Raw genomic sequence first — 144,179 nt, forward strand, 5'->3', positions numbered from 1 at the left:
AGAGATTTTTACTGTATACATTTGTATTTTGATTTCTGGTATTGATCTATCCTTGAGATTGTTGGTTTTTGGTTTTTGGCAATTCTGCTTTGGCACTTAGATGGTTTTTCCATCTTGTGTTGCCATTAATCCCAAAGGGAGAGATTGTTGGTATTATGGATGTCTTGCATTGGTTTTTTCATTGATGTCAACACTTATCAGCACTTATCCTTCTGGAGATCTTTGGTTATGTTCACCGGCAAGTTCAGTGACTTATGCACAACCACTGATATTTGGTTCACTGGTTGGTTATATTGTTCACCAGTGCTGAGGATTACTTGTTATCATCTGAAGATCACTTGGTTATGTCGAAGACATGGTTTGGACACTTGGTTTTGGTATTTTAGTTATTGGTCTAATCAGCTTGACATATTTGCTATTATTGGAAAATTGGTCTAGGTTATGAATTGGCATGCATTTTCTATTCCATAGCTCGACACATTATGGAGATGATTTAATCATTTAATTATTGTTGTAAATGTATTGAGCTGACATGATGCATCACATCATGACTTATTTTTAATTGATTTAGTTGTAATATTCCCAGTGAGCCGACCTACACATTTGGTCTTAGGTTTGGTATATAAGTAAGATCTCATTAATGAGATTAGGATATGGTAGCATATGGTATGTAAGGTTATGGTATTTTGACATGGTATGTGCGAATATTGAAGATCATATGAGCAGACCATAGAGAAGGTCCAAGGAAAGATTGAAGGAGATTATCAGAGCTTATCTAGTATTGAATCCAACATTGTAGATGCTACTTTGAGCAGTACATTATCATTGGATTTAATCATCCAATTATAGTCAATGTGACTCCCATCTTGTGATTGAGCAGTGGGCTCTAGGCAGTTGGCCTTTCTACATGTACAAATCCCATTTGTACACACATACTATTTGGAGTAGTATCATCTGATTATGGGTAAGATTTCCCACCGTGGTTTTCCCCTTACAGGGTTTCCATGTACAAATCTCTTTTTTATGTGTTGTGGATGTTGTTTCTCTTTCATTTCATGTAATAAGTTTCACTGATATTAATATTAATTGTTAATCTATTAACCGACATTAAGTTTGGTTTACTGATATTAAGTATCAAGTTTGATTAAGTTATATTTGGGTTAAAATTAATTGACAACTGATTCACTCCCCCCCCCTCAGTTACCTCCAGGTCCTAACATTAGATACTTTATGCTAATCATTGATGATTATTCTAGAATGTGTTGGGTTACTTTTCTCAGGGAGAAGTCAAAAGCTTTTGGGAAATTCAAATTATTCAAGGAAATGGTAGAAAATGAAACTGGTAAGAAAATCAAATGTTTAAGATCGAATCAAGGAGGTGAATTTACATCTAAGGAGTTCAATACATTTTGTGAAGTGAATGTAATTAAAAGACAACTATCAGCACCTCAGACACCTCAATAGAATGGAGTTGTGGAAAGAAAGAACATAACTATTCTCGATGCAGTTAGAAGCATGATATCAAAAGAAAATCTACCTCATGTGTATTGGAGAGAAGCAGTGAATACAATGGTTTACACTTTCAACAGAGTTCACATCAAAGGTGAAACCGGTAAGACACCCTATGAATTATGGTTTGGTAATATTCCTACTCTTAAATACTTCAGAATATTTGGAAGCAAATGTTACATTAGAAGAGATGAGTATATTGGTAAATTTGATCCTAGAAGTGATGAAGGTATATTTCTTTTTTATTCATCTAAGAGCAAAGCAATAAATGTTTTAATAAAAGATTGTAGAAAATCATTGAGAGTGCAAATGTGAAGATAGATGAACACTTTAGAGGAAATTCAAGGTCTATGCATTTTGAACTGGTAGTTGAGATGATCACAAATGAACCTATATAGAGTGCATCAATATAGAATGTTGATCTAGTTACACATGCGTCATCAGATAATTCCACAGTGACTGAAGAACAACAAGAAGTAAACACACCCAAGTATGTAAGACTAAATCACTCTGAAAGTTAGATAATTGGGAATAAGTATCAAGGAGTTATGACAAGAGGAAGACTAGATAATGAAGAGGTATATTTAATTTCGCAAATTGAACCAACATCTGTCATTGAGGCATGTGAAGATAAACATTGGATTAAAGCTATGGAAGGTGAATTGGAACAAATTGAAAAGAACAATACATAGACATTGGTTCCCGACCTAAAGACAAAAATGTAATTGGAACTAAATGGGTATTTAGAAATAAACTTAATGAAGATGGTATGGTAATCAGAAACAAAGCAAGATTAGTATGTAAAGGCTATTCACAGAAAGAGGGAATTTATTACAATGAAACCTTTGCACCGGTAGCCAGAATTGAGGCAATCAGATTATTTCTTGCATTTACAGCACACAAGAACTATAAAGTATATAAAATGGATGTAAAATGTGCATTTCTAAATGGTGATCTTGAAGAGGAAGTTTACATTGAACAACCTGATGGATTTTCATTGACAAATGATAAAGGTATGGTTTGCATATTAAGGAAAGCTTTATATGGATTAAGGAAAACTCCTAGAGCTTGGTATGCTAGATTGGACAAATATCTTTTGAAGCTTAGTTACACTAAAGGAAATGATGACAACAACTTATATTTCAAAGTGACTAACGAAGACATCTTGGTTATTGAATTTTTTGTTGATGACATCATTTTTTGAGGAGAGGATGGATTATGTAAAGATTTTGCTAATAAGATGGAGGAAGAATTTGAAATGTCTATGATTGGAGAGATAAAATTATTTTTAGGAGTACATATTTCATAGACTGATAAAGGTATACTCATATGTCAAACAAAGTACTTGAAGGAATTACTGAAGAAATTTGTTATGGAAAACTCTAAACCTTTAAGTACTCCTATGACTACAACTGATAAACTATAATTGAAGGATGATTCAACTCTTGTTAATCTGACAAGATACAAATCTATGATTGGAGGTTTACTATATTTGACATAAACAAGACCTGATATAATGAATGCAGTGCGTATTGTTTCAAGATTTCAAAGTAATCCTAGAGAAAATCATGAATCTGTAGTGAAAAGGATTTTTTGGTATCTACAAGGCACAACAAACCTTTGTTTATGGTATCCTAAAGATGAAAATTTTGATTTATGTGCATACACCAATGCAAATTGTGTAGGAGATGTAGATGACAAAAAGAACACCACCGACAGGGCATTCTTTCTTGGTAGTAGATTGATTTCATGGTTGAGCAAGAAACAGAGTTGTACATCATTATCAACCGTAGAATCATAATATGTTGCACCAACAACTAACTATACTCAGGTATTATGGATTAAGAAAATGTTGAAGGACATTAAGGTAAAATGCAAAGAACCTATAATCATTTATTGTGATAATTCAACAGTAATTGATATATCTAAGAATCTGGTATTTTATTCTAAAACTAAACATGTTTCTATCAAATACAATTTTTTGAAAGAGAATGTTGAAGCAAAAGAAGTGAGATTGGTTTATGTGAATACTAAAGAGAAGATTGCAGATATCTTTACTAAGCCTTTGCCTAAGGAAAGTTTTTAATATCTCAAAGAGGAGCTTAGGGTTATACCCTCACCGATTGAGACTTAGATAGTTGATGATTGACATCAAACTGGAAAAATTAACCGAGAAAACCTTTTTCCATATTTGATGGAAGAGAGCTACTTCTCAGGGGGAGCAGTTGGAGTAGTTGGTTATATCTATTGGGGTATTTTTATTGCTTTGGCATTTGATGTCAAAGGGAGAGAGATGTCTATGAAAAAACAAACTTTATCCTTTGGGGAGAGATTATTCATTGGGGGAGAGATATATACTCTCTGCATTTATTTTCATATCTATTCTAGAGATTGTTGGTTTTTAGTTTATTGCATTTTGTTTTGGCACTTAGATGTTTTTTCATCTTTGTGTTGCCATCAATGCCAAAGGGGGAGATTGTTCATATTATGAATGTGTTGCATTGGTTTTTTTATTTATGTCAACACTTATCAACACTTATCATTCAGGAGATCTTTGGTTATGATAATCCGACACATTATGTTCAGTGACTTATACACAGTCACCAGTATTTGGTTCACCGACAGGTTTTATTGTTCACCGACACTGAGGATGACTTGTTATCATCTTGAGATCACTTGGTTATGTTGAAGACATGGTTTGGACACTTGATTTTGGTATTGTGGTTATTGTTCTAATCGGGTTGACATATTTGTTGTTACTAGCAAATTGGTCTAGGTTATGGACTGACATGCATTATCTATTCTAGATTAGCATGGCACGTTATAGAGATGATTTATTAATTGGAATTTTTTGTAATTGTATTGAGTGGACATGATGCATTGCATCTTGATTTATTTGTAATTAATTTAATTGTAATATTCTTGGGTATCCAACCTATACATTTGGTCTTAGGTTTTGGTATATATGTAAGATCTCAATTGTGGGATGCAAGGACATGGTATGCAAGTATTTGGTATGTAAGGTTATGGTGTTATAACATGGTATGTGCGAATATAGAAGATCTTATGAGCAGACCATAGAGAAGGTGATTAGCATAGCTTAACTAGTACTAAATCCAACATTGGAGATGCTACTTTGAGAAGTACATTATCATTGGATTTAATCATCCAATTGTAGTCAATGTGACTCCTATATTGTGATTGAGCAATGAGCTCTAGGAGATTGGCCTTTTTTTCATGTGCAGAACCCCATTTGTACACATACTATCTGTAGTAGTATCATCTGATTGTGGGTAAGGTTCCCCATCGTGGTTTTTCCCCTTATAGGGTTTCCATGTACAAATCTTTGTGTTATGTGTTGTTTCTCTTTCTGTTTCATGTGTTAAGTTTCATCAGTACTGATATTAATTGTTAATCTGTCAACCAAAATTAAGTTTGGTTTATTGGTATTATGTATCAATTTTGATTAAGTTATATTTAGGTTGCAATTAATAGACAACAAATTCACTCCCTCTCTTAGTTGCCTCTAGGTCCTAACACAATATACACCAACTTAGGGGAATATTCAGTCCCCAAGTTTACCTCTTCCAACTCCTCCAACTTTGTAGATGATGCCTGATGTAAGTGACCATCACTATAACTGAACATACCCTCTAGTTCAACCAGTCTTTTGGGTATTTCATTTGTCTCTAACTGCACTATATCACTTCCAAAAAATGTTTCCTATCCATCTACTACCTCACTAATGCATTGCAAGCAATCAATATTTTGACCTTCATAGTCATTTATACATTGTCCAAATCTAAGGATGTCTTCATCATCCTCAAAAACTTGCCAATTGTACACATTATCTAAGATGGCTAGTCTGGCTTTTGTCTCAATTATTGAAACTCCAGTCAATGTTACATCATCATTTGCTAAAAAATCTTCTATAATTTTCTTAGACCTTTCAATCCAATCAATGGAAAATGTATCAAAGTGTTTAATGACATCCCAAACAACATGCTTGTACTTTTTAACTTGTCATTTTTAGATGCATACCTTGACTTGATCTGAGACACTACAAGTTCAGAGTCTCCATAAACACTTAACAACTTGATCCCATGTCTTTTAGAAATTTCTAAGACTAATAACAGAGCCTCATACTCAGCTCTATTATTTGTACATTGGAATGCCAACAGAAAAGAATACTTGAAGGTAATACCCAATGGGGAAATAAAGAGCACTCCTACTCTAGACCCTTATTTAGAGCAAGCTCCATCAAAATAATTTTCCACAAGTGTTCTTGTTGGGATTCCAACTTATCAACCATAGAATCAGTATTCTTCAACTAAGGCTGAATGGATTCAATCCTGAAGTTATCAAGATCTACATCTATCATGCAATTAAGCATGTTTGGGTCTATTTTTTCAATAACCACTAGGGCACATGGTTTTATGGATAATTTTACTGAATTCCCATTCACTAGGATAGTTGCATATGATAAATCTAGCTGAAGATGTCCTCCAAAAACAACAACCCACTATCTAGATAGAATCATGCCATAATGGGGCTTGGTGTCTGTGACTATTACATCCATTGCTGCTATTTTTACTTATAAATATTTCATAGTACCCACAATAGGCACTTCTCTATTATCCATAGCATAACACCTCCCATATGAAGTGTGTACTGACAAATATAGTTCTCTCATAACCCCATAAGGCATTACATTAGCAGCTTCACTAGAATCTATCATGCAATTTTTTATCAATCTGTTATTTGCTAACAGTGTGACATAAAAGGGATCAATCTGAGATTGTTCCTGATTAATAGTGGTTCCCACATAAACTTTTGGGACCTTTTGTTCTTGATCCTTCTCATATTTTTCATTTCCCTTTTTAGAAGAAGCATCTACATCTGATATACTTGAAATCAAAGAAAAAGCAGCCTCTCTATGTTCTTTCATATTCAACAGCTCTATCAAAGGTACTGAAAACTTTCATCTGTGTTAAAGCTTGGGTCATTTCAAAAGCAGTATTAACGTTAGACTCAGCATGAGATTTAACCCTCTCTATCTTCTAGTAACTTATTCTCTTATCACCAGTAGTCTCTACCTTATTACCAGTGGTATCAACAATATTAGGTTTCCTTGAATTACTTGACTGATCACTTTTAGTATGACTATCTTTGACATGAGTTTTATTTCAAATGGTCCTCTTAGAAGAAATTTCTTTAAAAAATATAGAACCATTCTCACCCTGATCTTCATCATCTTTGTTTCTTCTTAGATTATACTTATTCTTAGCTTTGGCTATTGTATCCTTAGTGAGATTCTTGACTTCCTCCTCACTAGGCCTTCTGAGATGAACCTCTTGATCTTCTATTGTGACTACATTCAAAGTGGGATTCCAGTCAATTGTCAATTGCCTTTGGCAATTTGCATTGCTTCTCTAGGCATCATATTCACTTGCTTCATCTTTTGAAGACTCTCAGTCATTGTCCACAATATACTCAAACATATTGACTGCAGGTTCACCCTCATTTCTCATGGATTCATTTAGAGCTTGAGCCACAACACACTAATAGGGGGAATGTGGCCCATCACATGTCATAAACCAAGGGGTATTTTCCATATTATGTATACTTCCTCCCTTTAAAAGATCAGGGGTGTCCTGATTTTGTGTGTTTTTTGATATATCTTGCATAGGTTTGTCATCTTTCCATGCAGTGTTATATGACATATCATGCAATCTAGCAGGTTTGTCTTTCCAGTTGTAGTGAGGCTTCTTAGGTTTACTTACTTTAGTAGTAAGATCCTTAAAAACAATCATTAATTTGTCTATTTTATCCTCCTCTTTAGAGGATTTATTTTGTTGTGGCTTTTGTTCCTGCCACAATCTTCCATTAGTCCTTCTTCCCAGTTTACCTGATGCATTTCTATTACTCTCTATATTAATTGCAATTATGAAACAATCTCTTAAACTATGTGGGTTCTTATCTCTGAGAATGTAAGCCATCTTAGGATCAAAGGCACTGTAATAAGCGGTTAGACATACATTCTCATCTAAACTCATACATTGAAGGAGCCTATGCATTGCCTTTTGAAATTCTGCATTAAAATCTGTAACAACCTCATTATCAGAATTCCTGATATTGTTAAATTCGTTGAGCATGAAGCTCACATTTGTCTTATCTCCATATTGCTCTTTAAATAAATTCTTGAATTCCTCCCAAGAACTAATGCTATCTATAGGTAACCCTCTGTACCAATCTCTAGCATCCTCAATTAGAGATTGCACAAACAACTTCATGATGACATCCTCATGTGAAATTTCATAGTTATTAATCATGTCACCAAAAGATTTCAGATGCTCTTCAGCACTGATAGCATTTTTCCTAGAAAAATTCTGGAGTCTATCCATCATTTCAATAGGGATGCAGTTTGGATATCCTAGAATTCCATCAAAATACAACTGCCTATACAGCTCAACATTTATCAGTCTCCTTTGAAATTGATTTCTAGTAGAGTTATTTCCAACATTCATCCTTGGGCCTAAACCACCAGCTCTAGGAGTTTGATGACTTTAATTATGGGATGGTTTGTGACTGGTTTGGTTTGTTGGAATTGTACTTGAGAGAATGACAAAATTATTTGGGGTAGCATTTTCAGATTGGTTAACAAGTGGGATAGAATTTGTTTGCATCATTTGTTGAGCATTCAACTAAGAGACAAAAGTATGTTGAGATGTAAAATTACTCTGATCTATAGGTGGGAAAGTTATAGGAGGAGCTTTTAAGCATTGTATCATTCTTCTGAACTCAACATTAAGTGCTTCTATTTTGGGCTTTTTTAACTCCCTTTGCAAGTTTTCATTTTCTTTCCTTATCCTTTCTACCTCAATCTCATGCAAATTCATTCCCTAGGGTCCTTTTGCACTTCCTGATAGTAAATCCACAGATCTATTTTCACTACTTTATGCTTCCCTTTGTCGATAATTGGTCCATTAAGTTGGAGATCACTGTGAACCTCCCTAATAGGTTGTGCTACAACTTTAGGTGTAGAATCAATTTTAGGATCCAAGATCTCTCGAATAATAGGACCATGCTCTTCACTCCTAGGTTCTTCTTGAGCAAATAACTCAATATTTGCAATCTATCTCAATAACCTTTATCTTTCAATAAGTTTGGCTTTGGTTTCATTCTCCTTTTCTTGTTCTTTTTTTTTCTCATGGCAATCAATTGATGTACTCTCTTATTTAAAACCTCAATCTCCTAGGACACTTCATCTTGGTCTGGCAAGGTTTCCTCTGAATCCAACTCATTTATCTAGTCTATATCAATCAGACTGATATTTCCTTCCATAGTTTTGGGAATGGAATTGACCCTATTACTTGTACTATTCCTATCTCTCCCAGAAGCACTGGTATTAGACAATATTTGGTAAAATATTTGGATATCATCATTAGTATGAAATAGGCCAACATGAAAACCCATAATATCATAGTCAGAGTCATGAGAAGAGGCATTGGACCTTTCATATATGGGACGCTCAGAAGACTTACTCATTTGATTACTCTTTTGTTTCCATGACTTATTTGACTGATCGGGAATAATAGTTCCTTTCCAGCCCTTCATGCAACTTCTTTTAAGGGTTTTTCTTCATATAAGACCTAGTATTCCTTCCCCTATTCATCTTGCTAACCTTTTGAAGTGACAGTGGTTTTTTTTACAAGAACACTAGTTTTTTCCTTACTTTAGAGTCGCCACCCAATGTCTTGGGAATAAAATATATTTTTTAATAGTGCACTTTAATGAAATAAAGACACAGATCTGGAGTATAAGACTTACCTTATTTGACTCTCCCCAGCAGAGTTGGCATTTTTGTTGTGGTGACTCGGATGGGAAAACTCACTTACAATTTGATTCAACAATCTATACCAGAGATCTTTAGATTAGTTCCTAGCGGAGTCACCATTTTTGTTGTTCTCCATTTTGAAAACCTTTGTTCCCTCTCTTTTTTAAAAGTAAATGTTATTGCCTCTCTGCTGCAATGGAAGAGGACAACAAAAAGTTGGAAATAAACACAATAAGACAAGGTTTCAATTTAGGAAACCTTCTACAGTTTAAGACTTTAAAAAAGATTGGATGGGTGGAACCTTTATGACTATTTTCTTACAAAAATAGTAAAAGGTTTATAGAAAACCAGTGTAAATTCCTGTAAACTTTCCTTACTGACTGGTACAACTAAACATAAATGGAAAGTTGATTTGAATTTTGAAAAGGACCACAAAATGCAACAAAAAACCAACAAGTAAACCATTGCCTTATCTGGGCAATAGAGTCATCTACAACAGAGTGCAACCTGACAAAAGAAACTCATACACAAGTCACAAGTTAGTGATCTATCAACTTTGTATATTCCTAACATATATAGAGTCCTATTCTGCACCATAATCTATTATGAGATCCCCACCAAAATACTGATATCAATGATTTTGTTCAAAGTACGTTTATATCTCCTCCTTGAGAAAAAGACTTAAAACAACATCATTAAATGCCTAACAAGTCATTCAGATAAATAATCATTGATTACTTAAAAAAATTAACACCAATACAATGACATAGAGACAATACAAGTCTGAGTTCAAATTCCTTGGACTATATATTTTATTTCTTCATCAAAAGATTACAAGTACATCCTATCTGACTCAGAAATTGCTAAGAAAATGACTTGTATTAATTTTGCTAGATTTTAGCTAAAAAATTTGTGTCCCTTTTCTAAGTAGTCTAGGTATCCATTTATATAGATATGGATGCGACAAGCTTCATACTTCCCTAGAAAACAAATATTCTAATCCTAACCATAATTTCCCAAAGGGTTACATTGTTTACAATCAAAGTAGGAGCATAAAAAATTAGTTAACCAACTAGAGAAAGGCCAACTGACTTCTTAATATTTTTTGATCAAGTGCCAGGTATCTTTGATTCTTCAAAATTCTGATTTCCAAAAAATTGTTGCAAGAACTAACCACTTCTGGTTGCCTGAGGGTTACTGCATATTGGAGCATCAGTTGATTCTTCCTTCGCCCTATCCCTTTCATCACATATCTACTTTCCCATTCTTGTTTCCAGAGAAATTACAAAACTACACACCTATTTTCTCTTCAAATCTCCTTGAATACCTCTCTGCAAATTTACACTTCAAAACAAAGTCAGATGGAAGTCGCACACTTTTGCCATTAATCCTTTTGAAAATTTAAATTTTTTGGTGCCAATGCACTGGAGAAGCTTTCCTCTAAGTATTTTCCATTCAATTGCTGATCCGCAGAGGTTACAAAATGAGCACTTTTTAACCGCAGTCTAGCGACAGCCGTTGGATCAAAAATCAACCGCTTGATCTTTAAAATCCTCCAGTTACTTGACCATCTACCTTAATCACCTACACATGACAGATTAAAATTAACCACCGAGACTATTGACGGTCTGTCGCTAGGTCGCAAGGAATAACATTCATGCACTTTTCAACTGCGGTATGACATCCATTGATCTGCATCGGATTTGTTTGGTTGTTAACCATTTTAACTTTCAAAGTGGTCCCATTACATTCATTCGTCTGCAGACCCCTACCATGTGTCACTTCTTGATTTTTCTTAGGATTCTACTTGGGCACCACTTGTCTGCCACCTTGCCTTGAGTCGGACCTACCTTTTTACCTTGGGCCTTCTTTGTTGCTATCCCATGATTGATATAAAACATGCATCTTTCCATTGCGGTATGGTGACAGCCGTTGGATCAACATCTAATGTGCTCGGTTGTTATCTCACCTAGACTGCTATAAATAGTAGGGCCCACCACTTGACCTTGGTCTTATACCCTCTACTCCACCACGTGTCACCTTAGGCTTGAGCTAGTAGATCCACCTCTTCACCAACTCACTCACCATTCCAACAACATCAGACCTGCCTTTCTCATGAGCCCCACCACTTCGTCGCTATGCTGCAACGAATAAATATCGGGCAATTTTATGTTGTGGTATAGTGATAGTCATTGATCATTGAGCTACTAACTGTTCAATCTTTAAACTTCTTTCAGAACTTAGCTACCACCACTTAACCGTCTGCCTTACTTGCTCACATTAACTATCTACCTGGGCCCGCTGCTAGTGGCTTGTCATTGGGTCACAAGGAATAACTGCCGTGCACCTTTATGTTGCGGTATAGTGACAACCGCAAGATCTAAAGAAACTTTCTTGATCTTTAGGAAACTTTAATAGACTTAACCACCAACATTTTATTGTTCACCATAACTGCTTGCCTTAACCATTGGCCTAACTATCAACTTTAACTTTTTGTCTGGGCCCACGGCTAGTGGTTTTTCACTGGGTCGCAAGGAATAACCATCATGCAAATTTTGATCGTGGCATAGCGACCACCCTTTATTTTCTCTAAACTTGCCAACTGTTAACACACCTAAACTTCTCTCTTCTCACGGGCCCCACCATTCAATTGCCATATCGCAATGAATAACCATGGTGCAACATTAAGTTGCAGTATAGCGACAGCCATGAGATCAACTCAAACCTACTAGACCTTTATGATTTGGTATCACTTAAATGCCATCTCCACACCGTCTGCCTTAATAGTAACTATTTTAACCCACCGGACATAGTCTACCGATAGTGGGTTTTTGCCATGTTGCAACGAATAACCATTGTGCAACTTTATGTTGTGGTATAGCGACAACTGTGAGATCTAAAGAAATTTTCTTGATCTTTAGGAAACCTAACAGATAAAAGGAAAGACTTATGACTTAGGAGAATATGTGAAATATTTCAAAATTAATTAAAACCCACCCAAGCCTAGACTTAAAATGGCCCCATTTCAACGATGCAGTGACCCTTCCACTTAAGTGGAAAAAGCAACGGGCAAATAGAAGTGACTTGGAAAAATGCGACACAAAGGTTTATTTTTAAAATATTTTGAAATTTGTAAAAACCCTAAACCCTTAAGAGTCATAAACCCATAGACAAAGGTAAAAATTCAGAATTTTGACAGACTTTCAAAAAATGAAAGGCAAGACTTCCAACACATTTAAAATAGTGACAACAGATTGGTCATTTTGCTGCAAAATGTCCTTATGGTGATAAGAATGAAGATGTTCAATCAAGTGGTAGCAGAACATACAATAAGGACATGAAGAAGAATGTCTACTGACATGGTAGAAGAGGCAACCGAAAGTAGAACAGTTTTTACACACATGAAAAATGATACCACCGATGAGGAGAGTGTCTTAGATGACTGTTGCGGTGAAGATGAAGTCAGTGCAACCATTTTCATGGCCCAAGAGGTTCTAATACTTGAAGAAGGAGAAGATGAAGAGAAAGAAGGAGAAGTAGATCTTGAAGTAGAGCTCATCAACACCTTGAAAGAACTGAAGAAAACAAGAAGAGATTTGAAGAAGGTGAAAAAGGCTGCAATTGAAGAACAAGAGTTGTTGGAAGAATCTCTTGAAGAATCCAAGAAAATAATTACAAATCTAAAACTTCAATTGGAAGAGGCCAAAAGAATCTATGAACTTACTAGTACAGACTTTAGTAAAAAGGAGAAGGAGCATCAAAACTTGGAAAAAGAAATTGTCAAGATCCGGAGGGAATTAGAGAAAAGCAAGGAAGAGATGAAAGTGAGAAGCAAATATGAAGGCAACACCGAAGCTTTAGACAAGATGTTGAGAAAACATAAGCAATCTAAAGATACTGGTGGCTTAGGATTTGAAGAGCGTCAAAGTTCAAATAGAAAAGACACATCCAGTAAGGAGATATTGTTTACCTCTTCAAATGAAGGTGAAGAGAAGAAGACATATGCATATGCTATTAAGAACCGTCACATAAACTGGTATACACAATCAATGTACCAAAGACCATACTCAATGCATTGACATGTAGATGCAAGAGATGATCATGAAGGATTCACCATAGTTAGAAGCATGAAAGGAAGACCCTCGGTGAGGCAGTCATTTATAGGACCAAGACAATGTAACTGGTATGTTCCAAACTTTCATGGTTATTTTCACTGGTGTAATAAGTTTGGTCATAAAATGGCAGAGTATAGGAAGATGAATGTAAACCCTAGTTTTGAGAGTAGACACTCATTTGCTGCATTGCAAGGTACAAATGTCACCTATTATAATTGCAATGAGTTTGGTCATAAGAGTTATGAGTGTAGAAGAAATGTGCAAATGTCCTACAAGAATTATTTGGATACAACTTTCAATGCTAATGTAAAATGTTACAAGTGTCAAAATTTTGGTCACATAGCAAGGCATTGTAAGCTGAGAACTAGCAAGAAAAAGAAAATAGTACCAGATCAAAAGATAGAGACTAAACTGGAACACAAGATGATAGAAGAGGACAAGAAAGAAGAGAGACAGGTTTGGATAGAGAAGGAAAAGAACAAGAGAGACTCAAGCTCGATTCTGTAGACTGCTCTACATGCTGAAAGGAAGAATTTATGGGTAGTTAATAGTGGCTGCTCAAATCACATGACTAGAGACAAGAAAAAGTTTATCAAGCTTGATGATTGGAATGGTGGTTTTGTTCAGTTTGGTGACAACTCCTCCATCAAGAATAAAGGTCATGGTACATTGAATATTGATGGAAAGCTTAGGTTCATGATGTGTAATACGTGGAAGAACTAAAGCATAATCTGTTGAGTGTAAGTTAGATGTGTGACAAAGGGTACAAGTTCACATTTGACTCTACCAGTTATTAGATAAGAAAGTAGAGTATCGGTCAGGTTGTGGAAGAAAGAAAGAGAATAGATGGTAATGTCTACAATCTAAAGGAATATTATGAGTCCCAATGCATGATGGGATAGGTTGATGAAAGATGGTTGTGACATCAAAGATTAGGTCATGTGAACTTTTACAATCTGGTGAAGATAAGCAAGAACCGGTATGTAAGAAACATTCCACAAATAACTAAACCTACAAGTTCTTTCTGTAATAAATGTATCAGAGGTAAGCAAATCAATGTATGATACAAAACAAAAGAGTAAACTACCTCAACACCTCTAGAATTAGTGAATGTGGATTTGTGTGGGCCATCAAGGATAAGGTCTTTGACCAATGAGAGATACTTCATGCTATTTATTGATGACTACTCAAGGATGACTTGGGTGACATTCTTGCATTAAAAATCATAGGCATTTGAAAGATTTAATAGTTTTAGAAGGATGGTTGAAAATGGTAGTGGACACTAATTAAAGTGTTTAAGATCAGATCGAGGTGGAGAATATTCTTCAAATGAGTTTATTACCTACTATGAGAAACATGGAATCTAGAGACAATATTCAACAACAAGAACACCACAGCAAAATGGTGTGGCAGAAAGGAAGACTAGGATAGTAAAGGAAATAGATAGAACAATGTTGAATGAGGTCAGCATACTAGATACATATTGGAAGGAAACATTTCATACAACTATCTATACTTTAAACTAGGTACAACTAAGAGTGAATAGTAGAATGACTCCTTATGAGTTGTGGTACAACCGGAAACCATCACTCAAGCATTTTAGAGTATTTGGAAGTAAGAGCTTCATCAAGAGAGATGATCATGGATTAGAAAGTTTTGATTTTAGGAATGATGAAGGAATCTTCTTGGGTTACTCAACCAATAGAAAAGCCTACAAATGCTACAACAAGAAGTTGAGAAAAATGGTTGATAGTATAAATGTGAGAATAGATGAAGACTTACATAAGAAAGAATCTGCACCGACACCCTATATTGATGTTTCAGATGATAAGCATGGAGATTAGTTTGACAATGGACTAGTAGAAGAAGCACCGAGCAAGAACTTCAATTGGTATGTGTAGAAGAATCATCCTGAATAACAAATCATAGGAGATCAAAATGAAGGTGTGTAGACCAGAAGGAGACTAGCCCAGAATGATGAGTGGGTAAATTTCTTCCTCATGACAGAACTTGAGCCCAAATTTTTTTATGAATCTAGCAAAAGTGAAAAGTGGATAGATGTCATGGATGAAGAGCTAAATTTTTTGAGAAAAATCAAACTTGGGGACTTGTTCCTAGACCGACAGACAAGAATGTCATAGGTACCAAGTGGGTCTACCATAACGATGAATGAAGAAGGCCTAATAATCCGACATAAAGCAAGGTTAGTTTGCAAATGATATTCTCAAGTGGAAGGTATTGACTTCAAAGAAACCTTTTCTCTGGTTTCTAGGTTAGAGGTAATAAGAATGTTTTTAGCTTTCTCTGCTTATAAAGGATACAAGGTTTACCAAATGGATGTTAAATCTGCATTTTTGAATGGTAACCTTGAAGAAGAAGTGTATATGGAACAACTGGAAGGATATCTATTACATGATGATGAGAGTTTTTTATTCTGATTGAAGAAAGATCTATATGGTTTGAACCAGGCCCCCAAAGCATGGCATTCCCGATTAGACAAGTACTTAAAGGAACAAGGATTCCAGAAAGGGAATGAAGACAACAACCTGTACATAAAGGTAAATGGAGACCATATGAGCATAATTGTTGTGTATGTGGATGAAATTATATTTGGTGGAGATAAGGACATCATATCCAAATAATTTGTAGATCAGATGAAGACAAAATTTGAGATGTCCATGCTAGGTGAGTTGTCCTAATTTCTTAGTTTGCAGATCTCACAACAGGAGAAAGGAATTTTCATCTCTCAAACCAAGTATGTTAAATATATGTTGAAGAAGTTTCAAATGGAGGACAACAAACTGGTAAGTACTCCCATGGTTACCAGTTGTAAGTTGAGAAAACTAGATGAGTCACCAAAAGTTGAGAAAACACTATTTAGGTCTATGATTGGTAGTCTATTATATCTAATAACATCTAGACTAGATATTGTACAAGTTGTTTGCATGGTAGAAAGATTCCAAGATGCTCCTAAATAGTCTCACCTAAATGCAGTTAGGAGAGTCTTGAAGTATCTACAAGGAATATCAGTTATGGCCTATGGTATCCAAAGAAAGGAGACTTCTCTTTCTAGGCTTATAATAATACAGATTTAGCAGGAAGTATTGATGACCAAAAAAGTGCAAGTGGAGGTGCTTTCTACTTAGGAGACCAGTTAGTATCATGGAACAACAAGAAGAAAGACTCAGTGTCATTATCCATTGTTGAGGCTAATATATAGCCAATTCTACATGTTGTTGACAAGTTCTATGGATGAAGAAGACATTGAAAGACATACAGGTGAAGATACCGGATCCTATTTCAATCCGATGTGATAAGTCAAGTGCACTCAACATCTCCAAGAATCTAGTAATGCACTCAAGAACAAAACACATTGCAATTAAGTATCACTTCTTGAGGGAGAAGGTAGTAGACAAGGAGGTCATTATAGAATATGTTCCAACTGGTGAGAAGATTGCTGACATATTTACCAAGCCACTTCCTTTGGGCCCATTTGAGTACTTGAGACAAAAGATGGGAGTTTTCGCAACATCCGATAACACTTAAATGTGTAGGAGGATGTATGATTTAGGGGGAGTCAATAATTATTACTATCTTATGACTCTTGAATCATGAAGGATGGACACAAGGGGAGAATGTGTCCTAACAAGATGTAGTCAAGGGAGAGATTACTAGTGTCAGACTAAGGTTCCCTTTTCCATTGCTATCAAAGGGAGAGAGAAAGTGGAACATATAATATTGACATCAATGCTAAAGGGGGAGATTGTTGGTATTGAGTTGTCATTGATTTCAACTAGTATTGCAAGCTACCAATAGGGTATTTCAAGCAGTATGGTCGAAGACAAAACCAGTATGAAGGCGTGGAACACAAGCAGGTATTGAGACTATCAGTGACATCATCGGTAAGAGGTGATATGAAGTTGTGTGTTGGCATGACAAGTTGTAACTAGTATGAAGGCTAACTGTTTGTTTGTGATAATGTTTGTGATGAAGAGGCAGAGTGTCATAGAGATCATAAACCACAAGAGGTGAAGTTGAGCTACCAGTGTAGTGTATGAATACCGAATAGCAACAAGAGAAGGTTTTATTGGTAATGGTTTGTGCAAGTATGAGGATTTTTTGAATGTTCAAGTTTAAACTGACCCTATGTCGGTGAGCTTAGTGTATGCCAATGTGAAGCCACGTGGAGCTAAGGTGGTAAGCATGCAGAGGTTGGTGAAGTTTTCATTGACATGGTTGTTGGAACAAATAGTTGACATTAAATGATACAACACAAATCATGGGTCGATGACAGATTGTTGCGGCTAGAGGAAGAATGAATGATAGAGAAGGATCAAGGAGTTGTTAGCACCTGGATCGAAGAAAGGAAATCAAACTATAGGAGTGTTGGTATTTTGGATATGTTAATATGGTTTTTTCATTGATATCAACACTTGTCAACATCTATCAGCAAGATCTTTGGTTATGTTCACCGGCATGTCAATGACTTATGCACAGTCACTGGTATTTGGTTTACTGGTAGGTTACATTTTTCATTGACACCTGGAATGACTTGGAGATTACTTGGTTATGATGAAGACATTATGTGGACACTTTGTTTTGGTGATTTTTTCATTGGTTTAATCGGTTTTGCATATTTGTTGTTCTCGACAAATAGGTCTAGGTTATGGATCGACAAGCATATCTATTCCACATCAGCACGACACGTCATGAAGATGATTTTTTATTATTATAAATGCATTTAGCTGAAATGATTCATTGGATATTAATTCATATGTAATTGATTTTATTGTAATATCTTTAGTGAGCTGACCTACTCAATTGGTCTTAGGTTATGGTATAAATGTAAGATCTCATTTCTGAGATTGATATAGGATTGGGAAAGGGATTATAAGTAGAGATATACACCCAAATATCATTCAAGATTGAAGGAAGGTTTGAAGAAGGCAAATAAAAGATAAATCGATAAAGAATCCAACATATGAAGATGTTATTTTGAGCAGTACATTATCATTGGATTTAACCATCCAATTGTAGTCAATGTGACTCCCATTTTGTGATTGACCAGTGAGCTCTAGGCAGCTAGCCTTTCTGCATGTGTAGACTCCATATTGTACACACATACCATCTATAGTAGTATCATCTAATTGTGGGTAAGGTTAACCACCATGGTTTTTCCCCTTATAGGGTTTCCATGTACAAATATGTATGTTATGTGTTGTGGATGTTATTGTCTTTTTGTTTCATACATTAATCTTTACCGGTACTGCAATTAACTGATAAAATTGTATACCGGCATAAAGTTTGGTTTTCCAGTATTAAGCATTAAGTTTGGTTAAATTAGTTTTTGTTTGAATTTATTAGGCAATTGATTCACCCCCCCCCCTCTCAGTTGTCTCTTGGACCTAACAATTGGTATCAGAGCCTAGTCCTCTTTTTGTAGAAGTTTAACAACTTGAGGAGATCCAATGTCTTCTAATTATTTCAGGAAGGACAATCCTAAACTTGATGGAATTAACTATGGCATATGGAAGATTAGGATGAAAACACATCTAAATTGCATTGGAAAAGACATATGGAAGGTTACAAAGAATGGTTATGTTGCTCCTAGTCAAGGGCAACCTAATCCACCAACCTTGGCTAAAGATGAGGAAAATGATTGCAAAGCAAGAAAAGCACCTTTGAGCACATTGTCAGATCAACAAATCATGGGATTATTAGATAGATCTACTGCTAAAGCTATTTGGGACAAATTGGAAACATTGAATGAAAGAGATTCCATAGTCAAAATTGCAAAACTTGAATGCTTCCAGGTCAGATATGAAAATCTAAAAATGGAAGAAGATGAAAGGATTTTTACTTTTATGGAAAGAGTTAATGAAATTGTTTTGGGTATAAAATGTTGTGGAGGAACCTTAAGTGAAGATGAAATTGTTTCTAAAGTTTTAAGATCATTACCACTGGCATATAAAATGAAAGTAACCGCTATAAATGAGTTGAGAGAAATGCCTAATACATCAATATCTAGAGACACTTTGGTCGGAAAACTTGAGGAATTTGGTCTTGTTGCTACTATAAAGATAGATTTAGCTTTCAAGGCATTAATGTCATCTGCATCATCATCATCATCATCATCATCATCATCATTTGATAAATCTGATTGGAAAGCCTTTTATGCAAGAGAACTTGAAGAAAACAAGAAGGAAAATGAAGAACTGGAAGAACTTGAAGCACTATTTGCAAGGAAAATATCTAAAGGACCAGTTGGAAGTAAGTATGAAGGTAAAGCACCCTTTAAATGTTTTAATTGCAATAAGATTGGTCATATGGTATCTAGGTGTCCTGATAGACATGCAAGATTGAAAGAAGAAGCTAAAAGAACATATAAGCCTAACCCTGAATATCAGAGATACAAATTTAAGAAGAATAGAGGCAAATCTTGTTACTATGTTGATGAAGGAGTTACTGATGATTCTGATAATCTTGTTACTATGTTGATGAAGGAGTTACTATTTCTATAATAGAAGAACAACCGACACCTACTGTTCAACGGGTAAAGCAGGCCCTAGCAACTAAAATTAAAGATAAGGATGAATGGATCATTGATTTAGGATGTTCACATCATATGACTGGTGATAAAGGTAAATTCTTAACCTTTCAGGAATACAATGGAGGTATAGTAAGATTTGGAGATGATAAAGCTTGTTTGATCAAAGGAAAATGCAATATCTCTTTTGATGGTAAGCACAATACTGATAATATTTATTATGTTGAAGGTTTGAAGGATAATCTTTTGAGTGTTGGTCAATTAGCTGAAAAAGGTTTTCAATTATAATTCAAGAATGGTAAATGAAAAATCATGAACAAAACTGGCTTAGAAATCGCAACTGGTAATCAAAATCAAGGTAAAATCTTTCATTTGAATAACTATGAGAAGGCATGCTTGATTGCACATATTGATGAAAGTTGGTTATGGCATAAGAGACTTTGTCATGTAAATTTGATTGCATTATGAAAATCAGTACAACTAAGGCAGTAAGGGATTTACCTAAGATTGTTAAACCTCACAATCCGGTATCTAAGGAATGTCAATTTGGAAAGCAAGTCAGAGCATCTTTTAAGAGTATTCCAAAAAAATCCAATAATATTCTTGACTTAATTTATATTGATTTATGTGGTCCAGCAAGAACTAGAAGTTTACAAGGAGATAGATATTTTATGCTAATCATTGATGACTATTCTAGAATGTGTTGGGTTACTTTTCTCAAGGAGAAATCAGAAGCTTTTGGGAAATTCAAGCTATTCAAGGTGATGGTAGAGAATGAAAGCGGTAAGAAAAACAAATGTTTGAGATCAGATCAAGGAGATGAATTCACATCTAAGGAATTTAATACATTTTATGAAGTGAATGGAATCAGAAGACAGTTATCAGCACCTTAGACACCCCAACAGAATGGAGTTGTGGAAAGAAAAAACATAATTTTTTTGGATGTAGATGGAAGTATGATATCAGAAGAAAGTCTATACCTCATGTATATTGGAGAGAAGAAGTGAATACAACAATCTACACATTCAACAGAGTTCACATCAAAGGTGAAACCAGTAAGATCCCTCATGAACTATGGTTTGGTAATACTCCCATTCTTAAATATTTCAGAATATTTGGAAGTAAATGTTATATTAGAAGAGATGAGTATATTAGAAAATTTGATCCTAGAAGTGATGAAGGAATATTTATTGGTTATTCAGCTAAGAGCAAGACATATAGATGTTTTAACAAGAGATTGCAGAAAATTATTGAAAGTGCAAATTTGAATATTGATGAACAATTTAGAGGTAATTCAAGGTACATGGACTTTGAACCGACAATAGAGATAATATCAAATGAACCTACAATGAGTACACCGGTACAGAATGTTGATATAGTCACACCGACATCATCTGAGGATTCAATGATGACTGAAGAACAACAACAGTATGTAAGATTGACAGTATGTAAGATTGAACCACTCTGAAGATCAGATAATTGGGAACAAGTATCAAGGAGTTATGACTTGAGGAAGACTGGAAAATGAAGAGGTATGTCTTATTTCTCAAATTGAACCAACATCATTTAATGAGGCATGTGAAGATAAACACTGGATTAAAGCTATAGAAGATGAATTGGAACAAATTGTCCCCTACCTAAAGAACTATAAAGTATATTAAATGGATGTTAAATGTGCATTTCTGAGTGGTGATCTTGAAGAAGAATTTTATATTGAACAACCTGATGGATTTTCATTAATAAATGACAAAGATATGGTTTGCAGGTTAAGGAAAGATTTGTATGGACTAAAGCAAGCTCCTAGAGCTTGGTATGCTAGATTGGACAAATATCTTTTGAAGATTGGTTTCAATAAAGGTAATGATGACAACAATCTATATTACAAAATGAATAATGATGACATCTTGGTTATAGAAGTTTTTGTTGATGATATAATCTTTGGAGGAGAAGATGGATCATGTGAAGACTTTTCTGAAAAGATGCAGGAATAATTTGAAATGTCTATGATTGGGGAGATAAAATTCTTTTTAGGATTGCAGATTTCACAGACTGATAAAGGCATATTCATAAATCAATCCAAGTACTTGAAGGAATTAATTAAGAAATTTGGCATGGAAAACTCTAAACCGGTAAGCACAGCTATGACTACAACTGATAAACATTCATTGAAGAATGAATCAACACCTATTAATCCAACTAGATAAAAGTCTATGATAGGAGGTTTACTGTATTTGACACAAACAAGACCTGATATTATGAATGCAGTATGTATTGTTTCAAGATTTCAAAGTCATCCTAAAGAAAATCATGAATCAGCAGTGAAAAGGATTTTCCGGTACCTACAAGGCACTACAAATATTGGCTTATGGTATCATAGAGATGAAAACCTTGATTTATATGCATACACAGATCCAAATTGGGCAGGAGATGTAGATGACAGAAAAAGACCGGTGGAGAATTTTTTCTTGGTAGCAGATTAATTTCTTGGTTGAGCAAGAAACAAAGTTGCATATCTTTATCAATAGCAGAATCAAAATAAGTTGCAGCAATAACTAATTGCACACAGGTATTATGGATCAAGCAAAAGTTGAAGGATATGAAGGTAAAATGCAAGAAACCTATAACTATTTACTATGATAATTTGGCAGCAATTGATATATCTAAGAATCCAAAATTTCACTCAAAGACTAAACATGTTTCTATCAAATTCAATTTTCTTACAGAGAATGTTGAAGCAAAAGAAGTAAAATTGGTTTATGTGAATACTAAAGAGCAGATTGTAGATATTTTTACTAAGCCTTTGCCTAAGGAAACTTTTGAGTATCTTAGAGAGCAGCTTGGGTTTATACCCTCACCATTAATGACTTAGACAGTTGATGATTGTCATCAACCAATAGAATTAACAAAGAAATCTTCTATTCCGGCTTTGATGAGGAGAGCTACTTCTCAGGGGGAGTAGTTGGATAAATTGATAAGTTTGTATTTTGTATGAGTTCTATGAATTTGGTTTTTGTATTGCTTTGGCATTTGAAGTCAAAGAGGGAGCGATTGTTATGGAAAAAAACATTATCCTTTGAGGGAAAGGTTGTTATTTTGGGGAGACATTATTACTCTCTGTATTTTGATTTTTGGTTAATAATCTCTTTGGGAGATTGTTGGTTTTTGGTTTTTGGCATTTCTGTTTTGGCACTTTGATGGTTTTTCCATCTTGTGTTACCATCAATGCCAAAGGGGGAGATTTTTGGTATTTTGAATATGATGATATGGTTTTATCATTGATGTCAACACTTGTCAACATCTATCAGCACTTGGAGATCTTTGGTTATGTTCACCGACATGTTAGTGACTTATGCACAATCACTAGTATCTCATTTACCAGTAGGTTATATTGTTAACCGACACCTGGAATGACTTGGAGATTACTTGGTTATGATGAGACATTATGTGGACACTTCATTTTGGTGATTTGTTCATTGGTTTAATCGGGTTTGCATATTTATTGTTACTGGGAAATAGGTCTAGGTGATGGACTGGAAAGAATATCTATTACAGATCATCACAACATGTCATGAAGATGATTTGTTATTATTGTAAATGCAATGAGCCAAAATGATGCATCAGCTATTGATTCATTTTTAATTTATTTTATTGTAATATCTTTAGTGAGATGACCTACTCAATTGGTCTTAGGTTATAGTATAAATGTAAGATCTCATTTTTTAGATTGATATAGGATTGGGAAAGGGATTATAAGAAGGTATATGTGAATATAAGTAGAGCTATACACATAGACATCATTCAAGATTGAAGGAAGGTTTGAAGAAGGCAAATCAGAGCTAAATCGATATTGAATCGAGCATATGAAGATGTTATTTTGAGCAGTACATTATCATTGGATTTAACCATCCAATTGTAGTTAGTGTGACTCCCATTTTGTGATTGAGCAGTGAGCTCTAGGTAGTTGGCCTTTCTGCATGTGCAGACTCCATATTGTACATACATATTATCTACAAAATGTATCATTTGATTGTGGGTAAGGTTTCCCACCATGGTTTTTCCCCTTATAGGGTTTCCATGTACAAATATGTATGTTATGTGTTGTGGATGTTATTGTCTTTCTTTTTCATACATTAATCTTTACCGATACTGTAATTAACTAATAAAACTTTTTACCGACATAAAGTTTGGTTTACCGGTATTAAGCATTAAGTTTGGTTAAATTATTTTGGTTTGAATTTATTAGACAACTAATTCACCCCCCCTCTCAGTTGTCATCGAGACCTAACGAGGAGGACCTCGAGAAGGAAACAAATGGATCATAAATGTGTCAACAAATTTGAAGCCCAAAAATCATGGTCGGGTTTGCTATTCTTGGTAGACATACTTTGGACAGATGGAAAATGCGTGATGTCTTATCCCTCCAAAGCAAGTGTGTGATCCAAGGTGGATCAGATCAGATTGGATGCAGATTTAGCTAGTAAAAGGAAACCCTAGCTGCTCTTTGTTTGAATTGGTTTTTAGTGGGAAAGCTTCAATTTGAATATGGTGATCTAAGACAGATAGTGATGCTACTGAAGGGTGAACAATAGATTGAATTTATTTTCTGAGTGCCGAAGAAATAAACACTTGAAATTTTTGTGAGTGAAGATTGTACCAGTAAGGAGAAGTAGGGTAAACCTATGTAAGGAACAAACCGATAGAGTGAGAATAGAACACATAGTTGACAAACCAAAAGAAGTACCTAATAGAGAGTGACCAAGTGTGAATTGAATTCAGCAGAATAGAGGGAGAGAAGATCTAGTAGAGTTAGAACCAGCAAAGAGACTAAGTTGTAGTCTGTGTTGAGTTAACACAAACTGGATAGATAGAAACTAGTAGTGCAAATCTTTGAAGGGTTGCAAAACTTCATTTGCAGCAGGGATGTCATTTGTGCATTTGAGTTTTCATATTGTTTTCACTAAGTAGGTGCTTAGTGCAGGGGTTGTATATCCTTTAGGTTGTAGCCTATAAATTGTGTAGGGGTTGGTGCTCCTTTGAGTTGGTGCTCATAAATCAGGGGTTGGTGCTCCTTGGTTTGGTGCCCTAAAATTTGTAATTAGATATTTTCATTGTGAGGCTGGATTGGAGTAGAAAATATCCAACAACTATTCTCACATAGGTTTTTCCCACATTGGGTTTTCCTCATACATGTAGTGTTATGTATTGAATCTTCATGTGTATGTTGTATTAATCTTATAGATATTTCTCCTACACACCTTGTTTGCATTGCTTTGGTAACTAGTCTTCATTTTTCTTATTTCACATTTTATCGGTATAGCTCTAATTAAGTAAAAATTGTTTAAATCACTGATTCACCTCCCTCTCAGTGATCCATTGTGTTCAATAAATTGGTACCCACAAAATTTTTTCACTCTTTTAGAATGTGCCCTATTAAGAGCCTTGCTTTGTTAGGAGCTTACAATGATACCCTGTTAGGATAAGACCCTATTAGGAGTCACTTAGTTAAGGGATTTCTATGATGAGCCCCATGATAAACTTATAAGGCATTGAAAGGGAGGGATGAATCATCGAAAGCAAAAACAATATGAATTTGATCACCAACTTTAACAACTTAAAACTTAACAAGCACAAGAAGAATATCAACTCATTTAAGCTAATGCCCAATAAGAAAATTCCACATAACATAAGAGATTTATATGTGGAAACCCAAAAGGGAAAAACCATGGTGGGAATTAGTACCCACAAGATTCACTATCTGTAGAATAGAAATCTTGACTGGTTAAGGTCTTACAAATATGCCCTATTAGGAGAAGACCCAGTTAGGAGTCACCTAGTTAAGGGATTTAATATGAGGATCCCTGTTAGGAGCTTTGACTTGTTAGGATCAACCTCACAAGATGATTTAACACCCTAATATAGAGCTACCCTATTACAGAATTTATAAATTAAGGTCTTTTAGGACCTACTCAGTTAGGGGATTTTACTGTTGCAAACTATTAGGAAAACAACAATCAAATGATCTTCATGTAACACCTCTATGTCTATTAAGATCTGCTTAAGATCCTCAAAACTTCAATAACACATCAATACAAACCCTCACTAATCACTGCACAATCAAATTCACATTCTTCACTGATGATATCACACTCTTACATACACACACTGACTTGATACCTCATCACACTTTTTATAAACATCTCTTAGTCGGCTACAACCTTGGAACAACTTTCTAGGTTCAATGAATCTAGAATTTCTTACATTATACGCCTTACTTATGTTGGCCATTGACATCAGAAACCAAAAATAAAAATAAAACCATACCGGTTTACCAATCTAAGTGTCTTTATCACTACCAATTAAGTGTTCATTAGAATGCTTTCTCTATACATCAAATCTCACTTATCTAGTTGAATCTACCAATGCGGTCATGAACATAGCTCCAAATATGTGTCTCCATCATTTCTTTAAACCTGCATCATCCAACTCTTCATGAATCGCCTATACTGGTTGCTAGAATGTAAATCTATCTCTATTTACTGGTTGAAGTCCTAATTACCGGTTCTTTGTTAAATTGTCTTCTGTACTAGTTGACTTCCAAGACTTAGATGACTACAAAAACATTGTTGCCATCAATTATAATACAAGACTTAGTCATCAAACATGAATCTCAATCTCTTCATCACATTCACCAATCAATCATTTATCAGTTGCATATCACCACTAGTCTTTACCAGTTCAGTCAAATGCTAACATTCTTCCCCTTTGGCATTGATGGCAACACTTAGGAAATTTTTTGTCAACTAAGTGTGCAATACAAAAATTGACTCAAATTATAACACATACTCCCCCTTAGCAATTACATGCTATTACAAAAATTAAAAGACTTATACTACTACTCCCCCTTTACTTTTACATACAAAATTTTGACTGACTTTTCAACTATTACTCCTCCTTTGACAACAATGCCAAACAAATAAGTAAATACATGAAAGATAAATACATGTTACATCAAAATTTGCATCAAGATTGCATAGCAAATATATAGATTGGAAAGTTATAATGTCTTTACCATGCAATCTTAGAAAAAGCATCACTAAAATGAGACTTTAATTATTTCAAATCATTATGACATGTGTCCAAAATACTGTCAGATCTCCACATGTGTCTTTATCTGTCCAACAAGCTCTTGCATGGCATCTATGGTACTCATCTCCAGTGTTGCAAGGATTGCTTCAGACTCTTTGTAAGCTTTTTGCAATAATTCCACCTTTGGTATCAACTATGTTTGTAATTCTTGCACTCATCTTGTCCTCTTCACCTGTTCATTCTCATAAGCTTTCGGCTTATGCTAAAGTTCTACAACAAATTGTCCAAAATTTATTGTAGAGTCATTTAGGGGTTTAAATAACTCACTAATAACTTCAAGTTCTTTCTCTACTTCTTGCTTCTTCTTGTTCAAATCATCACAAAATAATGAAAATTTGGCCATAGTTGAAAGGATCTTACCACCATTCTCCAATGCTTCCTTCATGTAGTCCTTATTTATAGTTGAGAAACTTTTCCTTTATCAAAATCTTTCATTATATGTTCAGTCTGTTGCTTCTTGTACTCCTTTTCAACACTCACATAGGTTCAATCTTCAAAAGATTTCATCTGTTCACTGGCATCAGTAACCATTTGACCAATTTTGTCAATAGGATTAAATCATTTATCTGTATCAATCTCCAATAGGAGACTAGACAAAATCTCAACAACAATCTTTATGGTTTCTAGCTCCTTCTATTATTCTTTCATCCTCTTCTTCTTGGGCCATGATTGCATGGTTGTTGCAATCTCCATCAATTAAGTTGAGCTCAAATTGTCCATGTCTTGTGGTCCTTGGATTCTTATAGAATCATCAACATCTTCATCAACAATTCTTTTTAGAATCAAGTGATAAAGGTGTCACTGTAGGTTCAGTCTTCTTTGTCTTCTTATCCTTTGTTTCCTCTTTGTCTTTAGTCTTCTCTTCTTAATTTTCTTCATTACTGCCCTTTACCAGTGGTGGTTGAGTATCAACAGTCTGAGTATCTACCAATGTCTCCTTTTCTTTCTTTTCTTCTTCATCTTCCTTCTCTTCCTATCCCTATTCCTATTCATGTTGCTCAAACATTTCAAGATCAACATCCACATCATTATGGGTGTCATCATCGAGGATGACAATTGGTTTTGTCTATGAATTCACCGATTGATTTTTTACTGATTCATCTTCTATCAAAATATTATTAGGTGGGAAATCACTGATGTCAATATTATCTAGAAGATCTTCAGCCTTAAGCTTCTATGGTTCATCTTCCTCTTCTTTTTCCTTTGCATCTGGAATCAGACGTAGTACTTTCTTCAAAATTTGTTTAGTCTCCTCATGGACTGGTTGGCTCTCACCAATTAACATTCTTGAAAAACTTTCCTTTTATCTAAATGATGACTTTATCTTGACTAAAACTCATCTAATTATTCCTTTTTTGCATCAGGCTGCAAGTTTTTTAGAATAAATCAAGTGTATTCCTTGTCTTGTTTCATGACAGCTTGCCATCTAGCATCAATTAAATTGTACAAAGAATTAGGGATTCTCCCTTGCAACTCACTAAGAGCCTTGTTGTATTTATTCATTCCATATACCATAAATCTCTTTGTTGTTTTTTTAGACAAATGATTAAATAATGGATTCAAACCTTTATACACACCATAATCTTAAATATACATAATCATATTCTCAAAAATGTCTTGAAATGTTTCTAGTTTCTTTGGAGATTTATAAAGTTGTTGTACGAACACTCTTAGACCTTTTGTTGTTGGCCCTTAGGGATTTGTTCTCTCCTTTAGATTTAGTCTCTTCATCACCTACAACTACTAGTTTCTGTGCTTGTTGCTTTTTCCTTTTAGCAGTCTTTACTAGTGCAGCAGGTGGTTCTACAATCTTACCTTTTCTTTTGAACTGAATTTTTTATGTTTTTTCTTTCTTTGTTGCTACTAGTTTCTCCTTCTTAACAACAACTAGTTTTTCTTTCTTTGCAGCTTTCTCCTTTCCATCTCTTGTCTTCATACTGATGGAGGTACTAGTGGGAGCACTTGATGCTCTTACCTATTGAGTAGCATGATTTTCTCTTGCTTCAAAAATTTGCTCCTTTGTAAATCTTGCTTGCTCTACATAGGCTTCAACTTCCTTTCTATCCTTCTTAGCAATAACCAGTTTGTTAAGTTCAGAATGCAACTATAAGGATTTTTCTTTGTAGGTGCCAAACCTTTCTGTTGTTTTATCAACTAGCTGGGAAAGAAAATGAGTTGCATTGGCAATCAAAAGATCTTTGTCTACTTCATATCCCATGAGAATAACCCAGGTATTCTGGAGCTCAACTACCTCCATCATGAAAGTATCTATATCAACCATAAAGAAAATTGTGTTTTCATATAGGTTGACAACCTTTGTTGGTATCCTTTCCCTTGCATGCATTTTCTTTTGAAAGTCGTTAAAATATCCCCATGTAATATTTACCAAAATCATTTCTAAGCATTCTTATGTTGTTCTTCATTTTTACCAATGTTAGAGTGTCATCTATCAATTGGATATCACCAATATCGGGGAAATAATTCTGAAAGTAAAAGAATAATCCAAGAATTAATTGTCCAAACTTAAACCTTAACCTCTTATCCTTCTTGATGGATTCTAGGTTCAGCATTAGTTGACTCCTCAATGCCTTCAACAAGTCCTAATCAACATCCTCTTTTATCATCTGATGGGTGATGTGAATAGGAGCAATAGGGATGTTGTTCATCCTACTAGAGTAATAGATCTAGTAACCAATCACCATAGAAGCATACTTTATTGCCAGATCATTGATATCATTCACCGTCATTGCTCTATCATCTCATTTAGAACCTGTCAAATTAACCACATCATCCTTTGGAATGGATATCAATACTAGAACCTCACGGGTGGCACAAAATCTAGTGATTGAGTGAATAGCTTCCTTAGAAATTTTATGTGGTCTATCAAGCCACATGAACTGGTCATGAATTTTGGTAAGCACATATCTCACAAGTTCATCATCAAAATCATCAATGGTTTTTAGGACATGGTGAAACCCTTTGTCGGTAAACCTTTTTGAATTGTTCCTTCAAAATACCATTCTTATCACACAACGCTCTATACTGATAAAAAATAGTAGCCATACCAAGATCCTCTAGTTTGCAATGATAGAAAGATCTAACATCTTCACCATGTAAGACACCATAAGGAACTTTGGATAGGGCTTCGGTAGGATCAATCTCTTAATATTTAAATGGTTCCTTTTAAATCTAGGTCTAGGTCTATCGATAACATCAACTAGATGTGGGGTGTCCATCTTCAATGATTTAGAGAGATAAGCAGATAACAAGATTTCTTGATAAATACCTTTTACCACTTCTGCACTAGGGTTCCAAACACTGACAAAGATTTCACACTAATTGTTGATCACAAATCACACCAAATCACTTCAAATCTCTGTCAAATGGATTAGATGTTGCAAGCACAAGCTTCTGCTCTACTTTATTTTCTCTCTGTGTGCTCACAACTATCCAATGTGACAAATAACATTGAAAAAGTTCCTTTTAGTTGCCCATTATCTACCGTATTAAATGCCATTACTAGTAAAACCCTATAACATTACTTAACACATTAATACATACTACTGGTTGCCAAAGATACATCATTTCTACCAGTTATGATCCAAAAACTCTTCATAACATCAAAATATATCAAAATATATAGATCAAACTTACCACATTTCATTTAAGGGTTCTTCTAAAGATCTGACAATAAGCTCTCCCCAAGTTGTATAAACAAATCAGTTTACCGATGAAGGGTTCTCCACACTAGGTAAAGAATTTGACTCATCAAATGGTTTATCATCACTTTTCTTCCAGATTCTATTCATCTCATCTCTAGTTTCCTTAACATTAACTTTCTTCTTCCCTTTTTGGTCATTATATTGATTTACCGATTGATTCTTATTTACTTTATACAACTTAGAAACGTGTCCCGATTGGTGACAATGATAACAAACCATACCAGATGCTCTCCAAGGTCTTGCATTGCCTCTTCTAGTCCTTCTTCTGTAGTTCATAGCCACATGTCCATAGTTATGATATATTGTGCAAATCACATTCATCCTCTTTTCCATCTCATATGGTCTAGACCAGTTAGCATAGGGTCTATGCAAAGTAGGGTTTCTCTGGTCACTAAAATTCCTTCTCCAATCACCATAAGATCTCTGATTCATGTGAGGTGTTGGATTATTTTATCCATACCTGCATTCATTAGATCTATTCTCATACATATTCCATGTGTAACAATATCCATTAAATTTTCTAGGCACATATCTTTGATAAGTATTAGGTCTATAACCAGTATCAACATTAGATCTTCTTCTAGAAACATTAACAATATTTCCTATGTGATGACAATTGAAACATATAGGTTTATAAGGTTTCTTACCAATGGATTTCTGAATTTTAGGTGCGAATTTACCTTTCTCCATGTTGTCCTTAGTACTAAAAGACTCACCTTTCTCAAATGTTGTATAACCCAATCTAGTTGTGCCACCTTTCATCCTTTGTGATTGATTTTATTCGTCAAGCATGGTATAACTTTTGTTAAGCTTAGCAATTTTTTTATTAGCATCAACAAGATCTTTAGTAAGATCTTCATTGCTTCATAAGAGTCTCTCTGTAATCCCCACCAAAAAACCCTAGAGAAAATTAAGTTATGTAACTCACTAATGAAGACTAATTTTTTTTATCTTAGAATCATTTAATGCAACATACAAACATCATCTCAACAATGTACTAACATACAACAATTCTTAAATCTAAGTGAACATCATGTAAATATCTTTTCACTTAATCAAAACACAAGTGGAATAACATGACAAACATTACATCTACCTCCCTAGGGTATCTTAACATCATCACTTACTCAATCAACGAAAACCATGATATCATATTCAAAATCCATCATTCATTTACCCATATCCATAATAACATACACAATATAAATTCAAGCACTTCTATCGATTCTACAAATGCTACTGATCCATTGAATCCATGAACATGCATTTATGCATCTCTTTCTATTCTACTTTTACTTGGCATGATAGGCAACCACAATTTTATTAATGCATTCTATTGTATCCATGTTCTACTACTCAAGGATATGTACACATATTAATAACTTTCTTGATATGATTAATGCACACTCTCTTAGATGATATGCAAACAGTCAATTTCATTAAACCATAGAACAATAAAAGCAAGATTAAACCATTGGCTAAGCTCATTCTTAACTCTTACTATAAACATTCCTAAACCCTTAACCAAACATAGACCACATGAGCATTTTCAACTAACATGATTAAATATTCCTTAGTGCATAATTGCAAAATTATTCTTTTACTCTTTATCATGCTTCTAAACTACATATTTGCTTTTATGCCTAGTATGATCATTCCCTTAACATGAATCTTAAATGCATAGAGAAAGGTCTAAATGCCATTCTCATTCTTTTCTTTGATATGCACACTACCTAGCTCATTATGCAATAGCATCATTAACTAAGTATAACATGATTGTCAACCATGAGATTTTCTTTAAGACAAATCATTACTTAGGATTATTGACCAATCATATCACACAAGTTCCTCTAGAGAGCACAACAAACACATAACTAAGAATTTCTAATAATGAATCCAAATACACCCTTATCATTAATTAAGAAATACTTGAATACTACAAGAGGTACCTATATTTCATTGACAACTATCATAGGAAACCATCCATTAAGATTTAAGCTAGTCTATTTAACTTATGAGCTACGTATTTATTACTATGATTTAGTATCAATCATATATCCTTACTACATTTATCATCTTATTTACCAACTTAGATTTCATATTGAACATAAACTCACATATTCATATATTATTCAATTCCATCCTTTAAATTCATAAATGTTTCCCTTTAAACACATAATGCCATGAAATTACATAAACTTTACAACATGAGCATCACTAACCTAATTTGTAAACACATCAATGATCATAAGAAGATAATCTCATCACATAACCAATGATAACACTTATATTCCAAGATCAATTCTCTAAGGCATTAACTAGCATATATCTACATTTATGATCACAAGAATATTAGATCTTGAGTAACTCAACTCCTTAAAAATTCCATTTAAATACATAGCAAGTTTTTGACTACTTTCATTACAAGTGTTTGCATCTCATAGCCATAAGATACAATTACATAAATCTGAAATATGATACATCTAAGTGCTGCAATACATCCATATGCGAAGAAGTCCTAATCCATGCATGAAGAACACTAACAAGAAGATACCCCAATGGCAAAAGCACCAACCACCCAGCCAATGTGGAACCTATAAGGAACCACCCCCCATGTTAGGAGATGACACAAGGTCCCAACACACACTCTAGACCTAGGTTGACACTTATCTACCAAGGGAACTCAATCTCAAGAACATCACAACACTAACTCAAACAATCATCACAAAAAAATCACAAATCAAACTTCTAGAGGCACAACAGTGAGAAAGAATAAATGTAACAAACAAAGAACACATGTAGGAGTGGAGTGCATCATGCTATCCTCCAATACCAATAGCCAAAAACAACCCTTCAAGGCAAAACAAAACTTGATAGACATGTGGAGCCATCCTCCTATGAGAGAACTAAGGGAGATTGACTTACCATCTTCACGACCTTCTCATGCTTATCCTAAAACATCCTCACAAGGAATAATTCATGAGGATAAAAAAATTAATTATCCTGTTTAAGTGAGTCCTAATTACCCATCCCATTTAATTCATTATTAATGTTATCACTTGTTTAAAACAAAGGAAAACCCCCATGTGCCCTACCAGACTAGACGAAAGGCTTATCAACTTAACCGCTCATCTCTAATGACTCCGGTCATCACATGAAAGCCCACTCTCCCTACATGCTCTGGAAAAAAACAAATGAAAAGAGGCTCTAATTCAAATTTCCAAGAAGAGGTCCATAACATCATCATGCAGCCCAACAACACATAAACATACAAGGAAAACCATAGCTAAAGAGCACAAAGGGCTTAAATCCATTACAATGCCATATGAGCCTCAATGTAGAAATCCATCAAAATCAAATATGAAGTATTCCTTCAATAAAATATATCAACCTGCTGTCTCCACAACAATGCAATCGTTTTCATTTCCAACATCTCAGTATCAAGAAGACTCAAATCTTAAACAATTAAATAAGTCAAAAATATCATAGCATAGAAAATGTAAAATCGCATCAAATTGATGAATAACAATAACTGGAAAATGTTTGCAAAATCCCCAAAATGTCTCTGGAATGAAACCAAACCCAAGAATCCAAATCTGATGAGGCAAAACAGTGAAAACACCAAAGACAGGTAGAGTTGAGCTTTTGTGACGAGGACAACACTTCTGCAATCTAAAACCACGCATTTATTTAGTTGAACAACACTTTCATCTCAGGTTTCTCACATACATAAATTAGGTTACTACATCTGTTAAAAGGATAACGCTTTCATTTAATAGGTTTGCGCATTTACTAGTTTCGTGCATGCACAAAAAAGAGAAAAACTTGCGAAAGAAAATAAAAATCAAACTCAGATTGAAAGATTATAAAAAACACATGAATGAGGTCACCTAGACCCAACAAGCTAGAAGAAACAAATGAAATAAAGTTTAATAAAACCTAGAGAGAGAAATTTCAAAACATATGCCATGGCTATGAGACCCAGAATTCAAACACAGAGACTTCATTTGAGTCCAAATCACACAGGTAACACTACCAACAACAGATAAGGCCAAGACTACACCAAAAAATACCATAAACATAATCTAGACAATGATATAGGAAACTCACAACAAGCAGCCATGAATCTAGACTTTTCAATGTCGTGAACGACAATATATAGGAGACTAAATATTTCTCCAATAAAACTATACAAACACCCATATAATATAAAGTTTTATTCACCATATATTAATTTGAAAACTATAATAAAACTATATAAAACCAAATATTTCCTACCTAGCTCCCAGAACGCATTTCTAGACACAAAGAATACACAGAGAAATTTAAAAGCTGAAAATAAATAAAATATAAGAAACCTAACCTGCACCCTGAGTGATGGATGAGAGTTGAGGTAGAGTTCCAAACCAAGCCCAATTACCAAAACAACAACAGTCGAGAACAAGCTCCAAAATAAAATCACAGAGAAAGAATTCCAGGAAGTAACCCATGAACAAGCTTGAAAAATGGGAATAAAAAGCATGCAGAAGCACAAAAAACCCTAGCCTCTACAACAACCAATCAAAATATTCCTTTCCGGAATATATTTTACCTTCCCACTATGGGATAAAATTTTATCCATTTCAAAATCCACCAATGAGGATAATGCTGGAAACTAATAAAACTGAGATGAGGAGGTGAATCAATGTTATACCAGAATGATAATTTTTAGCCTTAATAAAACATGCATACACCAACTGGTATAACAGTACATACATAATTGAAAGAAGTATGCAAACCAATAAGATAATCACATAAATGAAAATCATAACACAAATTTATACGTAGAAAAACTCAAAGAGGAAAAACCACGGTAGGATTTGTGACCCACATATCAATCCACTGGTCATATGAAGAGATATTACAAAATATGAGGGGCCTGCACTTGTAGGAAGACTTACACCCTAAAGCACATTGTTCAATCACAAAAGGATCCTCATTGACTACATAAAATTCTAGACTATAATCTAGAGAAGTGTGAACTGCTAAGATAATATCTTCTATGCCAGAATACAGTTCTAGTTTAAGCTATGTTTGTTCCGATCTGAATCCCTAAACCCTTTACCGGAATAGCCCTTACAATAATTTCCTCACATAAATAATCTCTCTGAACTATTTTGCATCATATTACATTCGTATATCCATAATCTCCTATCTCATGTCTATTGTATCTCTTCCTATATCAAAAGTGATCTATCAAACTAACTTATATACCCTATACAAATTTACATGCCTTATGTCGGCTTAAAAAGATATATACAATATAAATTTACATATTAGCTAGATAACATAAATGCATAAACATTAAAATCAATTGCTGATGTTGAATCCAATATATGTTGGCCTCCAATACTGATAACCTTTACTAAACCATGTCGGCCTGCATTGTCAGTGACCAAAGAAATCATGTAGCATCTGTGAAGTGCCTGCCGGTACACCATAGAACCAAAACATGAAGCAAAAACACAATACCATGTTGCCATCAATTATAACATTATGAAACTAACCAATTGAGTGTCAATTGCCAACAATCTCCCCCTTTGGAATTAATGGCAACACTCATGTGAAAAATGGTCAAGGTTCCATTTATCGGTTTCATCCTGCCCTACTCCCCCTAAGTTGAATATGCAAAATACTCCATATCTCCAAAACTCCATATCTCCATAACTTTGTACCTCCCCCTAATGTATACAACTCCTTTTATTCTTTTTCACATCTATACTACTTCCCCTCTGACATCAATGCCATAAAAAATTCTAAAAGGAATGTCAAAGAAAAAGAACTATACAATGAATATCCCAAAATGTCTTACCAAAGATTAACCAACTTCAAAATTTCCGGATAAACCTTCTCTAGTAATTCCAGGTACGTATCCCAGTCGGTTTTGAATGTGTCGAAAATAGATACAAGTCCACTCAATAAATGTGCAAAAGACTCTTTCTCATTTACCTCTATCGTGTGGGCTTTTCCAACATATCCATGCATTCTTTCTTGTGTACACTGAGTGAATCCAACCAGGGATTCACCAAGCCTCTCTGACTTTTGGCTCTTTTGATTATTTTGTCTCTTTCCTTCTTAAGAACATAAATTTGGTTCTCCAATATCAAAATTTGACCATCAATTGATATAGTCAATAAAATTAATCCATGAAAAGAGCTAGCTATATTTGCAATTTTCTCCTGAATCTCTTTTATCTTTTAATCCACATTAGCTATAAGTATTTCAGTGTTACAACATACCCTATATATATTTGTACATTATTTCAAAGATTTTTCTATTAGGATCAACTTCCCCTCAATCTTTTTCTTCTCAGTTTCAATTACCTGATCAAATGCAACTCTCTTAGCCTGAGTAAACCTTTCTAGTTCTTATCGGTTTGAGATTTTTTGTAAGGATTGAAAGTCCTTTGAAATGTACTCAGTGATTACCTTAAGCTTGCTAGATGGGCTCACTTCATTTTCAATCTTACACTTTGGGAACAGTCTGTGTAAAACAGTTATTGATTGATCTATAATGCCTTTATGTGTAGATCCCTCCTTCATCAGTTTAGTGGGACTCATCTCTATGATGTTTTTTTTTCTACCAGTGAAGTGTCAATTGACAATAATGATGGACCAACAATTGTCTCCCTACCAGATTCCTATGTCTTCTCCTCTGAAGATTTATCATTTATAACCTCCTCACTTGTACCGATGGCTTCACAACTTGGTGTAGTCTATGTAACTATCGGTTCCTCTATAGAAACATTCTGTACATTTTTTTTCGGAGGACAATTATTCTCACTATTAGTATCATGTACAATATTAGCTTATTCACTCTTTGTATTAACCAGTATCTCAATATTTGTGTGTACATCTATATTTATTAGGGGATCAATTTCCACTATCTTAATATTTTTCAAAACTAAGGGTGAAGTACCCATAATCTGTTGGAAACCAATAACACTCAGAGGGGGGGTGGATCAGTGTTATACTAGAATATAAGATTTTAGCCTTAACAAAATATTCATACACCAACAAGTATACAGGTGTAGCATCCTAAAATTGTGACACTTGCAATTTTGACTGCATTTGGGTCTTCACGATGGCGATGCAACATGGAACCTGAATGGAGACCCCGAAACTTGTTCATGACATCAAAAACTGCATTTTTCAGCACCCTGGCCTGATCCTCCTTGCACCCCGTTGTCCTTGGAGGTGGGACCATGGCGCCCAGTGCCCTAGTCCTTTAGGACTAGGGCGCCCAACGCCCTGGTCCCCTAGGACCATGGCACCCAGCGCCCTGGTCCCTGGCCCTATTTTTGGGCCCGGTCTCTTTTGGGTCTCGGGTCTTTATGTTTGCAAGTTGGAAAATAATCTTTCCTGGTCGGCCTAAGGTTGGGAAAATCAGTCTTTTAACCCTAATTGACAAGTATATAAACTACATTTCCTCTCCCATTTTGAGGAGGAAGGACATATGTGTACAAGACACGGAAACGATATTCAAACATTCAAGCATTCAAGCATTCCTTCAAGCAATTGATCATTCTAAGTCTCCATTCAAGGCTAAGTGTTGCATTCAAGACAAGGATTCAACCATTGAAGAGGAGATCACGTACAACATACAACATACAATAACATCTACACCTTCGCATGTAAGAATACAAACATTCTTACAACAAGGTACTAGTACTTGTTTGACATTACAATCATTTACATTTATAGCAATTTCTCATTTCTTGGTTAATTCCAAAATCGGGGTTTGACCTAAGGGAAAACCCCTAATCCCTAACCCCCCAATCATCTTCACTTTTTTGTATGTAGGTTGCAGGTACGCGGCTGTAATTGAAGATCTGGAATCCTTGTGCAGAGACGAACAGATCTCCCTTCGTTTCGCGGATTTTTCGGAGGACCGTGTGCACGCCGGGCGCCATCGTCCTATCAAATTTTGCTCAAATTTGCAAGATAGCACAGTCTCGACATTTTACTGCTAATTCCAGGTCCGTAGCTTCATCCTATATTCCTATCTCTGTTTATAAGTGAATCTTTCTCACTTTACATGCATTCCTAGCTCAATCTTTCTATCTACATTCTTTACAAAAGAGGGTAGCCTTGCTGTCTTAACCCTTGAAACTCATTTAGAATCCAATCTTGCATTGTGTGGGATTGGATCTTGTGGGTTTCAACCCCTCTTTTGAATGTAAAGTCTCCCCTAAGTGAAAACCGCCAATCCTAGTGACCTCCCTTCTCTCTCCTTGGAGTTGGAGAGGGGAGAGCAACTAGGGTTCGATTTTCCGCTTTACAATAGGTATAAACATAATTGAAAGAAGTAATGCAACCAATAAGACAAACACATAAATGAGAATAATAACACACAGATTTATACGTGGAAAAAATCAATGAGGAAAAACCATGGTGGGATATGTGACCCACAATATCAATCCACTAGCCATATGAAGAGATATTACAATATATGATGGGCTTGCACTTGCAGGAAGGCTTATAGCCTAGAGCACACTTCTCATCACAAAAGGAGCCTCACTGACTACATAAAATTCTAGACAATAATCCACAGAAGTGTGAACTACTTAATATAGCATCTCCTATGCCATAATACAATTTCGGTTTAAGCTCTATCTGTTCTAGTTAGAACCCTAAACCTTAGTACCAGAATAACCCTTACAATGTATTCCTCACATACATAGTCTCTCTGATATATTTCACATTACATTACATCCATATATCCATCCTATCATGTCACTCTCCTTATTCTATATCAAAATGATCTAATCAGTCTCTTCTATATACCCTATACAAATTTATGCCTTATGTTAGATTACAAAGATATATATAATATCAGATTACATGTTGGCCATATATCATAAATGAATAAGCATTAAAACAATTTGTTGATGACGGATCCAAGATGTGTCAGCTTCCAATACTGATGAAATTTTCTATACCATGTTAGCCTGCATTACCGGTGACCAAATAAATCTTCTATCCTGTCGATGTCGATGTTGGTGTAGAGTCCGAGAAGTCCCTATCAGTACACTATATGAAGCCATAACCCAAAATCATATTGCCATCAATGACAACATATTGAAACCTAACCAATAGAGTGTCAATTGCTAACAATCTCCCCCTTTGGCATTGATGGAAACACTCATTTCAAAAATGGTCATAGTTTCATCTGTTGGTTTCATCTTGCCCTTCTCCTCCTGAGCTGAATATGCAAAATTGTCTATATCTCCAAAATTCCAAAAACTCTGTAACTTGCCCTAATATATGCAACCCTTGAAATCCTTTTCCACATCTATATTTCTCCCCCTTTGACATCAATACCCAAAAAATATGTCAAAGAATAAGAACTGTACACTGAATACCTCCAAAAATGTCTTACCGGAGCTTGACTAATTTCAAGATTTCCTGGTAAGCTTTCTCTAATAAATCCACATAAGTATCCCAACCAGTTTTGAATGTGCCAGAGATAGGTACAAGTCCACTCAATAAATATGCAAGTGATTCCTTCTTAGTGACTTTTGCCGATGTGGGCTTACCAAGCATATCCAAGCATTCCCTCTTATGTACACAAAGTTAATCCAATCTTGAACTCACCAAACCTCTGAGACTTCTGGCTCTCTAAATGATCTTGTCTGTTTCTATTTCAAGAGTAGAAATTTGGTTCTCCAAAGTCAAAATTCTTCCATCAATAGATGTTGTCAGTGAAACTAGGCCATCAAAAGAGTTAGCAATATTAGCAATTTTGTCCTGTATCTCTTTTATCTTTTCATCTAATTTTGTTGTAAGTATCTTTGTATTGAAACATAATTTGAATATGTTAGTACACTATTTCAAAGAATTTTCTATCAAAATTATCTTCTCCTCAATCTTTTTCTTCTCTCTCTCAATGATTTGATTAAAAGTGGCTCTCTTAGCCAAAGTAAATTTTTCAAGTGCTTTCTAGTTAGAGATTTTTTGTAAGGATTGAAAATCTTTAGAGATGTACTCTGTTATTATCTTAAGCTTTCTGGAAGGGCTTGCTTCATTCTCAATCTTACATTCTAGGACCAATCGGTGTAGAACAGTGATGGATTTATCTATAATCCCCTTGTATGTAGTTCCCTCCTTCATCAGTTCTGTGGGACTCATCTCTGTGATGGTTTTCTTTTCCACTAGAGAAGTGTCAATTGTCAATAATGATGTGCCAACAACTGGTTCCTTACCAAATTCCCCTATTTTCTCTGGTGATTTAACTTTTATTTCCTCCTTATTTGCACTCCTGGCTTCACCACTTGGGGTAGTCTATGCAGCTATCGGTTCCTCTCTAGGAACAATATCCTCAACCTATACATTATTATCTAGAGGAAAATTATCCTCAATGTTAGTATCATGTACAATGTTCTTAGCATTAACTGGTGTTTCAGTATTTTCCTGTACATTTCTGTTTACCAGTGCCTCAATTTCCACTATCTTGATATTCTTCAAAACTAAGGGTAGAGTACCCATAATCCCTTTAGCTTTCCCTTAAATCAGCGTATCTACAGTATCAGTATTTTTCTCTAGTGAAGTGAAGAATCCTCTATTCTCTCCCAAAAATTTAATCCAAGCCTTGTATGTTTCTTTTATTACCTCATTTATCCTTCCTAACATCAGGCTAGTTATTCTATGTTTGTTATTCAATACCTTCTTAGTTGCAGCCTCAATTGTCTTTTCCATTTCATCATGAGTTATAGCAACACATATAGCTAAAAGTTCTTACATGTTAATGTTGGCATTTTCGAACTAAGTTATCATTGATGTCAACCGGTGGAGTTGAAGAGGTAGAGTTTTAAGATGTGCAATTGGTACTGGATGCTATACCAATCAACAAGTGAAGAAATTGACTGGTGAAGAACACTGGAAGGTTGTGTCTTGATTGGTGTAATGTTGTGTGAAGCTGAGGTAGCAAGTAGGGTGTAGTTGGTGAAGTTTCATTTGCAGGGTTGATGAAATTGATATTCATCATTAATGTAGGAACCGCATATCAAGGAATCATATCAAACAGATTGTGGCTCAAGGAATAAGGAATGAAAGAGGAAGATCAGGGGAGTAGTTGGAATCTGGATCAAAGATAGAAGATTAGATTGAAAGATCACCTCGAGAAGGAAACAATAGAGGCATTAATGGAAATTTGTCAAATGCAAATCTAAAATGAAGGACCGCATTTCTCTTATCTGAAAAAGCACGAAAAATGAAGGAGATAAACAGATGGACTTCAAGGAGATCAGATCTTGCAAATCTGATTAGATTTGATTTGCCTTGAGGATGTTGAAGAAACCCTAACCGCCTAGATTTTGAATCAAGTTTTTTGGCGGGAACTCATTTGATAAGAAAAAGGAACTATGGATAGAAGAGTGATGCTGCTATGGTGAAGAGTGTGTAGAAGAAGAGAAGAGAAGTTAGAAGAAGGAAGTGAGGAAGAGGAAGCTGGTGTAGAGGTTTTGATCAATGTTACAGTACGAGGTAGCTGACAGACCAGTAAGAGGCTTGCACCATTAGTTTCGCAATAGAGTGGTTGTGCTAAATCAGTAAGGTGTGGAAGTGCCACAACATCCTGAAGTGACACAGTGTGCAGAGACACTGTGAGTTAATTGATTCCAGAGTTGCAAAAATAATTTGCAGCAGGAGACCTTAATTGCATTCAATCCGTATTTCAATATACATCTCCAAGTCTGATCTTGGTGCAAGGGTTGGTGCCCAAAATCTTTGTAAATATGTGCTTTACCTGTGAGGCTGGATTGAAGCAATAGACTTCAGCAGCTTTTGTCACCGTGGTTTTTCTCATTTTGATTTTTCCTCGTAAATCTTGTGTTGTGAGTTGGTTGTGTGTGCATGGACTCTTTAGCTTCCACTCTTATCTTGCTTGTCTGATTGTTTATGAGATTAAGTACTCAATTGATATTCTTTAGATGGCTGAAAAATAAAATATATCTAGGAACCACTAATTTACCCCCCCTCTTAGTGGTACTCTGTTCTCAACAATTGGTATCAGAGCCAAGTTCCTGGTTATTTCTAAACCTTGGGTAGATCTTGGACTTTGAGCAATGGCAAGAAGTGAATCTGCTTCCTCAAAAGCCCCCATGTTTGATGGATCAAACTATGCCTTCTGGAGCAGAAGAATGGAGGCATATATTTCATCCCTTGGCTTTGATGTATGGATGTCAGTCAAGAATGGGTATACTATTCCTAATACTCTTCCCATTGATCCAGATGCAAAGAAGGAGTATGAAAATAATGTAAGAGCCAAACATTCCATTTTGAGTTGTTTATCCGATAATGAATTTGTAAAAGTTATGCACTGTGCTTCAGCAAAGGAAACATGGGACAAGCTGCAAAGGTGGTTTGAGGGAGATGCAAAGGTCAAAGAGGCCAAACTACAAACTTTAAGGGGCCAACTTGAAAGCATTAAAATGAAAGATGATGAAAAAATTGCAAAATACCTTCACAGATTTGATGAAACTGTGCATGCTATGAGAGGACTTGGTAAAGAGATTGCGGATGAAATTATTGTCAAAAAGATACTTCGATCTCTTACTTCCAAATATGATGCCAAAGTGTTAGCTATAGAAGAAGCCAAGGATTTGAAGACTTTTACTATGGATGAATTGTTGGGTTCCTTGACACCCTATGAGATGAGAAGAATCGGTGAGACTTCCTCAAGGAAAGAAGTTGCTTTCAATACCACCAAAAGGGATAAGGAAGTTGTTGCTCATAAAGAATCCAGTGAAGATTTGGATGCTGAAGTAGAAAACTTTGTCAGGAAGCTCAAAAGAAGATCTGGTTGGTACAAAGGAAAACTACCACTAAAATGTTTCAACTATGGGAAGGTAGGACACTTCACTGCAAGTTTTCCTCACAAAGATACCAATGGATACAAGTCAAGAGAACTCATAAGATCTATTGGCAAAGACATAGAAAGGAATGACTATCAACAGGGAAGAAGAGACTACCAGAATCAAAATAGTTTATATACCATTGAAGATGACACAATAGATGATGAGGATGCATTAGAGGATGATGACCATGAGGACCATAGAAAAGTTAATCTTTTCATGGCATTTGACAAATCAGTTACTCAAGATGAGGAAGATGAAGATATTGGGCTGAAGTGGATTTGGAGAGTGAACTCATCAGTGCACTTGAAGAACTAAGTAAAACAAGAAGAGAACTCAAGAGAGTGAGGCTTGTTGTAGTAGATGAACAAGATCTCTTGAAGAATAAGGTCGAATCATATCTAACTTGAAGCTACAACTATAAGAAACTAAGAGAATCGGTGAAGCTACTGCTCTTGACCTGACAAAGAAAGAAAAGGAATATCAAGAGCTTGAGGCAAAAATATTAAAGCTCAGGAAGGAGCTTGAAGAAAACAAGGATGAAATAAAGATAAGAAGAAAGTTTGAAGGTAGCACTAAAGCCTTGGATAAGATGTTAAGAAAACAAAAGCATGCAAAAACATTGGTGGTTTAGGTTTTGAAGTTGTTCAAGGATCAACCCACAAAGATAAATCTGATAAAGAGATAGTGTTCACTTCCTTAAATAAAGAAGAAGAAAAGAAGGCATTCACTGTAGGAAAGGAAATCGGCAAAAAGACATATGTTGATGCTATTAGAAATTGGCACCCAAACCGATATGCAGAAATGAACTAGAGATCACATTTCATGAACAAATTTGCAGATCCGAGGAGAAATGCCAGGATTGACCAAGAAGGATTCACCAGATCCAACAACATGAATGGAAGACCCCCAATGAGGAAGTTCCATTCAAGACCAAGACAACATGACTGGTATGTATCAAATTTTCATGGTTATTGTTATGGGTGCAATAAATTTGGGCACAAAATAGTTGACTATAGGCTAAACAATAAACCCTCTATGAATTTTGATAGTAGAAATTCATTTAATGCACTCTGCGATATGAATGTTGTTTTCTATCAGTGCAATGGATATGGACATAAGAGTTTTGATTGCAAGGAGAACAATCAAACTTCCTATAGTAGTATTAGGGGTGGTTCCTTTATTGCAAACTTAAAATGCTATAATTGTCAAGAATTTGGACACATAGCCAAATTATGCAAAAACAAGAAGAGCAAGTAAGTGAAGAAAAATCCTAATCAAAGGATGGTATCTGAACCCGAGGAGAATACAAGAGCTGAAAATAAGAAGGGAATCAAACTAGTTTGGGTTGAAAACGAAAACGAAAAAGCAGAATCAAGTCTCTCGGTGTAGACTGCCTTGCATGTTGAGAGGAAATAATCTATGGGTAGTAGATAGTGGTTGCTCAAATTATATGACTGGTGACAAAAGAAAGTTCATCACTCTTGAAGATTGGAATGGTGGATCAGTAAGGTTTGGAGACAATTCCTTCATCAAAATAAAGGGAAAAGGAACACTAAGCATTGATGGAAGACTGAAAGCACCTGATGTATATTATGTGGAAGGCCTCAAACATAATCTTCTAAGTGTGAGTTAGATGTGCGACAAAGGCTACAAATTCATCTTTGACTCAGCCGGTTGTCAGATAAAAAAAGATAGCACTAGTAAGGTGGTGGCAGAGGGAAAGAGAACTGATGGAAATGTGTACAATCTGAAGGAATGCTACAAGTCACAATGAATGAAAAACTTGTCTTGTCAGCTCGAGAAGATTTTATTCAAATGATTTCTTCTTATGTTAATGATAAAAATAAGATTGAAAAATATGATGATTTTATAATGAAGTCTAATAGTATGAGAAAAGGATGTACTTTTAGTGATGAGTTCATTTGTGGAAGAAATGCAGAGGTCATCTCTGTCAAAGTTGATCCCATGCTTGAAGAATATGATCTTTAAAAGATACAGTCATCATTTGCATGTATAAAGATTGGTTTATCTTGTGATAAAGAGGAAGAAGGTATGGTTTTGGATACCTTTGATGAAATTAACAAAGTAATAACCAATGATGAGCTAGATTATTTCACAGAGGTAATGTTTGAAGTTGTTAAAGAAGCAGGCTATGATTTTGAGACATATGATGAAAAGTGGCTTTGGGGTTGCATACTAGTGTACAAAGATTTCTTGCACAATTTTAGTTTTCAGTGGACTTGCATGATTCTCTTAGGTGTGCCATTATTTCACAAGAGTACATTTCTTTTTTGCAGTGGGTCATATTTTTCGCAACCTGTGAATGGTTTTGCATAAATTTGCTTGTATTTTTTTTTATAGATAAGGGGGTCTACCCCTATACATATTTGTAAATAATTTTTGTTGTGTTGTGGTTTTGGTTTGTTATTTTGGGTGTGCCTTGCTCCCCTTCGCCTTCTGCAAGAAACTTCTTGTCCTTTGCTATTTCTCTTGACTTTGTAGCCCAATGGATAAGGCACTAGTCTCTACCAAAGTTACCATGGATTTTCTTCATCTTATTTAGTCGTTGTCCCCATTCAGAGCCAACATTACCCATAAAGTTTTGAACTTTAGAGTAATTCATTTCGCTTGGCATATTTCTACCTATTTCTCTTGTCATGACCTTTCTACATTCCCAAACCTTGTCGCCGAGTTCTTAACTTAGAGAAATGCCCAACTAGTCAATATGCTTGAAGGGAAATTGTAGAGTGGGATACCACACAAACATTGGGCTAGCAGTTACTTTTGAAAGAGTTTGATAGTTGTATACTTGCTCAATCTTTTGATTCACTGACTAGCCTTCCTTGAGGTTCCAAGAATATCTCTATTTTCAAGGTAGAATTTTCTCATTGAGGTGACTCCTAAATCAAGTGGTGAAATTACTAAAAACAAAAGTACAAGTGACAAAAAAGATAGGTCATGCTTGAAAGCCACCTGGTTTAAAGGAGCCTGTCAAACTAACAAGAATGATTGTATTGTCTGATAGTTACAATCTCTGCATGGAAAGCACGTACTGAATTTAGTGATTATACAAGGTTCATTTTTGTTTCGTGAAAGATTGCAGAACAGGTTGAAAATCATTACCAATGCTTTCAGAAAAATACAACAACAACAAGAAGTCTAGATAATTGACTTTGATAAGATGTTGCTTAAAGCTAAGAAAAGCCATGTTGTGTAGCCGATTGCTGAGGAATTGCAGGAGGACATTCTCATGGATTTGATTGACTTCTTTTGAGCTACTATTCCTAATGATGAGGAGTTTACAAATATCTTTTTAATGTTGATTGAAGAAGAAGAAAAAGAAGAAGACATTGACAAGCAAATCACAAGAAAAATCTCGATGCCCGATGCTTGAGCCTAAGTCCGACGATCTTGTAGTCTTTGTTGGCAATTGACAGTCTACTGGTTATTTTTCACTATATTGTCATTGATGACAACATGATTTTGGGTTCTGGCTTCATATGGTATACCGACAAGCACTTCACAGACTCTACACTGGCATCGACACTAGCACTGGCACTGGCACTGGCACCGGCACTAACACCGACACTGACATGATAGAAGATTTCTTTGATCATTGGCAATGCAGACTGACATGGTATAGTAAAGGTCAATGGTATTGGAGGCTGACACATCTTGAATCTACCATCGGCAACTTGTTTTAATGCTTATTCATTTATGTTATATGGGCAACATGTAAATATGATATTGTAAATATACTTGTAAGCCGACATAAGGCATAAATTTGTATAGGTTATATAGGGGAGATTGATTAGAAGATTTTGTAATAGGAAGGAAGAATAATAAGAGAATAGGGATAGACATGTAGAATGGATAAATGGATGTAATGTAATGCTAAATATATCAGAGAGACTATTTATGCAAGGAGTTCATTGTAAGGGTTATGTTGGTACTAAGGTTTAGGGTTTTAACTAGAATAGACAGAGCTTAAACTGGAGCTATACTCTGGCATAGGAGATGCTATACTAAGTAGTTCACACTTCTTCGGATCATTGTCTAGATTGTTATGTAGTCAGGGAGGCTCCTTTTGTGATGAGCAATGTTCTCTAGGCTGTAAGTTTTCCTCCAAGTGCACACCCATCATATATTGTAATATCTCTTCATATGGCCAATGAATTGATATTGTGGGTCACAAATCCCATTGTGGTTTTTCCTCATTAAGGTTTTCCACATATAAATCTATGTGTTATGGTTCTCATTTATGTGTTTGGCTTATTGGTTGCATTACTTCTTTCAATTTTGTTTATACTGGTTAGTGTATGTATGTTTTGTGAAGGCTAAAATCTTTTATTCTGGTATAACACTGATTCACCCCACCCTTCTCAGTGTTATTAGTATCAAATCCTTGTGCCTCAGAGGAAGTTTAATAATTTGAGGAAGATCCTAAAATTGGAATCATTGAATATGGCTTTGGAGAAGCATCTTGAAATGGCACTTGAAGATTATGATGCTGAAAGATTCAAGAACTTAAAGCTACAAGATGAGTTGAATTCTACTAAAGAATTCATTCTTGTTTTATAAGAGAGATTTTCATCTATTCAAGGTAGGAGAAAGGAACTTTTGCAAAACTAGGATGATGAATATGTACTTAAGAAACAATGTCAGAAATTGAGTCAGGAGAAAATGGTTATGATTAATGAAATGAAAACTATGCCTATGAGGTTGTCCAAGGATATTGAGGATAAAAAGAAAAAAGAATAAAATATTGTTGTATCCTTGAAGAACAAATTTGAAGAATGTGGTAGGTTGACTCCTAATAATAAGATATTAAGGTCTAATTTGGTACAATCTTGGAGAAATGAGCAAGACCTTGAGAGACAAATGACAACACTAAGAGATGATTTAACTTCTGCAAGTGAGTACAAAGAAAAATTCAAGATTAGCTCAGCACAACTTGATGAGTTATTGAACAGATAGAGGCAAATTGGAGATTCTAGTGGACTTGGATTTGAGCAAGGACAGAGTTCGAAAACTGCTAATAAAGATCAAAGCCATAAGGCACTGGCAAGGCAATGCAATGCTTATAAATTCAATTTTAGATATTTTGTTTGCAATAAATTTGGTCACATGGCTAGGCAATGTAGAAACAGAGAAAATCATAGCCCTGATTCTACTCCCGGTAAATGTTCTAAATGCAATAAAATTGGTCATAAGATAGAAGATTGTAGAATGAATGTAAGATCTTATGCTTGTGGAAAATTTGGACATATGGCTAATCAGTGTAGGTCAAGAAATTTCACTAGTTTTAGCAAGGCAATTCAAAAGAACAGTGTTACATGTTATGCACATAATGAAGTTAGACATATTGCTTAGCTTTGTAGAAGCAGAAATCCACCAGTTGGCAATGGAGGATCAAATGATAAAGGCAAAGAGAATGTTAGTGAAATCCAACAAAGATCATACTCAGAGATGGGTTAGAAAGACTGAAGAGTAATCATCATATGGGAAAGACCTGGTTACCTATGCGGCAAAAGAGGTTGCTCCTGTACTGACAATGAGCTCATCCGATAACTAAGGCAGATGCCTTAGGGGTAGGAAAATTTCATGGAAGATTATGCATATGCACCTGGAGGAGATTCTGGAAGATGTTTCCGTACATTGGAGAGGATTACCTGGCATTGATATGTTCATAGTGAGATCCAGTATCTTTCACCGGTAGTCATTTATGGCGATAGGAAATGAGGGTTTTCTCGATGGATAAAAGGTTGATTACACTTCATTATTATTCACCCAACATTCAGAGTGATTTTAGAGAGATTCAAAGCAACTTAGTGCAATCAAAAGCAATTCAGAGGCCATCAGATTTCATCTTGAGTGATCACACTGACATTTGGAAGGATTTGTTAAGAGGTTTTCATCGGAAGCATTTTAAAGGTATTTTTATTGAATCATGAATCAGGATCATCTTTTGCTCCTATTTTCGTTGAAAATCCAACTGTAGTAGAAGTTAAGGACCACCCCAAGGCAATTTTTAAACGGTATTCACATGTGGCTACCAAGGAAGATTCAATTGGAGTGTTTTCTCACATCACGGAGGGAGTGGTATATGTGGAAGATGTTAGGGCCTATATTTATTGTCATATAGAGGACTTGGGCACTTTGGAGATGAAGGGGATGTATATGAATGAACTCATGGGAGAATCTGGTAAAATCAAACCGACATATAAACACATCAAAGATCTAGGGTTCACTGATATTTTGGATATTTTGGAGTTCGAGGATGAGATTGTCATATATGTACTGAGTAGAGTACATGGGGAATTCATATGGATGGACCAAACCTACAAAATCAATAAGGAAGCCATCCAGGTAATTACTGGTTTGCCATCAATGGGGCAACATCTCGATAAGAAAGTATCATATGACTTTGCAAGGAAGATCACCAGCACTACATCAGGCAAGAGATCGATGAAGGTGAGCACCATCACTGACACTGACATAAAATTTGGAAGCATGATCATAGGCTACAAGGTAACTCAGTCTAATTGACGGAATTCAGTTTCCAGTTCATCTATTTTGGCCGCTTAAAGGATGATGAGAGAAAATATCAAGTTAGATCTTTGTGACTGGATGCTTGAGGAGTTATTGATCAATTTAGGGAAGATTACAGGTGAGAAGAAGGGCACCTTCTAGTATGAAAATCTGTTAGTATGCTTAATGTTATACTTTTTGAATGATACCCCCAGTTCTGGAAGGAAGCGACAAGATTTTGACCTCCTAGTAGGAAGACAACTTAAGTAATCAATTGCTGGATTAGGAAGTCTTAGAGATGATAAGGTATGGGGTTACTTCAAGGCTTTTTTTAAATCTATGAGGTCAATAATAAGGATACTTGAGTAAATAGTAGAGAAGTACTCTATCGACATTTGTTTCCTAGTTAAGAAGGATGTGACTTTCATGGAGACCGTCAAGCCCTGAAATATTTGGATAGAAGATATGGGATATGAGGTGGATGCATTAATTCTAGATTCATATGCAAAATTTTTGATAGATGCAGAAATAGACGAAGTAGAAAAACCTTGTGGAACAACACAACAAAAGTCTCTTGAGGTTGAAACTGAGTTCAACTGAAAGAAGAGGGAAAAACAAGAAGGTAAGGCAAAAAATTTTGTACAGGAAGTTTCTAATGACATTAAGGCACTCATTGATGTTGTCTTAGAGAAAGGGAGAAAGAGGAAGGATCCGATAGTTCACATTGAACCTATGACTGCAGATTCTAAGTCTGAAGATGACACACCATTAGCATTCAAAAGGGTTGTGAGGAAGAAACCAAAAGAACCTAAAGTGGAAGAAATGAAACAACTGCTTAGGAAGTGTAGCATCCTAAAATTGTGACACTTGCAATTTCAACTGCATTTGGGTCTTCACGATGGCGACACAACACTAAACCTGAATGGAGACCCCAAAACTTGTTTACGACATCAAAAACTGCATTTTCCTGCACCTTTGCATGATCCCTCCTTGCACCTTCCTATCCCAGGAGGTGGGACCAGAGCGCCCAGCGCCCTGGTCCCCCAGGACCATGGCACCCACTGCCCTGGTCCTTGGCCCTATTTTGGGCCCGGTCTCCTTTTGGGCATCGGGTCTTGAAGTTTGCAAATTGGAAAATATTGTTTCTAGGTCGGCCCAAGGTCAGAAATATCAGTCTTTTAACCCTAATTTACAAGTATATAAACTACATTTCTTCTCCCATTTTGAGGAGGGAGGACATATGTGTACAAGAGGTGAAAGCGCTAGGCAAACATTCAAACATTCAAGCATTCAAGCATTCCTTCAAGCAATTGAGAATTCTAAGTCTCCATTCAAGGCTAAGTGTTGCATTCAAGACAAGGATTCAACCATTGAAGAGGAGATCACTTACAAACATACAACATACAACATACAACATTTACACCTTAGCATGTAAGAATACAAACATTCTTACAACAAGGTATCAGTACTTGTTTACATTACAAACATTTACATTTACAGCATTCTCATTTCTTGGTTAATTCCAAAACTGGGGTTTGACCTAAGGGCAAACCCCTAATCCCTAACCCCCCAATCGTTCTCTCTTTTCTGTGTGTAGGTTGCAAGTATGTGGCTGTAATTGAAGATCTGGAACCCTTGTGCAGAGATGAATAGATCCCCCTTCATTTCGCAGATTTTTCGGAGGACCGTGTGCACGCCGAGCACCATCGTCCCATCAAATTTCACTCAAATTTGCAGGACAGAATCATCTTAACATTTTACTGCTAATTCCAGGTCCACAGCTTCATCCCATGTTTCTATTTCTATCTGCAAACAAATCTTTCTTACTTTCACCTACACTCCCAGTTCAATCCTTCTATCTACATTCTTTACAAAAGAGGGTAGCCTTGCTGTCATAACCATTGAAACTCATTTAGAATCTAGTCTTGCATTGTGTGGGATTGGATCTTGTGGGTTTCATCCCCTCTTTTGAATGTAAAGTCTCTCCTAAGTGAAAACTGCCAACCCTAGTGACCTCCCTTCTCTCTCCTTGGAGTTGGGGAGGGGAGAACAACTAGGGTTCGATCGCTTTTTCCGCTTTACATTTTGGTGAACCCGACATGAACATCCTTTCTGATTATTCATGGTTAGATCTAAAAAGTTTGCCTCCTTAATTACATTTCCATGTTTGATCTTTTACAAATTTTAGAGGTTAATTGCATGAAAACCCTAAATTTTCTTTTTAGTAATTGAGCTTGTGAAATGTTTAATGGTTAATGCTTGTTTCAGATCTACCCTTCTATTGCAAATTATCAATTCATATTTGTGCTTTAATTCTGAAAATTAAGTGGTTAAGTGTCAAAACCCTAATTTTTAAAACCCTCTTAATTCAACCTTTGACCGACAATTTCACTGATCAAAACATCTCCAAATCAGCTGTAACTTTGGATTCTGCAACAAAATCATAATATCTTTCATCCCTGAAAATTTGGAAAAAAATTGCGAGGACCATGTGCACCCCGAGTGCCATCATCCCCGACATTTTTTCCGAAATTTCGAGAGCCAGATCTTACTGTATTTTTCTGCTAAAATCCAGAATCTTGGCTAATTTCATCAATTCTAACACTTTCAAAATTAAAGTCAAAGTTGGTCTAGTGATTGCTTGGATTAAGGCTCCTAATCATTCAAAAATTGTTGAAATTGAAATTTTGTGTCAAAATTGTGTTTCTTACTGTCCTAAATCTGAAAAGTGTGTTGGCATTCATTCAAAGTTTCAGTGCTTTATTCAAATTTTTGCAATTTGTGACTTTCGAAATTAAGTGTCTAATTACACCAACTTTGATTTTCACTTTCAAAATTGAATTTTGCACGAAATTGAGTCAACTTTTAAATTTCAAAACTTGCATTGCTCTTAGTATTCCCTCTAAAATCATAAAATTCAAAATTTCAATTTCCCTCTCTTTTTCAAAATTCAAAATTTGCATTTTTCAACAATCTTGGTAGGGTTCAATTTCAAGATTGCAACTTTAATTTGGCCTATCTACAGATTGTAAAATCATTCAATTTTTTCAGATTAGCTTTAAAATCATCATAACTTTCATCCCTGAAAATTTCAAAAAAAGTTGCGAGGACCATGTGCACTCCGTTCGCCACGATCCCTGACATTTTTTCTGAAATTTCGGGAGATTGTCGTGATTGCATCTAACAGCTTAAATCTAGGAGATTGGCTGATTTTATTTAAATTTTCTACCTCTAAAATTCAAAATCTTCTCTTTCTCTTTAGTGCATGAGTTTTACAACAATAAGCCCTACTTACACTATTCCCGTTAGACGAAGCCTTAGAATTAAGTCTTTCCAAGGTTTAATTACCGAGGAGATGGAACCTAATTTGAATGGCCTTTTTAATGAGGACACGGGTAATTCCTCTAATCCTCCTAATGATGAAGAAGCTCTCCATGAGGTTTCTGTAGAACAACTTTCAAAATTGGATAACCAATTTGATGATTTTCACCAATGGATGTCTCAAGAATACCCTGATAGTCAAGCTCTTTCATTAATTGAGGGTCTAAAACGTATGGTTCAAAGTGATAAGAATGGAATTGATATTTTGCGTGGTATTGCACACATTGTGGATTCGAATGTGATGCCTATAAAGAGTTGTGCTAAAATTTTAGGTTATACACAACCTCCTACTCAAGTCAATCATTCTATTCGTTTGACAACTTCTATTGCTAGTATACCTACTTTTACACCAAACATAATGACTACTTCAATACAAGACATTCCACCTATGATCACCAGTCATGGGGGCAATCCTTTTCCTTCAATTAACCCTCTTCCTTCGTTCAATCCAACTTCTTCAATGAGTGTTCATATTACATCTCCACACATGAACATGGCGCAAGGGGGCAATTCATTTAATCATTCCGTTCCTCCTTGTAGTGCTCCTCTTTTCCAATCATCTCCTATGACTAACCATCATAGTGTCCCACCACCTTACTCTCAATCAATACCTTCTTTCAATAACATAATACCTCCATCACAATCTAACATGTCTAATATGAACTCTTCGACTGAAGCGACCATTAATAATCTTGCACAAACTGTCTCTTCTTTACAGCAACAAATTGCCTCTATGAATCAATCTAAGTTTAGTGTGCCCACATTTGATGTTGTGAGCCCACTTTCTCTTGACATTGTTCGAGCTATCCCCCCTAAACATGTTGAAATCCCGCATTTGGAGCTTTATAATGGTAAGGGTGATCCTCTAACACATGTTAAGACTTTTCAAACAATATGTACCGATTTTGCTTATGACCAAAGGTTGCTTGCAAAACTGTTTACTAGGACATTAAGAGATAAAGCCCTACAATGGTATTGCTCGTTGCCTTCTTATTCTATTACTTCTTTCGAACAACTGGAAAATGCTTTCATTCAACAATTTCAAAACAATATAAGTCCTAAAGTTACTTTGATTGATTTAATGCATTGTAAACAAGGTGTTAAAGAAAAAGTGACTGATTTCATTGGTAGATATAAGAATTTGTATGCTCAAATTTCTTTTCCAGTGCTTGACAATGATATTCAAAGAATCTTTATTTCTAATTTACAAAAAGATATTAGAGAAAAACTTCTATTTTCTGAGTTTACTTCTTTCCAACAGTTGTGTGTAACTCTTCACAATTATCAACTGACTGTGAGTCAAATGGAACAAGCAAATCCTATGGCTCTGAGTGATAAGGGTGATAGTAGTCAACAACCATTTGGGAAGTTTAAACCGAACAGAGAGTCCGTTAAGTTCAATGAAAACATCATCAACAACAATGTGAATGCAACATCAGGTGTGCCTCCTATTTCTAAGTTTTACAAGAAAGAAAGAAAGTTTACTCCTTTGAATGAATCATTGCATAGTATTATGAATAAGTTATTGGAACAAAATGTGCTTACTCTCCCTCCTATAAAGCAAATAGATCCTGCAAAGATTAATTCACCCTATTTTGATAACAAATCTTTTTGTCAATTTCATCGTCAACCTGGGCATGATACTGAAAAATGTTTTTCTTTAAAGGGTAAAATTCAAGATTTGATTGATAATAATACTATCTCTGTTTCTGGTGTGAATGATAAAGGCAACACATCTGTAGCTCCTCCTAACCAAAATCTTAAGATTTTTATTGATCCATTACCTTCTCATACCTCTAATGTGATTGAGACTAATGATTCCTCTTTCTCATCTGATGGTCTTGTGTCTATGACTCCGAATGTGATTAACTTTGTAGAGCAGCAGAAAATCCCTAAAGAACCTTCCATCACATTTGATTCTAGTGAAACTATCAGGGCACCTGATGGTCCTTTATATATAGTTGCAAAAGTCAAGAATACACCTTGCCGTGGAGTGCTTATTGATCCCTCTTGCATGGTTAATGTCATTACTGAAGAATTTCTTTTTACTTTGCAATTAAATCAAGTGATCTATGACAAAACAAATGTGGTTGTGAAATTATTTGATGCATTTTCTTCTCCTGCAATTGGTTCTATTACATTACCTATTGAAGTTCATAATAAATCCCTTGATGTGAACTTTGCTATTATTCCTTCATCCGAACAATTTCGTGTGAAGCTAGGCTATCCTTGGCTATCTTCCATGAAAGCTATTGCTTCTCCTATTCACAAGTGTTTGAAATTTCCCCATAATGGTGAAGTTGTTACTGTCAATCATAGTCTCTTTAAACCAGCTGAAAGAACTTCTAGCGTTCCTATTGATTATTTTTGGCCTAAACAATTCCAATCTCTTCCACCGCGAAGTGATCATCTTTTCAAATCTTATCAAAAGTGGAAAAAAGATATGATCCTATCTCTAAGTGAACCTCGAACACCCAAACTTGATATTCCTATCATTCTTGAGAAGGAAGTTCTTCCTTTGAAAGATAAAACTAATGTCTTTCCTCAAGAAGATTCCCAACCCATCCCTATGGATGTGACTATGTCTATGTCTAATAAACTTTCTAAAAGTAGACCTATACCTCCTCGTCATGATGGAATTGGTCTCCTTCCTAAACCAAATATTCCTCCTTTATATGGAGCAGTTCCTCCTCCTTCCTTTTATAGAGAGAAGAGACCTTCTCCTTCTCCTATTATCCAACCTAAGAGACCACAACCTAAACACCCAAGTGATAAGGATGAGAACATTCCTCCTCCTCAATCTTCTCAACTTCCTACTAAGACTAGATGAAATCATTCTGCACGTGAACGTCGATGAAAGCATCATCTTAGAGCTTAGGCAGCTGCTTCTCAAACTTCACAATCTCCAAAAACACCTTCAAATAGCATTATTCCATTTTCTCCTCAGCCGAAAATTCAGCCAAAATCTCCTAAACATAAGATGCATGACGGTCTTGATCCTGTGCGAGTTAAAGATCCTATTTTTATAAATCTTGATGATGATATAGATGAAAATGTTATTCATGATGAAAATGCTACTCCTCTTTCTTTTGATAGTGAATATGAATATATTGATGTTGATAACCATTTATCTAACAAATTTTCTAAAGCACTTATCCTAGCTCCTAGACAAGAACAATGTGGCTTGGAACATGAACATAGCCCTTGTTTGGATCTTGTGATAGCTCCATCTGCTGTGTTGGATGTTCCTCCTCTAGCATGTTTCCTGCCTTCCCGAATTATTGATCAGCAAGATTGGGGGGTGGATGACATGCTAGACTAGTTTCATTAGCATAGCAGACTCTCTCCTCCTCTCTTTCTTTTGTTACTTCTTCTATGTGTTATTCTCATTCTTCTATTTGTTGTCCTTAGTGTTTTCTACTTGAGGACGATGCAAAGCATTGAGATCTCTTTTTGGTCTCTCTCATGTTGACTCAAAAGACACAGGTGTTCCCTTCTTCTAGGTGACCTTCCTTGATTGGGGAATGAAGAACAATTATGCATACATACATATGATATACATGAATTATCATACAGCATACTGACCCTGAGGAAAGGGAAGTCACCTTGTGCTTTGTGTTTTGTGTCTATTATCCTTGGGTTTATCTCACACTTGGGAGCTAAATCCTTGTGGTAATGTGCTCCTTTCCCTTCTCATTTCTTATATGTATCACTACCTTAAAGAAATCACCCCCATTGAGGCATGTGCGATCACTTTAACGTAGGGGGGCATACACCCTGTCCATATCCTTTCAAGACACTTGAAAATTTCTTGACAAATTTAGCTTTCCCTTGAAAATTTTTAATATCTTTCTTGCATGACTCATAGTGAGGGAACCTTACTATTGACAATCATGGTTCTCCTTCGTGATCTTCCCTTTTACATTTTCAATCGAAGTCGTAAGATCCTTAGTCCACTAGGGGCTTGGTGTATCTTGCCTCCTTGACGTGGTGAAAGTCTTTTCAATGTTGTTTCCTTGTACTTTACTGGAAGTATGGGCGTACGCTTATACTCCTGCTAAAGTGGGGGCTAAATGTAGCATCCTAAAATTGTGACACTTGCAATTTTGACTACATTTGGGTCTTCACGATGGCGACGCAACACTAAACCTGAATGGAGACCCCGAAACTTGTTTATGACATCAAAAACTGCATTTTCCTGCACCTTGGCATGATCCCTCCTTGCACCTTGCTGTCCCGGGAGGTGGGACTAGAGTGCCCAGCGCCCTGGTCCTTCAGGACCATGGCGCCTAGCGCCCTGGTCCCCCAGGACCATGGCGCCCAGTGCCCTAGTCCTTCAGGACCATGGCGCCTAGCGCCCTGGTCCCCTAGGACCATGGCGCCCAGCACCCTGGTCCCTGGCCCTATTTTGGGCCCGGTCTCCTTTTGGGCATCAAGTCTTGAAGTTTGCAAATTGGAAAATATTGTTTCTAGGTCGGCCCAAGGTCAAAAAAATCAGTCTTTTAACCCTAATTGACAAGTATATAAACTACATTTCCTCTCCCATTTTGAGGAGGGAGGACATATGTGTACAAGAGGTGAAAGCGCTAGGCAAACATTCAAACATTCAAGCATTCAAGCATTCCTTCAAGCAATTGAGCATTCTAAGTCTCCATTCAAGGCTAAGTGTTGCATTCAAGACAAGGATTCAACCATTGAAGAGGAGATCACTTACAAACATACAATATACAACATACAACATTTACACCTTAGCATGTAAGAATACAAACATTCTTACAACAAGGTATCAGTACTTGTTTACATTACAAACATTTACATTTACAACATTCTCATTTCTTGGTTAATTCCAAAACTGGGGTTTGACCTTTCCCTAACCCCCCAATCATCCTCTCTTTTTTGTGTGTAGGTTGCAGGTACGCGACTGTAATTGAAGATCTGGAACCCTTGTGCAGAGACGAACAAATCCCCCTTTGTTTCGCAGATTTTTCGGAGGACCGTGTGCACGCTGGGCGCCATCATCCCATCAACTTTCATTCAAATTTGTAGGACAGCATCATCTCAACATTTTACTACTAATTCCAGGTCCGCAGCTTCATCCCATGTTTCTATTTCTGTCTGCAAATGAATCTTTCTTACTTTCACCTACACTCCTAATTCAATCCTTCTATCTACATTCTTTACAAAAGAGGGTAGCCTTGCTGTCATAACCCTTGAAACTCATTTAGAATCCAGTCTTGCATTGTGTGGGATTGGATCTTGTGGGTTTCAACCCCTCTTTTGAATGTAAAGTCTCTCCTAAGTGAAAACTGCCAACCCTAGTGACCTCCTTTCTCTCTCCTTGGAGTGGGGGAACACCTAGGGTTCGATTTTCCGCTTTACAGGAAGGTTACTATCAAATTACTCTCATAGAAGAAGGCACCTAAGGCTATGCCATCAACTGCATCTAGTACTACTAGAAGGAGGAAGAAGAGTGACATTGATTTGACACTAGAGATTGGTAATGTAACAATTATTCTGCCTAAGACTTCTGCTGAAATTGTAGATGAAATAATTAAGGATGGGATTCTGAAAAATGACAAGTCTTATTATGATTCATTTAAATTTGATGAATAGAGAGAGGTAGAGGAAGAAATTCTTCTATATTTAGACATCTATAAGAAAGCATTAATTGAAATAGAAAATCAAATATCAGAAGAGTTATACAACATGTTATATGCTATAAGGTTATCTACAATGCAAGAAGATAAACACATTAAGATGCAAGAAATTTTAGCTATATGTGTTGCTATAACTCTAGATGAGATGGAGAAGACAATTGAGGCTGTAGATAGAAAGGTTTTTAATAGCAAACATATAATAACTAGCATGATGTTAGAAAGGATGAATGAGAAAATAAAGGAGACACATAAGGGTTGGATAAATTTTTTGGGAGAGCATAGAGGATTCTTCACTTCAACGGAGACAAAGACTAATACTGTAGATACACCAGTTGAAGGGAAAGATAAAGGAATTATGGGCACTCCACCCTCAATTTTGAAGAATATCAAGATAGTGGAAATTGAGCCACCGATTAACACAAATGGATAGAAAAATATAGGGACACTAGTTAATACAAAGAACATTGTATAGGATACTAACATTGAGGACACTTGTCCTCCATATATTAATGTATAGGTTGAGGACATTGTTCCTATAGAGGAACTGACAGTTGCATAGACTGCATCAGGTTGCAAAGCCATCGGTACAAGTGAGGAGGTAATAAAAGTTAAATCACCAGAGAAAACAGAGGAATCTAGTAGGGAACCAGTTGTTGACACATCATTATTCACAATTGACACTTCTCTAGTAGATAAGAAAAACATCATAGAGATGAGTCCCACATAACTAATTATGATGGCTACTCAGAAACTCATGAAGGAGGGAACCATAGAAAAAGGGATTATTGATCAATCCATAAATATTTTGCACACATTGGTTCCAAAATGTAAGATTGAGAATGAAGAAATCCCTTATGGTGGGATTACAATAATAACAGAGTGCATCTCTAAATATTTTTAATTATTACAATGTAGATCTTTAACTGGATAACACTTGAAAAATTTACTTTGGCTAAGAGAGCCGCTTTTGTTCAGATCATTGACATAGAGAAGAAAAAGATTGAGAAGAAGTTAATTTTGATAGAAAATTCTTCGAAACAAGGCACTAATATATACAGGGTATTTTGCAATACAGAGATTCTTACAACAAAAGTAGATGAAAAGATAAAACGGGTACAAGACAAAATTGCTAGTATTGCTAACTCTTTTGATGGAGTAATTTCACTAACAACATCTATTGATGGACAAATTTTGACATTGGAAAATCAAATTTTTGCTCTTGGAAAGGAAAGAGATAAGATCATTCGGAGAGCCAGAAATCTCAGAGGTTTGGTGAGTCCAAGATTGGATTCACTTGGTGTACATAAGAGGGAATGCATCGATATGCTTGGTAAGCCCACACTAGCAGAATTTAATGAGAAAAAATCACTTGCATATTTACTAAGTGGAATTGTATCCATCTCTGGCACATTCAAAAATGGTCGGGATACTTATGTGGAGTTATTAGAGAAATCCTACCCAAAAATCTTGAAATTGGTCAAGCTCTGGTAAGACATTTTTTAAGGTATTCAGTGTACAGTTATTATTTTTTGACATCCTTTTTACAATTTTTTGGGCATTGATGTCAAAGGGGGAGTAGTAGACGTGAAAATAATGAAGGGTTTCATACATTAGGGGGAGTTACAGAGTTTTTTGGCATTTTGGAGTATTGGAGCATTTTGTATATTTAGCTCAGGGGGGAGTAGGGCAGGATGAAACTGTCAGTTGAAACCATAACTATTTTTCACATGAGTGTTGCCATCAATGCCAAAGAGGGAGATTGTTGGCAATTGACACTCTACTAGTTAGGTTTCATTATGTTGTCATTGATGGCAACATGATTTTGGGTTCCAGCTTCATATGGTGTACTGAAAGGCACTGACATCGGAACCGATGGGATAGAAGATTTCTTTGATCACCAGCAATGTAGGCCGACATGGTATAGTAAAGATCATCGGAATTGGAGGCCAAAAAATCTTGGATCTAGCATCGACAACTTGTTTTAATGCTTATTCATTTATGTTACATGGCCAACATGTAAAGATGATATTGTATATATCCTTGTAAGCCGACATAAGACATAAATTTGTATACGTTATATAGGGGAGATTGATTAAAACATTTTGTAGCAGGAAGGAAGAATAATAAGAGAATAGGGATAGACATGTGGAATGGATATATGAATGTAATGTAATGCAAAATATATCAGAGAGACTATGTATGCGAGGAATTCATTATAAGGGTTATTTTGGTACCGAGGTTTAGGTTATCACCGAAACAGATAGAGCTTAAACCAGAACTGTATTCTAGCATAGGAGATGCTATGCTTAGAAGTTCACACTTCTCCAAATTATTTTTTGGATTGTTATGTAGTCAGTGAGGCTCCTTTTGTGATGAGCAATTAGCTCTAGGCTATAAGCCATCCTACAAGTGCAAGCCCATCATATATTGTAATATCTCTTCATATGGCTAGTGAATTGATATTGTGGGTCACAAATCCCACCATGGTTTTTCCTCATTGAGCTTTTCCATGTATAAATTTGTGTGTTATGGTTCTCATTTATGTGTTTGGCTTATTGGTTGCATTACTTCTTTCAATTCTATTTATACCAATATACCGGTTGGTGTATGTATGTTTTGTTAAGGCTAAAATCTTTTATTCTGGTACAACACTAATTCACCCCCCCCCCCCCTCTCAGTGTTACTGGTTTCCAACAACCTTGTGATTTTATGATAGGATTTTTAATTATTATTGTTCATTGAATGCTTTGTTTTCAAATGGTCTCTCTTAAGGCCATTACTTATATAACCATTTCTTGAACAAAAAAGACTTGCAAAAAAAGTTATAAATAGGTTGAATAGGGAACTTTGTAGCATCTTTTGGGCAAACTTTTTTTCTTCATTAGAGAAAAAATTTGATGCATGTTATTATCTGCTATTTTAATATAAAAGGACTTCTGGTGGCTTTCATATATTTGTAATATTTGAATTATGGTGTGTGAATGCTTTTCTATTTTTTGAAATGGATATCAGTTAATGAATTTATATTGGAATGATAGGTGATTTGATGTCTTACATGTAAGGAATTCAAGTAGCATAACAACTTCCTACACAATGATTTATGTGGGGAAAACCCTTTCAAGGGAAAAACCCCACACTCTTACACACAATCTCTATCTCACGCACCTCGTATAGAGGAGATACAATACAAGAAACCATCAAGCAATATTACAAAACCATGGGCTAAAACCACCTAATAATGTGTAGTCGACCTTATCTCCCTTCTAGATTCCCTATGACATGTCCCTCCCTTTTTACAACTCATTTATGTGTCTAATGTATTTTATATTTCCTATTTCAGGAGTACAAACTTTCGGAGGCCATAACTTTAGAACTATGTGTCCAATTGATGAACCGTTTGAAGTGCTGAAAATCTCGTGAAGTGCTCTATTGGCTCGTAAACTTCTACGTTGTTTACGCCCAATTTTCAAGGCTTATAAAGTCCTCAAAATCAAATTTAAACCTTCCATTGGACCCCTCCAAAATGGAAAAGTTAATATCTTCAAAACTAGTTGTGATCTTGTGACGTAACTTTACTGGAAAACTTATCTAGCAAACCAGAAGATTTAGGGAGAATTTTGCACTATTTCATGCTCAAATGAAAAATTTCGAGAAATAGTAACCTCATATAAATGCAAGGTTGAGACACTATTTTCCCAACAAATCCACCACTTGTCTAACACCTTGCAAGAGAAAAGGGAGTATCAACACAATAAACCAATTGCTAGGGGCCTTGAGGCCCACAGACTTCGAGCACCATCTGAACTTCTTTGTGCTCATAGCCTTAGTTAAATAATCTGCAACATTCATCAAAGTTTCTACCTTAACCAACTTCACCTTTCCATATTTGACCATATCTCTAACAAAATGATACTGAACATCAATCTGCTTGGTCCGGGCATGAAATTTCGGGTTCTTAGCTAGGCAGATTGCACTTTGACTATCACAATTCCTTGTTTTATTCCAAAGTCTGAACATAGTCCCTTAAGAGAAATGGCCTCTTTACAAGCATGAATAGCTACCATATACTCTGCTTTAGTAGTAGACAAAGAAACCATAGTCTATCACTTATGCATCCAACTAATTTCAAAATAAAATAAAGTAAACACATAAGCACTAATGGATCTTCTGCTATCAATATCACCTACCCAGTTTGAATCCACATAACCATGAATATCAAGGGAAATCATGTCTCCAATTGAATTACCATGATAACACAAAGAATACTTTGAAGTACTCTTAAAATATCGAAAGACTCATTTCACTGCATCTCAATGAACTTCACCAGGATTAGACGTATATTTGGACATAACTCCCACTACTTGGGAAATGTCTAGTCTAGTATAGACCATAGCACACATCAAAATTCCAACTGTACTTTGGTAAGGCACTCTGCTCATGTATTCCATCTCCGATGGGGATGTAGGACAATCTTTAGTAGATAATTTCATTCCAACTATAAAAGGAACACACAATAGTCTACAATCTTGCATATTGAACCTCTATAACACTGAATTCACATACTTACTCTGGCCTAGCCATAACTTTCTATTCATTCTATCTCTTTTAATTTTCATTCCAAGAATGTATTTCATTGCACCAAGATCTTTCATTTACTCTTTAGAAAATATACACATGTCCTTCTACTAAAATCATCAATAAATGAAACATAATATGTAAATTTTCCAATCGAAGGAACATCTACAGGACCAAACATATTAGAATGAATAAGATCCAAAACACCATAATTTTTATGAGAACTCGAGTAAAAATGAACGCAATTTTATTTTCCATAAACGCAATGCTCACAAAAATCAAATTCAAGATTAAATCATTCAAACTTTCAACAAGGTTTTTACTTTTCAAGGTCCTTAGACCCTCTCTCCAATGTGGCCAAGACTGTCATGCCATAACATAGTCTTCTCTGTGGGTAACTTTGCTTCAGAAGATAGAGTGGCCTTAGGTACCCAAAAGCCATTTCGATCTGCTAAAGGTGAAACCCTCAAATCTTCCACAAAATTATGTTTTACAGAAGTGCCATTACACTCAACAGTCTATGTGTCTAGCTTATACAAAGAACTATCGAACTTGACACCTCTAGAAATTACCATAGCACCCTTAATCATCTAACATTGTGCTTTAGAAAATATTACATGCACGCCCACATCTATTAGTTTACTCACAGATAACAGATTTCATTTTAAACCAGGAATATGCAAGACACCATTAATCCTTTTTATTCTACCATCAGAAAACTTGATTCTAATTTTACCTTGACCAACAATATCTAAATGTGAATCATCACCCAAGTGTACCTTAACTCCAGTAAATACTTGATATTCAAAAAAACAATCTTTATTGCCAGTCATATGAAAAGATGCACCTGAGTCAATTAACCAGGAATCATTAACTGCATTAGTCACCAAAGCTGCAATGAATGCAATACCATCTTCCTTCTCAGACTCAGAATCAGAATCAATCTTCTTCTTTTTCTTCTTCTTTTCTTTTTTGCAATCCTTATAGATGTGACTTGGTTTACTACAATTCTAGCAAATGATTTTGGACTTTCCAGGAGATTCCGATTTCCCTTTTGATTTGGACTTATTGCACTTCTCATTCTTCTTGCCTTTCTCCTTAGGTCTTCCACAAACAATTAGGGCTTCCTTCGAACTGTGGGATAAATTCCTTCACATCTCTTCACTAAGTAGGGCACCCACCACATCTTCAAACTTCAAAACAAAAAAAGTACTACCGATAGCCAAGACAAGAGAATCCCACGAATCAGGCAAAGAAAAGGAAGATGTGACATTTCTCCTCTTCATTCATCTTAACACCAACAAATACTAATTGAGCCACCAACATATTGAATGCTTCCAGGTGGTCTGGAACTCATCCACTTAATTCCATCTTCAAGGAATACAATTTCTTCCTCAAGAGAACTTGATTTAATAAAGATTTCACTTTATACGTGTCACCAAGCTTATCCCATAGTTTCTTTCCAATTTTTTCTTCGTGGACATTGATCAAAATAGTCTGTCAGGCATAGTCTAATTAGACCCTTGGCTTTTCAGTCCATAATATCATATTGAGCCGCTATAGTAGGATTTGAGGGCCTTTGGACATTCGCATCAATAGCATCTCATAGATCTTCCATTTTTAGCTTCCACATTTCAAAATTTGTTCCATTAAATTTCTCCACCTCTATTTTCCCTGACAAACTTGCCATCTAAAAATTCCTGCAAAAAGATCAAAAAGTGTCTTCTGCACAAGTTCCCACTCAAATTTAGATTAGTTCAAAAAAACCCAACAACCCACAACTGAAACCAAAGGTGATCAAGCTCTAATACCACTTGTAAGGAAGTCAAGTAGCGAAACAACTTCCTACACTAATCTTGAGAGGCAAGTAATGCAAAAAATTTTATAGATCATTACAACAGTTACAAAAATTAGAAATAGATATAATAACATTCAAACCATAACACAATGATTTGCATGGGGAAAACCCTTTCGGGAGAAAAGCCCCATAGTCCAAAAGCCACCCAATATATTATTCCGCAAATAAAACAAATTACAATATACTTGCAAAGAAATCTCTTCATAGGAGTACCACTGATCAGATATTCAGAGGTAACTCAATAGCTATAAGACTCTTACATATAACCTCTATCTCATTCACCTCATATATAGGAGATACAATACAAGAAACCGTCAAACGGTATTACAAAACCATCGGCTAAAACCACTCAATAAGGTGTAGCCAACCTTATCTCCCTTCTAGATGCCCTATGATGTGTCCCTCCCTTTTTACAGCTCATCTATGTGTCTGATGTATTTTATATTTCCTATTGCAAGAGTACAAACTTTTGAAGGCCATAACTTGAGAACCATGTGTCTGAATGACGAATCGTTTGAAGCAATAGAAAGCTCACAAAGTTGTCTATTGTCTCGTAAATTTTTACACCATTTACACCCACTTTTCATGGCATTTTGAAGCCTCTAAAGTCCCTAAAATCAAATTTAAACCTTTCATTGAACCCCTCCAAAATGAAAAATTTAATATCTTCAAAACTAGTTCTGATCTTGCAACATAACTTTACCAGAATGCTTATCTAGCCAACTAGAAGCTTTAGGGAGAATTTCGCACTATTTTGTACTCAAATGAAAACTTACTATAAATAATAACCTCATGTGAATGCAAGGTTGAGATGCCATTTTCCCAACATTACAGTTGTTATGAAATATTATCTATGAATGGTGTTTCATAGTAGCTTTAGTTGAAAATCTAAAAAATCCTAAAAATAGTAGTTAGTTCTGTGAATTCCTTTGCAAAGCTTTTTGATTAAAATCTCTTTCCTTATGCGCTTTCTAGTTAAAATTATATGAGTTGTTTTTTCATTTGTTGAAAATCATTATAAAGTAGCTTCCACCTTGTAAAATAAACAGAGAATCAGTTAGTTGATGTTTGTTTAGATTGGTTCAATAGCGGTTACATTTGTCATCTTTGTGGGCGTGAGAATATAGATTTAAGTGACAAATTTATTAACCAACACCTCATAAACTAGTCTACAGACTTTGATTCATTCATTTGTAAATTCTCAAAAAATTTCCTAAGAGATTGTAGGTTAGCAACTTTCACTTTTGTAGTACTTTGATAAGTTGTTTGTCTCCAAAATCTCCAATGCTTTCTTGGATCTTGGTGTTTCTACAACCATGATAAAGATGGATTCATCAATTGCTGCTTGAATTAAAAATAAGCCTCTTGCATCTTTTTCCATGTTTTCTTTGAGTTGATCTTTTTTTGTCCGAGTTAATGCATGGTGGGATGCTTGATCTTGCGGTTCTACAAAACCATTTTCTATCAAAATCCAAAACACCTTGTGAGAAAAATAAAGTTTTCCTTTTTATTGCCCAAAAATCATAAGTCTTACCAATGAAAATTGGTACTTGAGGTTGAGTGAGGCCATTGTTCATTGCCATTTCTTAAACTAACCTGTTACAACAATCTATAAATCAGAAACAATAGCAACAATAATCTTCTTTCAGCTATAACTCTATAGTCCTCTTATCTTTTACAATCTTTAGCAATCTTGTAGCATCTAGGGGTCTTTAATACCCTTAAACTTCTAGAATTTAATAACTTGACTTTGATACCACTGCTGGGTAGAGCAGAGACTAGAGAAATAGAAAAAATTAGAAAAAAAATACAACATGAAAAATAAAAACAAAGCTATATCTTTTCTTTTATTTCTGATTATGAAAAATTGAATACAATTGCTACAGCAGAAGAAGCTTCTAAAAATAATCCTTTGGTAATAATAAAAAGACTCAACTGTTGGTCTAATTTTATTATTTTATTGTTCTCCTCATGCATGTGATGGGAGAAATTACAATGGAGTGTTCTCTAACATATTTGCATATGATTGAAAGTTTCGAGAGATTTTTCAACAAATCCATTTTCTACAAATATTTCAATCATGTGTCTCCCTAAGATGACATCTCTTTAACGCATTTTGTCGACCATATCGGGTGCTTCATCTATGATTTCAAATTTTGCGTGCACGTGTATAGGAGCATTTCCAGCAAAATATCTGATAAAAATCTCCATACCAATATGCTTTCATTCACATCCATACGTTGTTAGGATTTTGTTTAGCATTGACAAGTAGGATGCTAGGAAAAGATTGTTGAATCAAGTTTTTAATTACCAATTACAACTCTACTTCTAAGTCTCTAAAATCCTTTTCAACACAAACAATTTTGTTTATAGCCTACAATCATTGCATGTCAACCAACTTCCTTCGTGTGCTCTCTTCTAGTCATTGCATTCCCTGATATGCCATCTTCTTGAAGCTTCTTGTCATCCTTGAGTGTAGGATAGTTGGCTGATAAGGGATTTCAATTATAGCTCAAGGATGGAATATTCAATATTATCAATAGATCTATATTGGAGATTGCAATCAATACTCAAACTAAAGGTAATATATTTCACTTGAACTCCAGTGAAAAGACATGATTGATTGCACAAATTGATGAGAGTTGGCTATGGCATAAGAGTTTGTGTCATGTAAATTTTAATTGCATTGTAAATATTAGTTCTATCAATGCAGTTAGAGATATACCTAAGATTGTGAAGCCTTATAATCCGGTATGTAAGGAATGTCAAATGGGAAAGGAAATCATAACTTCTTTTGAGAGTATACAAGACAAATATAATGATATTCTTGATCTTATTCATACTAATTTGTGTGGTCCGGCTCAAATCAAAAGTTTTTAGGGTGATAAATATTTTATACTAATCATTGATGACTATTCTAGAATGATGTGGATTACTTTTCTTATGGAGGAATCTGAGACATTTGAAAATTTTAAAATCTTTAAAGCTAAAGTTGAGATAGAGACATGATTGAAGATTATATGCTTAAGGTCAGATCAGGGTGGAGATATCACATCCAGTGAATTTAACAACTATTATGAGAAGAATGGGATAAGGAGACAATTTTTTGCACCTCGGACACCTCAGCAGAATGGAGTTGTGAAAAGGAAGAACATAACTATCTTGAATGTAGCTAGAAAACCATGATGATGGAAGCTAACCTACCTCATATCTATTGGAGAGAAGCTATGAGCACGGTGGTATACACATTCAACAAATTTAATATCAAAGGAGACACTGGTAAGACACCTTATGATTTATGGTTTGGTCATACACCTACAGTTAAGTATTTTAGAATCTTTGGTAGTAAATGCTATATCAAAAGAGATAATTCCATTGGAAAGTTTGATCCTAGATGTGATGAAGGAATATTTCTTGGTAATTCTAATGAAAGAAAAGCATATAGATGTTATACCAAAAGATTGTAGAAATTTGTGGAGAGAACTAATGTCAATGTGGATGAGTAGAACAAAAGTCAAATAAGAACTAATGAAAGAGAACCAGCACTGGAAATGACCATAACTAAACCGGTAGCACCCACACTAAAACAAAATTTTAAACTAGTTACTCCAACAGTATCAAAAAAATCAACAGTAACTAAAGATCATGGCTAAGGAACAAAAAGTCAAAAGACTCTTAAGTATGTAAGGTTGAATCATTCAAAAGATCGGATCATTGGAGATAAGAACAAAGGAGTGGTGATAAAAAGAAGTTTGGGAGCTAATGAGGTATGTTTAATTTCACAAGTTGAACTGACATCAATAATTGAAGCATGTAAAGATTGATGTTGGATGAAAGATATGGAAGAAGAACTAGATTAGATAGAAAAGAATAACACATGGATTTTAGTTCCCCGGCCTAAAAATAATAATGTTATTAGAAATAAATGACTTTTTAGGAATAAATTGAATGAAGATGGAAAAGTTGTGAAGAATAAAGCTAGTTTGGTTTGTAAAGGATATTCTCATAAGGAAGGAATTGATTATGATGAAACCTTTGCACCGGTAGCTAGGATTGAAGTTGTGAGATTATTTCTTTCTTATACTACACATAACAACTACAAGGTTTATCAGATGGATGTCAAGTGTGCATTTCTGAATGGAGATCTTGAAGAGGAATTTTATATAGAGTAACCCAATGGATTTTCACTTTCAAATGATAGAAACATGGTTTGTAGGTTAAAGAAATCTTTATATGGATTGAAACAAGCTCTAGAGTTTGGTATGCAAGACTGGATAAATATCTTTTGAAGCTTGGTTTCACTAAAGGTAATACTGATAGTAATTTATATTATAAGATCACTGATCATGACATATTGATTGTTGAAGCTTTTGTTGATGATATCATTTTTTGAGGTGAAGATAAGTTGTGTATGGAATTGGATATCGGTACATAGGGATGTTACTAAAATCCAACGTCTTGTATGCTTCATAAAGTTGCCATCGTGTAGATGCATGTTGTATCCCTAAACAAGGAGCTTCATAAGAATATAGATACTGATACATTTTGGATTGATATTGTATCAACCACTGATCTTTTCTTCATTAATTATACATAGAGTCACCACCTCCATCATAGAGGACAAAATTTATTTTTATTTCTTTTGAGTTTTTTTTCTTGCTGAATTCCAACTGCATAGTGGGATGGCCTTGTGTTAATGACCTTCTTCCGTACATAAAATTTCTTATTTCAAAGTCGCCACCTTTCTTCTTGAAAGGAAATTGTATTTTGTATATGAGTTCTTTCCCACAACAGAGTCTTTCTTAAATGAATGTGTCCTCAGCAAAGTTGCCAATCTTTTGGATCTCAAATCAATAGATTGGATAAGTTCTTAGGAAATGCCAACTCCTATGATCAAACCCTCCAATTGACTTGGCCAACTTATAGAGTGAACCTATTTGGTTACTAACTCTCTCACTTTAGGCTCTACAAGACCTAGGCAGGTATACCTATTCACTATTGACTTTCGATGACTAGTTCTTTTTATAGCAGATTGAGTGCCTTGATATAAGTTCTTCCCTGTCTCAGAATGACATAGGTTCCTAGGATAGGTAGCTTTTAGATAAGTTCAAGATGGTTATTTGTGAAATTTATTCAATATTTGCACTTGAAATTTATATATTTACACTATTTCTAGTTTATTCTATATTTCCTACTTAACTATTCCTATTTCTTTAATGTAAAGGTAATTGATATGGTAAAAAGTTATGAAAGTTATGATTTGTGAATAACCAATGTCTTTCCTATTATTTGGGCTACAGAGTCTTATATTTCTCTAAGACTTAATGTATGATTTGTGAGACATTTTTTAAACTTACCCCCTTTGGTAAATCTGTCAGTTATTGTTTCTTATGAGATCTACTAAATGTTTATATCATAAACTACCTGAATGAATTTAACCCTAACCTTAAGGAACCATTCAAGGAAGAACTACAAGGAACAATTACAATCCAAGAGTAGATATTTTTAATCCAAATTTATAACATAGGAACATAGAATTCACTATAAGTATACAAATAACCTTATCTCCTTTAGATAATATCACAAATAACTACCTACAGAAAATGAGATAATCCACAACACATATGCAAAGGAAATTAATTGATTGAATTGATGGTTCAAAAATAATATAGTATCATCCAGAGTTTATATTATATTTCTCTTCTATTTCCTCTTCTTTCTCTCCCTCATATCTACATTTTGTAACCACTTATATATGTGGTTGAGTGGGCACCATACCCCTTTTGGGGTGAAAAGTCACCATTTTAGATTAAAATTAACAAAACCCTTTGGAATTAATATGCAAACTAGTTAGTCAATAACCTTGCTTTAAGCTATCTTTCAGGTATTCATTTGGTTAGAAGCCTTAAAATTTAGATACGAATCTGAAATGTTTTTGTGGTGGTAGGAAACGTCCACTTCTAAAATGGGTATTCATCATATTTGACATTTGCATACATTTTCATTCCAAGTCGACATCTTCTTTCATGCAGGTCGTAATAATAGGCTTTTCAACCTTCTTACAGTCTTTTGTATGGTCTATAGCCAAAAACACATTGTACAGGTCTAATATTTTTACTAGAGCTTGGAAACTTTATTTTCTGAAATGGGTATTTCTTATATTTTAATTTTGCATTCATTTTAATTTTTTGTTCATATAATATTTTCTACAGATCAAAAATACTAGTCTTTCATGGGGTCCACTGGAATTAATTTATTCATATCCTCCTTTAATCTAGGTGTTCAAATCATTAATCATCCATTATGTGCTATTTCCATGAAGTGACCATAATTTTCAATAGTAGGGTGCTTGAAATTACTTGTAAATTTGAAGCCCCAACACAACCCTTCCCACCTTTTTCAACATGAACACTCCCTTCTATGATAGAATTGAAGCTTTGGTATAGGGTATGAACTTTGATCAAAGCATAGACAATGCATGATAGAATGCTAAGACTGAAATATTTCGATTCACATCGGGTTCACCAAATGTAACCCCATAAAACGGTTAGTTCGAGAGTTAGTCAAATCAACATAAAACTAAACCATTAAAAAGCATTATCAAGAAAGATTAAACATAGAAGCCTATGAGAGATCAAAATGAATAAACATTAAGACTTCCCTCAAGATGCTCCTAATTCCATTATCTCTTCCTTGTCCTCCTCATCTCCACGAACCACATTTCTTTGAGGTTGTCGAATGAAGATTAGGAGTTTGAGTGGAGTTAAGTGTGGATTTCTCTCAACTAGCATAACAAATAAAGTGTGGATGATTGGATGTAAATCAAAATGGGCATTATGATTGTGCTATGATGAAAAGTGGATGCAACTAAAAGGGCAACATAATGATATGATAAAAAGTTTGATTTAAACTAAAAGGGCAGCATATTGATATGACAAAAAGTTGATTCAAAGGGTAGCATGAGGATGTATATAAGTTGATTCAAAGGGCAGCATGAGGATGTATAGAAGTTGATCCAAAGGGTATCATGAGGATGTATAAATTTTGATCTTTGATTGATTGATAGAGGCAATTTATAGAGTTGGGAGCCTAGAAAAGAACAATCAAGATTAAAAAGGGGATCAAGGGCTTAGATTGAAAGGGAATGTGGTCCTATGTTTGAAGGCTTAGCCTTGTGACAAATGTCACAAAGTGGAGAGGGTGAGGATCAATGTGGTCCCACAAGTGTGGTCCAAAATTTCTAAGCTTAGCCTTTTGACAAGTGTCACAAGGGGGAGTGGGATGAAAATTCAATGTGGTCCCACCTTGGGAGAAGGGGGATATGTGCTCACACATGTGTGAGAAACCTTGGAAGAAACAAAGAGATGACAAGTGAAAACACTTGTGGAAAGGTGTAAGGGCTAGTGGAAGAGAGTTTATGACACAATGGCAAAAAGGGGATAGAATAGGGTGGCTCTATTGGTAAGAGTGTCCTCACACATGTGTGAGAACCCCTTGGTCAAAGGTGATGCGAACATGTGAAGTGACTTGTGATTCACATGTGGAGTCACAAGTTGGTTTGGGTAGATGTGTAGTATTTTTAATTTGAATAAATACTAACATTGGTTAGGCTTTGGATTAATTAGGATAATGAGTAATCTAGCTCAATCACAAAAGCTCAAATGCAATGATCAATCCTAATTACATCCAATAGAGACATGAAAGCAAAACATTCAAGATTAAAAACTAAGCAAACCAAATGCAGATCTGAATATCTCCTTCATGTGGCTCCATTGTCCTTCTTTCTCCTTCAAATAGCTTTGTTGTGGATCTCACCTACAAGTGCATGATCATGATATGAAAGCAAGTAGACAAGATGATTGCTCAAGAATACTCAAAGTGTGATTGATTCGACAAAGTGATTATTTTGATAATGTGATTAGACAAAGTGATCAGGGACCTTGATTGAAGAAAAATCATCCAATTTATAGAAAAATTGGAGAAAAGATCAAATTAGCATGAAATGGATATTAGAAGCAATTGATTTCAAAATGGGAAAATTGAGTGGAAAGAAGAAGGTTATGACACCTTCTATGTCATGAATTATGACATATTGCCAGTGCAAAGGTTAGAGGACTAGAAGCTTATGACATCTTGCTATGTCAAAAGTATGACGCATGAGAAATTCATGCTTCCACCAAAGCACAAAAATAGGGAGAACTAGAGACAATTTAATTAGGTGGAAATTAGAAAATAGGTGGAAATTAAGAATTAGAAATGATGAAAATTAGGAAATTACAAAATTAGAAAATTAGAAAATTAGGTAAATTAATTAATAATTTGTCATTTATTAATTAATTCACAAAAAGAGGAATAAGTTAGCCAATTAAATAAATATTTAATTGCGATGAGAAGACTTAGGATAAATAAATAAATTATTTAACCTAGAGGTCAAAATGACAAACAAGGTTAAATGATTAAATCATGAAACCCTAGAAGATGAATTAGAAAATGCAAGAATGACAATTAGGTCTTGACAAAGGATCATTGATATCGATTCGATTTGATCATGATTCTGACTGACAAAGGACCAATGCTAACAAATGATTTGATTGATAAATGCACCAATTGACGAGGAACAATGACTAATTGATCCAAATTGACATAATTGCAACAAACAACGATCGATGGCAAATTGATCGCAAAATGAAAAGTTTGACAAGAGAACAAAAACCCTAATTAGGATTGACGATGTCCAAAATGATGACAAACTAGCACGCACATTGATGCGATAGGATAAGATTGACCAAAATCATGACTGAAGATTGTTGTCGACAAGACCAAATTCGAGAGCGAGATAAATGAAGAATGCAGAAGAAGGACTCAATGCTCACAAATGATAAAGACCAAGTGCGTGACATAGGAGAAAATGTTAATGCGATGCAAAAACCTAAAATGAGGCAATGCGCCAATGTTAAAGTATGACTCTGCAAGCGTTGACCATTTTTAGGTGTCTACAGGTAGATGTGTAGTATTTTTAATTTGAATAAATACTAACATTGGTTAGGCTTTGGATTAATTAGGATAATGAGGGAATTAGATGATAGGTTTGTAGGAATCACTAAATTAGCCTAATTAATCATGGATTAATTTATCTAATTAAGATTAGGGACAATAATGCAATATTCCATAAATGTGAGTTTGATTTATTGAAATAAATCAATATTTGGAAGAAGTGAAAAGGGGATATTAATTAAATATAATTTAATTAATTAAAAGTTAATGGTAGGATGATATGATTAATTAAATTAATCATGTGATAAAGACATAATTAATTAAATATTAATTTAGTCAATTTTATGTGTCTACAGAAGGCATTCTCAAAAGAAGTGTTGTTATTTCTATTCATTCTAGATTCATGTGTTAATAAAGATCTCATCAATTCATCTACTAATAACTTTTCCAAATCCTTTAATTCTTCAATTGCTACAGTTATAACATCAAATATATTAGGCAAACTCCTAAGAATATTTCCTATCACCTTCTAATTTGTTATTTCTTCCCCAATCGATCTGTTTTATTCATAATATTTATAAATTGACTCATAAACTGGTCTACAAACTATGAATCATTCACTATAAATTCTCAAATTTTTTTTGAAGAGATTGTAATTTAGCAACTTTCACCTTTATTAACTTATTTGTTGATTTTAGTGCCTATTACAATTAGTGTAGGTGTTGGGTTGCAACTCAACATCCTAAACTTCCTTAAGGCATTAGTTGCATATTTTGATTGACTAATAAAAATTCCCTTCTCCAATTGAACAACTTCAATACCCAAAAGTACTCCATCAATCCCAAATCTATCATCTCAAATCATTTCTTCATTACTGATTTAAATGTGTCTATCAACAAATTTCTAGTAAAAATCAAATCATCGTCATCTAGGCACACAATCAAAATTTGACCTTCTTTGTTGATATTTGTGTATAATGTGGGCTCACTAATATTTCTATTGAATCCATTTCTTATCATGTATGAATCAATCCTATTATACCATACTCTTGGTGCTTGTTTAAGACTATAAAGTATCTTCTTCAATCTATAGACTTTCTCTTCATGTCCATGCACTTCATAACCTAGTGGTTGCTTCACATACACTTCTTCTAGAAAATCATTCAAGAAAGTTTATTTGACATCCATTTGAAAAACTATCCATTTCTTTTGTGCAGGTATTGCTAAAATAATTGTAATAGTATCAAGTCTAGCAACTAGAGCAAATGTTTCATTATAATCAACTCCATATTTGTGTGCAAAACCTTTTGCTAGTAACCTTTCCTTGTGCTTTTATATTTTACCTTCTATATTAAATTTGGACTTATAAACCTTTTGATTCGCATACAATCTTTATCTTGAGGTAAATCAACCAGTTCACATGTTTTATTTCTTTCAATATAATCCATCTCTTCATGCATGGCTTTGAGCAATTTTCATCCTCAACAACTTCTTCAAAAGACACAGGATCATGAGAGAACAAAGAAAAATTTGAACATAAATCTCCTATAAACTTCCCATTTTCTTACTTTTATACTTGGAACTTGAAAGTCGGATCAGATTCCTCACTTACTTGAGAATTGGGAGAATAGTGGCATACTTCACCTAATGATTCTCCTTGTACAACATTCATTGGAGTTCTTGTTGCAATACTTGTTCTTGGTTGGTGATTTTGTGATTACCTTGCATACTTTTTCCTTTAGGTTCTTCTTCAATCTAAGGTATAAGTGATCCAATTGGAATTGACCTATAAATGCTTCCATCCCATGCTTCTTCTAAATTCAACATCTCTACTAATAGTTAGTTTCTTTGTAATTGGGTTATACAACCTATAAGCATTTGATTCTTTACTATGCCCAATAGAAACACATTTTTCACTTCTTCCATCAAGTTTTCTTCTCATTTTTTATGTCACAAGAGAATATGCAACACACCCAAAGATTCAGAAATGGAAAACACTATGTTTCTTACCACACCAAGCTTCTTGTGGAATTCGGTCCTTTACGATCATAGTTGGACGTCTCTATAAGAATATATACTACACATGCTTCCTCTTATGCTCAATATTCATTTCATAAATTTTTGCCTTTCAACATGCTTCTAGCCATCTCCATAATTGTTCTATTCTTCGTCTCTACTACACCATCCTGTTGTGGTGTGTACCTTGTAGTGAATTGCCTTTTGATGCCATGAAATCCTCAAGAATCTAAAAATTCATTAGATATATATTCATATCCTCTATCTGATTTGAGTACCTTGATGAAATGACCACTTTGCTTTTCTACAATAGCTTTGAATTCTTTGAATTTGCCAAAAAGATTCAAATTCTTCTTGCTAAATTCATCAGTAAAGGTTAGAAAAATAAATACTACCTCCAAATGATGGAGTTTGCATGGGTTCACATAAATCACTATGCACTAATTCCAATACTATCCTTTCTCAGTATGAAATTACTACTGGAAAGCTCTCTCTATGTTGTTTTGGCAAAATACAACTCTTACAAGAACTGGTAGGCTCTTCAATTGGATGCAATCCTTTCATCATCTATTTCTTTTGCGACAAACTCAAACCCCCAAAATTTAAATGCCCATACCTTAAATGTCAGAGCCATGATTGATCTAGGTGCAATGTTTTAAAATATGCCTCTTCTTCTCCTTGGGTGCACTATATTTGAAGGGGGGACATTTGATTCTTGGTGATCTACACTCTTGCAATCAATCTGTCATTTAGAAATCTATCCAATATAGTGCAAACATTATGTATAAAGGACACCTTGTAGCATTTTTCTATCTACTATCCAACACTCATTAGATTATGCTTTAGTGAATAAATCTTCTTTCACCATTTTTTGTTAAAAGATTGATTACTCCTTTACCCATTACAACTACTTTATTATCATTTCCCAATTTTACTTTATATTTTTATGATTACTACACCCGCTATCCAAAAGCCAAATATCTCTAGTACTTTCTTGAGCTAGATGACATGTGATAAATAGACTTCTAGAACTAGATCTGGATTCATTTATATAATTAGTATTTTGCTTATCCACATCTCCTTGTTTTTTTCTACATTCATAAGCATAATGACCATACTTTTTGCAATGAAAGAGTTGAATGTTATATCTATCAAACCTTTGTGAATCTTGTTCAAAATTATTGTTGGCACATCATGTATTGTTTTACTGCTGAGTATTCCTTTCACTTTGATTTGAATTGTACTTTCCACCTCTACCTTTGCCTCCTCGTCTAAAGCATAACCTTCCTCTTCCTCCGTGAGATGATACTTGAGATTTGACGGCATTCTAAAATGAAGTGTTATTTCAATTCATTCTAGATTCATTTGTTAATAAAGATCTCATCAATTCATCTACTAATAACTGTGCCAAATCATTTAATTCTTCAATTGCTACAATTATAACATCAAATATACTAAGTAAACTCCTAAGAATCTTTCTAATCATCCTCTAGTTTGTTATTTCTTCCCCAATAGATCTGTTTTTATTCACAATATTTATATACTGACTCATAAACTGGTCTACAGACTATTAATTATTCATTGTAAATTCTCAAAAAATTCCTCAGAGATTGTAATTTAGCAACTTTCACCTTTATAATACCTTGATAAATTGTCTGCAAAATCTACCATGCTTTCTTGGATCTCTTTGGTGCTGCAACCTTGGGAAAGATGGATTCATCAATTGCTGTGAATTAAAAATAAGGCTCTTGCATCTTTTTCCATGCTTTCCTTGAGTTGATCTTTTTCTGTCCGAGTTAATGCATGGTGGGATGCTTGATCTTGCGGTTCTGCAAAACCGTTTTCTATCAAATCCAAAACACTTTGTGAGAAAAATAAAGTTTTCTTTTTGATTGCCCAAAAATCATAAATCTTACCAATGAAAATTGGTACTTGAGGTTGAGTGAGGCCATTGTTCATTGCCATTTCTTAAACTAACCTGTTACAACAATCTATAAAACAGAAACAGCAGCAACAGTAATCTTCTTTCAGTTATAACTCTTCAGTCCTCTTATCTTTTGCAATCTTTAGCAATCTTGTAGCAGCTAGGGGTCTTTAATACCCTTAAACTTCTAGAATTTAATAACCTGACTCTGATACCACAGCTGGGTAGAGCAGAGACGAGAGAAACAGAGAAAATTAGAGAAAAATACAACATGAAAAATAAACACACAAAGCTATAGCTTTTCTTTTATTTCTGATTACGAAAATTGAATACAATTGCTACAGCACAAGAAGCTTCTAAAAATAATCCTCTGGTAATAATAGAAAAACTGAAAACTGTTTGATCTAATTTTATTATTTTATTGTTCTCCTCATGCATGCGACGGGAGAAATTACAGCGGAGTGTTCTGTAACATATTTGTATGTTCTCTAACATATTTGCATATGATTGAAAGTTTCGAAAGCTTTTTCAAAAAAGCGTCTCCCTAAGATGACATCTCTTCGACGCATTCTATCGACCATGTCAGGTGCTTCATCTACGCACGTCTATAGGAGCATTTCCTGCAAAAATATCTGATAAAAATCTCCGTACCAATATGCTTTCATTCATGTCCATACGTGTTGTTAGGCTTTTGTTTAGCACTGACAAGGAGGATGCTAGGAAAAGGTTATTGAATCGGGTTTTTAATTACCAATTACAACTCTGCTTCTAAGTTTCTAAAATCCTTTTCAACACAAACAATTTTGTTTATAGCCTGCAATCATTGCATGTCAACCGGCTGGCTTCATGTGCTCTCTTCCAGTCATGTGCCATCTTCTTGAAGCATCCTGTCATTTTCATTCTATGTTGTCATATGCAGCTCGCATGTCGACGAAAACATTTCCGACTATAATGACTGCGAACCTTTAAGTTAGTTATAATAAATAACATTCTCATGAAATGTTATCGGCATTATTGTAAAGCAAACAAACTTACCGATACCTTATTTTATCCTCTCGCTCTCGGCGTTTTAACTGAAATTTTACTTTGTCGGTGTTTTGTGTCATAGACATTAGTTTTTAACAACTTTCCAAAGTAGTTTTTAACCACTTTGCTGAATCACTTTGAATCATGCTTTCTCGCTACTTTACAGGCGATTGGTTACATCTTATTCTCGCTCATCAGTGCTTTAATAGAATATGATAACTTTCCGATAAATCTCAACAAGATGGCTTTATAACTCTTTTAGTAGAATTCCCCAAGTTGGTAACTTTACACCACATACAAACTTGCTGATAGACTTTCAATTCCTGAAAGCTTATACGAAACAAACACACGAGCATAGATTTTGTTTATAATTTGCATATGAAGGATCACTAGGTAGAAGAAGCACATCAGGCTTGAAATTTTCTATAAATACTAAATTTGAGGTGGTCCATTCTATTTAGCCAAGGTTGCTAAAAACTGAAACTAATAGGAAACTATAACCAAAGATATTACAAACTATATACTGATAGTAATATTTCTCATTAGTATCTAATGGTCCTTGTCATGATATGTCAGTGTAGCTCGATTATTTAGTTATTTCTCTATTTGCAGATAAAATAAAAGCCCTAGCATTATTCCATACTTTATTCCATTGCTGCAAATTCTTACAACTTTGCATAGATCCTGTAATGTGATCTTCATTCACTAACGTTGCATGGCATGAGCTGAAGACACTAGTCAAAATTGAGATGATGGGTGATTTGGCTTTAACATGGGAAGAGGCCTATAATGTATGAATGACTAGGGTACTATTGACTAGGAAGCTCTCTGTATAACGATTGACATAAAAAGTTTAAGATTTGTTGATTTTGAAAATTGGGTTAACAACTCTGCAACCTTTTACAACATCCTCCCAACCCATGTCAAAATGGGAGCTTTAAAATAGGGTATGGACATCCATTATAATATTTTTTTCACATGTTGCAGTTGCAACTACCCTAGTAGACATGTATGCAAAATGTGTAAGCATTGACAAGACACATGAACCGTTTGACAAAATGCCATATTTGTAGGATATACAAAATGTAGAAGCATAGACAAAACACATGAATTATTTGATACAATTCCTTAAAGAGCATTATTCTTTTGATTGTAACATATTAACACAAAGTATTTGTTGGAAATGCTTTATAAAATTCGAACCAAAAGCAATTTGTATGTGTAAAGATAAACTCTGCAACCTTTGTCAAATCTTTCCAATTGTTATCGAATGGGAGCTTTGGAATAGGGCATGGACATCCATTAATGCATAAAAGATAGTTATAACTGTTCTAGTAGAGATATTTACAAAATATAACTATGAATAATTTTCATAGCACGAGTAATTATAGCTACAATTGACCATTTATATGAGGTATATATGCTTGGTTTAAAGATGAAATAAACCAATAAAATAGTGACATTAAATTTTGTGGATGTGTATTATGTGTATGACTTGTAATAGTCTACATCCAAGCTAGAGTTCTCAATGTGAGTGTTGTGTCAACATGTCATTCTGTGTTTATGTATTCATGATTTTCATGGTCTTATGTCTAACTTAGGATCCTTGTGTACATGTTTAATCTAATATGCATGTGATTCAATGCCAAGAAAGACTCTACAAACTATATTATTGATCACTCTTCAAGCCTCAGTGAAGTTGTATAGTTGTCATTTTATAAAGAGAAATTAGAATAGCTCCATGATCATTAATGCATTTAGTAACATGGTGATTTTCTAGGACCAATGTACTTGTAAGACCAAGAAAAAGGCAATCCTTATATGCATGTTATGTTCTTGCAAGTCAATATCCAATACTAGATATTGATGATGATAATGATAGAACCATGTGGATAATAGAAACATAATAACTATTATTTGAATAGTGAAGACTACCATGATGGAGACTTTGTATATTAAATGGGACATGTGGCATGAGCATATTGGCTCATGGAAAATAAATTGAGCTCGCCACCACTACCACAAGTGATGTTTAGTTAGTGGAAACTTGCATTTGAATCCACATTGGACATTTATAAAGATTTTTACTTACATATTAGAATAATTTAAATACATTAGGATGATTTCAATACTTACAAATGAGGCACTCAAGGAAATGTTATGGATCACAAAAGATATGAGGCATAAACATTTTACATATGTGGCCAAATGAGATTAATCTCTATCACATATATGGCCACTTGTATTCATGAAATGAAAGGTTCCATAATAACCATATAGTGTATGCCCACTACCAAATTATATATTGTGGACTACTATTCAAAGTGTGACATATAGAAAAAACTAATAGCAGTATAGTAATCACAACAATGTGAAGGGGTGTGCATAATAAATTAGGGGCTAAGGTCTAGGCTAATAAAAATAGAAATAGTGGTCAAGGAAATGACCATGGATAATATGGACACCAATAGGACATGATTGGTGGATACTACAAATGAAGGCAATGGTCATAAGAGTTTATTAATTTATGTATGTACCTTAAGTTAATTGATGACAGGCTAAGGGTAGTCATAGTTAAACTAGAAAAAGTGCATAGATGCTTGTACCATAATAAAATTGAGACCTTGCAATTTTCGACCGCATTTGGGTCTTTGGATTGGCGGATGAATCTGTAAGCCTTACTAGAGACCTGAGACATGTTCATACCACCTGAAACTTGCATTTTCTTACACCCCACACTGCCTGCTCTCACTTCCTATCCTGAATTAGGGTAGGTATAGGGGTCTGGCACCCCTATCCTCCTAGGACGGGGGCATGGTGCCTCTGTCCCTGCCCTATTTTGGGATCCCTTCATTCAAATTGTGCATTGGGCTTGTCAATTATGAGAGGGAAAAAAAATTCTTATGTCGGCCTAAGATGGAAAATTAGTTAAATAACCCTAATTGGCAAGTATATAAGATGTATTTTCCCCTCCTATTTGCATAAGTGAAATCAAGTATAGGCAATCATAAGGGGAAATTACAAAGCGACATTATCATTCAAGCATCCAAGCATCCTTTCAAGTATTGAGCATTTAAAGTTTCCTTTCAAGGCTAGGTGTTGCATTCAAGTCAAGGATTCAACCATTGAAGAGGAGATCTCTTTCAACATTAAAAACATTTAATTCCACATATCCTTCCAAAAAACTCTATCAACATTTCAATTGCATCCTCTCTTGAGGTGAATTCTACTTCAAAAATTTCCTTTCATTTACTTGCAAGTATTTTTCATCATTTTGTTAATTCCAAACTGAGGTTTGACTTGAAGGCAAACCCCTAATCCCAAAAACATTTCCTCTCTTTTTTGTCTACAGGTTGCAGGTGCACAGCTATAATTACAGGTTTAAGATTCATTTTTAGAGATGAAAAAACCCTTTTTGGCATGCGGATTTTTTGGAGGACCAAGTACACTTTCAACCCTGTCCCAAAAACTTTTGCTCAAATTTGTAGGGGAGCTTCGTCTCGACATTTTATTGCTAATTCCAGGTGCATAGCTTCATCCCGCATCTCTTTCTCAAGATATAATTATTTCTTTGTCATCATTACACTTAGTCTCAATTCAACTTGTCTATTTTAAAAGAGGGGTACTTTACTTTCCAAATCCATTGAGCATTCAATCTCTTTCCATTTGAGATTGGATCTAGTAAATTCAACCCTCTCTTTAAAATGTAATGTGCATGAAAAGTTGAGGGGAATCCTTTGTGAAACTTTCACTCCTTTCTTGAGGAGGGCAAAGCTTAGGCTAAAGATCACCATATAGGTTACATGACTTCAACTTGAAGGGGTAATTGTGAATAAGAAGACACATTAAACATTAAGTTAGACCATGTCAAGTCCAAGGATACCACAAAACCAAGGTCATGTACTTGAGGATACCTAATTATACAAGATCATTCCTATGATTCATAATATAAAATCCCAGCACCAAAACCACAATCATTTGATTTCAGAACAATAGTACACCAAGGTTGGACCAAACCATAGGAGCACACTATAAACACCAAAATTGTAATTAAAAAGAGATGCCATCAATAAAACTAATTCATAGAGTAGCTATAGTTAAAAAACCTGTAGCATACATAATAAAACTATATAACAAGATTTTTTGAGGTATTCATTTTAGTATACATTTAAAAAAGGTTTCATTTTTTATTTAAAAATTACTAATTCACATGTAATTACCATATGTGTGCATACAATCATCCACATAAATTGGCTTGACCAAAGTGACACATTGTTGCAATAATGATAAAAAAAAGTATGTTGTCAAAGATAACTAATAGATACTATGATTTACAATTAGTAAAGGAACATATCCCTTTCTCTTTAAGGATACAACTAGAGAATCTAATATTATAACATATTAGGATAATATGTTAAATGACTTCATTAAGTAAAATCATCGAGTTTTGTGTATTGAGATTGATTTCTTTTACCTAAAATGAATATGCATGAATAAAATACAAGTTATGAAGCTTTTTGGTAGATGATGCGAGGTAAAAATAATATTTTTGTTTTAAGCATGAAAAATATTCATAGATTGATAAAAAAAATTAAGTATAAAATAATTCTATATTTTTCAAAGAACATGAAAAAATCCCCAAAACTCATCCTAGTGCAACAATATTAGCATTTGTAGATCTTAACTCATAAATTCTCTTCCTAGATAAATTTGGAGTCATACTAAATGTATTTTAAACTAATATTAAGTTTCAACAAAACATATTATATTTTACTATTCTACATCTATAAAGATTAAACATAAGTTTTTCTGTTTTAATTTTATGTTTTAATAAACTATAAAATAACTAGTAAAAGAAATATCCAAGTTAATGGATCTTCATAATAAATTCAGAATAAGAAAATTTCTTAGATTGAATTAAATCAATAATAGTGAACTAGATAATATTTTATGCGTACTATATTTTCAAGGGAAAGGAGTTTGGCAACAAGTATGTACTATCTTTTCAAAGGAAAATAATTTTGGCAACAAGTATAGGATGATGAAATGACTGGAAAATTTAAAGGTTTAATTATCCCTAAAATTCAGGGTGGAAGTAAAAACAGGTATTCAATGATAGCCAGAGACAAAATCAAATGGATACCCCCACAAAAGGGATGGATAAAAACTAATTTTGATGGAGTATCAAAAAGTAATCTACGTCAAGCTGGTATGGCTTGCATTGCTAGAAATGAAGAGGGTATAATGATTGCAGAAGAATCATAAGAGTTAGGAGAAATTACTAACAACATAGTATAAATTAGAGCAACATTGCTTTTACTACCACTTGTTTTTAAATTAGGAGAAAAGAAGATCCACCTGGAAGAAGATTCTCAGATAGTGATTAATGTTATTTGAAAAAATAGGTCAACTAATTGGTTGGTGGAGAGATGACTCAACCCAATCCAAGAATTAATTATAAAACTAGATGATTTTAGAATTAGTCATATCTACAAAGAAGGGAGCGTTGAGGCAGATAGATTGGCCAAAAATGCAATTAGAAATTAAGTGATGATAGAGAGGATAAAGAAATAGACACCAAGCTTGGGTTATTTGTAAAGAGTAGAATTCAAAATTAATCTAAAAATGTTTAAAATATGTAACCATTTGAAATTCGAATGGATGTTTTATTGAGTAAAGGAAAATTTGTGATATAATCCCAAGTAAAGCTAGAGATATTTTGTCAAAACTGATGTGATGGAATAACCAAGGGAATCATGGCTTCTTAAAATTTTTAACAATGGTTAATGGAAGGATGGATATTGATTTTTAGACATGAGCTTGGAAGAATAACCTATTAATGATTAATAAAATGGTGACACTGGAAGGTAAGGCATTATTTAAGAAGGTAGAGGTTTTTTGTATTGGTGAGAGGAGATAGAATAAATAAATTGAAAGGAAAATAATTGGTGGTGGACGAATTTAATAGTAATCTGTTATTGGAGGATTGCCAACTTGGAGAGCATAACCTAGCATGGGATGGTTCTAGGAGTTTGAAAGATCAAAATATCATTATTAAAAGATATGACAAAGTTTTCATTACTTGATGCTAGGAAAGGAAAAAAATATAACCCAGTTTGAGATATCCTTTAAGACAAATTTGATATTTTATCAACTATAATAGAGTCTTGGAAACATCCAGAAGTTCTTGCCAAATTATAAATTGGCCCATCTTCTACCCTCTAGTAATGTTTTGAATGCATATGACGAAATGGAGACCCCAATTGGATTGTTGGCATCAAGAAGGTAGATGGCTTTTTGTGGAGCATAAAAATGGAACCAATTAGCTAGACCTAATCCCACTCCCATGTAAACACATTGGAATATGAAAGGGCCTAGGGAGATATCTCACTTTGAATACTTATTGTGAGAGAAAGAGAGAGTCAAGGAATATCTCTTAGGGTTTCTATTCCTTTTCTGTAATGAAGAGAAGATGTGCAAAATGCAATACAATGATTAATTAGACTGGGAGATGAACAAAGATGCAAATATGAACTAAAAATATAGAAATTGATTGAACTAAAACTAAGAGACTCAGTACAGAGAAAAGAGGTAAATCCAAATGTGCACCTATGATTGAAATTTGGAGTTGACTTGGTAGGACCAGGGTGTTGGGTGCCTTGGTCCCTGATACTACAAAAAAGATGAAATTTTGGATTTTGGATTATGAGAGCTTGAAGTGCTAAACTACCAGAAAATGTTGTAGAACAGAGGGGACCATGATGGCACACCCTATTCCTAGACCAAAATGCAATGCCCTGGTCCTTGGAAACTGGGATTTGCTTTTGAACCTGAGTTTGTACCTATGTCTTATGTCAATCCTAAAAATCATGTCTGTTTGATTGCTATACCTGCACCTACAACTTGAAAAGGGGGTCTAGGTGTCTATATAGGGTTTTGCCTTAGTCAAACCCCTTATTTTGGTGTTTTCACCTCCACAAATAGTTGATAATGTATTGAAAATGTGTGTGCAAGAATATTACGTGTATGCAAGTGTTGGCAATTGGGAGGAATTGATTTATGTGTTGCATTGATATTTTGTCATTGATGTCAACACTAGCTATTTTGGTTATTTACTAGTTTCCAGTTGGTTCTGATAGAGTGGTTGGATTATGATATTGCTCCAATATGCTCTAGTATGATTTGGTTTTGAAATTGGTTTGGATTGGCCATTTATGTGTTCCTGATGCGTATCACAATTAGTTGGTTCAGGATTTAATGACTTGAATGCTACCATTTATTCTAGTAAGCCTTTTTGTCACTGGTAAGGATTTTATTGGCAGAGCTTTGTTGAAGATCTTTTGATGCACTTAATAAATGGTGTTGGTGCAGCTTCTAGATGACTTTTGGTATGTTGTTGGTTATCTTGTTCATGTTCCTATTGATCGGTGTTGTTGGATTTGGCTATGGTGACCTATTTTGGCCTGATCTTATTCTGCTAGGTTATGGACCAGTTTATGTAATGTGTTGGTGGATGATCTCGATACACTACTGGATGGATTCATTGATTAGATTATATTGTTTTGGTCTCAGGCCGACTTGGATGATCATCAGATTGCAGATCTATATTATGAATTTATTGTATTTTAGGTGGCCAGCCTAATTGTTTAAGTCTTGGGTTGGTATATATTATGTAAGATCTCTTTGTAGATTAAGGTAATGGTTATGTGATTATCTATGTTTAAATAATGTTGTAATCATATGTAGATGTTTTGGTCAATCATAGGTGATCGAAATAGGTTTAAAAGAGAGGTTTAATACGTCTGGTACTGAGCTTAACTGGAACTATACATAGCCATAGGAGATGCTATCTTTGGAGTTCACTCCTCTTTCTAGATTGTAGTTTGGATTTCTTTTGCAGTCAATGAGGCTCCTTTTTGTGTTGAGAAGCATGCTTTAGGTTGTTGGCCTTCCTGCATGTACATGCCCCTCATTTTGTAATCACATACTTACTACAGAAGTATTATCTGACAGTGGGTAGGCTTCCCACCATGGTTTTTCCCTTTACCGGTTTTCCATGTACAAATCTTGGTGCCATGTGTTATAGATGGATGGTAACTATTTTGTGATTTATGTTTATGCTTAATTATTATATCTGTTATTCTAGTATTTTCTTTATGCATTCGTGTATTGATTTTATGTGCTCCGATAATAAGGTTTTGAATGCTTAAAGTTCTATAATCTCTTGACAATGATTCAAACCCCCCCCTCTCAGATGTCCTGCGGTTATCTGAGCTATCTAACAATTGGTATCAGAGCTTGGTGCTCTCTATAGAAGCTTTACTATTTGATGAAGATCCTATGGCATCTAATAGTTCAAGTTCATCAAGTTCATCTACAATTGTTTTTCAAAGAGAAATTCTTAGGCTTGATGGAACAAATTACATGGTATAGAAGATTTGGATGGAGACTCATCTGAGATGTCTTGGAAAGGAAATTTGGGATATCACTAAGAAAGGAGTTACACCTTTTAATCTAACATGTGTCAATCCTCCTTTGGCAAACCTAGATAAGGAGCTTGAGAATGATTGTAGAGATAGAGAAGCCCTTTTGTGTGCACTTTTTGATCAGAAAATAATGGGACTAACTGACAAATCAATTGTAAAGGCTATATGGGATAAATTGGAGACTTTGAATGAATGTGACCCTACTGTTAAAATTTCTAAAATTGACGGAACTGGGTGAGGTATGAGAACCTAAAGATGGAAGAAGATGAAAGGATTATTGCTTTTATGGAAAGAGACAATGAGATTTTTATGGGAATTCAATGTTGTGGTGGATCTCTCAATGAAAATAAGTATTGAGAGCTTTTCCACTGGCTTATAAGATGAAGGCTACTGCATTTAATGAGTTGAGAACAATGGCAAACACCTCTATTAATAGGGATACCTTGGCTGGAAAGTTATTTGCCTTTGAGCTTGAAGAATTTAGACCTTGTGGAGCTGCAAAATCTAAACCCACTTTTCATGCATCTACATCATCTACCGGCAAGAGTGATTGGAAAGCTTTATATGCAAAGGAACTAGAGGATATGAAGAAAGAAGATGAAGAGTTTGATCAACTTGAAGACTTTTTGCTAGAAGAGTACCTAAAGGACCGACAGGAAGTATGTATGAAGGAAAATCACCTTTTAAATATTTTGCATGTAATAAGATAGGTCATTTTGCATCTATATGTCCTAAAAGGAATTCAAGATTTGAAGAAAGAGCTAGAAGATCTTTTAGGTCTAACCATGAATATTAGAACAAGCATAAGTATAGGAGAAACAAATAAAAATCATGCTACTTTGTTGATGAGGAAAGTGTGACTGATTCTGATGATAAACCAACATAAGATTCTACTAGTGGATCTGGTAATGGAAAGGAATGGGTATTCTTGGCTATTAAGGAAGATAATCCAATACCTGAAGAGAAGGCCCTTGCTGATAAAGTTGAAGACAAGGATGAATGGGTGATTAATAGTGAATTTTCACATCATATGGCTGGAGATAAAAGGAAGTGTTTATTTTTGCAATAATTTGATGGTGGCCTGGTTAGATTTTGAGATAACAAAGCATGCATGATCAAGGGAAGAGAAACTATATCATTGGATGGTAAGCATAACATTGATATTATCTATTATGTTGAAGGTTTAAGGCATAATCTTTTGAGTGTAGGATAGTTGATGGATAAGTGATTTCAATTATAGTTCAAAGATGGAAAATGCAAGATTATCAACAGATTTGGATTAGAGATTGCAATTGGTACTCATATTAAAGGTACTATATTTCATTTGAACTCCAGTGAGAAGACATGTTTGATTACACAAATTGATGAGAGTTGGCTATAGTATAAGAGGTTGTGTCATGTGAATTTTAATTGCATTGTAAAGATCAGTTCTACCAAGGTAGTTAGAGATATACCTAAGATTGTGAATCCTTATAATTCAGTATGTAAGGAATGTCAAATGGGAAAGAAAATCAGAAATTCTCTTAACAATATACAAGATAAATCTAATGATGTTCTTGATCTTATTCATATTGATTTGTGTGGTCCTTCTCAAATCAAAAGTTTTTAGGGTGATAGATATTTTATGCTAATCATTGATGACTATTCTAGAATTGTGTGGGTTACTTTTCTTAGGGAGAAATTTGAGGCATTTGAAAAGTTTAAAATCTGAGAAGATAAAGTTGAGACAGAGATAGGATTGGAGATTAAATGCTTAAAGTTAGATTAATGTGGAGAACTCACATCCAGTGAATTTAACAACTACTGTAAGAAGAATGGGATAAGGGGACAGTTGTCTGTGCCCCAAATACCTCAGCAGAATGGAGTTGTGGAAAGGAAGAACAAAATTATTTGGGATGCAGCTACAACCATGATGATGAAAGCTAACCTACCTCATATCTATTAGAGAGAAGTTGTGAGCACAATGGTATACACATTCAATAGAGTTCATATCAAATGAGACATCGGTAAGACACCTTATGAGTTATGGTTTGGTCATACACCTACAGTTAAGTATTACATAATCTTTGGTAGTAAATGCTATATCAAAAGAGATGATTTCATTGGAAAGTTTGATCCTATTCCTGGATGTGATGAAGGAATATTTCTTGGTTATTCCAATGAAAGCAAAGCATATAGATGTTATAACAAAATATTGTAGAGAATTGTGGAGAGCACTAATGTCAAGGTGGATGAGAAGAACAAAAGTCAAATTAGAACTCATGAAAGAGATCCGGCAGTGAAAATGATCATAGATGAACTAGTAGCACCCATACCATAATAGAATGTTGAAATAATTACTCTAGCAGTATCAGAAAATTCAACAGTAACTGAAGATCAGGGCAAAGGAACAGAAAATTAGAAGATTCCTAAGTATGTAAGGTTGAATCATTGAAAAGATCAGATCATTGGAGATAAGAAAAAAGGAGTGATGACAAGAAGAAGGTTGGCAGTTGATGAGGTATGTTTAAATTATCAAGTTGAACTGGCATCAATAATTGAAGCATGTAAAGATGAATGTTGGATGAAAGCTATGGAAGAAGATTTAGATCAGATAGAAAAGAATAACACATGGACTTTAGTTCCTCGGCCTAAAAATAAGAATGTTATTGGAACTAAATGGGTTTTTAGGAATAAATTGAATAAAGATGGACAAGTTGTGAGGAATAAAGCTAGATTGGTTTGTAAAAGATATTCTCAGAAGGAAGGAATTGATTATGATGAAACCTTTGCACCGGTAGCTAGGATTGAAGTTGTGAGATTATTTCTTTCTTATGCTACACATAAGAACTACAAGGTTTATTAGATGGATGTCACATGTGCATTTCTAAATGGAGATCTTGAAGAGGAAATTTATATAGAGCAACTTGATGGATTTTCACTTTCAAATGACAGAAACATGGTTTACAGGTTAAAGAAAGCTTTATATGGATTGAAACAAGCCCCTAGAGCTTGGTATGCAAGACTAGATAAATATCTATTGAAGCTTAGTTTCACTAGAGGTAATGTTGATAGTAATTTATATTATAAGATCATTGATGATGATATAGTGATTGTTGAAGTCTTTGTTGATGAAGATAAGTTTTGTATGGAATTCCCTAATAATATGGAGAATGAATCTGAGATGTCTATGATTGGGGAGATGAAATTTTTCTTAGGCTTGCAGATTACTCGGATTGATAAAGGTTTCTTCATCTGTCAAACTAAGTATGCTAGAGAGTTGTTGAATAAATTTGGTTTGGAAAATTCTAAGCCGGTTGGTAGTCCTATGGTTACCAGTGAAAAATTGACAAAGAAAGATGAATCAACTCTGGTAAATCCTATAAGGTACAAGTCTATGATTGGAGGTTTGTTGTATTTGACTAAGAATAGAACATATATAATGAATGCAGTTTGTATTGTATCAAGATATCAAAGTGATCCTACCGAGAATCATGAGAGTGTGGTGAAAAGGATTTTTTAGGTATTTGTAGGGAACAACTGAATATGGTTTGTGGTATCTTAAAAATGATGACTTTACATTATGTGCATATATGGATGCAGAGTGGGCTGGAGATGTTGATGACTAGAAGAGAACATACAATGGAGCTTTCTTTCTAGGAAAGAAACTTGTTTCATGGATCAACAAGAAGCAGTCATGTACTTCTTTATCTATTGTTGAAGCTGAGTATGTTGCTGCTTCTACTAATTATACATAAGTTCTATGCATGAAGCAAATGTTGAAGGATATAAAGGTGCATTGCAATGAATCGGTAGTTATTCACTGTGATAACTCTAATGCTATTGATATATCAAAGAATCTGGTATTTCAATTTAAAAAAAAGCACATATCTATCAAATATAACTTTTTGAAGGAGAAGGTGGAAGCAAATGAAGTCCAACTAGTTTATGTGAACACTAAAGAGAAGATTGCGAACATCTTCACTAAACATTTGCCTAGGGAATTTGAGTACTTCAGAGACAGATTGGGGGGTTTTACCCCTCTAGTAGAAACCTGAGTGATGTTGATTGGCATCATTCCAGTATGCATTATCAGAGCTATTATTCATTCCAGATTGATGTGGTCATGCTACTACTCTTGGAGAGTAGTCAGGTGTAAGATTCAAAGGATTTATGACTTATCTTTGGTATTTATGTTAGATCTTTGGCATTGATGTCCAAGGAGGAGAGATATTCTTGTGAAAAACATAAGGGAGCAATATTCATTAGGGGGAAAGATCAGAGCTTAACAAAGATATCATTCATAGAGGGAGTTTGGTTCAAAGCTTCATTGCTATATCATTTTGTGGAAGATTGCTGGTTGTCTTCCATTGGGGGAGACTTGTTTGGCATTTCTTGGTACTTGGATATTTTTCACATCCAGTGTTGCCATAAATGAAAAAGGGGGAGATTGTTGGCAATTTGGAGGAATTGATTATATGTTGCATTGATATTTTGTCATTGATGTCAATACTAGTTGTTTTGGTTGTTTACCGGTTTTCAGTTGGTTCTGGTAGAGTGGCTGGATTATGATATTGATCCGGTATGCTTTGGTTTGTGGAATTGGTTTGGATTGGTCATTTATGTGTTCCTGATGCGTATCATGATTAGTTGGTTTAGGATTTGATGACTCAGATGCTATCATTTGTTCTAGGAAGCCTTCTAGTCACTGGTAAGGGTTTTACCGTTAAAGATTTATTGAAGATCTTTTGATGCACTTGATAAGTGGTGTTGGTGCAGCTTCCAAATGGCTTTCAAGATGTTGTTTCTTGTTCATGTTCCTATTGATCAATGTTGTTTGATTTAGTTTATGGCGACCTATTTTGGGTTTGGTCTTATTCTGCTAGATTATGGACCAGTTTATGTAACGTGTTGGTGGATGATCCCGATGTGTTACCGGATGGATTCATTGATTAGATTATATTGTTTTGGCCTCATGCAAACTTGGATGGTTGTTGGATTATGGGTTTATGCTGTGAATTTATTGTATTTTAGGTGGCTGGCCAAATTGTTTAGGTCCCAAATTGGTATATATTATGTAAGATCTCTTTGTAGATTAAGGTAATGGTTATGGGATGATTATACAATTATTTGTGTGCAAATAATGTTATAATCATATGCAGAGGTTTTTGTTGATCATAGGTGATAGAATTGGGTTTGAAAGAGAGGTTTAAGACCGTCTATACTGAGCTTAATCAGAACTATACTCAGGCATAGCAGATCCTATCTTTCCAATTCACTCCTCTTTGCAGATTGTAGTCTGTTAGCCTTCCTACATGTCTAGGCCCCTCATTTTGTAATCATGTACTTACTGCAGAAGTATTATCTGACTGTGGCTAGGATTCTCACCGTGGTTTGTCCCTTTACCAGTTTTTTTGCGTAAAAATATTTGTGTCATGTATTATGGATGGATGGTAACTGTTCTATGATTTATGTTTATTCTTAATTGCTATATATGTTATTCTGCTATTTTGTTTATGCATTTTGGTATTGAGTTTATGTGTTCCGGTAATAAGGCTTTGAATGCTTAAAGTTTTGTAATTTGTTGACAACTAATTCACCCCCCCGCCCCCCTTAGTTGTCCTTCAGTTATTTGAGCTGTCTAACAATATCCTAAATGAACAAAAAAGTAAGTCTAGAGTTCTACCCTATGCTTTCGAGAGTAAACCCTAAATGAAGGTAAACGTAAATGCAAATTCTTCAAACCAAAAATGCTATAATGGATCTAAAGCATGAATTTAAATCTAAACATGAATGTCAGGAAGCTCATACAAAGACATGAAAATAATATGAAACCATACCAAACCCTAAGGGAGAGGTACAAGCCAATCAACAATCAGTGATATCCTATTATTATTCAATGTCTTCAAAGATCCTAATTAATGTTGAAAATGATTGATGTAGATTGAATGATGCTTGATTTGTTGTTATATACTTCATAAAACTTGCACTCTCACTTCACAAGAGGCTTATTCAATAGCTAGATCTTAGATTCTTCAAATGTGAAAGGAAGGCTTTATGTAGGAGACCCTAACTTTGTTTTGAGTCATAGGCTAACTTAGAAATAATATTTTTTGCCAATCTCTTGGATTTGAAACTTAAAATACCTCCAAAATATGCTCCTAAAATTTAGGGAGAAAAAGTTTGTACCAAGTTGGTACCAACTTGGTTTGAACACATGGTCGAACCAACTTTTTGTCAAATTTTTGGTGAAGCAAGAGATTGTGATTTTAAACCAAATTCAAGGAGTATGTGGGAATTTGTGATGTTTAGATATGTAAAATTGGGCCTTGAAGATTGAAATAAGATATAACTAGGTTATTTAATGAAATGATTAATTGGAACATTAAAATAAAAAGGGAAACACATAGGGTAAAGGGCCCAGTTTTATAATGGGTAGAGGGATAAAAAGAAGAATTTAGATTTAATTAAATTAATTAATTAAATGCTTAAAGGGAATTTTAAATGTAAAATGAAAACACACTAAGGCGTGTGCTAACCTAAGAATGTAATTATACCACCCAATTAAAGGTGTACAATTTATGGTGCTAGATTTAGTCCCCACTTTAGCAATCATATGACACTATGTGCACATGCAAGCTAAAGTATAAAATAGTAATCATTTCATGAAAAAGGATATATCCATAAGGTGTTAGACGAAGCCCCAAGCGGTATCTGTAGTACACTTGTTAGGAACCGCATCCAACAAAACCACATTGTTAGATAAAATCACATAAAGGCTTACTAGAAAAGTAATGAAATTTGCAGGTAGCTATATGCCCCCATTGTTTCGGCTTGCTAATTTAGTGAATTGAAACAAGGTATCATGTTTACCACAATGAATTGTTAAGGAGAATCAGTGACAAATGCTCACAACAAGGTTTGACGCAACACCACAACTAATGGAGAATCATTTGGTAAGAAAGAGAACTAAATCAAAATTCCAACACAACCAAGTGTGTGAAGATTGGATCTCTCTAGGGTGAGTGCAAGGTAATGGGTCACAAATTGGTGGAAGTTTGTGCATTGGAAAATGTGCTCTTAGAAACGAGGGCCCGTTTTCAAAAAATGGGGGCTCATTTTTACTTCAGACCCTCAAGGCAGAAAGAAATGGGGGCTCAAAGTGAAACTAAATGGGCCCCCATTTTATTCTCAAACGGGGTAAAATGGGGGCCTGCTTGAAAATGAAATGGGGTCCCATTTTTTAAAAAATGGGGCCCCATTTTAAAATCTAATTTTACCCATTTTTTCGGGCACATTTTGTCATTTTTGGACAATAATGGTAATTTTAGGAACGGGCCCCCATTTTCAAAATGGGGGCTCGTTATTTAAAATAGGGGCCTGTTCCGAACGGGCCCCTATTTTCAAAACGAGGGCCAGCTTTGTGGAAGTTGATTCCACAACCTGCCACTTGCCTCGGGATTAGGTCCGGGATAGGCCTAGGATGGCCACACCTGAGACATGGACCTGCAAATTCAAATCTCCATGAGCGAAAGCACAAATATGAACTTCTGGAATAGTTTATGTGCCTCTAATTAGAGAATTTTTATACAAAATTAAAACCCATTTCAGATTATACTGTCTAGATTCTAAATATGTAAATTCTTTTAAAAATTGATTATTTTAACTATTTTTCATTTAATTTATACTAAATCAGGTCCATAAACTTGAAATATTAACTAATTTTGTTAATTTAATAACTTTTTTATTTTAATGAATTTTGAAAAAAAAAAATATGTCATCAATCTACACAAAATTATTTTCTATTTAAAAAAAAAATCAAAAAGTGTTAAGTTTAAGTCAAATTATGTGGGTCGTATACGTCAAATTTTTAAAAGGAAAATTACAGTCATTAAAAAATTAGTTAAAAAAAATATTTAAAAAGAAAATACAAAAAAATATGCTCATCAATCTTCAGTGTGTTGCAAATCATTTCCCAAAATAGTTTGAGAAAATAATTTTAATTGTGTCAAAAAGTGTGGGTCATACACATGCATGGTATGGTCTTGAAATGACCATTATAAAACATACTTTTTAGAACTCCATTCAAAAAGTTATTTTTTGTTATGTGGGTATTATAATAAATTACATATTTGGAAAGTAGACTCAGAGGGATATCTTGTATATTCCTAACTTTTTCCAAGATTCAATCTCCAAGTGTTTCAAAATTTAAGCTCAAATGAGACAAAACCTGAAAATTAGGGAAAACACTTTTATTTTTTGGCCAAAAAGTGGACTCATCTTCTTGCATTGACCCTCTAACACAAGATGAAATATTAAGCAGTAAAATGTATAATTTGGGTATTAGAAAGAGAATTACCTTTTAGATATTAGGGATTTTTTTTTTATGAATAAAATAAGAGATCCTTATCCAAAGACATCCACCTTTTATAATAGAGGGGATCTTTGATAAGGATGACATCTTGAAGGAGAGGAGAAGGAGAATAAGAATACACACCTTCTCCAATATTTAGGAAAAGAGGATTCTTATGGAAGGATTGCACACTTTCACTTAGGAGAGGTTGTTCGTAAAGGATGTATCATTCCCAACAAAGAAAAGGTGAATCATTGGAAAAATGAGACTCAACAAAGGAAAGGTGAATCATTGGAAAAAGAGAGAAGATTGAAATATCACCCTTGCCCCCCAAGTATATAGGCAAGGTCATCAAAGAGAGATCATTTATAAGAGAAAAAATCTTCTAAAATAAGGAAAGAGATTCTCATCAGGGATATGCATGTTCACAACATAGAAGGGTTTCTTATAAAAGATACCACTTAATGAAGAAGAGAATTGTATGCATGATTATAGTCTTCCACGCCAAGGAAGAGATCCAAGTAAGGATGTTTACTTAAGATCCTCATTAGGGATACATGTTCCAATATGAGAGAGGGAGTTTCCAATTTCAATATACACCTCTAATTTTAATAAGAAATCCTTATAGAAAAAACTACCTTACAAAGGGGATACTTTTAATCTTAAGAAGGAGAGATGTTGAAATCACTCTTGTCCCCCCCTCCATACATGGAGACAAGATATGGAACAAAAATAGGCTATTATTTTTCTTCCAAAGTATGATTTCATGTCAAATTGTACCATCATGAATGACAATGAGCCCCTAGTAACTTAGCTACGGATGTCACATAATGATGAGCAACATAATACACACTAATGTTATTTAAATGTATGATATATTGGATGAAAATTTTGACTATGACATGTTAAATTCTCTACCATTGATGAGAGGAAAAACATGTATAAGATGATGAGTTGTGAAAAGTCTTGATTAAGAGAGTAGTTTGTAGGAGAAGAATATGCCACTAAGTCATGCTCCTTTTGCGCACAAGAAACCTTAGGAAAGGGACAAGTATAACTCATTAGAGCCTTGTGTCTAGAAAAGAGTATTTTAGAACAAATAGAAGATAAAGCATCATAAGTAGGATTGGAAATCTCTTGAGGAGATTCATAAAGAGAATTGTCAATTGCCATAATTTCTTTATGAGGGTGACGAGTGTTGGGAGATAAAGAGGATGATTTAGTTAAGAGGAAGTCATCATCACTACTAAATATAGCATTTACATTGAGAGATGGCCTTTTAGATTCTTTAGTAGGCTTTGAAGGATTATATCCAAGTCTAAATGTGGCCTCACATATGTTATTTTCTAAAGGAACATTAATCCCTTGTTCAGTTACACCACAACTATTACCATTATATCAACTCTTAGCTAAACTGTGAAAACCCAGACCATAAAGGGATGCCATATCAGATAGAGATGGTGGGGACTCATAGGATTCAATGTCATAATGAGATGAATAAGAAGTAGATTCTGAATAATTATTTTAATTAGAAGTAGCCACAAAATTGTTACTTAATTGCTTGAACAAAGTGGGTTGCTTTTTAGGTTCATCCTTATCTTTCTCCTCATTAAAATTAGATCCTTTCCAGGTGACCCTATATTCTCCCATAAAAGTAGGGTTAAAATATAGAGATCCCAAATCATCATCTGAGAGTACCCCTTCAGGAGAAAAGATATCTTTGGGGGAAGATTCAGATTGAGTAGAATTCTTTTTAGGAGTCTTTGAATCACTAGAGGGAACGGGTATTTAAGGAAATAGGCATAGTTGGAGATGTATGAGTTTTTTTAGAAGGATTGGAAGTAGTTGAACAATAAGATGAGGTTTTAAATGGAGTGTTTAAATTGGTATCAACCAACAAGGTATACATCTGATTGTTGTAGATGAACTTAAGTTGCCTATGCAAAGTAGAAGGGACAACTTGCATACAATGGAGCCAAGGTCATCCTAATAGAAGATTGTAACTAATTTTATCAGGCATGACATGAATAAGTGTGGGTAAAATAATATGTCGCACCTTGATAGGCAAGGTTATAGAACCTAAATATTTTTTAGCAATATTGTCCAAGCCATGAATAGTAAGAGAATCAAGTTGAATAGAAGAATGATCCACCTTAATTTTAGGCAACAAATCGATGCTACAAATATTAAGGTTGGATCCATTTTCCACTACGATTCTTCTTATAGCATTATCATTGATAATAACAACTATCATAAGAGGACCATATTGATGTTGAATATCATAGGAGGGTAACTCATCTTGTGTGAACAAAATTTGAGCTTTGGGTTCCTTTACAGGATCAATCACAAAATCTATATAATTAGGTGTCACTATGGGTGGGACATCTAATTTCTTTAAAGAATCTTGTAACATTCTATGATGTGTAGATCAAGTTTGAATTAAATCCCAAAGAGATTGTGTAGGGGAAAAAGCGAGACTAGGTCAATGTACCCTAATCCTACCTTTTGACACACATTGCGGAATACGAAAGAGCCTAGAGATATCGCACAATTGGCTACTTCTTTTGGTGAAAGAGAGAGCCATAGGATATCTATTAGGATTTCTATTCCTTTGTTGAAATTGAAAGCTAAAATGATACAAGTTCAAACCCTAACCTCAAAATGTAAGTATGAACTAGTAACAAGTTTGCAGAATTGAGATTAAATAATGAACAGCTGTAAATGTAAGGATAAAACAAGAATGCAGATATGTACCCAGAGTCGAAATCGGACTGAAAATGTTCGGGATGGGGGCGCGGGCGCCACTGTCCTGAAAACTGCACCGGAAACCACTGTTCTGCACCCTGAAACACTGTCGCAAAGTTGTCGCAAAGTTGTCTGTCCAGAGGACCAAGGCGCCCAGCGCCTCTGTCCCAGGGACCAGGGTGCCCAGCACCCCTGTCCTGGTAGGACCAAGGCACCCAGCGCCCCTGTCCCAGTCTTCTGAGCTGCAAATTCACATAGGGTTCTGTCTCAGCCTCCTCTCTCCAGATCTGTGTCCTGCGGCGTCGTCCGAATCCCAAAACTTGCAATAATATCTGAAAAGGGGGAAGGGCGGCTATATAGGGTTTTGCCTTAGTCAAACCCCCGCTTCGGTGATTTCCACCTCCACGAATAGCCAAGTTGTTTTGTAAAATGTATTGTGTGTGCAGACCTAGTGTGTGTGCAAGGTCCAAAATGCAAGAAAGCAAACTAGAGCAACCTAGAAAGTAAACCCTAATTGCTTGTAAATGATAATGCAAATGCTCTAAATCAAGATGCAATGTGATCTAAAGCGTGAATAAATGATATATCAAAGCTTATGCAAAGACATGAAAACAATATGAAATCATACCCAACCCTCAAGGGAGGAGTACAAGCCAATCTTCAGTCGGTAATCTCCTATTGTTCTTCAATGTCTTCCAAGCCCTAAGTGGATGAATGAATTTGATAGATGCTTGATAAAAGGATGTTGAATGTTGTTGAGGTCTTCAAAGATCTGCTCTTTCGCTGCATATGAAGTTCCTGGAAACAAAAATCGGATCCCTTCAAATGAGGAAAGAGAGCTTTTTATGTATGAAACCCTAGGTCGTAAATTCGTATTTTGGCCGACCTAGAGATTGAATATCCTGCCAATTTCTTGGGGTTAAGCTTTATTTTATGATTGGATCGTGCTCCCAAAATTTTGGGAAAAATGTCTGGGACCATGTTGCACGGGCGCCATGGTCCCGACAACTTTTCACCAAATTTTTAGGGCCGTCGGATATGATGATTTTAGAGAGAATCCCAAAGTTACAGGTGATTTTGAGATGTTTAGACCCCGAAACCAAGCCCCCAAGTTCGAAATAGGACTTAATTAGGGTTTTTGATTAAGTGATGTATTGGAGGAATAAAATGCGAAGGGCGCGCTTTAGTGGAAGGGCCCAACTTTATGATGTAGAAAATGATGAAATAAGACCTTAGACCTAATTAATTTGATTAATTAAGTGCTTTAAGGAGAAATGCAATGCAAAATGCAAAATGCACTAAGGCGGGTGCTAAACTAGGTGTGAAATTGTACCACCCTAGCGAGTGCGTACAATTTACGACGCTACATTTAGCCCCCACTTTAGCGGTCATATGAGTACTACGTGCATATGCAAGCTAAAGTACAAAAAAGTAAACATTATTTGAAAAAGGATATATCCATAAGTCGTCGGACGAAGCCCCCAGCGGTATCTGCAGTACACAGTTAGGAACCGCACCGTACAAAACAAACGTTAGATCACAAAATCCCCTAATGCTTACTAGGGAAAGTGATGAAATCTGTGAGTAGCTATATGCCACCCCCTGTTTCGACTTGCTTATTTAGGGAGGTGAAATAGGGTAGCATGTTTACTTGCGACAAATTGTGTAATAGAGTGTTGATGAGGGGTGTTCACTAAATAGGCTTCATCAGAGCACTTTTTGGAACATCCCGAGAGTAGGAGAAGGAAAATACGATTCCAACGCAACAAACGGCTCAAAAATCGCATCTCCCAAACCCAAGTTATGATAAAATGAATGATAGAAGGAAAATTAGGGTTTCAAGAAGTAAGAATAAACAAACGAGAGTATATACTTCGAAAGTGACACTTGTATTCGTCACTTTGTTGATTTCAGGATACTATTCAGTGCAGCAGAGCCCACCTAGCCATCAGCATGCCTTCACGACGACCGGAGCATCCCACGAGGATCAAGATCCTGCGCCAGGCCGTGATCGACGACGAGCCACTGGACGAGGTGAGTTGACTGAATGTTTGACTTTTGATTTCTCGCATGTTTGACTTTTTCGTGATCGAATGCGGACCTTGAACACCGATCGGGGCCCACCTAGGGCGCCCTGGTCCCTGAGGGACGCCCTGGTCCCCCCAGGGCGCCATGGTCCCTGACAGGGGCGCCATGGTCCCTGCAGGGCACCATGGTCCCTGACAGGGCGCCATGGTCCCTGCAGGGTGCCATGGTCCCTGACAGGGCGCCATGGTCCCCAATCAGGGCCTGGCGAGGGGTTACAAGGCGAGCATATAGTGTGTGACAATTTGCATTTGTGATTTTGATGATTGAGTACTGATTATGGTCATGTTTTCATTTTGCAGGGTCTCCCGTACATGAGAGAGCATACAGCGGGACACATTCTTCGCACTTTGCGAGATCAGATTCCACAGCTGACTCAGTTAGAGAGAGACACCCTATCGATAGTAGGATTGTGGTACGTGATTCTTATGCCGGCCATTCGATTTCATCCTGCGATGCTGATGGCACTGATGGAGAGATGGGATCCTGACACATGTACCTTTCACCTTCCAGTAGGAGAGCTGACGGTCACACTCGAGGATGTGTACCGTATACTGCATCTTCCTATCAGAGGAGCGACAGTCACATATGCGACTGATCGGGTAGCAGAGGATCATCAGAGGGAGCAGCTGTATTGCATAGGGAGAGTCATGCCGAGCGAGACGAGAGGTCGTATCATGGTCAGCTGGCTCTTACATCCTACAGGGGAGATACCACTTCTGAGACACCTCATGATAGCCATCATAGCACTAGCCATCTGCCCTAATGGGTGAGGGACACACATGCATGGGGGCCTCACATGGTGTATCAGAGCGATGGAGAGACACAGGAGAGTGTATGCGTGGGGTCGGAGTATGCTTGCACATCTCTATCACGACCTTGAGGAGTATGTATTTGGACAGGGTTGTAGTTTGATGACATGCACACTTCTGCAGGTGTGGATCTTAGAGCACTTCACATGCACTAGGCCCGTCGGCTTTCCACTGAGTATAGCGAGCGAGCGACCTAGGATGTTCGCTTATCCACTAACCAGCGAGTGGAGATTTGGAGATTTGTTGTATTGGAGAGTGACTATTGATAGACTGACAGCCGAGGTGACAGTGTGGAGACCTTACCTACGGATGCACAGATGGGATGGTATGGAGAGACAGTTAGCATGTCTACAGAGGAACCACCTACTGCGAGGATGATATGCACACATCATAGTCCCTTTCTACTTTGACCGAGTACGGAGGCAGTTCGGACTAGAGCAGTGTGTTCCAGCCGATGTGCCCATCTATACTCGACACTCACGGGTCCTTCCCAGACCTAGAGTAGTAGCGAGACCGACGGTGGATGATATCGAGATGACAGACTTAGAGGGATCAGATCAGGATGTAGTCACTGACTATTCTGCAGAGCCTGGAGCACAGCGTAGATATGTTTCATGGTTCATGAGATCATATCCAGGTCCTATCTTTCCACCAGATCATCCGACAGGCTATCCAGGCCCATGGAGACATGGAGACCGAGACGAGGACGAGGGATCCAGGTCAGAGGAGCCAGAGGAGGGAGAGGGTCATGAGGAGGCGGGAGATCCTGATCCACCTACAGGCGATCAGCCCAGTGACGAGGAGGAGGAGGAGGAGGAGGAGGATGCAGATAGAGAGGAGGACGAGGAGGATGTAGGTGGAGAGGAGGACGAGGAGGATGCAGGTGATGATGCGGATGAGGATGAGGATGATGAGGAGGATGACGAGGAGGATGATAGAGATGATGAGGAGGAGTTGGATGCAGCTCCCCACCACTCAGGAGATGATACCATAGCCCTGGATCCACCTCTTATTCCCCAACAGGGGGAACAGGAGGCGATACGGAGACCTGTCACCAGTACCATCCAGCCTACACCCATCGTGGATAGAGTATGTGAGCGAGGGGAGCCTAGCAGTTCCCAGTCACAGATGCTACCATATCATGATCCCTACTGGCGCGAGGGAGATCCAGGTATAGTAGGTTTATATTGATTGATTAATGCTTTGATGATATAGAATGGTACTAACAAAAATTTGTTCTACTACCACAGCTAATGTGCAGGAATGGCGTTCCTTGATTCAGCAGGCAATGACAGATATCTCCATGATAGCACAGATCCCTAGTTCCTCACAGATTACCTACAGGCCTCAGGGGAACGCAGGTCGGCATGAGGATTTGTTTTTCCCATTCTGATTACAGGTAGATATATGGAGGGAGAGAGAGAGAGTCCTATCAGAGGATCTCCATCAGGCGCAGCAGAGAGAGAGAGTCCTATCAGAGGACCTCCAGCAGGTGCGGTGAGATCTAGTAGCGGCCCAGACCGAGGCTACCACCTATCGTGCGATCCTTATGGATAGGGATCGTAGGAGTTCCTCTCGGAGTCACTCACGATCTGTATTGCGCTACACACCCATGGGTCCACCTCCACGGCCAGATCAGGAGGGAGCATCCAGTCGACACTCTCCAGCCACTAGCCCTAGGGATAGGAGATGATTGTATGATGTAAGAGAGAGATCACATTTTGGATATACAGTGACCTATGTTTTTACATGATCCACACATATATATGTATATATACATGCTTCTCGTTTTGTCTCAAATGTGTTATCTTTAATGCCTAAAACAATGTATATTTTGTTTTGATTAAATCTAATACATTTGGTAAATGTACATGTATGTTCAGAATTTAATTTCTATGTGATTGATTTCTCAATGCTCCATGATTAAATTGATACATGTGTGACTTAATTAAAATATTTAATCAAGTACGACATTGATGATAAGGAAGAAATATGCATTAAGTCTAAGAATCATATAACTAATGTGATTTAATTTTGAACTTAAACACAACATGATACGATTCTACTTAACACATAAAGACACTGTATAATATGCTAGCATAATGAAAATGTAAACCTTTTACAATTTACATTAATGAATTTAAGACAAACTATAAAGTAAGAAGAAATGCTTGTCAGGAACGAAGCAATATAGATCAAACATCATAACATTTAATTCTATTTTGCTTTAATTAAGGAACACTAACATATTATCCAATGTTGAATATTTGAAAAGAAGATAGATAAGAAATGAAGAATTTAAGCATAATATCTACGCAAGTGCATAGCATTGATAAGTTCTTTAAGAGGCGTACCATCTACATCCGCTATTTTGTAAGCACCTGATCCATAATCCTCAATAACGATATATGGTCCAAGCCAATTAGGACTAAATTTTCCCTTTTCGGCAGGCAAGGCATTCACATTGCGCTGATTCTCATAAAGGACTAAGTCACCTACTGAGAAGGAACGTTGAATGACCTTATCATTATAGCTTCGTTTTAGAGTTTTGTGATATGCTTGAATATGCTCAAGAGCGTTTATACGCTGTTCATCAAGCATCTCAAGCTGTTGAAGTCGTTGTTCTCTATAAGAGTCATCATCTACTATACCTTTAAGAGAAACCCTAAGTGATGGAATTTCTAACTCTAAGGGCATAATAGCGTCAGCACCATAAACAAGATTATAAGGAGTAGTTCCTGTAGCAATTCGTACACTCGTTCGGTAGGCCCAAAGAGCATAGATTAGCTGGTTACTCCAATCCTTACCATGCTTATTTATAGTTTTACGAAGGATTTGCTCAATTATCTTATTGGATGATTCGGCTTGACCATTTGACTGAGGGTAATACGGTGTAGAAAATCGATGTTTGATATGATACTTCTCGAGGAATTTCTTCACGTCCTTGTTCTTAAACGATGTTCCATTATCTGAGATAATAGTAGAAGGTATCCCAAATCGAGAAATAATGTTTTCTAGAAGAAATTGACAAATCACTTCAGCAGTAGTAGAGCGAAGGGGAATAGCCTCTACCCACTTCATAAAGTAATCTGTTGCGGTTATAATGAAGGTGTGTCCTTGAGATTAAGGAGGAGAGATTTTTCCAATAAGATCCAAACCCCATGTGGAGAAGGGCCAAGAAGCTATTTGAGAGCAGAGTTCTTGGGCAGGAGCATGAATCAGGTTATTGTGTTGTTGACATTGATGACATTTCTTAACAAATGAAAAGGAATCCTTCTGCATAGTTTGCCAATAGTATCCCATACGAAGCAACCTATGAACCAGGGATTTGCCCCCAAAATGCCCCCCACAGGCACCCGAATGTGCCTCTTCAAGAGCAACAGGAATTTCTGACTTGTTAAGACAACGAAGGAGAAAACCATCATAACCCCTTCGATAAAGGACATTAGAAAGGATGATATACCTAGCAGACAGCTTGCGGATTCTAGCCCTAGTGTTCCTATTAGCAGAATCAGGAAAGGTACCATCAGTCAAATATCTTACGATATGCGAATACCATTCATCTGAATCTACAAAGTCACAACATGTTACCAAGCTAGAATCATCTTCAATAGCTGGAGAAATAAGATTGTGAATAACGAAGTTAAGATCGACCATAGGGTCCTCTAAAGATACTAACGAAGCCACACATGCCATTGCATCCGCATGTCGATTATCTTTTCGAGGAACCGGTTCCATGGTATAAGAATCAAAATTTTGTAATAAAGAGATAGCAAGGTCTTTATATTGTGATAATTTGTCCTATTTTGCTTGATATATTCCTGTTACTTGTCTTATAATCAATTGCGAATCTCCATAGATATGTATGTGTTTTATATTAAGAGCTAAGGCTACTTTTATTCCTGCTATAAGAGCCTCATACTCAGCAGTGTTATTGGTACACAGGAAATTTAGACGATATGATAAGGGAATAGGTTTCTTTGTAGGAGAAACCAGAACAACACCTGCCCCCGATCCCGTACGACACTTAGAGCCATCAAAGTATAACTCCCAAGTTTCATCTTTCTCTATAGAAAGAATGAAGTCATCAGGAAAGGACTCAGTGTTAGGGAATGAAAAAGGTGAAGGGGCCTCAACTAAGTGATCGGTCAACGCTTGTCCTTTAATTGCTCTTTGTGAAACAAATTTAAGGTCAAATTCAGTTAACATCATAACCCACTTAGCGAGACATCCTGATAAATCAGTTTTAGAGAAAAGATGCTTCAACGGATCAAACTTAACCATGACATGGACTTCTGAATTTAAAAGATAATGTCTCAATTTCTGAGTTGCAAACACCACGGCCAAGCATTGTCTTTCTATCACAGAATATCGGGTCTCATAATCGAGTAAGGTACGACTTATGTAATACACCGAACACTCCTTACCATCTTTATCATGTTGTGCTAACAATGCTGTGAGAGCATGAGAAGAAGCAGCTGTATACAGGATAAAGGGTTTAGAAGGTTCGGCAGGTTGAAGAATAGGAGGACTAGCCAAATACACTTTTAAATCTTCAAATGCTTGCTGACAATCCTCATTCCACTGAAAAGTGATATCCTTTTTAAGAAGTTGAGTAAAAGGAAAGGTACGATCCGCAAGTTGAGACACAAACCTACGAATAGCTTGAATCTTTCCTTGTAAGCTTTTAAGTTGAGAGACATTTCGAGGAGGTGGCATGTTAACAATAGCATCTATTTTCTTAGTATCCACCTCAATCCCACGATGCGAAACTATGAATCCTAATAATTTTCCACTATCCACACCAAAAACACATTTTTGGGGATTCAAGCGCATGTGATATTTATGAATTCTTTCAAAGATTTGACGAAGGACTTTAACATGATCCATGCGAAGAAAGGATTTAGCTAAGATATCATCAACATAATCCTCTAAAATCTTATGCATATAATCATGAAAGATAAGGGTCATCGCTCATTGATAAGTTGCACCAGTGTTTTTAAGTCCAAAAGGCATCATTATCCAACAAAACATACCCCAAGGAGTGGTGAAAGCGGTTTTGTATTGATCTTGAGGGTTTATGAAAATTTGATTGTAGCCTGAAAAACCATCCATGAAGGATAACAAGGCATGTCCTGCCGTGGAATCAACTATCATGTCAATGTTTGGAAGAGGGAAATCATCTTTTAAAGAAGCCTTATTTAGATCCTGAAAGTCGGTACACATTCTTATTTTGTTATCTGGTTTAGCCACAGTGACAATGTTTGAAATCCATGGGGAATAGTCAATAGGGCGGATAAATCCAGCCTCCAATAATTTTTCAATCTCAGCTTTAACAAGCAGAGCTATCTTAGGATTCATTTTTTGAATCTTTTGTTTCACGGGCTTAGCATCAGGAACTAAGACAATATTATGAGTAACAATCTTAGGATCTATACCAGGCATGTCAGAATATGTCCAAGCAAAGATCTCAGGGAATTCATGCAATAGTTCTTCATATTGTTTCTGTTCCTCTTTATCCAAACATTTTCCAATTTTAATGACTTTTTCTTTGTTGCAAGGATCCATCTTAACATCAAGGGTATCACTTATGAGGAGATTACTTTGTTGAGGAGTATCCTTTAACTGAGGGAATTCTTTCACGATCTTATCATTATCAATCTCTTTTCCAAAATAGGCTTCAGTGTTCAAACAATAAGGGAGTCCCCTATTGTGATGATAACAAGGAAGAGTGTCATAGGCTCCCAAGAACTCAGCTAAAGCATCGTCGGTAGGGAAGATATCTAGAGCACAATCACTCGAAGAATCCTCATCAATATACTCAGGGTGTTGTATTGATAAAGATGTAGAGATAGCATTAACACTAATGCATGGTCTTTTAGAGGCTTTAGTATGTCTGCAGGGATTATAACCAAGTCCAAAGGCATAATGTTGAAAATTAGTCTCTAGAGGAACTCTAATCCCTTGTTCATTAGCACCACAACCTTTTCCATGATACCCATGCTTAGCAAAAATGCGAAAACCACGACCATAACGATCAGCCATTTTAGGAAGAGAAGGTGGTTTTTCATAAGACAAAGAATCAAACTCTTCATAGTTATAGATGTGAGAAGAGGAAGTTTGAGAAGCGGCCACAAAATTATTACTCATAGCTTCAGGTAGGGTTGATTGTTTTTTAGTTTCTTCTTTCTTTTCAACTTTGTGATTTTCAGCTTCTTCCTTCTTTTCAACTTTAAGTTCTCTAGAAGGAATCTTATATTCACCCACAAAGGTAGGATTAAAATCAAGAGATCCCCAATCATCTTCTGCGAGAACCTTCTCAGGATCAAAATCCTTTTTATGTGTAGTTTCAAGTCGAGAAGGATCTTCTTTAGGAGTTCCAGATTCATCCAAAGGATTTTGATCATCGGAAAGCGAAGACTCATCGATAGGTTTCTTGTTTAAAGAGTCATCACTAGAGGAGGATGGCTTAGAAGAATCTCCTTTGGAATTAGATGTTTGTAGACAAGCTTGAAAATTAGTATCTCCCATCAAAGTATATGTCTTATTGTTATAAATGAATTTAACTTGTCTATGCAATGTAGAGGGGACAGCTTGCATGCTGTGAATCCAAGGTCTCCCTAATAACAAGTTGTATGTTAAATTTCCTGGCATAACATGGATAGGAGTAGGCAAAGTAACAGGTCCCACTGTGAGAGGTAAGGTGATGATACCCAATGAAGTCTTAGCCACATTGTCAAAGCCACGAATGGAACGAGAGTCAGGCTCCATAAGAGATGTATCCACATTCATCTTATGCAATAGATTGATGCTACACACATTAAGGTCAGAGCCATTATCTACTAGTGTTCGTCTTATAGCAGTGTCTTTCATGACAACCACAATCATCAAGGGATCATATTGTTGTTGGACTTCACTAGTAGGCAACTCATCTTGCGTAAACACAATTTGAGGTTTAGGATTCATCACGGAGTTAACAAAAGATGCTATATTACTAGATGTATTCAGTGGAGGAACATTCAAATCTTTCAAGGCATCTTGTAACATTCCATGATGAGCGGAAGAAGTTTGAATCAAATCCCAAAGGGATATTTTGGCAGGGGTAGTTTTAAGTTGTTCTATGAGATCATATTCCTTACCCATAACTTGCGAAATACGGGGAGCTTGAGGAAGAATTGGTTGAGGATTAGGAAGTGAAACTGGAATAACAGGAGGAGGATTAGGTTGCTTGTTATTTCTGGTATGAGCAACCGCATGATAACTCTCTCTAGTTATTTGCTTAGCATAATTGTAAGGACTTATAGGTTTTCTTCCTTGTACGGTGATGATTGGTTTATTCGGAGTACAAAAGGAATCATGATCATACCTCCCTTGGACAGTAAGGAGAGGAGTCTTAGGAATTTGAAAGGTGGAAGAAGGATAAGCACCTTGGACTTCAAAGAGAGGCTTGTTATATTCATTCAGATTTATCATGTTAACCAATTTAGAGGTCTTGTTTTTGTTTATAGGTTTCGACAAAGCCACAAAGTCATCAAGAGCATCATCCAACAAAGCATAATCATATCGGTTAAAGGGTTTGTCTTTTGATTCAAAAGGAGACATCTCCTCATAGAGGGGATTATTGAAAACAACCATGTTACTAGATTCAGGGGAAGAGTGGATAGGAATGTATCCTTGGGAGGAATCATTCGACTTATCTTCCTCATCACACCTAAATGGCATAGTAACAAGGTTTATGAGTTTTTGGTAAAATGAAGGTTTAGCATCCTTAGGGTTCAAAAACTCATCTAAAGCTTCATCTAATTCATCTTGGCTATACTCATAATAATCATCAAATGCATGAACATTTTGCAAATAAAAATCTGACATTTTGAAACGATTGCATAAAATTTAAACACACAATGCAAAGAAACACAAGTTCTCTTTTTTTTCCTTTTTCTCTTTTAATGAAATGAAATGAAAACACACTAAATCTAGATCTAGATCTAACAAATGCAATGCAAGAGGAAGCAATGATAGTTTCACGTCGGGTTCACCAAAATGTGTAGGGGAAAAAGCGAGACTAGGTCAATGTACCCTAATCCTACCTTTTGACACACATTGCGGAATACGAAAGAGCCTAGAGATATCGCACAATTGGCTACTTCTTTTGGTGAAAGAGAGAGCCACGGGATATCTATTAGGATTTCTATTCCTTTGTTGAAATTGAAAGCTAAAATGATACAAGTTCAAACCCTAACCTCAAAATGTAAGTATGAACTAGTAACAAGTTTGCAGAATTGAGATTAAACAATGAACAGCTGTAAATGTAAGGATAAAACAAGAATGCAGATATGTACCTGGAGTCGAAATCAGACTGAAAATGTTCGGGATGGGGGCGCGGGCGCCACTGTCCTGAAAACTGCACCGGAAACCACTGTTCTGCACCCTGAAACACTGTCGCAAAGTTGTCGGAAAGTTGTCTGTCCGGAGGACCAGGGCGCCCAGCACCTCTATCCCAGGGACCAGGGCGACCAGCGCCCCTGTCCTGGCAGGACCAGGGTGCCCAGCGCCCCTGTCCCAGTCTTCTGAGCTGCAAATTCACACAGGGTTCTGTCTCAGCCTCCTCTCTCCGGATCTGTGTCCCGCGGTGTCGTTTGAATCCTGAAACCTGCAATAATATCTGAAAAGGGGGAAGGGCGGCTATATAGGGTTTTGCCTTAGTCAAACCCCCGCTTCGGTGATTTTCCACCTCCACGAATAGCCAAGTTGTTTTGTAAAATGTATTGTGTGTGCAGACCTAGTGTGTGTGCAAGGTCCAAAATGCAAGAAAGCAAACTAGAGCAACCTAGAAAGTAAACCCTAATTGCTTGTAAATGATAATGCAAATGCTCTAAATCAAGATGCAATGTGATCTAAAGCGTGAATAAATGATATATCAAAGCTTATGCAAAGACATGAAAACAATATGAAATCATACCCAACCCTCAAGGGAGGAGTACAAGCCAATCTTCAGTCGGTAATCTCCTATTGTTCTTCAATGTCTTCCAAGCCCTAAGTGGATGAATGAATTTGATAGATGCTTGATAAAAGGATGTTGAATGTTGTTGAGGTCTTCAAAGATCTTCTCTTTCGCTGCATATGAAGTTCCTGGAAACAAAAATCGGATCCCTTCAAATGAGGAAAGAGAGCTTTTTATGTATGAAACCCTAGGTCATAAATTCGTATTTTGGCCGACCTAGAGATTGAATATCCCACCAATTTCTTGGGGTTAAGCTTTATTTTATGATTGGATCGTGCTCCCAAAATTTCGGGAAAAATGTCTGGGACCATGTTGCACGGGCGCCATGGTCCCGACAACTTTTCACCAAATTTTCAGGGCCGTCAGATATGATGAGTTTAGAGAGAATCCCGAAGTTACAGGTGATTTCGAGATGTTTAGACCCCGAAACCAAGCCCCCAAGTTTGAAATAGGACTTAATTAGGGTTTTTGATTAAGTGATGTATTGGAGGAATAAAATGCGAAGGGCGCGCTTTAGTGGAAGGGCCCAACTTTATGATATAGAAAATGATGAAATAAGACCTTAGACCTAATTAATTTGATTAATTAAGTGCTTTAAGGAGAAATGCAATGCAGAATGCAAAATGCACTAAGGCAGGTGCTAAACTAGGTGTGAAATTGTACCACCCTAGCGAGTGCGTACAATTTACGATGCTACAGAGATATCTTGGTAGGAGTAGCTTTAACTTGTTCAATAAGATCATACTCCTTACTAAGAGTTTGTGATATATGATATGTTGGTGGAAGAATAAGTTGAGAAGTGGGAAGTGAAGAAGGGGTAAATGGAGGAGGATTAAGTTACCTATTGTTCCTTGTATTATATGTGTGAGAAACCACATTGTAACTCTCTTAAGTGATTTATTTAGCATACTCAAAAGGGCTCTTAGTAGGATAACCTCCTTGCATACTAATAACTAGTTTGTTAGGAGTGTGGAAGGAATAATCACTATAACCACCTTGAACTACCAAGAGAGGCTTCTTTAGAGGTTGATAATTTGAGGAAGGACTAGCACCTTGAATTGTGAAGAGGGGTTTACTAGGTGCCTCATTCACATATATCATATTGATTGAAGATGGTTTGGAAATATGTGAAGAGTGTCTAGAAAAGTTGAAATCATCAAGTTTCTCGTAAAGAGGATTATCAACCTTCAACATTTCTTCATGAGTAGGATTTTCTTTAGATTGAATGAAAGGAATATCCTCATAGAGGGGATTTTTAATGACATCAAACCCTTGTGACCTAAGATCATTCTCTTTCTCCAAGGTATCCTTATAGGAGTATACATTTTAGGAGAAGGATCAACTTCCTTCATATGGTAAGAATTATTGAAAGAAGTGTTGATAGACTCTTCTTGCACAAAAATGTTATCATGAATAAGTTCAATGTTGGGAGAGGGATTGCCATTGGTAATTAATGATTCATCCCTAGTAGGAAGAGTATTGAAATAGGATTTAGTTTTACTATGACACATAGGCATCATATCATCCTCTATCACCAAAGGATCCACACGGGGGAGATACTCTCTATGAGAAAAATTAACATTACTTTTCAAAGCTTCATCCTTAGGAGGGAGATCTTTGAAGGAAACACGAACAATTTATTCTTGAACTAGGGTATCATCACAAGTAGAGCCAAGTTGGAGAGAGGGAAATGCTTCATATTTAGAGGGAAAGTATCGAAAAGTATTGGGAAAATGGTGTCTCAACCTTGAATTTACATGAGGTCACTATTTATACTAAGTTTTCATTTGATCATGAAATGGTGTGAAATTCTACCTAAAGCTTTTGGTTGGCTAGATAAGAATTTCGGTAAATTTACGTTGTAAGATCACATCTAGTTTTGAAGATATTAAATTTTTTGTTTTGGTAGGGTCCAATGAAAGCTTAAAATTTGATTTTGAGGAATTTAGAGGCCCCAAAATGTCCTAAAAAGTGCGTATAAGTAGCATAGACACTTACGAGGCAATAGAGCACTTCGTGAGCTTTCTGGCGCTTCAAACGGTTCATCAATCAGACAGACAGTTCTCAAGTTATGGCCTTTAGAAATTTGTAATTGAAAAATAAGAAATATAATTTTTATCGGACACATAAATGAGCTGTAAAAAGGGAGGGACACATCATAGGGCATCTAGAAGGGAGATAAGGTCAGCTACACCTTATTGGGTTGTTTTAGCCCATGGTTTTGTAATACCATTTGACAATTTCTTGTATTGTATCTCCTATATATGAGGTATGTGAGATAGAGGTTGTGTGTAAGAGTCTAATGGCTATTGAGTTACCTCTAAATCTCTGATTAGTGGTACTGCTATGAAGAGCTTTCTCTACAAGTATATTGTAATATGTTTTGATAGTTGAATAATATATTGGGTGACTTTTTGAGTGTGGGGTTTTTCTCTCGAAAGGGTTTTCCCCACGTAAATCATTGTGTTATGGTTTGAATGTTATTATATCTATTTGTGTTTTGTGTAACTATTGTAAAGATCTGTAAAAGTTTTTGCATTATCCTCCACTCAAGGTTACTATAGGAAGTTGTACTGCTACTAAAATTCCTTACTAAAATAATAGGAGGTGAGGTATTATTAAGGGAATTGTCAACCATGTCACCTTTTCTGACCAAGATACTCTCATAGGAGAAGGACAATTTAAGAGAATAATCAATACCATCATCTAATGGTTCATCCCAAATAGGGAGATCATTGAGATAAGTATTACAACAATCTTCTTGCACTATGGTGTCCATATAGATAGGGTCAATTTTAGGAGAGGGAATTAATGTGTTATCTTTAGGAGTGAGAGCATTAACAAAGTTTTTATTGAAATCATTCTCTTTCCTCAAAATGTCCTTAATAGGCTCCTTAAGAAGGCGATGGAGTGTTAGAGAAAGGTCTAAGAAACTAGTTTGAAACATTTGTTTATCTTTATGAAATACAAGAAAAGAAAGTAAGCTAGATGTATAAAATTTGAAGCAATTATGCGATACACTAAATGCAAGCATAAAGGTACATGAAATAAGAAATGAACACACAATGCATATCACAATATTTTTTAGATTTTTATGTTTTTGATAAAAATGAAACATTCAATAACAAGATCTAATCAGAAAATGAAAATCTAAAAAGGTTGGAATTCATGTCAAGTTCACCAAAATGTGGAGCATAAAAAGGAACCACGTAGCTAAGACCTAATCCCACTCTCATGTACACACATTGGAATATGAAAGAGCCTACAGATATATATCACTTTGACTACTTCTTGAGAGAGAAAGAGAGAGTCATGGAGTATCTCTTAGGCTTTCTATTCCTTCATTGTAATGAAGAGGAGATGTGAAAAATGTAATGCAATGATCAATTAGACTAGAAGATGAACAAAGATGCAAATATCAACTGAAAATGTAAAAGCTGACTGAACTTAAATTGAGAGATTGAGTACAGAGCAGGGAGGGAAATTGAAATGTGAATCTATGAATAAAATTTGGAGCTTACTAGGTAGGATGAGGGCACTAGGCCCCTTTGTCCCTAATATTGTAGAAAGCTAAACTTCTGGATTTTAAATTTTGAGAGCCTAAAGTGCTAAAGTACTAAAAAATGTTGCAGAATAGGGGGCAACAGGGTGCCACACCCTAGTCCTAGACAAGGACACCATGCCCTAGTCCCTGAAAACTAGGATCTTCTTCTAAAGCCGAGTCTATACCTGTGTCTTCCATCGGATTCCTATACTTGCACCTGCAACTTGAAAAAAAGGGGTCTAGGTGGCTAGATAGGGTTTTGCCTTAGTCAAAACCCTTATTTTGGTGGTTTCCACCTCCACAAATAGCCAATAATGTATTAAAAATATGTGTGCTCGAATCTTGTGTGTATGCAAGATCCTAAATGAATAGGAAAGTAAATCTTGAGTTAGACTACCCCACGCTTTGGAGAGTAAACCATAAATGATGGTAAATGTAAATGAAAATGATTGAAACCACAAATGTTATAATGGATCTATGGCATGAATGTAAATATAAACATGAAAACAACATGAAACCATACCAAACCTTAAGAGAGAGGTGCAACCTAACCAACAATCAGTAATCTCCTAATTGATGTTGAAAATGATCAATGTAGACTTGAAGGATGCTTGATTTACTGTTGTAGACTTCATAAAACTTGCACTTTCACATCACAAGAGGCTTCTTCAATCGCTAGATCTTAGATTCTTCAAGTGAGGAATGGAAGGCTTTATGTAGGAGACCCTAACTTTGTTTTGAGTCATAGGCCAACTTAGAAATAATATTTTTCGCCAATCTCTCCGATTGGAATATTAAAATACCACCAAACTATGCTCTCAAAAGTCGGGGAGAAAAAGTTTAGACCAAGTTGGTACCACCTTGGTTTGAACACATGATCCGACAAACTTTAAAGCCATATTTTTGAGGAAGCAAGATATTATGATTTTAAAAAAAATTCTAAGAGTATGTGGGAATTTACGACATTTAGATATACGAAATCCTATCTTTAAGGTCGAAATAAGATATAATTAAGGTATTTGATGAAATGATTAATTGGAAGAATAAAATAAAAAGGGGCACACTTATGGTAAATGGCCCAAATTTATGATGTGTAGAGGGATAAAAGAAGAATTTAGATTTAATTAAATTAATTAATTAAATGCTTAAATGGAATTGTAAATGCAAAATGCAAACACACTAAGGCAGGTGTTAACCTAAGTGTGTAATTGTACCACCCAATTAAGGGTGTACAATTTATGATGCTACAATTTTATAGGAGAAATAGGTGAGAAGAGATTAAGTACTTGTAGCATCATAAATTGTACACCCTTGCTAGGGTGGTACATTCCATGCTTGGTTTAGCACCCGCCTTAGTGTGTTTTGCATCCTGCATTTCTAATCTCCTTTAAGCATTTAATTAATTAATTTAATTAAATCTAAATTTATATTTCATCACTTCACACATTATAAAGTTGGGCCCTTTACTCTAAGCATGCTCCTTTTCATTTTATTCCTTCAATACATCATTAAATCATAAACCCTAATTATGTCTTATTTTGACCTTTAAGGCCCAGTTTGGCATATCAAAACATCTCAGAATTAGATGTAACTTTGGGATTCTCTCTAATATCATCATATCTAACGGCCCTAAAAAATTGGTAAAAGATTGGTCAGACCGGGTGCACTTTGCACTTGGTCCTCGATATTTTTCCCAAAATTTTGGGAGGATAATTATATGATATTATAATGCTCAACCCCAATAAATTGATGAGAAATTGAAATATTAGGTCAGCCTAAAGATGAAATTAATATCTAAGGTTTCATACATAAGAGCTCTCTTTCTTCATTTGAAGGCCTAAAAAGGAATCTAATCTAGAGAATTTTTTAGCGAAGCAAACACAAGGAGACTTCTGTGTAGCAAAAAAGAAGAGATTTTAGAGTCTTCAACAACATTCAAAAACACCTATCAAGCATTCAACAAGAATTCTTTCATCAATTGGGGTCTTTTGAAGATGTAAGAAAGTAATAGGAGATCACCGACTGAAGATTGGCTTGTACCTCTCCCATAGGGTTGGGTATGGTTTCATGTTGTTTCCATGTATTTGTATGAGCTTCATTAAATCAATTTGATTTACATTCATGCTTTGGATCACTCCGAATCATTAATTTAGAGAATTTACTTTTTCAATTACAAGCATTTAGGGTTTACTCTATAGGGTTTCCCTAGATTGTTTGCATTCATCCTAGGATCTTGCACACACACAACATTCTTGCACACACTATTTTACTATACAAATCGGCTATTTGTTGAGAACAAAATAACCAAAAAAAGGGTTTAACTAAGGAAAAACCCTACATAACCACCCAAAACCCTATTTTTAGCTACAGGTGCAGATTTGGGATTCGAGTGTCACTATAAATTTCAAGACTAATAGAGCACAGAGAGATTACTCTGAGGGTCAAGTTTGGATAGAAACCCCTAGGATAGGGGCATGGCACCCTGGTCCTCCCAGATCTGAGCAAATTTTGGCAAGGTAGTAGGTATTAGTCTTCAAATCTATATTTGACAATTACAACTTGCAGACTATAGAATCAAGATAGGAGTATAGCACTATTGTCCTAGACATTTTGGCTCAGATTTCTAGCATAGGTGCACCTCTGAATCTGTCTCCTACTCTATAATTTTTAGTAGTATATCACTTGTTCTCAGTTTTGTATTTCCATATTAGGGTTTCTTTTGTCTACTTGCATTCTAGGTTAAATCATTCAAATCTCCACTTTGCATCTCTCCTATCTATCATTTATAGCAAGGGAATATAAACCCTAAGAGGTAATGCATATCTCTCTCTTCCTCATAAGAAGTAGTCAAAGTAATTTACCTCCCTAGGTTCTTTCGTATTCCATGAGTGTGTACGCAAGAGTGGGATTAAGGTTTGCTTAGTCTCACTTTTCCCCCTACACAATACTATTATGAGGTATAAACATTCATTAGTTATATATTTGATGAAGTCTCTACTAGGGGTGATTTTTAAATGATGGATCATAGGAATCACATAAACATAGATATATCTTCAATGTTTCTGGCTATTTCATTAGGCAAAGGACTAAGCAAGGATATGGCCAAGATTCTATTCAAAGTAGTATTCAACGAATAAGAGTTGGGAGGATTAGATGATGTTCTAAAAAAATATGATAATTGTTGGATACCTCTGCCTAAGGACTTCAACAAGCCAAAAAAATAAGTTCTATTTTGCTCGATAATGACGAGAATTATCAGGAAAACAAAGAAGAAACAATCAAAAGTCTGAATTTCTTAAAGAGTTGGAAAAATTTAGAGGATAATATAGCCTTAGACTGGGATTCAATATTCATCTATTAGGAAGGACTAGAGGAGCAGATTCAAGTAGATGAGAGGGAAAGAGAGAGTCCTATGGATGATGACAAGATGGAAGTCGAGAAAGAAGGTTAGAAGGATCATTTTATGGCCTTCTTTTTTGTTAACGTATAGATAGTATATAAGACTTGGTATTTTAGAGTGGGATATCTAAAATAGTATTGAATATTTTTGCTAATAAGGCATAGAGTTTTTTGTCAATAGAATATTTTGGTACAATATGAAATCGTAGTTTGTTAGTTATTGTTTATGTAAGTAGAAGGGTTAACTTCCTATTATGAACTTCATAGTTGAATGGATGAGGACTGGGGGCAAGATGTTCTATTTTAAATGATACAAATTTGAAGTATGCAAACTTTTTTTATTCTTTATAACTAAATGGGTATTGATCCTTCTAGTAGTTTAATCATCAAAAAAATAAGTTTGTGCCAATTTCATGTTCTTCATAAAAATCATAAACATGTTAAAATATCATGCATATAATCATTTAAAATTTAATATATATTATTTCACACCTATTATAATAAGAAACTACCTCCCTCTCATGTTTTCTATTGTTTTCTAGTTCTTGGAAAAGAAGACGAGGATCAATGACATATGCTTGCCACTTACCAAATGATACGATAAGAATTTTCCAAGAAGATAAATGATAATCTAGGAAACCTTTAAACAATATATTTAAGTTCTCATCAGGATACATAGTAAATAAACTCATCTACATATGTTTATATTCAAACTAAAATTCATCTATAAAATTAGAAAGAAAACTACACACGTGCTTCCTCTTATGAAGAGTTTTGAATATCAAAAGTAAGAATTTAATTGTAGACTTTTTTTTTCATAGATTTAAAATCATAAGCCACCCATCACTAATTAAACTTCTCATAGACATCAACAATGAGATTATTGTGAATCCTAATCTATTAGAACTTTCAAGTTGCAATCTAGGCTTTGAATTGTAATCTAGACTCTAGTATTTTTATTTGACTATCAAATTAGCATTTCTATCTTATAAGATCATCTTGTTTTATTATGAGTTCATGTTATTTTATTCTTGGATACTTGTATGCTTTCTCAAAGATTTACAAAAGATGTATGACTAGTTAGATATTAGGAAGAGGAATGACTCTTACTTTGGATCACAACCTTCATCATACTATCTAGTGATTGAACCATAAGAAGGTGCATATGATGGATAAAACTTAAAATGATCATTCTCATATCAAGATCTATCATGACTACAATATTCTATCATGTAGGATTCAATTATGCCTCTTTTATAAATGCTTATTTTATTTCATGTTATGTATGGTGAAAAGTGGATAATGGTAACAACAATATTGAAAGACTAAATGAATTCAACCATAAAACCCTAGCCTAACAACAATAAAGATCCACCATAACATATGAAGATTACCTAAGATAATTTAAATCAACAAAATCAAAAAGATTATACCATCACATGTCCACTAGGGTTTGAATCTCCATTCTTCCTATCTCCATTGATCTTGCTTGATATGTTTTCTCTCGGATTTTAAATGTGTGCACAAGAGCTCAACAAAGAACGAAAATATGTTTGATAGCTTGATCGCATAAGGTTGATTAGATAATTAGAATGATTTGGAGGGGGTCGATAATGATAGAGAGTATCCTCTTATATAGAAGACACTGTAAGAAATGGAGGGATAACATTAAGAGGTGTAAAAGATAGATGGTCGACTAGGATTAGAGGGTGGGTAAAAGAAATAAGAAAATAATAAGAGGGTAGGTAGTGTACGAATTAAGAGATGAATGACATGTGTCATGGGTAGAAAAGACTAATGAATTAATTAAATAAATAGAGATTTATTTAATTAATAGAAGAAGTGGGATCAATTAAATAAATGAAATTTTTATTTAATTTAGGAAAAGGACAATTTAAATAAATAAAAGTATTTATTTAAATGAGGAAAAATGATAGAAAAGGATAAATGAATTAATAAAATAAATAAAGATCTATTTAATTAATAGAAGACTTAGGATAAAATAATTAAATAAATACAAATATTTATTTAATTAGATAGGACAATTTTAGGTGTCTACATTTTGCCCCTCTTTGAGACAATGTAGCTTGTCATGTTGTTTCAAACAAGATAAGATAAACTGATACAAAGTTGTCCTAAGATGAGAATGATATGCCCCCTCGAGAGATTAGATGAATTTTGTTTGAATAGATCGCAGACAATATCTTGATAAGAAAGAAAGGCTAGAAAGCACTGCCAAGATACCTAATAGAGTGATAGAGTCACAAGATAAAAAAGATTGACTCGAGAGACTAGGGCTAGGGTAGTCTATAAGATAGACTACGGGAGAAAACATCCTCATTGTCATCCACATACCTAAGAGATCAGACTACAGAGAAAGTAGAGAGAAGTCAATAGTCAATAGTGATGGTATTGGTGCATAGATACGATCGTGTTTGCCGATATCAGAGGCCAATAGATGTAGGAGAGCCAGTGAGTACCACAAAACCTCCTTGTACCTTGTTGCATTAATTGTTGTCATAAATGCATGTTAGGTAGGTCAATAAATGTATACTAGGTATGTCATAGAAACCTGTCAAGCGGGGCAAAATACATTAAGGTGCGTCTGTGTTAGTGCTAGGCGCATCTGGGTAGCATAGGCCCGTCTATGCCTGATCTAAACATGTCTATGATTTGAAAGGCATCTATGAAAAATGCGACCGCATTTGTGAAATGTAGAAACGTCTATATAGATCAGGTGGGTATATGCATGACAGAGGCACATCTGTGTAATCCAGATGCGCTGGTGAAATGTAAGAACATTTTTGTAGTATTTAAGCATGTTTGTGTCAGGAATGCACCTTTATGTCTTCAAGGTCGAATCAATAGTTATGTGTTAAACATACGCTATCGATTGGATAAACTACTGAGAGGATACACTCAAACAGGTACTCTAGAGAAGACTAGGATAACAGATAAGGCTGGGATTGACAATTTTGTGATAGAACATACGTTGCCAATTAGGAAACTACTCAAGAAGATACACTCAAGTAGAGGCCCTAGGATAGAATAGAGTGAGGAACTTTGTGATGAACAAGAAGTACCATAGAAATTGACAATTATGTGATAGAATATACGTTTCCAATTGGATTAGGCTAAAATTAAAAATTTTGTGATAGAACATACATTGTCAATTGGATAAGATACTCAAGAGGATACACTCAAGTAGGTGCCCTTAAAGAAAAGATAAAAGAAGCACTTTATGATGAACAAGGAGTACTACTAGGATAGAGTTCCTTATGATAAATATAAGCACTAGGATAAAAGAGAAGCACTTTGTGATGAATAGGGAGTACTACTAGGATTGACACAATTAATTTGCTTGGTTGTAGGAGGACCTACCTATGTTGGATTCATGGGAGAGATACCCTTCAACTCAAGGATTAGGACCAGAGTTGACATTGGAGGATAGAGCAGCAGTTGAGGCCATGGGATTATGATATATTATGTATATGCCTGAGTTTTAGGTGAACATGGGTTTGTTGACTACATTAGCTAAGAGATGGCACTCAGAGACATGCACTTTTCATTTGTCGATGGGTGAGATGACAGTCACCTTAGAGGATGTGTACAGGATACTGTGGATAACGATCGATGGGGAGTCGGTTCCTTATGATTGAGAGGGAGATAGGGAGGCATTGAGACGAATGTTCCAGGATCCATGACTAGAAATGAGGGAAGGACATGTGGCCTAGGACACCATGATAGCTACAAGATTGGCTCTATAGGCGGTGATAGTAGGAGTTATCAATGGGTTCCTCTATCTAGACAGGGCAAAATGAGGGATGGTTGTGCGATGGGGGAGGACTTTGGAGACATTGGTGACTGAGAACACCAAGTTTGCATGTGGGTCGTTTCTATTGGAACACTTGTATAATGAGCTCCATCAGTTTGTGTATCATGGATCAGTGAGATTGGGATGTGGAGTGACATTATTGCAGGTATGAGATTATGAGCATCTTTTGGTTACATAGCTCATACACTTTAGAGGCAAGGGACATGGGCACAGTTATGTACATTTGTATGATATGATTACTTCCCAGCCACAGATTGGGAGGATAGAGTATTGGTGTCGAGTGATCGATGAGGTAGACAGTGTGGTATGGAGGCCTTACCAAGATTGTGAGGAGTGGGAGGATGACACAGTGGAGCTTCCATATGTGTTCAGGAGTAGGTATATGATTGGGCGGACACCATATGTTATTGAGCGATAGTTGATTGATAGAGTATGTAGGTAGATTGGCAGGATAGAGCGGATGCCACGTGGCTCAGGGATGTATGCACAGACAGTGAGAGATTAGGCACATTTAGGTCCATTATTGCCTTATGATCAGTTAGTGGCACAAATGTAGGAGATGGTTCCCATGCCTTGGGAAAGTTGGGAAGATTTGAAGGATGCAGAGATGGATGTTGAGTACGATGCATATTAGGCAAATCATCCGCGTCCATGGTTGATGGATCTAGGAGAGCCGATAGAGAGTGATGGTGGGAATGGTGGAGATGGTAGTGGGGATGGTGGAGGCAAAGGAAGACAATGAAGGCAAGGTGCAGTAGCAGAGAGGAGGGTATCTCAAAGGAGAGATGGAGGAGAGGAGAGACTGGCTCATGTAGTCAGGGGTAGAGGTGGATTGCCTTTATAGGTGCCAGCAACACAAATTCTAGGATAGGGATAGGGATAGGGATAGGAGAAGCCACAGGAGTAGCCACAAGGATAGGCTAAGGAGGGAGGAGAGGAGGAGGATGAGCTACTATACTTGAGAGAGATCTGGTAGGGAAAAATAGATGAGATTCAAGATCTAGAGAGGGATGGGTCTAGACTTAGGATATAGTTGAGGGACACTGAGCTAGAGAGGTATCAGGTTATTCAATTCTACACGGAGGCTGAGGAGGCACTGAGGGCAGGGAGACAACCAGCAGAAGACACTAGGGCTAGATACGCTGCCTATGTTCTACGAGTAGGGGAGGAGATAGACTACTGGAGAGACCTATATTATGGATTTGTGCCACCTGATCAGTGGGCTAGGAGCTTTCAGAGACCATCAGGGACTACGACGACCACTGGAGGGAGAGACAGGAGACAAGTGTCTAGTGGTGGGGTCATGGGTCCTCCACCACCACCAGATAGAGGGGGCAGGAGAGATGATCCTGGGGCAGGGACTTCTAGGGATCAGACTCCGTCGAGGTTGATTGGCTCCAAGGGAGGGAGTTCATCATAGCCTTAGAGGGCTCTCTATGTATCAATTTTTGTACCATTTTTGTATGACGACACCTTCAAGTGATGTTGTAGCCACATGTATTTTGACATCACTATATCATGACACTTATAATTGTTTAGATATATATATGAGATGATTCATCCTTGCGGCACCTATATGCATGTGTATCTATGTGATGTTGCTTCTATGTTTCTTATGATATGGATGTAAATATGTACATGATAAAAATTCAATATGTTTTTGTTCTTTTATGTTTTTACATGTTATGCAAATGTGAATGTATGAAATGCAAATGAATATGATAATGCAAATAATTATTTACATGATAAGAATAAAAAATGTGCTAACATGTGTTGTGTGCAAGATGTGATGCAATTGTGATATCTATATGTATGTATGAAATGCTAATATGTGGTAATGCAAGTGCAAACTACATGAAATGAAAATATTTTTGGCGTGTCATTATACTCAATCATGTGATAGCGGGCTACATAGACTCAAGAAGGACAATGGAGATCAATCAAGAAAGGGGGATGGAAGGTAAAAGATATTGAAGTGAAAGAGATTATTCTGCTTTTATCATCATTGAGATTTATTATATCAAATAGGTTATGACAATCAAGCTATAGGTTTGACCCAGAAAGTCATTGTACTCATTTGCATGGAGATTAGACAGTCACAAACAAGGAATGCCCCAGCTCACACAAGACTCACAACGTCCTCATATCCTTGGACAAGTCATAGCATTACTAAGAGATAATCCACAAACAACAAAACAAAAGGTGACAATATGCCATCCTCGCCTTTCTAGTAAAAGACATCCTGGAGATAGAATCTCTAGTCAAAGACATCTCGAAAAAACTAAAAGACATGTCACCAAAAGATAAAATCAAAAGAAAACCAAAACTCGACACCAACATCCACTATAGTCCTCAAGTTTAGTGTCTCTTGTCACTTGTATAAGTCTATTTGATTTGGTCACAATGTTTACTTTCAGAAAAAGGATAGATAGCACTAAACCATAATGTTCTCTGAGTCTATTGAAAGAGTTGATTTGTTGAAGCCCATTGCTACTTTGTACATCTCATCTGAAACCGACTACATCCATGAAACTGATACTTTATTGCAGAGAAGATGAAACTTTATTATGGATCTGCGATGCAAGTGTTGCTTTATTATAGATTGTTCATGGATAGACTAAAGAAAACTAGAAGAAATTGCACTCCTCAAAACGTGTGATTCTCTTAGTTCCACACCCGTTGGTAGAGTTAGGATTTTCCTTAGCCACTGATAGGAGCGGATTTATTATGAATAGAAAGGGGTGAAAAATGAGGGATTATTATGAATCGATAACCAATCTTAGGTACATCAATAAAAAGACATGATGGGAATGGGTAAGTTTATTATGAATGGATAGGATGTGAGTGTGTGCAAAGTGAAGGGATGATATTGAATCCTAAAGGAAGGAGGAGCAATGTCTCTACACATGGTGATAGTAACCTAGTTTTCACCATGGTACTTGCCCAGGGTGCCACCGAAGTGATTTTCACCATTGAACAAATTTATTTCTAATTACTTTTTACAATTTTTCAATTTTTTTGTGTCATGAGGTGCTTGTTTGCTAGGCTTTCACCAAGTAACAATTTTTTAGTTTTCTGATTATTTTGTATTTTTGATCATTTTTAAATTTTGTTTGTATTCTTTAAATTAGGATATTCTGAAGAGCTATGTGTAAAACCTTTGAAGGTTCATGTTGTTGATAGGATCTTCCAAAGGTTCTCCATCTAGGGTTAAAAGATGATATGCACTTGATCCATAGGTTGTTGTAATGACATAAAGACCAAGCCAATTGGGCTCAAATTTTCCTTTCTTCTCTCGGTCCTGTTGATTTGTAGGATTCTCCTTGAGAACTAAGTCATCCACCTCAACTGTATGAGGTTTAACCTTATGAGTGTAGCTGCATTGTTCCTTGATTGAATGTTGTGTAGCTCGAGTGACTGTCTTACTTGATAAGGGAACTGAGATAGAATTACTAGCGTGTGGACTACATAGTCCCATATGTGTGTCACCTAAAGAAGTCTGGCCATCCTTGATAACAAATTCCTTCAGGGAAGTTCCATTAAAGGTCCATGATGTATCGCAAGAATGGAAATGATGTGCAGAACAAGTGGATGAGTGATGAAGGCTTATGATTGCGAAAAGAAGTGAAAGTAGGATATAATGATGGAGACTTGGGATCAACAAATATTATTTTTTACTAGAAATTTTAGAACTTTTGCCCCCAGTTATTTTGGTATTAGGGAAGATCATGTCTTTCTCTTTTTCTTTCATAGGATTTTTATCCTTGACTTTGATTTTTATAGAGTCCAATAGCTTTTGATTTTGATTTGGACTGAAGGACTTCTCTTTATTTTCGACTTTTAGATTTTTCTTTTCATAGCTTGATTTTTGATCCACAATTAGTAAGGGATTTTATGATTCTCATTGATCCAAGTCTAGGAGAGGAGTGGAAATGGAATGAACAGATGAAATGGTAAAGCTATGTGAGTTCTCAAGAGGGATGACGATACGCTCAATAGATTATTCGGTGGAACCACTCTTAGGACTATTGATATCAAGAGTTGCTTGTACTACTAGAGGAGATTTGCATTCAGACTTAGTAGCCACAAAACTATGTGGTTCCCACCCAATTCTTTCATATTCCAAATTATTTGTAGGTTGTTCCAATCGACTAAATGTCTTAGGAGATAGTAGGACTTGATCAACATGAAAGAATTTCTCACCACATCCCATGTTTTTAACCTTGAATTTTCCTTTGAGCTTTGCTGGCTTTGTTGTACAAGCTTTCAAGGATTCTAGATCCACATATGTTGATGAAGGAACAACTTCTCTATTGACTGGGATTGTTATTTCTGATCTTGATCGTAGGTTGTTGCAATATAAGAATGGATTAGGATCACCATTAACGGTCACTTCAACTCCATTGTGTGGAAACTTGATACATCGATGATATGTTGAGGGAACAACTGTCATTTCATGAATCCATGGGCATCCCAAGAGTATATTGTATGTGAGCTCTAAATCAAAGACTTGACATACCACATCCTTCATAACTATCCCAACTCTGAGAGGTAAGGTGATTGTGGCTTTGGATGAGTGCTCTTTGTCATCATATGCCTTGATGGTAATTTTGTTTGTAGCATTCATAGCTTTATCCGAGTATCCCAATTGTATTATTGTGTTCAAAGTACATATATTCCAACATTCTCCTCCATCTATCAAGACTCATTTTATTCAGTGTTTGTGTAGGAAGGATTCAATGTGTAAAGGTGCATTATGTGGTTGTCTTATAGAGGTATCATTAGCTTCAGTGAATGTAAGAGAATGTGGAATGAAAAGGTATCCCACCATGACTTGAAACTGGTCCACATTCAAATCAGTGGGTACATAGGTTTCTCTTAGGACTTTGTCGAGTATGGCTTTATGCAAAGGAGATATAGGCTACAGTTCTAGGATTGAGATAAGTGTGGGTGTCTTCCCTAACTATTCTACTGGGTCATACTTAGGTTTGGTCGATAAGGGAGTGGTGGTTTTAGCTGGAACACCTTGCAAGGTGACCTTACCTTGACAAGTTGTGATATTACATTCAGAGGTAGATTCAAAAGAAGGTCCAATGCCTTTTAGGACAACTTTGGTTCTTTGGGTAGGAATTTCAAGTGTTTTGTCCTTTATGATAATAGTAGAAACATAGTTATCCATTGAAATGTGGTAAATGGTTGAATCATAGTCATAGGACACTTTGGTATATTTTGCTTGATTATTTGTGGCTTTGTCTTTTTGCTTGACATGTTTAGGGAATGGTTCCTTAAACATCTCATGTTCTTGATTGGATGTATGTCCATCAATCTTAATGTCACCTGTATCAATAAGATCATGTATAATGTTCTTCAAGCGATGGAAATTTCCTATTTTATGTCCCTTGCTCTTGTGATATTCGCAATACTCATCGTCATTCCACCAATTTGGTTTGACTTTTGGCTCATATGGAGGATTGTCTGGAATTTTTATTATCTTGTTTTCCACTAGCTTCTTAAAAGATGACTCAAGTGGTTCTCCTAATGGGGTGTATTTCCTTCATGGTTTTAGAGTTCCTTGAGTATTTACTTGGTTGTTTATAGAACAACTTGGTCCTGAAAGAGTGATTTTTGGTCTTACCATCTTAGCATCAACAATGCCATCATTTACTATGTTCTTGTTCTTGTTCCAAAATCATGGCTTCTCCTTTCCTTTAAAATCCTCTTTATTTTCTTTCAATATCTTGATGATTCATTTCTCAATTAGGACCTTCTCTATCACTAAGCCTTTCTCAATGACTTCCTTGAAAGTGGACAAACAAGATTTCCTCAAGTCATAACCAATTTCTCTATTGACATTCTATGTAAACATCTCTACCATTTATTTTTGTGGAATTTCACAAAAGCATCTACTAGCTAAATTCCTCCATCTTTGTAAGAATGATGAAAATGACTCCCCATCTTTATGTTTGGTATTGCACAAAGTGGCAACTGATATATTTATCTCTATGTTATATGAGAAATGTTGTATGAAAGCTTCTTCTAGATCACCCCATGACTTAATTCCAGGTGGAAGTTGGGAGAACCATTCCATAGCTTGTTCACCTAAGATTTGTGGGAACAATCTCATCAAGTACATTTCTTCTACTGCTACCTCAATCCAAGCTATGAAAAACTATTTTATATGTGCCTGAGGGTCCCCTTTTCATCTATATTTATCAAACTTTGGTGTTACAAAGTGTGTAGGAAATGGAGGAATTAGAATGCTTCTATCAAATGGATAGGGACATATATATCTCATTGTGTAAGTTGGTTTTGGTGTATTGATGTCCTCCATCTTCTTTTGTAAGTCCTTTATCTGTTGTTCCAAAAAAAATTTGGGTGGAGACTGACTTCTTGGACCATATCCCATGCTTGAGCCACTAGGTGGAGGAGGAGGATAATGCATGTATGGATGGTATTGATCGTAAACATGTTCATATGGAGGAGGTCTTTAATTATAATGCATGTAGGGACCACTTGATATGGGGTCATAAGGCATATCATGATTTTTCTCTTGTGTATTGCCCCCAAATTTGACACAGGGTTTTCTTGTGTCCATATTTTGAGCATGCCTCTGGGTATCCAATTTCTTTTGAGTTGGGTTCTTAGTATTGGTATGTGATTGAGTGTATTTATCTGCATAAGATTTCCATAAGGGTCTAGGTAGATGGAGTTGTTCATTAGATGTTCTTTCATGAGTATCGTAAGCTTGACCATGTGTATTTGGGACCTCAATTTTTTGAAACAAGGATGATGCTGACTCAGGAATGAAACGTGGTCCTCTATTACCTCCACTATTTGGTCTCCCTTGATCCATGTTGAGTTGACTTTCTTGAGTAGGTCGATTCTCCACTATTTGGTACATGTCAAAATCATGAGGTATCTTAGCTCCACTTTGTGCCATCACTTGTAGGAAATATTGTCTATCTTTTCTCATGATCTATTCGACCAATCTATTAAAATGGGGATCCATGATAGTTTCTTCCACTTCTGCTGAATGTATTGAAATGTTGTCAATATTTTCATTTTGTGCATCATTGTTGTTTGTATCATCCAAGTTCTCAACATTTTGAATGTTTTTATAGATGTCCATGTCAGGTAATGTGGTGTGATCAGAATTGAAAAAGATATCATTGTCATACTCATGGCCACTCATGTTTGCAGACTCTTGAGCCTCTTTATATTCCCTCCTAAATTTTTGGGAATAGGTTTCAACCATGAACTAGGTTTTGACCAAGATGTGTGAGACTAGATGAAAATGGAAAGAGTATGGAAGATCAAGAGTTGGATGGAATGTAAATGAATCTAAGGTGTACTTGCAATGTCCAAAGTTTAAGACAAAGTATGTATGTAGTATAGTAGTTGTGACTTCCAAAGAGATGATAGATCTCTTGATGAGGTAAGTTGACCTTGACTCTAAGTAAGACCAAATGAGACCCAAATGTGATAGACCTTGATGAGGGACCACTTAGCAAAATATTGTTGTATGTATTGGGTTGACAAAGTACGACGGGGGAAAGCAAGTGACCTTTTGACTCAAGTTTAGACAAACGTGAATGCAATGCAAGGTGTAAAGCAATGATGAACTTTGTGAGACCCAAAAATAGGCTGAATTCTAGATGAAAACCTGGAGAAATAACCTAGGAAGATCAAGAATTCTGAAACTAATTGCTCTTGTTTGCTAGACTGTAAATTTTCCCAATACTGAACACAAATGTGCCTGTATACATCACAGATGCGATTACCCAACACAGACTTGATTAGATATTGCACAAACACGTTTATGATAATCTTGTAAATACAATTTTCTATGATGACATAGATGCATTTTTTCCCTACACAGACGCAGTTACAATACACAAATGTGTTTCTGTTAGACACAATATTGATGAGGACTCAATGTTTACAAGTGTCTAGACTCAAAATGACTCAAAAGAAAGCATTTTATTTGATGTAAAAATGTTTTGCATACACTTGAAGACACAAAAGACACAATGTTTTGATGTTTGATCCTGAATGTTTGAATCTTTAAAAGAAGACAAGCACAATTCATAAGGTTGGACAGGACAATAGTTGTTGATCACACATGGGGTTTCCCCTGAGGCTATGCTATTCAAAGTAGATATTTAGTGCTTCACCCCATAGGATCCACCCTCGGCACTCACTTCTCCAAGGCAGCCAAGCACCAGTTCCCACAAAAACTCCCCATGCCAAACTTTGTACCTCTACTAAGAACCGTATGTGTGTGGGTTGCTCTAGAGTTTCGATTACTTGCAAATTCACACTCCAATGAGAAATTGTAGGTGATTGAAGGTATTGTCATTGATGGAAACCTTACAATCCTAAGACACCAGCATAGGCAAGCACTGACACCAACACCGAAAAGATGATTACCAGCACCATGGCCGATAAGATTTTGTATATTATGTTTTGTATTTTACTGTAATATCTTTTTGTAAGCCGACATGGCAAATTGTAATAAGATTCATATAAGTATGAGATTTTATAAAGCATAATGGTATAATGATGGTCATGAGATGGATGATGGATATGTAATAGGAGATGTGAATATTGGAATAAGGTTTATGAATGTTGTATAAGCTTAAACCGGTACTGAACCTAGCATAGCAGATGCTAAACCTAAGCAGTACATGATATTGGATTTGCATAATCCAATTTTGTAAGTCATTGAGACTTCCTTTTGTAATTGAGCATTGAGCTCTAGGCACTTGGCCTTCCCACATGTGTAGCCCCCTATCATATTAGTAATATTCACTTATTGGCTAGTAAGCAAATATTGTGGGTCATAGATCCCACTGAGGCTTTTCACACACTAGGTTTCCTCATTAAAATATTGTGTTATGGTGTGCTTCTCATGTTGTGCTTATTGTTCTTGTTTACTGCATTAATTATGGTTTACCGGTACACTATTTTGAAATGCAATTCACTTAATAAGTTCCAAAATTCATCTAACTAGTCAGATACTAATTCACCCACCCCCTCCCTCTCAGTATCTTTGGGAATCCTAACAATTGGTATCAGAGCCTGGTCCTCTATTTTCAAAAGCCTAATAGCTTGAGGAAGATTCTGACACCGATAGAGATGGAAAACTTGAGGAAGCAATTAGAAACAACTCTTTTAGATTATGATGCAGAAAAGTTGAAGAATATCAAACTTGAAGATGATTTGAAGACTGCACAGGAAATAATTCAAGGACTTCAAGAAAATCTCAGTACTACTAGAAATAAAAGAAGAGAACTTTGTGAGAAGATGTAGAGTGATGATGGTGAAAAAGAAACTTTTCATGACCTTGTGAACAAATTGAGACAAGAGAACAGTAATATGAGGAATGAGATGCAAGATATGACAATGAGGTTTTGTAAAGACATTGAAGATAGAAAGAAGAATGAAGATGACTTGGTTAGAAGACTAAATGATGCTGCAAATGAAAACACAAGACTCAGTCATGAAAATGATATGTTGAAGACAGATTTGATGTATACACAAAATGATAAGATTGAACTCATGAGACAAAAATGAATCTTGTAGAATGAGTTGGCTGCTGCAAATCAACACAAAGAGAAATTCAAGAAAATTTTAAAGGAACTTGATAACATGCTGAAGAATCATAAACCTGATGGAGATACAAATGGTCTTGGCTTTGAAGTTGGTCAAAGCTCTGGTACTACAAACAATCATGATCATAGTAAACCGGTAAGACAACCTAATGCTTACAAATTCAATGGGAAATGCTTTAACTATAACAATTATGGTCATAGAGAAAATTAGTGTAGATCTAGAAACTATCAGAACACTAATGCACCCACCGGTCAATGTTCTAAATGTAATAAAATTTGTCATAACTCAAAAAATTGCAGAAGGAATGTAAGATGTTATGTTTGTGGAAGATTTGGACACCTATCTAATCAATGCAGAACACATACCAGCATAGGATATGGAAAATATATTTATAAAAATAATGTGACATGTTATGCTTGTAACAAGATTGGACATATTGCAAAATTTTGTAGAAGTAAGGCATCACCGGCAAATAGCAAAGGACCTAGCTTGAAAGGTAAATAGAAGGATGAAGAGATAAAACAAGAATTCTCAAAACAATGGATTAGAAAGACAGATCAGAGTGTTAGTGAAACTATTCCTTCACCCGTAGAATAGAGTATCACTCCACTGGTAGGAGGTTCTTCATCTAACTAAAGAGAATCCTTTTGGGGTTATGGCAACAAATTGAAAAACATGCTAATTTACCCTTGGTTCATGGTAAGAAGTTGAATCACTTCTTTACCAGTAGATATGTTAAGTTTCACTTAACCGATAGACATTAAATGTGGTAGTTGAAGGAAAAAACATTATAAAGAAAGTGTTTTTATCTCTTTTTCATTCATCGAGCATTCAAATTTCCTGAGAGCGCAAAAATCCCGAGCGAAGGTATCCATAGCGAGAAGGAAGCAAATTGTTCAAGCACACATACCTAAAGGCAGATTAAGGTATTTAGAATAATGGCTTCTTCCTCTGTACCTGAATTCATTGCAAACCCTACTATGATTGAAGAGATTAAATGCCCTAGACCCATATTTAAGATCATTCCCAAAATTGAGAAGAAAGATGACATCCTAGGAGAATTCTCTCAAATTACTAAAGGAGTAGTATATGCTGAGGACCCTAGAATGTACATACATTGTCACATAGAAGAACTAGGTGATGAACAAATTAAGAACATGTACAGGACTATTTTATGTGATGAACATGGAAATGTTAAACCGGAACATAAGATTGTTGAAACCCTAGGTTTTGAGGAAATCCTTAGTATCCTTGATTTTCCCAAGGATGTTATAAGGATTGTACTAAGAAGAGTGCATGGAGAGTTCTTTTGGCTAGATTCAATTCACAAGATAACCAAAGAGGCAGTTAGGGCAGTGACAGGCTTACCTTCCACTGGTAGCAGGCCTGATAAAACTAAGAAGATTTCAAATGACACTGTGATGACCCTAACCAGTGCAACTTTTGACAAAAGATCCTTAAGAGTCAATGATGTTAACGATGTAAATGTGAAGTTCATTAGCATGATACTTGGTTGTTGGTAAATGCACACTCCAATGATAAATTGTAGGTGATTCAAGGTATTGTCATTGATGGCAACCTTGCAATCCAGAGACACTGGCAATGACAAGCACAAACACCAACACAGGCAAACACTGGCACCGGCATCAAAAAATTGATTACCAGCACTATGGCTGACAGGATTTTGTTTTGTATTTAATTGTAATATCTTTTGTAAGCTGACAATGCATATTGTAAACATGACTCATAAAAGTATGAGATATTGTAAATCATATAGAAGAGAGATGGACAGGAGATATAGGTAGATAATGGATAGATGATGCGAATGTTGGAATAAGGTTTATGTATATGGCATGAGCCTAAACCAGTACTAAACCTAGCATAACAGATGCTAAGCTGAAGCAATACTTGATATTGGATTAGTATAATCCATTTTTGTAAGTCAGTGAGACTTCCTATTGTATCTAAGCAGTGAGCTCTAGGCACTTGGCCTTCCTGCATGTGCAAGCCCCTATTGTATCAGTATTATTCTCTTATTGGCCAATATGCGAATATTGTGGGTCACAAATCCCACTGAGGTTTTTCCCACACCAGGTTTCCTCATTAAAATATTGTGTTATGGTGTGTTCCTTATGTTGTGCTTACTATTCTTATTTACTGCATTAATTTTGGTTTACCAGTACACTGTTTTGAAATGCAATTTAGTTAATAAGTTCAGAAATTCAATTTACCAGTCAAATACTGATTCACCCCGCCCTCTCAGTATCTTTGGAAATCCTAACAATTGGTATCAGAGCTTGGTCCTCTATTTTCAAAAGTCTAACAGCTTGAAGAAGATTTTGACACCGATAGAAATGGAAAACTTGAGGAAGCAATTGGAAACAACTCTTTTAGATTATGATGTAGAAAAGTTAAAGAATATCAAACTAGAAGATGATCTAAAGGCTGCATAGGAGATAATTCAAGGACTTCCAGAGAACCTCACTATTGGTAGAAACAAAAGAAAAGAACTTTGTGAGAAGATGCAAAATAGTGATGATGAAAAAGAAACTCTTAATGACCTTGTGAACAAAATGAAGAAAGAGAATATGACCTTGAGAAATGAGATGCAATATATGACCATGAGGTTTTGTAAAGACATTGAAGATAGAAAGAAAAATGACGATGACTTGGTTAGAAGATTAAATGATGCTGAAAATGCTAATACAAGACTCAATCATGAAAATGATATGTTGAAAATAGATTTGATACACACACAAAATGAAAGTAATGAACTCTTGAGACAAAAGGGAATCTTGGAGAATGGGCTAGCAGCTGCAAATCAATACAAGGAGAAATTCAAGAAAAGTTTAGAGGAACTTTATAACATGCTAAAAATTTAGAAACCTAATGGAGACACAGATGGTCTTGGCTTTGAAGTTGGTGAAAACTCCGACACTGCAAACAATCATGATCACAGTAAACCGGTAAGACAACCTAATGCTTATAAATTCAATGGGAAATGCTTTAACTATAACAAGTATGGTCACAGAGCAAATCGGTGTAGATCTTGAAATTATTAGAACACTAATGCACCCACCAGTCAATGTTCTAAATGCAACAAAATTGGTCACAACTCATAAAATTACAAAATGAATGTAAGATGTTATATTTGTGGAAGATTTGGACACCTATCTAATCAATGCAGAACACATACTGGCATAGGCTATTGAAAAGCTATTCAAAAAAATAATGTAACTTTCTATGCTTGTAACAAGATTGGACATATTGCAAAATTTTGTTGAAGTAAGGCATCACCGGCAAATAACAAAGGACCCAACTTGAAGGGAAAAGAAAAAGTTGAAGAGGTAAAGCAAGAATTCTCAAAACAATGGATTAAAAAGAAAGATCAAAATGTTAGTGAAGCAACTTCTTCACCAATAGAACAGAGTATCACTTTACCGGCAGGAGACTCTTCATCTAACTAAAGAAGAAAATCCTTTGGGGGTATGGCAAAAAATTAAAAATATGCTAATTCACCCTCGGTTGATGGTAAAAAGTTGAATCACTTCTATACTGGTAGATATGTTAAGTTTCACTTAAATCGGCAAACATTAAATATGATAGTTGGAGGAAATAACATTATAAAGAAAATATTTTTGGCTCTTTTTCATTCATCGAATATTCAAACTTCCTGAGAGCGCAAAAATTCTGAGCAAGGGCATCCATAAGCGAGAATGAAGCAAATCATTCAATCACACATACCTAAAGGCAGATTAACGTATTTATAATCATGGCATCCTCCTTTGTTCTTGAATTCATTGCGAATCCTATTATTGTAGAAGAAATTAAATGCCCTAGACCCATGTTTAAGATCATTCTTGACATTGCGAAGAAGGATGATACCCTAGGGGCATTTTCTCAAATTCCTGAAGGAGTAGTTTATGTTGAAGACCCTAGAATGTACATACATTGTCACATAGAAGAACTAGGAGATGATGAAATCAAGAATATGTATCAGACTGTTTTATGTGATGAATCTAGAAATATCAAACCGGAACACAAGATAGTGGAAACTCTAGGTTTTACTGAAATCCTTAGTATCCCTGACTTTCTGAAGGATGTTATACAGATTGTGCTAAGTAGAGTGCATGGGGAGTTCTTTTGGTTGGATTCAGTTCATAAAATCATGAAAGAGGCAGTTAGGGTAGTGACAGGCTTACCCTCCACTGGCTGTATGCCTGACAAATCTAAGAAGGTCTCTAATGATACTGTGATGACCCTAACCGGTGCTACTTTCGACAAGAGATCACTTAGAGTCAATGATGTTAAGGATGAAAATGTCAAATTCATTAGTATGGTACTTGGCTACAAAGCTACACATGCAAATAGGTTAAACTCAGTATCCAATCTATGTATCAAAAGTGCATATGACTTAGTCAATAACAATGCAAGAATAGATGTGTGTGAATGGCTTAAAAATGAATTAATAGACAACCAGAAGAACATTAAAGGTGACAAGAAAGGAACTTTCAGATTTAGTAACCTACTTGTAATCTTAATGTTGTATATCACCAAGGAAGTACCCGACATTGGGAGAAAAGACTTTGGATTTGATTTACCGATAGGAAAACAACTACTAGACACAGTGAACAATATGGGAGATAACAAAGAGAAGAACATCAATGAATACTTTCAAGCAATTAAGCCCAAAATGAAATCTAGAACAAGGTTGTCCCAAGCTATTGTTGACAAATACAAAGATGGCATATGCTTTGTGATAAAGAAAGATGAGATCTGGATGGAAGCAGTTGTCCCAAGGACTGTTTGGGTAACTAAAATGGGATATGAAGCAGATGAGAACTTAATTGAAACATATGCAAATGCTCTACTTGAAGCACCTAGGAAACTGGAAGAGAAATTCTTTAGCAATGTTGAAACAATAGAGAGTGGTATTCAATCAAGGAAAAGAGTAAAGAAGGTTGATCAGATGGTTAGGAAAGGATCTCGACAGGCAAAAGCAATAAAAGAATATGTATTGCACAAAACTGGTATTAAGGAAAGTGAGTTGGAAGAATTACAACTGGAAGCACATCTTTCACCAGTTGCTACTTCCTCTGATACTGAGATTCCACCACAATACAAAAGGGTTGACAGAAAAAGGAAATCCTCACCAGCACCTGCTCCTACACCTAGAAAGACAAGACAAAAGCAACAGGCAGTTAGGCCTCCAATTAAGAAGTTGACTCCAAAAATGAAGAAGGTAAAATGAGATATTGCTCCACTAGACAAACTCCTAAGTGAAATAACAGAGGATGGCAAACTGAAAAATATTAGCAAACTGTATAGCACACTTTCCACTGATGATAAAGAAAGCATAGAAAATAGTGTAATTTTACACTTGGACATATACAAGAAGTTTTTGATGGAAATTGTTGATGAAATACCCAATGATTTATACAAAAGAATAGAAGCTAGAAGGCGACTATTTTTGAGCTGGATAAGAAAATAAAAATTGAGAAATTACTTGCAGTGCACCCAGTGAACTCACCTGATGAAATAGATGAATGAATCAGTGAGGCTAATCGGATAGTATTCTCAACTGCTCACCGGCATGTTACACTTATGGCAGGCACAGTAAATGAAATATCAGAAGAGGATGTGGATAAATGGGACATATTTTTTGTTGAAAAGGAAAAACAAGAAGAATCAAAATGATCTAAAACTTTTAAAGTCTATCAAAAGGATAAGGATAAGGGGAAAGGCAAAATGGGTGATCCTCTGACCCTAAAGATAATAGATAACCTAGCTCCACCTTTCTTTGGCACTCCGATAGAAACTTCAGATACTCCACTGGTTACAAAAGTTACACATGATGATACTCCTCTTGCAACAGAGAGTATGGAAACTACACATGAGGGTACTAATCATTATTCAGAGGTACTCTATACAATGAACATTGGCACTCAAGAAGTCAATATAGTTGTTGATAAAGAGACAAGTGAGAAAAGAGAAGTGGAAACTAAGCCACCAGCAGAAAACACTAAAACAAAGAAACCTATTAAGGACACAGTTGGAAACATCGAGATAGGGATTGGAACTCAAACTGAAAAATCAACTAATCCCTCAGTGACCGATACTAAGAAAGTAAAACTAACTAATGGGACATAGGATACAGGAAAGTCCACTGAGACACTGGTACTTGATAGTACTAAAGTGCATACAAAAAAACCGGCTGTGGAAATCACTGAAAAATCATTAGATGCACCCTTAGAGAAACAGGTAAAGCAATCAGAGAAACAGGCAAAGCAACAAGATTCATAGGTACCACCGGCTACAATTGTTAAATCTAAACCTTTGGTAGTTGAGATGCAAACTCAGACTGATCCTCTTGAGTCATATGCAAGAAAATCTATCACTACAACCGGTGGATTACACATTGTGGAGGCAGTTGGATAGACATCTAGAACCTCTATGTCTAAATTTAGGCCAACTAATGTAATAGAGGTATTGCTAGACTCCATAAAGAAAATAACAAACTATAATTCTCTAGCATATAAGGCTATAGATGTCACTCTACCAATTTTGAAATTGATAGCACCTAAGTGTAATGTAGAAAATAAATATTCTTTGAGTCAATTAGACACATTGTCTAAATACATAACCAATAACCTACTAACACTTGATCAGATCAATGAAGAAACTTTCATAGAGAAGATGAATAAAGAGAAAGAAAAATTCTTTGAGGAAATAGTTAAGAAAGGCAAGGAACATATGGACACATTATTATCGGTATTAGGTAATACAATTTTGGAATTCAAGAAACTATATAGAGATACCTATAAAACTGATATTTTGATAGCAGATATAGACAAAGAAATTAGCATAGCACAAAAGGAAATAAATGATATTGCTGACAACCTAATAGGTTCATTGGACTCCATAGCAGTCATAGAATAGGAAATTGCAAATTTTGAAGAGAAAATTGAGAAATTGAAAAAGGACAAAGAAAGGTTGAAGTGTAGACTAAGTCCTAAACTGGATATCCTCATCTCTTTGAGAAAAGAGATTGTTGAGGCTCTTGTTCTAGGACTTAAGACACTGGAAGAACATATGCATACACTAATTAGTACAATTCAGAGGACTGAAGTGGTATTAAAGGAAAGTGAAATTTTTTACAACAGTTTAAAAATTTCATTAGCAGAGATATATCAAATTGTAATCCACTAGTTACAAAGATCATGATAGGGACTACACTCATTAACATTATATGGCAACCTTTGTCATTGATGCCAAAGGGAGAGTAGTAGAGGATGAGAAAAAGGTTAGAAAAAGGTTATGACAGGGAGATCACCAGCTAAGGGGGAGCACATATAAATTTTGGGTAACACAGTTTTGGTAAGACAGTTTTGACAACACTTTTTTGCTTTTTCTCATGAATGTTGCCATCAATGCCAAAGGGGGAGATTGTTGGAAAATGTACACTCCAATGAGAAATTGTAGGTGATTCAAGTTATTGTCATTGATGGCAACCTTGCAATCCATAGACAATGGCAATGACAAGCACAGACACCAGCACCGGCACCAAAAAGTTGATTACCAGCAATATGGTCGATAAGATTTTGTTTTGTATTTAATTGTAATATCTCTTGTAAGCCAACAAGGCATATTGTAAACATGACTCATATAAGTATGAGATATTGTAAATCATTTAGAAGAGAGATGGATAGGAGATATAGGTAGATAATGGACAGATGATGCGAATGTTGGAATAAGGTTTATGTATATGGCATGAGCTTAAACCGGTACTGAACCTGGCATAGCAAATGCTAAACTAAAGCAGTACTTGATATTGGATTAGTATAATCCATTTTTGTAAGTCAATGAGACTTCCTATTGTATCTGAGCAGTGAGCTCTAGGCACTTGGCCTTCCTGCATGTGTAGGCCCCTATTGTAACAGTAATATTCTCTTATTGGCTAGTAAGTGAATATTGTGGGTCACAAATCGCACCGAGGTTTTTCCCACACTGGGTTTCCTCGTTAAAATATTGTGTTATGGTGTGTTTCTTATGCTGTGCTTACTATTCTTATTTACTGCCTTAACTTTGGTTTACTAGTACACTATTTTGAAATGCAATTTAGTTAATAAGTTCAGAAATTCATTTTACCGGTCAGATACTGATTCACCCCCCCCCCCTCTCTCAGTATCTTTTGGAATCCTAACATTGGTTACAAAGCTACTCATGCCAACAGACTAAACTCAGTCTCTAGCTTGTGCATTAAAAGTGCTTATGACTTAGTGAACAACAACACCAAGATTGACATGTGTGAATGGTTGAAAGACAAACTGATAGACAATCTGAAGAAAATCAAAGGTGACAAGAAAGGGACTTTTAGATTTGGCAACTTACTTGTGTGCCTAATATTGTATATCACCAAGGAATTACCTGGTATTGGTAGAAAATACTTTGGTTTTGACATACTAGTAGGAAAACAACTACTGGACATTCTGAACAACATGAGAGACGATAGAGAAAAGAATATAAATGAACATTTTCAGACTTTAAAGACTAGAATAAAAACAAGAATGAGGCTATCTCAAACTATTGTTGACAAATATCAAAAGGAGATATGCTTTGTTATAAAGAAAGATTAAATTTGGATGGAAGTAGTTGTCCCAAGGACTGTTTGGGTTACTGAAATGGGATATGAGGCAGATGAGAATATAATTGAAACATATGCAACAACTCTACTTGAGGTACCTATAAAACTAGAAGAGAAATTCTTTGGCAATGCTGAAACAATTGAAAGCATTATTCAGTCTTAGAAAAGGTTAAAAAAAGTTGAGCAGATAGTTAGGAAAGGAACAAGGCAGGTGAAAGCTATAAAAGAGGATGTACTAAATAAAACTGGTATTAAGGAAAGTGAGTTAGAAGGATTACAACTGGAAGCACATCTTTCACCGGTTGCTACCTTCTCAGTCAATGAGATTCCACCGAAATACCAAAGGGTAGAGAGAAAAAGAAAACCCTCACCGACACTTGCTCCTACACCAAAAAGAACAAGATAGAAACAACAGAAAGTCAGGCCTTTGACAAAGAAATTGACACCAAAGAAGAAGAAAGAAAGACAAGTTGTTCCTCGACTTGACAAACTTTTAAATGAGATAACTGAAGATGGCAAATTGACTAACATCAGCAAGTTGTATAACACACTATCAAATGATGAGAAAGAAAGTATAGAAAACAGTGTTATCTTACATCTTGATATTTATAAGAAATTTTTGATGGAAATTGTTGATGATATACCCAATGACTTATACAGAAGATTGGAAGCCAAAAGGGTAGCAATTGTGGAATTGGATAAAAAGATCAAAATAGAAAAACTACTTGCAGTTCACCCAGTGAACTCAACTCAAGAGATTGATAAGTTAATCAGTGAGGCTAACCGGATGATTTTCTCAACTGGTCACTGACATGTAGCACTGATGGCAGGTAGAGTAAATGAAATATTAGAAGAGACAGCAGACAAGTGGGACATATTCTTTGTTGAAAAGGAAAAACAAGAAGAGCTCAAACGAACAAAGACTATCAGAGTATATCAAAAGGATAAGGATAAGGGGAAAGGCAAAGTAGGTGGACCTCCAAGCCTGAAGATAACTGATAACTTTCCTCCACCTTCCTATACTCCATCGGCAATAGAGAGTATAGAAACACCTCATGAAGAAACAAATCTTGACTCAGAAGTATAATATACAATGAATATTGATACTCATGAAGTAAATATTATTGTGGATAAGGAATCAAGTGAGAAAAGAGATGTGGCTACTGAACCACCGGTAGAAGACATTACAATTGAGGTAAATGTTGAAGACACAGTTGGGTCAGTGCAACAAATTGAAAAATCAGTTGCCACCTGGTTACTGGAATGAGGACTGATGGAACACTGGCTACAGAAAAACCTACAGTATCATCGGTAGTAGACAGTACTGAATTGCAAACAGAAAAATTGGTAGTGGATACAACTGAAAAATCATCAGAAGCACCATCAGAGAAACAAGTAGAGAGCACATAGAAATAGACAGAGCAACAGGATTCACTGGTACCTACAAGAACTATACCACCGACTACATCTGATAAACCTAAAGCTTTGATAGTGGAAATGCAAACACAAACTGATCCCCTGGTGACAGTGGAAAGAAAAGCTATTACTACCACTAACGGATTACACATTGTTAAGGCAGTTGGACAGTCATTTGGAACCTCTACAACTGAATTTAGGCCAACCAATGTAACAGAGGTATTGCTAGTTTCTATCAAGAAAATAACAGATTGCAATGCTCTAGCATACAAGGCTATAGATGACACCTTACCAATTTTGAAATTGATAGCACCCAAGTGTAATATAGAGATTCTTTGAGCCAATTAGACACATTGTCTAAGTATATAACTAGCAACCTATTGACACCTGATCAGATAAATGAAGAGACCTTCAAAGAGAAAATGAATAAAGAGAAGGAAAAATTCTTTGAGGAAATAGATAAGAAAAATAAGGAACACATGGATACCTTATTACCGGTATTAGCCAATACAATTTTGGACTTTAAGAAATTGTATAGAGATACATGCAAGACAAATATTTTGATAGAGGACATAGACACTAAGATCAGCAAAGCTCAACAGGAAATAAATGATATTGCGGACAACCTGATAGGATCTTCAGATTCAATATTGGTAGTAGAACAAGAAATAACAAGTTTTGAAGAGAAAATTGAGAAACTGGAAAATGACAAGGAAAAGCTAAAGTCTAAGGCAAAAGAACTAAAGTGTAGACTAAGTCCTAAACTGGATATCCTCGTCTCTTTGAAAAAAGAGATTTCTGAGGCTCTTGTTTTAGGACTTAAGACACTGGAAGGACAAATGCACATACTCACTGGTACAATTCAGAGGACTGAAGCAGCATTAAAAGAAAGTGAAAGATTCTATAATAGTCTAAATGTTGCTTTAGCAGAGATATATCAGATTGTAACCTACCAGTTACAAAGATCATGACAGGAACTACACTCATTCACATTAAATGACAGCCTTTGTCATTGATGCCAAAAGGGGAGTAGTAGAGGATGTGAGAAAAAGGATATGACAGAAGAGATCATCAGCTCAGGGGGAGCACATAGATTTTGGTAACACAGTGTTGACAGTTTTGGTAAGACAGTTTTGGACAACACTTTTTTGTTTTTTCTCATGAGTGTTGCCATCAATGCCAAAGGGGGAGATTGTTGGCAAATTCCCACTCCAATGAGAAATTGTAGGTGATTTAAGGTATTGTCATTCATGGCAACCTTACAATCCTAAGACACCGGCACGGGAAAGCTAAGACATGGGCACTAGCACCGAAAAGATGATTACCGGCACCATGGCCAACAAGATTTTGTATATTATGTTTTGTATTTTATTGTAATATCTCTTTGTAAGCCGACATGGAAAATTGTAATAAGACCAATATAAGTATGAGATCTTGTAAAGCATAATGGTATAATGATGGTAATGAGATGGATGATGGATATGTAATAGGAGATGCGAATATTGGAATAAGGTTTATGAATATTGTATGAGCTTAAACCGGTACTGAACCTGACATAGTAGATGCTAAACTGAAGTAGTACATGATATTGGATTTGCATAATCCAATTTTGTAAGTTAGTGAGACTTCCTTTTGTAATTGAGCAGTGAGCTCTAGGCACTTGGCCTTCCTACATGTGCAGGCCCCTATTGTATGAGTAATATTCACTTATTGGCCAGTAAGCAAATATTGTGGGTCTCAAATCCCACCGAGGTTTTTCCCACACCGGGTTTCCTCATTAAAATATTGTGTTATGGTGTGCTTCTCATGTTGTGCTTATTGTTCTTGTTTACTGCATTAATTCTAGTTTACTAGTACACTATTTTGAAATGTAATTCACTTAATAAGGTAAAAATTTTATCTAACCGGTCAGATACTGATTCACCCCCCACTCTCAGTATCTTTGGGAATCCTAACACCGACCTCTTGCCCCAACAAATAGAAGGATTTTGGCTATCTAAAACAAAAAGGTGCTAGTAAGGGCATCTGCTCATGTGGCCATACATGTGGCACTTTTAGATCTGTAAATACACAAGGCTTCCAGTCGGTAAGGATTATGCCCTACTATTGATCAAATAAATTTGATCAAACGGGTTTATAGGGAGACATAGTGTCAATATGGACTAATCGGCACACATTACACATGGCTTTCACCATGGATATAGTTATTTATAGTGGTTCGAAAGAGGGGGTATTGCCTCGCTACCACTTGGGTTGTTCCCTCCTCACTTAGCCTTATGGGCTACTTGGGAGCTAGGCCCTTTAAAAGGAAACACAAAAGGAGCCTATTGCTCAAGATTATTAGTGGTTTGGGTTGTTTCAAATGATTACCCCTTCCAGCAAGCAAACAAGTTAGGTTTATTTTAACAAAATCCCAAAACACTTTGTGAAAATTAGGGGCCTTCGACATACAATTCGCTTTCAAAGACAAGTTGCACCACTTTGTTAGTTGGATCACAAGATATTAGCTCAAATAAACCAGATCTGAAACACT

The sequence above is a fragment of the Cryptomeria japonica genome, chromosome 7 (assembly GCF_030272615.1).
Source record: "Cryptomeria japonica chromosome 7, Sugi_1.0, whole genome shotgun sequence".
NCBI classification, from domain to species: Eukaryota; Viridiplantae; Streptophyta; class Pinopsida; order Cupressales; family Cupressaceae; genus Cryptomeria; species Cryptomeria japonica.